At 43.1% G+C, this 132,469-nt stretch overlaps 1 protein-coding gene across 1 annotated transcript; it reads left to right on the forward strand.

Moving 5' to 3' along the window:
• Nucleotides 1-668: 668 nt before the first annotated feature.
• On the forward strand, nucleotides 669-120,458 carry klhdc8b (kelch domain containing 8B; the record flags this gene model as incomplete). The annotated part of the gene is made up of 5 exons (XM_079226661.1): nucleotides 669-1,059; nucleotides 74,551-74,715; nucleotides 82,373-82,597; nucleotides 111,060-111,161; nucleotides 120,262-120,458. The coding sequence occupies 5 exons, from the start codon at nucleotides 669-671 to the stop codon at nucleotides 120,456-120,458; spliced, it is 1,080 nt and encodes a 359-aa protein (XP_079082787.1).
• Nucleotides 120,459-132,469: the final 12,011 nt, after the last annotated feature.

A 132,469-nucleotide genomic window follows, 5' to 3' on the forward strand; every position in this document is an offset into this window, starting at 1 on the left:
CTTAACTCACGCTTCCCAGGCCTTTGATGCAGTGCCATCTCCCTACTGGCTCGTTTTTTTCTCTTCTTCAACTCGTCCACTCTTGACGTTACGGTTTTGTGGGATTAAGTTTTAAGCCCTAGGACGCCCTGTTCAAGCATCTTTTTTCTTTTTTTTTTCAAGAAATTTACTCAAGACCAAAACTTTAACCAAAATAACCTCCCGGCGGGATGCAGTGAAGGAAAGAAGAGAGCAGGAGAGAAAGCAATAGAGGGCGATTGAAGGGCAGAAGGCTTCGCCACTCGAAAAACACCAACAGCCTGATGAATAAAACATTTGAATAGAGAGGGAGTCGTGACATCTGGCTGAGGAGCGAGTTAGACATTCCCCTCATTCCCTCTCTCTTTCTTTTTCCTTGATCTGTCCACTCTTTCGCTCACTGTTGTCCCGATCCTCTTCATCCCTTCTTCTTCTATCCATCTTCCCTCTCCCTGGTCTCTGTCCCTCTGTGGACATCGAGGGTTCAGGCGGTCAGACAAACGGACAGAAACAAGCTTGTTTCTTCCGCTCTCGCTCTGTTGGATTCCACCTTTGCAAGCCCCGTAACTCCTCCCCTTCCCTCGACCCTCTTCCTCCTCCCCCGCCGTGGTGTGTGTGATGGTGTGTCCCCGCCTCTCTGTCCTGGAGACATGCCGGTGCAGGAGATGGAGGTGAGTCCTGTCAAATCCCTGTACTGGGAGCAGTTCCCCCCCATGTCGCAGCGCCGCGTCTACAGCACTCCCGTCTACCACGAGGGCCTGCTCTACGTGCTGGGGGGCTGCAACGAGACCGGCACCCCTCTGGACAGCGTCGAGGTCCTGGACGTGGAGAGCCAGGCGTGGAGCCAGCTGCCGCCGCTGCCCACCGCGCGGGCGGGGGCCTCGGCCGTGGCGCTGGGGGGCCAGGTCATGGTGCTCGGGGGCATGAACCAGCAGCAGACCCCGCTGGCCTCGGTGGAGATGTACCACCCCGACGAGGGCAAATGGGAGACGAGGGCCAGCCTGGGTCAGCCCTCCATGGGAGTCACCACTGTGGAGAGAGGTAAGAAAGTGGAATACATTGAGTGTAACGCTGCTTTCCATCCCAAACATGGCAACATTGTTGTCAACAGAGAGCAGCTGCGCTCACCTAGAGACGCATCAACACCGCTGAGCTGGTTATTGATGTGATTTGGGTGTGAAGGCTGATCGGAGTTGCACTGCTGGTTCCTGTTTATGTTCGTTTTGCTACAAGAACACACAACTGGTGGCGTTCTTGCAGGATTTGCCATGTTGTCTGCCACCAGAAATCCATTGGTTACTGGCCAGGTTTATGCTGTTTCCTGACCGTCAAAGCCTAACATATCTGTATGAGTTTGTGGAATGAATATTCATCTGTGGGTTGTCTGGTCTGTAGGATTCAGCTTCAAGGTTTGTCCTCGGCTTAAGCAGCTGCAGATGTAGCGCTGGTCACAGAATTTTCTGACTTTGAACTTCAAACCCAAATCCGCTGACCTCCATTGTTGTGCTCGCATTGACAGAATTAAACTATAAAAAGACAACAATTGTCCATTTTCTAAACGCCTCCCCCAAGCATCACTGTCCAATCACAGCTGAGCTGTGACCGGGCTCAGCAGGTCTGGCTTTGGAGTTCTTCTCATGGCGAACCGGTGCACATGGTGCCGTAGTGAGAGCAATACTTGGCATGTTAAGAGTTTGGAGGATGGCTTACCACGTACCTACAGGGCCAAGGCCAGACCCAGGAGTTAGTATATATATATATCAGCAATCAACATTATTGTTTGGGTTACATTAGGGCTAACCCAAACAATAATTAATAATAATGTAATTATAATGTAGTAATGTTTTGGGCTACTTTAATAATAATGTAGCCCAAAAATTCATATCACGGTATTTTCAGATTATACTCTGACATTAGGTCCACACAGATATGGAACATATCTTCATCACATAGGGAATCCTTAAACACACACTCTTCAAGGCAGACTTGAACCTTCTCCAGGTCCACAGGGTGCAAACAATCTCTACCTCCGTACACTAAGGGCTGCATGCAGGAAGTGTTTACAGGAAGAAGTTATAGTTAAGATCGGTTATTGCAATTACTGAGTTCAGGAGGTCAGTGAAGGTCTCATGACCTGTGTAGCTGTGAATCTTCCTAGCTAACACTAATGCAGTATGTTGAAAGGTAACGCACCGAGTCGTCCTCTGTCGTTTAGACAGGCGCTTTGCGGTGAAGTGTGTTAACATAATACCATTTAGAGAACGAAGAACAACAGTGAGTCTCAAGCATATCGTAGCGACCCTTGGTCAGGAAAGCTACGAGACGTTATCTTGCTCATTGTGTGGTTTATTTGGGGAAAGAACACAGGCTACTGTGGGCCGTAGGCTCCGCCAACAACAGTCAACAACACCGTTAAACGTTTTCTTAACGTCCTTCAGTCTCCGCTCCCGGTAAATCTGCACAGGCAGCAACACATGCCACCTCACTCTCTCCACCACGCTCATGACCCAGCTGCCCCATAGGTAGTAGGACACCACGGCTGTGATGACACATCTTGATTAAAGGGCTGTCGTACCGGTAGCCTCTTTGAGAAACACATGCAACAGCTACATTAATAGCAATGCTATTATTTGTTGAGCTAAAACGTCAACAGTGACGCTTGCATATCGTTTGCATGGTTAGACCGGCGAGGGGATGAAGAGACTTGTGAAGACAGCACAGATAACAGGAAGGAGAAAAGCCAACGTCACTGAAGCGCATGCGCACTTACTATCTCATATTTTCGACTTTCTATCTGATTATTTCGACTTTATTATCTCAGAATTATGACTTTTTATCTCATAATTTCGACTTTATTATCTCATAATTCTGAGATTTTTTTTTTAACATCTTTTTTTTATTATTTGTATGTAATTTTTTATTCCTGTTCTGTTAAAAATAAAAAATAAATCTGACAATACGGAAATTGCTCTCTGCTACATGTATCATTAATCGGGAACTATACCCTCCATCATTTTGGGGTAAAAACAACTTCTGCTTTACGGGATCGATCGTGCTTTTTGTTACGTTCCATTCTATTCTTTATTTCGGCCTGAATAATTGCTCTTCCTCGAAAGACTGCTAGATTGTTGATGTCTGTGAGTAAAGAGGTGCTCTCTAGCGTTCCTTCATATTAATCATCCACACACACATCAGATGTATACGATTTTCATTTGACAGGATTACTTGATCGCAGTGCTTTTTCCTCTCTGATATTCTGAATTTGTCAGTGCAGGACTGCAGTGCCTTCACCCCATCAGTTACTGCCAAAATATTCACGCCGGCTCATTAAGACCGGATTATGCAGCCGCTTTGACATATTCACAAGACTTAGAAACAACACCAGCACCAACAAACCCATTCCTCTGAAGTGGCGGAGTTTACTAATTAGCTGCTCCTTTTTGGAAGAGGCCCCTCCAGGCTGTTCAGTAGCGCTGAAGCTGCTGAAGTGTCTCTCCATGTTGAAGCTGCTCGCAATTTAAGGCTAAGTGGCGTTGAGGTCGATGACGACTCTCAAAAAGTCCCAAGATTCTGAAGATGCAAATAGTCAATAGGTCATGTGTGTGTGTTAGTAAAAGTCGACTGCTAATATCTCTGTCTGTGTATGTGTGCTACCTCGAGTGCTTTGGTGAAATGTCAAACGTAGCTTGTGTGGAGCAGCCAGGCGTCACGCAGTCTACCTCCACTGAATAAACATACCGGACGTAATGCTCATTCCCCAGACGTGTGCCGGCTGCCTGAGGTTGTGTATGTTGGCACCGAGGATGGAAGAGAGTCGCGAGGGAAGAGAGAGAAGTGTGGGACGAAGGAAAACAGAAAAGAAACAAAGTGATCGCAGGCCATAATAGGGGAAAAGATATGAGAGAGATTTTGAATATCACATTGACACACAGAGAGAGAGAGGGAGAGGGAGAGAGAGAGAGAACAGAAGTGTGATGCACTTGTTGGAATTCCTCTTGGCTGCAGTTTCCTGTGTTTATACCTCGGGCTTGCCGTGATAAACCGGGGAATCAATATGACCTGTCAGGGTAATAGAGACAGAGCAAGGAACTATTTCTGGGATTTTTATTCTATACAATGTTGACATGGTGAAGAAAAATGTTGGATTGTTCCCAGTGCTATTTAACGACGTAAGTAGCGAGTAAGCAACACTCAAGCGTGTCAACGATGTTGCTGGTATTGTTTTTGTCGCTCACAGTGTGAACATAGCTTCATTAAGTGTAACATCCATATGCTCTATTACAGGTTGCCTATCCTGCAATACGAGAACAATTCTGCTCTTTTATTTCCACGTCTTATGCATCGATCATCAACTAGAATTTGGAGAGAAAATGTTTCCTCCTTATCATTGTAAACTGCATGCTAAAAAATGAAAAGCATTACAGAATAGAGTAGAGTAGATTCATTAGAGATTTGGCTTAATTCTGTCTTCAGTCAGAGTCGTAATGAAATTACTTTAAGCCATATTGTTTGCAGCAACACCTTCATAATGTTTTACGTCACATATTCATATTCACCAAACGGAGCAGTGTTGAAATCATCACTCTGCAAAGGAGAGAGGGCAAGCGGAAATTGTGGCACCAGCAGGTGCCGCGGGAGCGGAGGCAGGTGCCACTACTTTAGAGGCAGCATTTCCAGTGGCACGTCTCAGGTGGTGGGGGACTCATGTGCCACTAGTTTTTGAGGCAGCTGCCTGTGTTTGAGAGAGCGGTGCCGCAACTTGCTTAAGGTCCTTTAAGGTATATCATATGTGACAATACATTAAGGTGCTGGAAGGTATATATAATATGTGACAACACATTAAGGTCCTGGAAGGTATATATAATATGTGACAATACATTAAGGTCCTGGAAGGTGTATTTAATATGTGACAATACATTAAGGTCCTGGAAGGTGTATTTAATATGTGACAATACATTAAGGTCCTGGAAGGTATATATAATATGTGACAATACGTTAAGGTCCTGGAAGGTGTATATAATATGTGACAATACATTAAGGTCCTGGAAGGTGTATATAATATGTGACAATACATTAAGGTCCTGGAAGGTATAACTGTTGGTAGTTGAAGAATAATCAAGGAAACCTTGCAAATGAATGCAAAAACCACATGATGGAAATGCTACTTCTAGGGAGTACAACATTGACGACTGACATCCTTAAACTATGCATCTGGGTTTCTCACCAGATGCCACAGGTTATTTTCTTTGTATTTGATTATGTTTTTATTCAAGTGTAAAAATAGTGTACATGGATTTATATAAATATAAAAATGTATGTAAGCAAATTGTTCTGTTAATAAATCCATTTAATTTAGGGTTAAGAAACCCACATTGCTCTATAAAAAATCAAACTTAAAACAAAATAAAATAATAAAGCCTAAAGATTACACGCACGTTATTATGGGGCAGTGGTTCTGAACTGCTTAAGCTAATATTAAATAAATAAAAAAGTCGGGAATGAAGCGAACTATCACAAATGGTCCGGCATGTAAACTCACGCAAGTAAAGCGTGTTGTGAACGCAGTATTGAGGAGTGTGAGTACGGCACTATGCTACATTAAAAATTCCCTTCAAAATAAAAGACCTGTGACTCACTGAAAACGGGTCTGACACAAGTGCTCTACGAGGTGCGCCACGATTTAAAAACTAGTGGCAACTGCTCCGGCACGGCAGCTCGTAGTGGCAGCTCGCGGCACCTGACGTGACACCGGAAATGCTGCCTCTAAAGTAGTGGCAGCTCTGGCACGTAGTGGCAGGTGCCTCCCGTGCCGTGGCAGGTGCCTCTCGTGCTGCAACAGGTGCCTCCCGTGCCGTGGCAGGTGCCTCTCGTGCTGCAGCAGGTGCCTCCCGTGCCACGGCAGGTGCCTCCCGTGCCGTGGCAGGTGCCTCTCGTGCTGCAGCAGGTGCCTCCCGTGCCACGGCAGGTGCCGGTGCCGCGATTTGAGCTTGCTCCTACTGCTGCATAGTGCATTGCAATCTGTAAACTAGTGCTGCAGAAGAGTTCTGCTCCAGAGCCCTGCTGTCAAAACACTTCCTTAAGTGGATGCTGTCACCCTCATTAAAGCAAAACTCCCATTAAAGGAAAGCTTGACATTAGCAGCTCAAGCGCGGCTGTTTCCATGTTAGGAGATACACCGGAGCACGGTTTCCTCCTAGCAGCTGCAGTGGGAACCAGAGAATATAAAGGAAAGACTCACTAGACAGAGACCTCATGCTATTCAATTTATTCCATCCTCATTGTTTCCAGTTGTCAGTGATTATTAAAGGAAGAAGAGATGAGTAAACCCTGTGGAATGTATCAATCTGAGACCATACAGGAGCCAGTACTAATCTGCTGTTGTGCATGTTACTCTTGAAGGTGAACCCAATTGTTTATTACTTCAGTCTTTTAAAGTCTTATTTTGCAGTGCTCTGTTGATTTGATCTTGGGTCAAACTTTTTGGCCCAATTATTTTTGTCTTCTAGGAGACAAACTGTGAATAAGAACCAACGATTTGTATTTTAGCAGGAGTGCAGTAGCACAACATAGAAGTAAAAGCAGTGGCGTTTACTTAAATGTGAAAGTGCGATAAAAACTTATTTTTCCTGAAAAACTTAAAATCAATTAAAAACATTGTCACTTTAGCCACAATGTGTAGCCCCAGTAGATCCATACTACACTGAGGTGCAGAGCAGTGACGAGAGTGGTTGGACACGCCATGTGCAAAAACAGTGGCTTCGTTTAAATACAGCACACGCGTCTGATCCTGAACCATGCAGTAGAAGTAATGTTCCTCACTCAACAGCTTCACCTTTATCCAGGATTTTTGTCATCTGTGGCGTCAAATTCAAAACACAGTGTTTCTTGGAAGGTCTGATGTAAATAATCATTAGGAGTTCATCAGCTGCTTCCGAAAAGGTTTATTATAGCATTTTATAATACGGGTAGATCAAATCAAGCATTCTGATTGGTTGAGAGTGAGTCACGAGGTGTAGTTTATTCAGCCATAAAGTACTGTACAGCCTGTTTACATTTAGAGCGTTCCATATCAGTGCGCACTTAAAATAACAGGTAGATTTAAATTGCGCGACCGTTAGTTGTCATTTCAAGCTTGACAGTTACCAAACATGTTTTGTGTAAACTTTGATATTTTGGGGGAATGACTTTTGATGAGAATGTCAGCGGTGAATAATGTATTTGTGGTCCCTGTTCCTGCTGTACAGTCAAACGTTGATACGGCTCACCATCAGGAGAGCAGAGCAGATAACGCTCTGAGAGAGACTAGTTAGCGGGGAGCGAGTGCATAAAACTGGAAACTAAGATGAGGAATGAAAAGGGTTTGATCACAAAATCGTGATAATTTCCAGTGAGAGATAATTACGTCGGTAATTTCCCGACGCGAGGCAAGTTCTCTAAACATCATGGAGGAGAAAATGACGGAGAAAAGTCGGACAGAAGCATCGAGAGCACTTCTTTACCGGTGGCTGCGTGTCATCCTCCACCCTGCTTTCAACCGGCCAGGCAGTCAGTTTTATAGTCCCGTATGTGCGTCCCGTATTATTGACGATACAGTACTGCCTCTCGTACCTTATTGCTTAAATTTAGAACCCCGAAATTTTAGGAGGCCTAATCAATCACTGTCGGTTAAGATTTGACCTCACCATCAAAAAGACGGCAGCTTTACTGAACTGACGTTAACTCTTTACTAAATCCCTTACGCAAAAGGTTTTTAATAAACGTATATAATTTTGTCTGCTTTCCTCTCTCTCCTGTCACGCCCATCATCATCATCATCATCATCATCATCATCATCATCATCATCATCATCACCTTCCACACATCACAGTGTGAATTGGACCGACTCACTAGGGCTCTACCGAAATTATGTCATTTTCTTTCTGAGTAAATGTTCTATTTATGATTTTGCATCAAGGAAATACAGGTGCTCATCGCCGGTAATTTTTTTGTCTGGAATGAAAATCACTATATCTTTTTTAAAAGACTAAACACCAACAAATGGATTTTGTGGATTGAAACCAACATGTTGTGAATCTGGATCTTTTGGAGTGTCTTGGTGCTAGAAAGATTCTGCTATGTGGACACTATAACAACCTATTGGTTGTTCATAATAATGTGAATGTTAATCTTATAAATCTAACTTTGACACATTTGATACAAGCCACACAACACAGTTCCAGCAGGAGAGAGTCCATTAATGTATAAGGGGAAGAAGTGGGAGCGAGAGGCACCACATATATTTTTTAAGGTATTGAGTTAAAATATCAACAATCTTTCTCCATAATTGTTGTCTCCATCCCCCCAGTCGGCCTTGCAGAAATATTGTTCAAATTAAACTGGTTGCTGTGCTAGCAAGGCTGGAGGCTCAAGCTGGTGCCATCGTCTCTGTTTCCTATCTTCCACGAGTCACTAAATGGTGAACCGACCCTCAACTTATCTTTACATAGGAAACAAGTTTTGTCCGCAGGATTAAATGTGTTAAATGTATTCTAAGCTTGGCAGCAGTGGAAGGTTATTTTTTTCTGTTTTTTTTTCTTCTTTTTTCTTTCGTTTCTGCAGCCAAAGGGGAATCGGTGCAAAATAAAATGAACGTGTGTGTGTGTGTGTGTGTGTGTGTGTGTGTGTGTGTGTGTGTGTGTGTGTGTGTGTGTGTGTGTGTGCGTGCGTGCATGTGTGTGTCTTTCCGATGGTGGTCTGATGATTGACATGTCTTGGCCAACACTGCGGCCCTCTCCTCTCCTCACCAGTCGCCCCCCAGCTGTTTTCCTGTCTGTTTCTGTACTTCCTCTGCAGTCGACTGATCAGGCGAGCGTTGCTGTTCCTTGGCAACATGTGTGAGACTGCCATGTTTGTTTTTAGACTAATCAGAGGGAGCAAGCGGACAAGTCGTAAATTACGTTGTGTGTATGTGTGTGTGTGTGTGTGTGTGTGTCAGGCAGAGCTACAGACAGAGCTTGTGTCTGAATTATTTCTGTGTTCCTGTATTAACAGCCGACAGAACATGTCCATTGTCATGACCCCCTCATCGGCCCACTTTTTGATTTTCTTTTGTCCTCGGGGTGTGAATCTTTCGCTCTCAAGAGTAGATGATTCAATACATATATTTCGATACATGGTTCGTGATACGATACAAAGACAATTCAATTAATCATGCAACGATTTATTATAGTTCCTCTCAGGTGGGGGCTGACGAGATAAGCCTGAACCAGAAATATCCTTGAAATCACTTCTTAAAACCCTTTTTTTCACAATGACTTTTATTGCTTTACTGCTTTTTTTTATTGTTGATTTTACAAAATGATTGAACAAAATGATTTAATTTAATCTATTACTTTGTTTATTTGTATCGTATTGATTGGTTTTATCGTTTCATTTATTGAACTCTCACGCCGTTAACAGGTTACGCTTGCCCATGCGCGACTCGCCGAATTTTGGTGTTTTGCCATAATTCTCTGTGAGATCGTCCTTTCTGCTGCTGCGTCTCTCAGAACTGATGCAATTCATGCTCGACATTGAGCTGAGATCTGTATTCTAATATACAACCCCGTTTTAAAAAGATGTGTAGAGGAAAGCAGCTCACTGCAGCCACTAATACTGATACAACCTGATGGCTCACATATCTACACTCATTCTGTTTTGTTTGGCAAAAAAATAAATAGCTTTTTGTTTTCCACAATATTGGTAATTATTTGCACAGTTAGAACTTTATTTTCATTGATTGCAAAGTGATTGCAATTTTGAAAAAAAATTGATGGAGCAATCTGATTTACTTGAAAGTGATTGCAATTTTCTTTATTCTGTTACTTGAAAGCACAGATGGAGTCACAAAATGATGTTATTTACAGAAAAAGTTTGAGAACCACTGCTTTAAGTGTGTCGGTGTCATCATCGCCCCGCCCGAAGCTGTAAACCTAGGGAAAACACTGAATCATCATAAATCATCATCCTCCATATTGAACCTACTATAATAATTGTATTTATCTCATTCTTACCAACATTTTATTTTCAATCATACAGGCCACTTGTCGAATGTCCCCCCCAAGAAAGATTATGTACAACATGCTCGCTACACAGGAAGCCAATGCTAGAAAGAAAAAGGGTACAACAGAATTGCAGATCAGGAAACCCCATATTATGTTTGTCAAAACCATTAAATCATAATAAATATAAATATTGAGGACTCATCCCTTGACAAAGTCACTTGGGTCCCAGCGGTGCAAAGCCTCTTCGTATGGTTTCGGCATAGTCCTCGCCAATAAAATTCCTAAAATGGTTCCAGACTTACCCTATCTCTAAGGCTGAGCCCGGCCACCCTACGGAGGAAGCTCATTTCGGCCGCTTGTATCCGAGACCTCGTTCTTTCGGTCACGACCCAGAGTTCGTGGCCATAGGTGAGGGTTGGAACGTAGACCGACCAGTAAATTGAAATAATACGAGTCATTTTAACTTCATTCGTAGTATTCTCATGACGTACCATATACAGCATTTCCTATACCAATATGGCTTACTGCAGCTCATTGGCCATGGTTTTAATTTGAGGATAATAAACTTTAATTTCAACAGTTGTTGGCGATATGTGATGGACCACTATATATATTATATAAGATGATTTATTTTAATTCTCCGAGGAATGGTTTTTCCCCTGAGAACCTGAGTTGTATTGTGAGATTTGTATTGATATAGCCCTATCTAAGAATCAAAGGTTGGATTCTCCAATATGTATCAGTTCATATTTACTCCCCTACTTTTCCCTTTTATATAGTTATTCCCCTCTCCCCTCTTGATGTATATTTTATCTCTGTCTGAGCACAGTCTGCACAGAGCCATGAAACATAGTGTATAATAAATGCAGACACCCACTGCTCCCTCAGAACATCTAGATTGTAGTCTCCTTCATGCAGAGCCAAGATTTTAATTGCTGCTGTAGTGTAGCTCAAAAGTGTCAAACTCCCACTGCACCAATGAGTATAATTTCTTTGTTGCCCCCTCGGTCTATGATTAACGGCCACTGCCCTCTCCTCTGTCAACAGTCACTGTCTGCGACTGGATAAGAACCGTTCCGCAGGGCTTTCAAGCCCCCGAATGATATAAAGTAAGTTTCTAGCAGGAGGAAGATAAAGGCACGCTGTCATGGCTTCAAAGTGGTGCAGCAGGTGTGAAGTCAGTTCCAAACAAAATCCCAGGAAAGACTTCACTCTCCTCTTTTGAGAGAGAGAGAGGACGGTTTGAAATTAGTGAATATCTGCTTCTACTTTCTTTGTGCTTCAAAACTTCCTCTAGACATGTCTAACGTTACTACAGACGCGTCTATAGACACGTCTATAGACGTGTCTATAGACGCGTCTGTAGTCTAAAGCCACGTCTATAGACTATAGATGTGTCTATAGCCACGTCTAAAGCCACGTCTATGGTCTATAGCCACGTCTATAGACACGTTTTTTAAATCTATAGACGTGGCTATAGACAACTTCAGCTCCATGGTTTGCTTTTCTTGAACAACTTGTGATGACCTGTTTTTTTGGGCTCCCAGAGCTTCAGAATGCATTATGCAACAGTCCGTTTCATTCTGCTGCAAGCACAGGTGCTGTGATGCTTCTCTGTGAGGTGGTAATACACTTTGGGCCAGTTTGGTCATCTGATGGATTTAATTGGTAAAAACAAACTTAGAAATATGTTCGGAATTTGGAGATCCGTTTTGTAGAATAGATCCCTGGTCACGTTATTTTGCCGCTGATACTAATTGCCGATCATTGATGATCCATATTGGCGGAAACAGATCCATATTGCTGTTTGATTATAGCTGCCACCGTATTTGCCACCGTCCCAAAAATTATTTTTCGCAAACCACCACATTTTTTAAATGTTATCCTTTTATTTTGTTATCGTATTTTATAGTGTATTTTTGTCTACATAAAAACAGATTGGAATTTTATGGATGAAAACAAATCTTGTCATTAGTAGTTTTAATGATGTATTATAAGCTGCTTAGAGTAAACAGTTCATAATTCATCTCTAATATCTATTTAGATTCATGTGAAAACAACATAAATAGACTTTAAATAACTAGATATACTCTATTTGCTCACCAACACTACATTTTACCAGAATACATTTGAATACATCATGATAACGTTATAATTTACGTTCGCCAAAATACAAATTTTCACTGAACAGAGCCTGAACGCATCATAATGTAAATGAACCTTTGTTCGTTAGCTGTTAGCGGTGCTGCTAACGTTACTAGCTCTCCTCCTGTCAATTAAAACACAGATTAGTTGTTTACAAAGTAACATTATCAGAGATCAGAGACTAGAAAAGCATGAATGATGTCCTGATCTCATATTTTACTGAATATCGGAGAGTAACGATAGTCAGTAAAACTTTATCGACAGCGTCTGTTACACCACATTCTCACACCAATGCGTCAAAGAGTGCATCGTGGTCAGCGCTCCTAGAACTTTGCCCCTGGAGTGAATGTGATTCAAAAACTTTCTTTGACCTCGAAGCTCAATGTAAATCTACAATGATCCCTTTTGTTTTTAAGGGAAGTGTATGAACTACACTGCAGGCTGGATTCTAGATCTAGTGTGACACAGAGTGCCGGCCGATGCCTAAATAATACTCTGCAGAGAAAGTTTGCTGAGCTCGCAGAGAGCTGCAAACACCTCCTACAAAATGGACGCTGCACAAGTTGGATTGGACATCACGTAACCATTTAATCATGCCATAAATAAATCAAAGACCGCCTGATAAAATTATTTGAAAACCGCTAATCCAAATCAAACAGAAATGACATGTATAGTACCATGTCTGCGCCTGAGCTGCCCGCACAGAATGCAGAGGCGCAAAGATGATTGCACGCAACGCAGCCTGGGACCTGCATTTTAATCGCTCGATAGACTGCAACTGTCAAGTAGAACAGCAATAAAAAAAAAAAACTGCTTGGAGGAGGGAGGAGGGATAGGAGACATCTTTCCAGCGCTTTCCTTGTATCAGCACTGATGCCAATTCAGATTCTGTCTCCACATCTCTGTGGTAGCAAGGTAAAGAAGTGCCAGAGGACACAGCAGATGGCTCAGCAGTTTCTGTGTATCTTTTTCAGCAGTTTCCGTGGCTCAAACAGTTGTCTCTTCGACGAGGAAATCCAGGTAGCTGTTGTTATGGGGGTTATGTGACACATGTTTTCAGTGGTTCCCCTCAAAACCGTTCAGTAGCGATCAGTTACAGTGCAGTGTGCTGCCAGACCTGGGACCCTTATGTGTCACCGTTATTAACCGCATCATGACAGGTATAATGACGCCTCTCACATTCAATTTCACTTTGTATCACACGTTACGTTGCATTTATATATTCTAACAGTCAAACCAACAGTGCTATTTGTGCTCGTGAGACATAACTCACGTACTGGAGTAGGCAATCAGAATCGCATAAAGCCCCGAGATTCCCAAAGGTTCACTTCTGAACAACAGTATTTGTCTATCTTTGGGACATGCGTCAGCTTGATTAAAACGCTAATGCATCTAATCATGACTTAAGGACATTGCTTGACATTCTGATATGTGAAACACCTAATATGCTGTGACCAACGACACCAGGAGACATCTGACTTGGAGTGGCAACAGACGTTCACAGATAAGTGACACGTGAATTGACATTAATCCCTCTTGGAAAATGAGTACATGGTCATCTGTAGCTCTTACGTCGCTGTAAAGGATTTGAATTAGCACAACAATATGCACTGGTTTATGCTTGTACTTAAACAAGAGCTGTATACGTGTGTGTGTGTGTGTGTGTGTGTGTACTTTCCCCTGCTTTGGCTCCATATTCTGCTCGTCTTCCCTCATAATGCCTGTGTTTCACCCCCCACAAACCAACTCTCCCCCATTGAGACTGTCCTGAGACGCTCATTGAATGCTACTCTGAGCAGCTTGTTCACATCAAGTATCTCAGCATTAAACCAAAAAAAAAACAAGTTCGTTTTAAAGCCGTGTGTCATTTGCGCAAACATGAACGGTCCTCTTTTTAAAAAGGGATTTTATTTTTTCTGAAAGGCTTATATTCATGAGAGCAGAAAAGCCAGAGATAATGGCATCAAAGTGGAATCATTTTTTTCCTCCTGCACACTCATACTCGCACAACGCTTTTCCTTTCAGTGTTGTGGGCTTTAAAGAATAAAGCTGCTGCTCGGAACAGAGTTTTTAAACTTTTTGCTCTCCATGCACCTCAGTAAAACCGGTTTCTATTCCACGTTGAGAGCCTCGGATGACAGCAGCCTCTGGTAGTGTGGCCCGGCTGAGCTGAGACTCGGATGTTCTGCTGGAGGGCACAGGCTGGGGTTTCTGCATATTCATGTCTCGCTCAATACTGTATCACGTATTGCTGAGAGAAACATATGTATCTGCTTCCGACTCACCGATTCTTATCTTCTGTGTTTGTATCTGTTCTGCCAGAGCCGCGAGGCAACAAACATCATCGAGAAAATCTACCGTGAAACACAAGCAAGGAATGGAAGAGTCCTAAAGCAGCAGTATGGGTCTGATGCTGGTAACTGGCCAGTGGGCCGCACCGATACCACTTTACTTGGTGATATAAGTACCGATAAGACTACTTAATAATATCACCACAGTTCTCACAATTTTGCTCCTGCCATTTTAACATTCAAGATTGTGTTTTCCGGATACTATCAGGGCAGAGTTACTTGAAGTGAGGATGTTTAATAATTTCCGGTTTAACCGTTAAATATTACAAATACAAAAGAGAGCTAAACTCGCACATAAAGGAGAACTTGGGTAAACTAAGCATTTACAAACTGTACACACACAGCACTGCTACATTCACAGCTGTGTAACATTACTGCTGACGTCACACACACACACACACACACACAAGGGAAGTGTAGACGTTACACAACATCTACAACACACTAAATAGGGTCAGATGGGAGGAAAACTTTCAACAGTAAATGGAAAGTTCGGGGTCAGTCACTCAGAAACATGTGTGTCTGGTGGAAACCGTTCTTTCTGGACTCATCATCCTGAGTGCAATGCACTTCTGAGCTCGGCTCTTTATCTTCTTTCTCAACTGGAAAGACTCCCTCACTCCCATCACTGCAAGTGCCGCTATTGCTCTCTCCACCTTCACAAACCGAACATTCCAAACATTCAACAAAAGGTCGGAAAAAGACACTGCAAATGTGCGGATGTCGAAGCAGATGTAGATAGAGTGGATGCGTCTAAAAAAGAAGAAAAAAACGCAATAAAATGAGATAAAATAACTCCTGCGAGTGCAGCGAGCGTCACAGGCTGATGATGCATAGACAGCTGTAGATTGTCTGAGAGTGCTGATGTCCATTTTAAAGAGGAAACAAGGTGAAAACATCACATTCCATGTTCCCAGCTGAGCCACATGTCCAGACTGGAGGGGCTTTAGCCAAAGACTGCGCGCCGACTCGTAAGTGTTGGAGCCAGGATCACTGATGCTGGAAGTCTGGTGTGTGATGATGCTCCGTAAACCTCTTCCCCTCGGAGAAAACACTTTAACCAGGGGAAGCCCGGAGCCCTGCTGAGGCTTCAGATTACAGATCAAGACCTACACAAACAAGGAGCCGGCGGCTTGGCGGTGTTAAAAACCACAACACTCACTCGTGTTCCTTGATCTGGACGGGGGAGCTTTTATGTGCTCGAGAGGGAGAGGAGGGAGGGAGTGAATGAGAGGAATGAAAGAAGATGAAGCAAAAAGCAGGTGCATTCATAATAACATATGAGGCTGTTGTGATGGAAAATCCAGTCTTTGCCATCTCCACAACAGCTGCTTAACAAAGACGGCTGTCGGCGAGCGCCGGCGGGAAGCGTTAAAAAGGAAGAATGAATATGTATTGCAGACGTTTGAAAACAGACTTCAATTGACAGCGATTTGAGCCCACACTGCGCTTCATACTGTATGTTTGATGATAGCTTTGGGTTGGCTTCTATCAGCTTCTACATGCAGACTGACTTCAAGCTTTTGCTGCTCTTACTTTTTTTTTTAAGGCCCGCCATGTTTTTGCTCCTATTTCACTGTTCAAAACCTTCCTCAGGGGACTTACTCCCTCTTAAACGAGAACTCCACCCATCTACTGTTGCTCTCCTGTAACATGTTCAGGCTCATTATGGAAGTCTGTTATCGTTCTTTTATTCTTGCATCAAGTACTGTACTTGTTTTGTACAATTTGGAGGTCCTTGTACTTTACTTACCATTTTATGCAACGTTATACTTCTACTCCAATACATCTCCGAGCCAATTAGTACACATATTGCATTTTTAATGCATATTTTGTAATAACACATGGTATAATGTTGTAGGTTAAGCCCCCCGGAAGCAAACTGTATACAGTAGTTCAAATAGGCTCATTGAAGTGATGAGTACATATATGCATCACATATTATAACTGAATAATATTATTCATATGATTTTGAAATGGGCAATTGACATTAATGACTACTTTTGGTACTTCACGTATATTTTGATGGACAATAATGTATTATAATATTTTTTTATTTATTTATTTCAAGATAAACAATTCTTATCATTATGGCACTATTGCTCCCCGTCTCTCTTATCTCCCCGTCTCCTGTCCTGAAGCTCTCAATGTTTTGTTTTTTTAATGGTATTCTGACAATCTGCCATCAGTGAGATAAAACAGGGAGACATGTGTGTTGGCATGACACACCGATGTGCAAACAAAAAGGACACCGTCATGCTAGTGGGCTCAATAAAGGAGCAGAGACCGTGTCACAACCCTGTTCCTACGAGAGAATCTCACCGGACCAAATCGTAAAAAAAAAGGCTTCAGCACAGTAATATTTTCATGACTTGTCTATCGTGATATGATCTTTATGATAACATTCAAGAAAAGTGTGATCTAAGTGGGAAGCATACACTCCCTTGTACACATCAGATATGATAACAGCAGCTGATTTCACTGTTGCAGTGAACTGCTTCAGCTCCACTGCTCCACCTAGTGGATAGATTCATCATTGCAACTGATTTCCACATATGGCGCCGTAGGGGAGAGTCGAGTCGGTAGAACTTATTGCGGTTTTAAACGTCATCGCATTCAGCATATTTGTCCTCACTTTGTGCAGCCCTACTGTTATGCTAGCATGCTATGCTTCGCCCATTGGTTTGTGGACTGATGTTATGAAGCCTCGAGTTTGTCAGCATCTTGAAATACGGCCGTTGCCATTTGGGCTTTTTTGCATCCGGTGAACGGAAGTGACCATATTTGGAATGTGCAGGAGTGACGTAGAGACGCTGTATACCGCTCTGTTAGCGGTAGCGGCCTCTCAATCACAGTAGTCCCGCCCTAAAGCATACCCTGCTTTATGGTTTGTTTGACTCTCAATGACCATAATTTACTAAATGAACATCATGCTGTATTGAAGAAGACTTGAAACTAGAGATTGAGACATAAACTCATGTTTACAATGTTTACTGAGGGAATAAATCAAGAGAGAAGTAGAGTCACTTTCTATAGACTTCTATACAATTAGACTTATTTTTGGAACCGGAGGAGTCGCCCCCTGATGGCCAGTAGAGGGAATACAAGTTTTAAGACACTTCAGCATCAGCTTCACTCAGCAGAACCAGAGGTTTACCGTCTGATTATGCCCTGTGTTTCAATCAAAATTAGAGTGTGCTGATATTGACACTATTCATGTCACAACTACTCTTTTAAAGCTACAAAACATATCATATTTCCAGTCAAAATCACAAAGCTTTTGACTGGAAATAGGAGGTAACAAAATGAACATCAAAATACTGCATTCATACTGCACCAAACTGCATTTGTACTGCTGTCCTGAATAGAAGTCAAGTGAGAGAGAGAGAGAGAGAGAGAGAGAGAGAGAGAGAGAGTCCTGAAGCTGAGAGAAGAGTTTGTGCATTTAAAAGTTGGGGAGAACTAAAGAGACTGGGAGACCCAGACCTTCTGTTCTTCTGAAGACATTGGGGCCTGACAGGTGACACCGAGCTGCACCATCACCTCACACTCTCCGTCTGACCTTCCCTCTGTACCACATTGTTACCACCTGCATTGTATGAATTGTGCCTCAGCCTAGCATTCGTTTGTATGTGATTGGGAAAAAGTTTAGCTTCAGCATTGTTTAAGTTTAGAAATGCTTCGTACATCAGAATATCCGGTTTGATTTGTTTTACTCAGCGGCTGCTTTTCTGTCGCAACAGGCGGCGTTGACAGACAGACACACTGCTCGAAGGCTTTACCTGTGCACAACACGACGCTCTCCTTCCTGTGTGTTGGCAGTTTGTATCCCAGCAGTCGTTCCCCATACTGTTAGCACAACGCGGCCCATCAACCGTCTGTCGATGCACACCCGCTGGTGTTGCAGCAACGGGTGAGGAACGGTAAAATTGACACATAAGAAAACAAAACAGCGGTGGTCATCATCGTCTCCGGTCTCATTTTATTTAAGCAGAAGTTCCTGAAGTTGTCAAAAAGTAGTTCTACCTTGGAATCTGTGCATGGCAGCTTACCTGGCGGAGGTGTAGATAAGTACAGAATTACATTCACCGTTAGATCCGCCTCGTTACTGTAAGTACTTTACAAACTCAGGATGGAATCTTACGAACAACTGTAAGCAACAAACTGGACTCAAGTGGACCTTTTAAACATTATGGCAAAACCTGGATCACATTCAGTGACGTGAGGAGACATTATTGGTGAGCCTCGTAACTATAACCTGTTACAGACTCTGCCTACATCGCATTAAAATATGTACTTTTGTGGATTTGAATTTGTATTATATGTGAAATTGTGATGCAAAGTGGATGAGGCAGAGAGAGCGGGAGAGAGAGAGAGTGAGCGACGCCAAAATCACCAGAGAGAGACGCAAAACGCAGTAGTGGTGACTAAAATACCATTGGAAAAAATGTAGTAGGTACATCTCTGTTCATTTAGCGTAAAGTCATAACCTTGGAAACCTTAATTAAAATACATATCTGTTGGGTCACTATCACCAAATGTGGTCGCTGTTTCCCCTTTTCTTCCTATGCTAACCCAGGCTAAACATGTCCTCGTGTTCACGCTGCATTCAACGTCAGCAGTATGGGACGGAACAGGAAAACCGCCTTTTTTAAAATTTCGACCTGGGAGTGATCTCACATTGTTCCAGTGGAGGACGCCTGCTGTTAGCCTTGAAGTCACACCACTCCCAGAAAATTGGGTGGCACTAGTTTGCAGAAATTGGCTTAGCGTGTAGGTACACATGCTCCCTGTGTGGATAGAAAGAACCTTTTGGACTGAAAGGGATTCTTTATCTCATCCATCATATCCAAGATAACCACGGCTTCACCGAGAGGTGTTCAGTACATGCACAAACAAATCTTTAATGCCGGCGCTTTAAAAAGAAAATAACTGAATCACCATTGTTGCTGAGCAGCTCATTTGTTTTAAGCAGTGGAGATCCTCTCACTGGTACCGAGAGCACCGCTGTCAGCTCAGCTGTGTTTCACATTATGTTACTCCCTCGGTAAAAGAAAATGAAAAGACTGAAAAATCCTGTCGAAAATAATAAGCTTTGTTAACCTGTTACCCTTGTGCACGCTGCTTGAACAGGCTAGTGTTGTACTGAACCAGCAACAGACTGAACTGAAACTGAACTGAATCCAGTCAGAATCAGTGCGGAACGGCGATGCGTTCACTTGTTGTACGTTTTAAAGGTGATGCGTTCGCTTGCTGTTGTTGAAGGCCGTCTGAATGTTGATGCATTAACTTGCTGAAGTGCCTTTGAACGCTTCCCCGTTCACTGACTGTTGTTGAAGTATATCTGAAGGGTGATGCTTACTGTTTACGTACTGAAGTGCCTTTGAATGGTGACACATTATATATATATATATATAATATATAATACAGTACGTACAACAGCAGCTTGCTGGTAGGAATGCATAAGCAAGAGAGGAAAAGGGACGGTGTGGGAGAAGAAACCCAGAGAGAGGGGGAGAGATGTGTCGATAAGTGGAAGAACGCAAGATTCACGACACAAGCATTCAGACACGTTAAGAGGCTTGCAGTGCAGGGGAAATGAACAACATCAAAAGATTTGATAACAGCCTTCATGAGCCCATAGAGTCAGTGAACCCAACGCTGAATGCTTGACCCCACAGTTGTTCGGATGTAAATGGCGATCGATGTGCTCCCTTGGTTATGCACCGTTAGATATTGTGACGAGGGGCAGCAAGGCTGTGGGTTAAATAGGGCACGTACACACACACACACACACACACACACACACACACACACACACACACACACACACGCTCAGCCAGTGGTTCTCAAACTTTTCTGTCCACTTTGGAGGAAGAAAAATGTTCATGCCTCACCGGCCCAACAAAATTGTAACAAATTGGTCCATGCTGAATTTTTTTTGCAATAACAACATTTTGTGACTCCTCCATCTGTGCTTTTATGAATAATAGAATAAAACAAATTGAAATCACTTTGAAGTAAACCAGATTGCTACATCAGACAAAAACTAATAAAATGTGCAATCACTTTGTTAGAACAATGCACATGAAGTTCTATCTGTGCAAAAAATAGCTAATATTTGGCAAAAAAAAAAAAAATTTTGCAAAACAAAATGAGCGAAGATGTGTGAGCCATCACGTTTTATAAGTATTAGTGGCTGCACAAGCCTGCTTTGCACTACAAATCTTTTTAAAACGGGGTTGCAGGCTTGATACGGCCGCTCTCAATTCATGCTCAATGTTGAGCTTAGATCTAGAGAGGCAACACCAGAAAAGCCAATCTCACGTAGATCTCACAGAGATCGGCTTTTGGCAATGCCAAGAATCGGCGAGTTGCGCAGGCGCAAGCGTAACCTGTTAACGGCATAACAGAAACATTTACCCGAAAGTACATGCATTTCACCATGTATTTATTAATGATGCTGTCATATATACAAGTACGGGTCCATATACATGTTTTAAAGTTTCATTTCGGTGAGTTCTTTTCCAGGAAGCACATCGGGTAGAGCAGGATCGATACTGCTTCAATCATGTTTCTTCAACCGCTGGTGTGTTTCGGGTCACGTCAATCTGCCAGGTTCTTTTTGTTGCTGTTAACGACCGGCTTCCAGACTTTGTCTCCTCATTTGCCGCCCGATTCTTTGTGTTGTGTTTTGGGAGTTGTTTTCGGTAATTGGATCAAATTGGGTTTTCGCTACTAATGAGCCTCTCTGCACAACTAAAAGTAGAGAACTCTCCAGTATAAAAGATGTGTGTGTGTGTGTGTGTGTGTGTGTGTGTGTGTGTGTGTGTGTGTGTGTGTGTGTGTGTGTGTGTGTCTGTGACTGAACCCTGTAAAGCAAAGGCCGTGTCCAAATCTTTTTTTTAAAGATATTTTCCCTTCGTCACTTATTGTTCGGGCCACCTCTTCTCCTGCCTCTGCCTCTGGCCATTGCCGCGTCTCCACTTGCGCCCCATGCATAATAATAGTGAGCTGAGTAACGAGTATCAGTGTTATCTCGATGACGCGGTCTGAATATGGATGAGAGTCTCATTATTGGTCGGGGCAGGTCGAGGGACAGATAACAATGATTGCATTGAGAATGATGAACACTCGTCTGAGAATAAACTCTAATTCAATCTGTCTAACCGGATTCAAGGTCTGTACAATAACTGAGGTCAGGACAACAACAGCAACACGAACAGGACAATAGTTTCTTTGGCCACAATGAAAAAGGTCCGGCGTCACAGAAGCTGGTGGGGACAGACGGGGTAAAGATGCTTATATTCCAGACATGCAGTGGGAGAGCCAAAGGGAAACATGGTGAAAAAGCAGTGACTCATAACCGCAATGGGTAACTTTAAGCAAACCATAATCCACCCTGTTACGATGATATGAAGTGTATTGATCCAGTCAGGGAAGTAGGAGCTTTGTATGAGCACGAGTAGAAAATCGATGAGAATCTGTGAGAACTCAAACACAGAACCCAGAGGTGGAGCAGCAGGGTCGTGTAAACGTGCAGATACCGATCTTAAGCTGAAGAGTGATATGGTTCAATGCCGAGGCCAAACGTGTGTGGACACCCAGGCCTCACACCCAGATGTGCTTTATATCAACCTCCACTCCACTGGGGATCTTTTCCACCTCATTTTGGAACCTGTCTGCAGGGATTTCCTCCCATTATTTAGCGAAGTTAATTCCTGAAGATGGCCACTGGTGTTAAGGTCTGACTCATAGTCAGCTTTCCAATTAGGGTGCAAGTAAAGTGGTTATTATTTTCAGTGTCAATTTAGTATCTTTCGAGTAATTGTTTTGACCATGAAAGGTTGGAAAATAGCAAAACACGTCAATCACAAATTCCCAGAGAGGTTTGGAAGTTTCTCCATTTTCTCTAACCAACGGTCCAAAACGCAACGTAATTTGATCAACTACCACTCAAGAACCCTGCTTTATGGTGTATTTGACTCTAAATGGACCATCGTTTACTAAATAAATAAACATCATGCTGTATTGAAGAAGACTTGAAACTAGAGATTGAGACCATAAACTCATGTTTATAATGTTTACTGAGGGAATAAATCAAGAGAGAAGTAGAGTCGTTTATATAGACTTCTATACAATCAGACTCTCCAGAGGAGTCACCCCTGCTGGCCATTTGAAAGAATGCAAGTGTGAGGCTCTTCTGCATTGGCTTTGCTTTTCAGAGGTTGACGAGGTCGTCTGATATAAATAAACAAATCTGTAATTAATCAGAGCAAGCTTTACCTTCACCTTTTACACCCCTCCCCAGATACCTCAGGTATCTCAGACATCGTGGCTTTTCTCTAATTCCTCATCCTTCCTACATCACACCTCCCCTCACCTCGACTACCTGCCTGGCGGCTCTACTTCACCTTGGCTTCACCTCGTTCTCTCTCCAGTACCGACCACTTACACTCATTCTTTTGCCCTCGACCACCTTTTTTTTTAAATAGCATTCTCAATATCTCATCAACCTGTTAGAAATGTGATTTCATGAGTGCTTTTTCTGACTAACTACTCATCCAAATCTCTATGCAGGGTGAGTCATTTGCATTTGCACTTAGCTTTTTTTTAATGTTTTTGCATAAAATACATCCACACACGCGTGCATATTTAACACAGTGGCTGTTAGACTTTCTCGTTGCCCGTACTCGGCTTATTTAACGGTGGATCTACTCCAATACACTTTTTGTCAAATTTAGCCAGTATCTCTTTGCGGTTCGCTAGCTGTCCGTTTTGTGTGAGCAATGAAAAATAAACCTGTTCATACACAGCTCTGTAAATGTGAAACAAACAAAGTAGATCGGACAAGTGGCTGTACTTCATGTCATTTTTACATTCAAAGCTTCTATCAAGGTTGTTTTTATGAAGTTTTCAATTTCTGTTGATACAGTTGCCTTCCTTTGTGTGTCTTTGAAAGCCGTAACGCCAACAAATATGGATTGAAGCAGAATATGTTGTTCGATGAAAACGTATTTGGGATTTGGGAAATTATTTCATTGATCTTTTTTCAATGTATACTGTATGTATGTGTGTGTGTGTGTGTGTGTGTGTGTTTTTGAACAAGAATGAGACACGACACCGGCCGTGCGGTCACTTTTCATGTCAACACACACGAACCAATCTCTACAACCGCACATGCAGATATTAGTGTTTGGCACAGCCAAATGTGTGTATTTTAATAATTACAGCCAAAAGAGGATAACGATGACGAGTAAATCATGGACAGCTATCTTCCATACTCACACACACACTACCAGATGTCTAAACAGTGCTGCGAAACTGACGCTCTTGAGTTGTAATGTCACAAGGAGCGATACTTGGGGAACAAGTCGATGGGCGGAAGCACAGCCCTGCTTGGCTAAATAGCGGAGCTAACAGCTAATAGACGGAGGTTGCATTGGCCGGGAGGCAAAAAGTTAAATTCAGAAATTGATTAAGAGTGTTTCAAAATGTCATCCTTTGTTTGAGTTTGATGATTTTCGGTTTCATGTAACATTTCGTCAAATGACATTTTGAGTTAGCTCTCAGCTCGTATTTTATCCCCTGAAGCAGCTCCGGCGTTACACGTTGTCCCTAAGTTGCATCTTGATAATAAACTCACTGTACATTTACTTTATTCATTTGCAAAGCCAAAACAGAGTGCTGACTGCAGTGGAGCGTGTCTCCAAACAGGAGGAGAGCTAGTTAGCTGCTAGCAGCCGGTGGGCAGCTGCAGTTTAGCTGCAGTTAGTAAGCTGCACTGCGCTCAACAGCGGCATAGATCCAAATCACAGCACATCTGTTTCGTGACACACACACACACACACACACACACACACACACACACACACACACACACACACACACACACACACACACACACACACACACACAAACCTGCTGCTGTCCAACTCTTAATGCCGTCGGTACTCTTTCTGCCACACTGACTCATTTGTTCCCCTCATCTTTAAACTCTCCTCCTCCCCCTCGCTTTCTGTGGGCTGCTCCATCTTCACCATCCTACCACCTGTATAATTTAATCCCTTTAATATTCAGATATTGCTTAAATCCACGTATCCCTCTTAAGGGCTGACGACAATGTGAGAGTGTGGAAACCTATAGAAGGCTCTCAGGTAGTCGTACTGGAGTTCTGTGAGTCTCGTGGCTAACATGGGCGATGGAGCACGACCTGTGTTTTTAAAAGCACATCATGACTTGGACATCTCAAATACAATATGCATGATTCATTTTGTTGAGTACTTAAGTATTTGGATGATGTATGTCTGCTTGCGAGCTAGCGAGCTGGTTTTATGATTTTTAAAGCGTGAATGCAATCGGCAGAAGTACGTAACAAACGTGAGGCCATAAGCTCTTCAAATCAAGAATCTCTGTTTTTCTGAAAGGCTCTGATCACATCACTGTAGAAAATGGAGGAGAGGCTTATTTTTCCGCTAACTTCAGTTTATATGATCAGCTGTCTCTCCCACATGCTCTTATGGTTCCTACGCAGTTTGCAATCATGTGAGCCTGATGGATACACAATTATATAAAATCCGGTAATTCAGACAAGAGCTAGAAGATTGTAGTTGTCTGGATGTTTTGAGGAAAGGCCCCTCTACAGCAATACGTGTTAGTGGTTTTTATTATCACTTCAAAGTCCTGCCAAAGAGCTGCTTGAGGCCTCAGTCACAGAGAGAGTTCTATACGGGAGGATATGCTTTGTTAACGACTGAGGTCTTTTGTTATTTATAATGTATTGTCATTGTTATTATTACATATCATATATTACATATCAATCTTCTGCATATTCATTTTGTGTTCTCTATAATATTGTGAAATTGTAATATTTCATAGATGGAGGCTTCAAATACTTTCTGCCTCTTCCTGCACTGTAATGTTATTTATCTCCGTTGTGTTGTGCATTTTTTAATAAAATTGTGAAAATCAACTAAACTAAATATCATTGTTTGGTTTATTGGGGTGGCTCAGGCAGCATGCCAGTTAGCTAGTTAACAAGAGGTTAGCCTGCTAGTTAACTAACTAGCACTGGTTGTTATAATCTCATTGGGTGATGTCATTAGCTGGTGAGTGTGTTAACTGTTGCTTAGTGGGTTGAGCGGCATGTTTCCGATGATAGCAGCATGCTAACTAATGACGTTAGCTAGTGATGCTGTCGACCACAGACTGTATGAAGATGGACGACACGTAAGCTCCCCAAAAGTAGGAGTGTAAAACACGTGTTTCATCCCAATGGGATATTTTATTGATTTTTATTTGGACATTGATATGATGTTTGCTGATGTCACAAAGTCTGCTATGATACGCTTTGATTACATTCAGAAGCCTGCGATCAATATGAGGCACGTCAGTTACACGTATATCAATCACAGATAAGAGAGGATTATGGTTAGTTGTGAGCCGAGAGGTTCCGATCCACGCATCACTGTGTGTGTGTGTGTGTGTGTGTGTGTGTGTGTGTGTGTGTGTGTGTGTGTGTGTGCAGGATGTGGTTCTGGGAAGCCGGAGCAGACTATTCAGCCTTGTTTGTGTCATGAACTGAAACAAAACAACATGTCATTGAGAGGCTACACACCAGATGACCCAGCAGATTTACGCTAACATTTGGAAATCATGTTCTTTTACTCGGGTCAAGGGACACAAGGAAGAGGTCATCATACCAGTTTGGTTGCTAACTAGCCGCTACGATAGTGGAATCATTGAGTGGGCCATGGCATTCAGATGCAACTGCCTGTCTAGTGCCTGTCCGTCTGGATAAGTTTGTATTATTGTGTGTGAAAGTCCACGCTTTATACGCCACGGCGGTAGACTAAGTCTTACTACAGGCACTGTTCCAAGTTTAGTTTCTGCCAACATCTTATAGATGAATGAGTGGTTCTGAAGCTGAACCCACGCAGAATAACTTGATATAATGTAGCCGACAAGCTGAGACACAAAAGCCCAGTTCTCGAGCTGAAGCCTTGTGGGCTAGATTTCCCTCAGTGATCCCACAAAAGGCCTTGACAAGCCATGACAAGTCCTTGTCATGTTGTCGGACTCACTCTCTAAAGTTTGTGTCAAACGTTGTTCAAATAAGTTTAAAAAGGCTCATTTATGAAACGGGCGGCTTCCCCAGTGTTCAAGACCTTTCCACTGTTGAAATGGCCAGACTGCTGTTGTTTTGGCCCTGTGGTCTCTGTGAGCGTGTGTGTGTGAGCGTGTGTGTGGCATCATTGCAAAATGTGGTCTTGAAGAAACCTACAGTAGCATAAACTACTGCAGAAGTGGGTTTGTGTACTTTGCCACGTTTCTTTTTTTAAATGTTTTTCATCGTGGTTGTTTCTCGTATGTCATTGAGGTTTGATGAAAATGTACAACAATGATCGGTTCCCCTGCCAGGGCAAGTTAATTACCAGCGCGTCACCCTGGCCTGTCGTTGAGGAACCCCAGGGTGCTGTGATCCTCACTTTTTGGAACTGCTGAATTAGAGGCTGAGGATGAAAGAGAGGAGGATGCAGCACGTGAGTCGACCTACAGTAGAACCCATCTTGTGGGTTCTGACACGTATACTGTAGAAACAAACTTTTATTTACTGGCTGGATTTAAGAGGCAACTTCTGCAGCTTTATTTTGTATCAATAAAAGCTACTTCAGCTGAGAACTTTTCTTCCTTTTCTTTTATCCCAACACTCGGTATGCTGTGCTCCAGCTACAGTGAGAGCAGCCCCTCTGATAGTGTGGTTCTGCTCTTGTTCATATTTAGATCAGAGACTCTGCCTCCTTACAATATGAACGTATTCCCAAGATTGTGCGGTGACAGCTGCTCTACATGCTGAGACACCAGAATCACAGAGGGAACCTTTGAAGACACCCACCACTTTTCTCCTTAGGGGGTCTAAACATTCCTCTTGCAGTGTTCATCCATTGCGTTTAGATCATTGCACACTAATGGGATTCATGTCCTTTTCATGTTTAACATTGGAGAGGAAGTCGAGGGTTGGACCTGTGTCAGAGTTGACGGGGGAGACGAGCTCTGCTGTCCATTTGCTTCTTGCTGTCGTACCGTTTCTCCCAGCCGCTGAAGAAAACGCTTAATTTGAACACATTTTGACGGTTTAATATGATCAGTAGATTTAGTGTCTGACAAATACTGACATCAGTTTGAAACCCGGTGGATAATCAGACTGCAGAGCTGCGGTGATGTGAGGTTGTTTGTTTATAACCGCTACGTTCCAGCTGCATTTCAAACAGGCTGGAGACTTGATAGACACGCTTTAAGTATGTTTTCAATATCGGAATAAATACACTTATTCAACTACTTGAAAGGAGAAAAAACCCTGCTTGTTTTTTGGAGATAGTTTGCACTGACTGGCAATTAGCTGGTTCACTTTGAATACATACTTTATATTTTACATTTTGTATATATATATTTCATTATCAATGTGTGTTCAGGAGATTTTAATAGGGTCATCTCTTTAGTGTGTATCATGGTCAATATATATATATATATATATATATATATATATATATATATATATATATATATCCGTGTAGAGAAATGGGAGCTTAGCAGTGTGCCGATGCAAATAGCGGGCAGAATGATGTGTGTACATGTCATGAATCTTGACAGTAATGTTGCGTGTGCAAAGTAAGAGCATTTCTACGCATGTGTTAGTGAATTAGGCCAATTTGATCAACTAACAGTCCTCGGCGTTGACCCGTACACACACGTAGTACAGGAACCAGAGAGAGTAACAGGCTGATACTAATATCAGGCAACAGAATGACTTATGTGGAACCCTACAAACCATAAAATCTTAATGATGTGTAAATGTGGAAGAAGCTTGACTTTGTGTTCCTTGTGAAACCAATCAAATGATTTGTAGAAGTCCGGGTCAGGGTGTTATCAATCATCCTGTCAGCAGACACCACTCGTGTTTGAACCTGCCACTTCATCTCACCGACATTTTCTAAATCGATCTATCATAGTTCGCTCGCACCTTTGAACCAAAGTGCACTAATGTTTAATGCAGCGCTGCCACTCATCACAGCGAGGTTTCAGGTGTCGCCTTACCTCTCTGTTCTTTGGCGGAAAGGAAGGAACTGAAAAGCAGAGCTGCCTAGAGGAGGAGGAAAGAGACAGAGACAGGGGGGGTGGGGGATTCTCAGACGGGACCCACCCATGCAGTTTACATAGAGAGAACACAGAATGAATACACACACATGCACATGCACACACACACACACAGTTTAAGCTGCTTGTTGTAGAAATGGAAGGAATGGGTGAAACGCTGGATAGAAAAAGGAAAGGTGGTGGTAGAGCAGGGGTGGGCAAACCTTTTGGCTCAGGGGCCACATTGAATAAAAAAAATTGACAGACGGGCCGGGCCAGTATCAGATGGATGGAGAGTGTTTGTGTGAACCTGTCACGGGAGGACAATGTTGCGGACCCAAATGCAGACCACATGAGAGTATGAGTATCTGGTAAAACAGATTATTGGAGCCAAAGGGAAGGTGGGGAGCCTGTGGTCCGCCACAGGGGGTGCTGGGCGGTGGGAGACCCGTGGCTCTACACTGGACGACTGCGAGGCCGGCAGGGGGCGGTGTGAGAATATAACGTAAATGACTCAGCTTTTTTGTTCAACTCGCTGGTTAAATCTTCATCAATTTGTTCTACACGCTGAGTCACTGTTCTGTGTGATAAACTCAATTTTTCAAATTTGTTTTTGCTCTCTGGACATAAGAGACCTGCTGTTTCTACCATACATTCTTTCAAAAACTCTCCTTCAGAGAAAGGCTTGCTGGCTTTTGCTAATTTGAATGCTAGCAAAAAACTTGCCTTGGTGCTTGATTCTTGTATAGCAGTTTGGCGGAGAAAAATATTTTGCTGACTCTTTAAATTGGCTGCCAACCTCTTAGCAGTAGCCGCCCGTTCTGTCGTTGACTGTTGGCTAGCATAGTTAGCATGCTTGGCGGAAAAGTGGCGGCTAATATTGTATTCTTTGAATACTGCAATGGTTTCTTGGCAAATAAGACATTCTGCCTCTGATCGTACTTACGTACAGGGTATGCTTTAGGGCGGGGCTACCTTGTGATTGACAGGTCGCTACCACGGCGTTGTCCGTGTTTTTCTCTTCAAACTTTGACCCTTTCGCAGTGTTTTCAGTTCATGAAAGTAAATTATAACATTTTGGTCGCCTATAAATGTCGTATTCAGTGTTTGGTTGTAATTAGCTTCGTCCCTCTGCTGTCACTTCTGGGAGCAGAAACACCAGAAGCCAAACTCAAGGCTTTAAATCCATAGTCCACAAGCCAATGTTTTTTATAAACATGTTCAAACAGCTGAAAGTCAGAATCTCTTAGTCATTGTTTCATGATAACTTCAAACAGAACTAAGCTATAGTGTCACTGTACAAACACTTATCGACCGCTCTGTTCAATTATTTGACTTTCATCAACAAAGAAGTTGTGATTTATTTCTCTCAAGGGTGAAACATTTATCCAGAGTCTGATGCTCTGAGCTCAGGGATGCATCATTTCTTCATCTATAACTCTTCTTTTCTAACATCCTCTCTGTGCTGATTTCATTTGTATGTTTTCCCCCAAAGCAAAAGTTCCTCACCCCCACCTGTTTCCACAAAAAAAGATTAGGTCACGATAAAAGGAGACACTTTTTATAGGATCGGAACAAATCCCCTTTTGATTTCATCACATTTTCTATTTTATTTTCTCTTTATGGTATTATTTCTCTCTTTGTAGTTAAATGTCTCTTTGTAGTCGGTTTGTGTCTCTTTGTAGTCAGTTGTCTCGGTTTAAAGTCATTTTCAAATATTCAAATTTCAAACGAGACAGGAGGAAAAAAGGAAGAAGAAAGGAGGGCTTTTAGATATGGGAAGTAACCGGCAGAGGATGGACGGGTTGTGTTCTGGAGGGCAGACAGGAAGTCAAGGAAAGAGAGAAAGAAAAATGAGGGGGAGGGAGGGGATCTCACATTTTGCTGCATCACCGCCTCCTCCTCTTACTGACTGAATGTTTAAATATCTGTGTCTGGGTTAGAGGTCCTCAGATTGTTTTTAGTTTCACCCAGTTCGTATTTTACTCTGCTCCCAGTAAACCACAAAACACTTAAAACGGTGCAATATAAATAAACTGTGCAATAATAGTTATAACAGTTATTCTGTCTGTATATATAATATTGCAGTTATTGGGGATTCTTTACTGTTGTTTTTTTTGTGCTGTTTTTTCTTGCTCATTTGCTTATTTATAATACTTGTTGTGATCTTGTTTCTTTTTACTATGTCTCTTGTTTGCACTTTACTCTCTGTTGCTGTAAATCGTGTAAATCTCCCCGCTGTGGAACTAATAAAGGATTATTTTATCTTAAAACCATAAGCACGAGATTTCTCCTTAAAAAATCAGACACCTTCTTTGAATCATAAGTCTTAACACACATACACGATACAAACATCTTCATGATAAGTGTGACCTACTCTTTCTGAAGATATTATTGTAAATATACAGAATCTGCCTGGTTTTAAGCTGTCCTCAGTATTAGAAAGTAATCCAGCAATAGTTGTTTGTACACAACAGCCCACTTCCACTCCCAAATACAGCAAATACAGCTCCTTGGTCAGTGTGGCCCTACTGTATGTCTCCAGCTATGATGCTGTAACCCGGGTCTGTGGGTCTCTTGGTACCAGGCTGCACAGAAAGAATGAATGAAAAAAATGTTGATTGATTATCAAGTTCGGAAAGATGTTTTATTTAGAAAAATGACCGGATACATCTGTCTGTGCATTTGAGTCTCTTGACACATGTCAAGAGGTTACGTGATACGTTACCCCAAAAATTATAACTATGCCGGTGTTCTGGATTAACATCAAGGCAGAATATCCTGAGATCGCCAAAAAAGCTCTGAAACCCCTGCTTCCATTTCCAACATCCTGTCTTTGTGAAGCAGGTTTTCTGCAGCGACAGCGACCAAAATTAAGTTACGGAGTAGACTGGACATAAAAAACACACCTCGGGTGTCATTGTCTCCCATCACCCAGAGATGGGACCGGCTCGTTCCGGAGAAACAAGCTCAGGGCTCCCACTAGTTTGGCGTAATGGTGAGTTATATTCTCATCCACCTTATAATTGTTTTAAGGCATTCTTTGCATTCTTTCTAATGGCCAACAGGGGTTTGGAAGGCCGGTCCCTGAAAATATTGTTTTACACGAAACCGGTTTGTGGCGCAAAAAAAGTTGGGGATCTATATGGCTGCAGTTTTGGCGGGAGCGAAAGAGAAAAACACAGGAGACCGGAGTAGGTCATGTCGCGTATGTAACGCTGCATACTTAACTACATAACACACATGCTCATTTTAACCCAAACCACAATGTTTTTTTCCCAAGTAATTTTATTTCCTGAACCTAACCAAGTGGTTTCCTGTGAACACGTATGTTTATTTGGTATGTTTATTTTGAATAAAAGTCATCTGAGTCATCCTGATGAACTTCGGATGATTTTGGAGTGAGAACGTTAACGTTATCGCTACATTTCAAACAGGCACTAACAGATGATCCGGCAAAGATTGAATGGTAGTTTTCCAAAATGTTCACACATGTGGGCTAAAAACACAGGACTCAAGAGACCACAGCTAACTCTCTGACTCAATGGCAACATTAATCATCGAATCCATCAGTATTGATGTTTTTTTGTTTTGACTCAGCATGGTTCGTGTATTCCAGGAAGACTGATGGTTTTCTTTTATCCATTCACATACAGAAATGTGACTTATGTTGAGAACCTGCAGACAAAAAACCCGAAACAAGCAGTTGAGAATTGCGTTAGTGGAGGAAGTAGATGAAGATGACTTGCCATATGAGAGCCGTTGAGGGGCAATCAATATAAATATATTATATTATTTTGTCCTATATACCATATCGGCCTCGAGCACGGGTGTGACAGATGGTCTATAGTCCGGTTCGCTAGCCGTGTTAGCAACATTTTGCCCCCCTCAGGGAGTCCAGAGGTTTCATTGCTCCCATCACTATCGCATCACCTACACCTCATCTCGGCCTGTCCTTCCTCATCACTCCCCCCGCTGCCTCTCCAGTTTCTCACCTGTTTCTGGCCTGCTCCTTCCTCGTCACCCTTTACGCTACCTCCGTGCACTCTGTCTCACTCTGTGAGCACACGGAGATGTCAGGATTCATCACACGTCCTTTGGCTGCCCAGCTTTTCACGGAGCCGGCGTACACATGATGGTCCCCCACTGAACCCTTAGAAATGCCCACGGCAGTAAAAATAGAAGGTGGGGGGGAGTGTTTGTTTGTGTCTTTAGACCTCCTCCTAACACACACACTCACACACAGCTTGTACACATGAAGCTGCAGTTCTACTGCACCGTTCACAGGACTACTGCACCGTTAACGGTACTACTGCACCGTTCACAGGACTACTGCACCGTTAACGGTACTACTGCACCATTCACAGTACTACTGCACCGTTCACAGTACTACTGCACCGTTCACAGTACTACTGCACCGTTCACAGTTCTACTGCACCGTTCACAGTACTACTGCACCGTTCACAGTACTACTGCACCATTCACAGTACTACTGCACCATTCACAGTACTACTGCACCATTCACAGTACTACTGCACCATTCACAGTACTACTGCACCGTTCACAGTACTACTGCACCGTTCACAGTACTACTGCACCATTCACAGTACTACTGCACCATTCACAGTACTACTGCACCGTTCACAGTACTACTGCGCCGTTCACAGTACTACTGCGCCGTTAACAGTACTACTGCACCGTTCACAGTACTACTGCACCGTTCACAGTACTACTGCACCGTTCACAGTACTACTGCACTGTTCACAGTACTAATGCAAAGTTTAAAAAAGCTTACTCCTAAGTCCCTCTTCAGCTCTTTTCTCCCTACATCACGGCCTTGTAGCATTACAGTAGGCATTTCACAGAAGGCTAATTTAATTAATTTAACAGAAGCTCACTTCATTTGAGCGCTTCGGACCGTTAGAGCCGTTCGCTCCAGACTGCTAGAGCTTAGGATGTGAAGATAAACAACTGTAATGTTCTGGCTGAGGGAGGCCTGCCTAAACAGGCTGAACACAAACACGGAGAGGGAAGTCAAACACGCACACTCATGCAAATTTACGTGCTGGAGAGCACGCTACAAAAGACAAAGGAGCGCACACACACACACACACACACACACACACACCTGCTCATACAAACAACTGGAGCCAAAACGACAGGCTGTGTTTTGAAGATATATCTGGATGTACTTCCAGCGTCATGTGAGCTGCCAAACAAGAAGGATGCTTTTGTTTGACAAAGCGCGCCTCCACTTACGGGCGTTCATTCATGTGTTTCATTTTCCCCCGGGTGAGCGATTTGCAAAACCAAAGATTCCTCACACGAAGGCTGACCCCCGTATAGAAATGGCTGATTGATTAACCAGACGCCAGCGGTAAAACAAAGAGCGCACCGTCGCCCAGCTGCTGCGGCCTGCAGGAAATGAGACGCACTGATCTCATCTCCATATTTGTCACACGGATTTCTTTAGAACACACTCTCGAATGGAGGCGCCTGGGAGTCGGCGGAGCTTGGAAATTGGTTTTCAGCGTCTTCCGGGTCCTCGGAGGAAAGGAGGAACGAAGACTTAACGCTTTAGCGTGGAGCGAGGACCAGGCGGATCGGACGCAGATGAGGAGAAATGCGTCTGAAGTTGAAAGTTGATCACCAAAGGCTGCATTGTTCGGTGTGTGTGTGGGTGTGTGTGTGTCTGTCAGTTTGGGGATTATCCCTGTGGGTGCTGAATGTGTGTGGGTGTAAAGCTAGCAGGGTTTGACCCTGAATCTCCTTGCCTATCACTGCAGCTGTATCTCTCCTCTCTGTTCAGCACAGACATCTCTGTCTGACTAAATCCCTTATTGTCTCTTTTTTTTTCATCCCTCCATCCAAACAAGGACCAGAGAGATTTGCGTTATATAACAAAGTCGCTGCCGTTTTATGTGCATTAATGAGGCAGACTTGTTTGCAGTGGGAAAGAGAAATATATATATATATATATATATATATATATATATATATATATATATATATATATATATATATATGAAAGCAACATGCTCTGATCCCCCGGAGACTCGCTTCACATTCCTACCTGCATATGTTCACGGTTGCCTGCCTCTCCCGTGTGCCGAGGACACACTTCAATGCCTCGTCTTTTTGGAGGAAGTCGGCGTGCACAATTACTTGCACAGTCTCTACGGAAGAAAAAACAATCAAACAAAGAAATACAGTGAAATAATTCATACGTGTGTTAACTGTTTTCTTTGTTTTCTGTGTTGATTCCCTATAACCCAAAGTGTATACACACACACACACACACACACACACACACACCATCATCACAGAGCCCCAGGTGTGCTGGTCGCCTATCGATTAATAATACCTTCATTACAGAGTCAGCGCTATCTGTCCGCTACATGCATAAATAATCTGTTCCGGGGAACCCAGCCTGGGATTGCATGTGTATTTAAATGATCACAGATTTGATCAAATATATATGGGGCCTCCATCGGCACGAGGGGAAACACACAGAGCCGCCTGGCATGAACATGTAGGGCAGCATGCAGATGGAATAAACGTGTCGTATACGCATTAGTGCTTCTTTCTGTGTGTGTTTCTTCCTCTCATCACAGTCTCTGGGTGCCCGAGGGAGAGAGAGAGAGAGAGAGAGAGAGAGAGAGAGAGAGAGAGGGAGAGAGAGAGAGAGAGAGATCTATATAATAGGTATATACAGATATATAGCTATGATTGCAGCTGTGGCGTGTGTCTGTGAGATTCATTATTGATTGCAGTCTTGGACTACTTTTGTGTGTGTGTGTGTGTGTGTGTGTGTGTGTGTGTGTGTGTGTGTGTGTGAGAGAGAGAGAGAGAGAGAGAGAGAGAGAGAGAGAGAGAGAGAGAGAGAGAGAGAGAGAGAGCTCTCGGCTCTAATGAGTGTGATGTAAGGCCTCCTATGGGACTCATAATGGCACTTCCACTCCCTTCCTTCCCATTGAGAGGGACGAGAGACACCCGTTGCCAGCGCACCCTCGCTCGTACTCCCTCGTTAGTGGCCGTACTCCCTCGTTAGTGGGTGTACTCCCTCGTTAGCGGCTGTTACCTGGGAACGCCGTGCCGGTGTGAAAGCGGGGACCAGAGACCCGAGCAGTCGGATGATCAGAGCAGATCCGTCGCCCAGAAGAACCCGACGTTGACGTTTTACTTCAAAGAACCCTCGCAGCATGTGTCGCTCCAGGACTCGGAGAACTGTCAGCCCGTTTATCAGCCGCCAAACTTGGACTCAACAACACGAGCACATGTTCCACCTAAAGCCACGCCGAGGAACCTAATTGTGACGGACAGCTACGGAGCGTCTCACTGAAAAACATCATCATGTTACACAGAACCTGATACCTGACACTTCTCAATCATCACAGCAAACAGATAAACACACGGTCAGATCAAGCTGTCGCTCCTGAAAGTAGGAATGCTTTTCTAGAGAAGCACACATTGCAGTTCTCTTGATACCGATTGTTGTTGAGAACTAGGATCGACAGCAAGGCTCCGGACTTCACGTTTTTATCATCATCTCCAAAAATGTGTAATTTAAACCATCACAAATACTAAATCAGGGTTCTTACGGTCATGGAAAACCTGGAAAAGTCCTGGAATTTTAAAATGGTTATTTCCAGGGATGGAAAAGTCATGGAAAAAATAAAATCCCAAAGGTTTTGTAAAAGTAATGTAAATGTGTTATATTCATGTGTTCATGACGTTCATTTACGGTGAATTTGAAATAATGAATATGCTTTTAAAGGAAAGATGCTCAAAATATAAGCAGGCATACATACAGGCATCTATATAAATGTTTATTCTTTTAATCAAACTATTGTCTCATTCATTTGTGTCATTTAAGGTTTACTGTATGCTTTGTATTCTCATTGTTAGTTTAAATACTACATTTTCTCACTTGTTCATGTTTACACCAAAATGTTTGGTCATGGAAATTTGGTTTAAATCGTGGAAAAGTTATGGAAAGGTCATGGAAATCCATTGGTCTAAATGTGTATGAAAACTGTAAATACTGTCTTCTCACGTTTATATTGTCATCTCAGGTGGTTATTTGCAAATTAAAATATTCTTTTGCATTTTGATTTAAAAAGAAATGGGCAATATTAGTTTGAGTGATGTATCATAAGCTGCTCAGAGTTAGTGTTTGGAAGTTAAACGGGTCATAATTCATCTCTAATATCTCATTTATGTTGCTGTGAAAACATCTCCTTCAAACAACTGTATTCATTAAAACGTCTCCCCAAAAACTACACTTGACAAGATTACTTTTGAAAACATCACGATAGGGTTATAACTTTTACTGAGCAAGTCAATGCAACCTGCGCTAACGTTCGTCTGGCTGCGTGCTGTCAGCACTGTGACCCTCTGATGAACAACAACATACCGAGTGGCTGATGGAGTTAATTGTTCCAAATGCTTTTGAGGTTGTGACGAATTGCTTATTCACTCACACTGAGGCTGTGAATTCAAAACATTTGTGAAGTAGGATTCTGCTTGGCCGATCGATCGGTGCATCTCTGGTGTTCTCCCCTTCTCCCGGGCAAAAACAACTGCGATATTAAAAACACCCAGGGCTGATCCATTGTTCATTTTACAGATAGGGATCTTAAGAGGGCACATGCATGCCGTGAAGAGCCTCTGAATACATCTGCCTGTGATGCTGAGGATAACTATAAATATCCTTCACAGGGACTTTGCATAATGAACTGTGTGTGAGCTGCTCCTCAACACAGAGTGGAGGGAGCGTTTCATACCTGCAGCGGTTCAGTATGAAGGTGAAGCTCAACGTGCAGCTCTCAGTGTGATTCGTGTCACTGGGTTACAAATGAGTTAAAACCAGAAGCTTTGGTGGATTCAGCCGCTGCTCGAGGCAGACTGTACTCTTAAATGAGTTTCATGAATGAGCACGGTGTCATTCATTCATCCTTTCTGTATCACACCTGCTGGATGGAAGCAAGAAAAGGGAAAGATAGGGAACCCGAATGTTAGTGGTGCAACATTAAATCATAAAGCTCTGGTATCACGGATCAGTCAGGGATCGGCATCAACGGAAAAAGGGAACAAATGTAACTTTTAGATATCGACAAACTAATTGTCGATTATTGTTGATCCATTTTGGCAGATACATGTCCCTTTGTAGCAGCTGGTTTACAAGGATCGTCCATCGTACCAGAAATAATTTAAACCGCTCTGAAGTCAGTGTTAACCATCAAACATTCAAACCTTTTACTTTGTTATGGTAATTTTTTTCATAAAAACACACAATTCAAATGAGAAGGAAATGAAAGATTGTTTTTTTATTGATTGAACCAAATCTTATCAGTAGTAGTTTTAATGATGTCTTATAAGCCACTTAGAGCTACTGATAGCAGCTGATAATTCATCTCTAATATCTATTCATTAATAATATGAAAACATCTCCTTCAAACTGCTGGATTTATTCACTCATTTATTCAACTAACACTACATTTGACCAGATTACATGTAAACATCATGATACCGTTAAAATTCTCCTTCATCTAATGCTTATTTTTACTGAGCGGAGCCTGAACGCATCACAAAGTAACCGAACAGAACGTTCGTTAGCCGTTAGCGGTGCTGCTGGTTTCTGGTGCTGCTGGTTTCTGGTGCTGCTGGTTTCTGGTGCTGCTGGTTTCTGGTGCTGGTTGTTAATAATGTAACAGCATCAGAGATCGGCGACTAGAAAAGCACAAATGCATATTGTCATCAGTAAAACATTATTTCTCACTGTGATGGTTAACATGAAACTGTCATTAATCCGCGGTTCACGTGACAGTGGTCCGTTACACCACTACTGAACGTATACGATCAGGAAAGTGGCGAGAGAGTATGGAGTTAAATCCAGGTCATATGTTTTGTTCATTTGAAAAAAAGATTTGAACCTGAAAAATCAAGTTTTGTTGTTGAACTTTGAAAAAGAATATATTTTTTCAGTTTTCAGTAACAGATTTTATATTTTCAACTTTCACTCTTTAATTTTACAGTTTCAAATCTCTTTTTTTCGGATTCAAATCTTTTTTTCAGGTTCAGACTTTTGGCCTGGATCTGGCGTGGGGGCGTGGTTTAAACTGCAGGGGCGTGGTCTTATGAGTGACAGCTTAACAATGAAGGCTGAGAACCAGCCTCAACCACGTTGCCTTCAGGTACCGTGGGTACCGTGAGCATTATGACTCACTATACCTTCATACAGCACATTCACGGGATTGGCAGTAAACTAAATTGACGCCAGTGACACAGTTATGTTTAGCTGCGGTTTTAGACCATACTTGGCATGAATGACAGTATAAGAGCAATACACTATGCCAGGTTGTGCTATTCAAAAACTACCCTATAGTGTCTGATGTTTCGCACCACTGTGAACACAGCGTACTGTCCCTGCGACGGACTTTCATCTCTATCATCATAACGATAGTCTACCCTGTGCAGCACGCATTCATCCAGATTGCGCTATAGTAATGTTTCTACAGTGTATTCTAACACCGGCTGCCTTTTCATCTTGCATAATTTACCAAAACCACATACGTGGTGAGCTACGTGCATTAACGTTGATGTGACAAAATAATGATTATTGATGATGATTATTAGTGATACATTTACTAATCTGAGTGTTAGATTGATAATACGCTATCTGTTCTTCAGTTTTTTCTAGCTCAGTGGTAGTGCAGGAAACTCTTAACTCACTCCCTCCTCCTCCTCCTCCTCCTCCTCCTCCTCCTCCTCTTCCTCCTCCTCCTCTTCCTCCTCCTCCTCCTCCTCCTCCAGTGCTGAGCGCCAGACGGGTGCAGCTACTTCTTCTCTGACCCATCAGACAAACAGGTAATGACGGTGTTTGTGCAATCCCCCGACGTTGTTTGGTGATAAATTAACCACAACATTAGCGCCGCTGAAAACATTACGTTGCAACTGGTCCAACGTTTCTAAAAAAAAAAAAATGTAAAAACTAACTCACGAAATCCATGATTTCAAAGCCTTGTCCAGCTGTTTACTGACGTTTGTCATGTTTAATGAAGAGCGAGAGGGAGAGATATACAGGCAGGGATCTTCTTTGTGTTGTTGTATAAATGCCATTTAGACAATTTCGAAAGTATGTTGAATTTATGTTTATAAATGTCACAAGAATTCACAGCTAGAAAGAATGTACAAAAATGTGATTAACTTGGCATTCATCCTCTGCATTGAAATCAGCACCCAGCATGTGAAGTCACTGCTCTTGCATCAAACGCTCTGCAAGAAGAAAGCCTGGACCACTCCACAGCCTACAAGCTAATGATGGTGTAATTCACACAATAAGCATTGAGGTCTGAGGAGAAGTTCAGGAGATATTTCGAGGTGTGTCAGAGATCAGAAGCTCAACATTCCTTTACTGTTGTGCCGGGTCAGGAGAGGACACGGAAAGTTGCCTGTTATTCATTTATTTATTCAATTTGATAATTTGAGTTAGTTTGTTAACAAAAATAAACATATACGTTGAAAATGTCCTACTGTGTTTTTTATTTATTTATTTATTATTATTTTTAATTTCAAAAATAATGTTTGCGATGGTTGCCCTTTTTTTGGGTTTGAGCACCTGCCCCCCAAAATGTCTGTGCACGTGCCTGATAATACACATATATGACGGACAACAGCGTTTTGTAAAGGATGTATTGACGTGAGTGTTTAGAATAGGCATCGGCACCAACCACCAACTTTCACTTTCACTCTTGTCCTCGCGACGTGTCCTCGGCGTCTCAAGGACAGCCTCACGGCCGCGTAGTGACGTTTACAGCAAACTGATCTGTTTATAGTCTCAGAGGAACATCTGCCTTACGCAAAAATAATAAACCAGTTAATTCAAAACCAGTTCATCTCACACACCGGATGGCTTCGCAGGGACAGTACGCTGTGTTCACAATGGTGCGAAAGTATGGTCTAAAACCGCAGCTAAACATAACTGTGTCACTGGCGTCAATTTAGTTTACTGCCAATCCCGTGAATGTGCTGTATGAAGGTATAGTGAGTCATAATGCTCACGGTACCCACGGTACCTGAAGGCAACGTGGTTGAGGCTGGTTCTCAGCCTTCATTGTTAAGCTGTCACTCATAAGACCACGCCCCTGCAGTTTAAACCACGCCCCCACGCCAGATCCAGGCCAAAAGTCGGAACCTGAAAAAAAGATTTGAATCCGAAAAAGAGAGATTCGAAACTGTAAAATTAAAGAGTGAAAGTTGAAAATATAAAACCTGTTACTGAAAACTGAAAAAAATATATTATTTTTCAAAGTTCAACAGCAAAACTCGATTTTTTAGGTTCAAAGCTTACTTTCAAATGAACAAAACATATTACCTGGATTTCGCTCCATAAGAGAGGACAATAATGAAAATATATTATTTCATATTGATAATCATTACAAACATAATCACTCACCACTCACAAAAGAGACCCGACGTAACCATGGCCAAATCCACGTATTATGTACCAGACTTTTCCTCCAGCCTTCAGCATTGTAGTTATTTATTTTAACATGTGGATGACTGGAACAATTCAACCACAGACTGTTCTCTTCATTCTCCTGTTTTTATTTGTGAGCAGTTTTTTTCTTCTTCTTTTTTTCCTTTTTCTTTTTTAAATAAACTTAAAAAAGAAAAATCCTCATCTCCTCATTACATAACATGCCACATATACGCAAGACAATATTCTCTGTCTGTTTGTCTCAAGTGTGCTGACAAAATATTATGTTGATATTATAATATCATATATACCACAATATGTAAATATTTCCATGGGTAAATAAGTCATCACATGAGTAAATAGGGATTTTGTCACATTCTTTGCTTGTTGCCCCCTATACACTTTATTTGGCAAATAAAACCGCAAAACCTTTGCATGTCAAAAAGTGTCCTTAAACTAATTAGGCGATGATGCCGTGCTGTTCCTTATTGATTACCTATTAAATACAGGTGTGGTCATAATTTGGTGTCTCAAGCGTGAGCATGTGAATACACACCATTTGTTCTTCAGTGCCGGTCCTTGCAGCGCTCGATCAGCTCACAAAAGAAATCAAGGCCAGAACCAAGAGAGAAACTTGGGATAAAGTAGTTTCTCCCTCAGTAAAAACATGGATGCTGGTGTCATGCAGGATCACGTCCCCACAGTACTGTGGAGGAGCTTGTAGAAGTCTTTCAGTGCAGAGGGAGAGAAGGAAAAACCTTTGTCAGGTTCGGTATTGAGTTATCCATCAGAATAATATCTGTGGATCTACGTGAAGCCAGAGCGTTTTTTATCTTTCACACTTGACCCGTCTCTTTCTTCATCTGAAGGACTCCCTTCGCACCCATGCGTGAATAACCGACCTACAGGGGGGGATTGAAGGATTTTTTGGGGGCTCCTTCTGGTCTTTGAACCGTTCTGCCTCACTTTCTGGTTCGTGAGAATTTTATTCAATAATTAATCATGTTAGGACCTGATATCCAGCTTTCTTACGACCACAACAGTAATTCCATGTTGGGGTGATTATTGTAAAAGGATGAACAAATCTGAATCTAATTTTGGAAAAGAACTCAATTTAATGGACTGTATAATCTTTTCAATGCTCATTATGGGCTGGCGTAAAATGTGACATGTTGACCTACAGCGGTCTGCCTATCTTCAACACAGCTTTCCCCTCAACTTACATTTTTATCAAAGATTAAAACCCACTCTATTGTGGCAACATGTGATGTACTTAAACATAGTAACACGTATATTCTTTGTGATCTAATAAAGTACAACCTCAAAGGTTAAATGCTTTTAACTGCATCTCACGATTATTTCACGTCTAATTTATTTATGCAAATAGTCTCACAGACAAGTAGGTTGATGTTGGTACTGTAGATATTTCCTGTCTATACCTGAAATAACACACACACACACACACACACACACACACACCAACGCAGCCCCTTAGTGTTGGTTTAACGCATGCCTGCTGACTCAAACACAATTAGTCAGCTACCAGTCGCATCTCAGTGGACTATGAACTTCAGTGCGTACTAACGATGGCTCTGTTCTATTATAAGTGTCCCAGTGAGAGTGAAGGGCAGTGAGCCAGCATACCTGAAATCAAAAGCATCTAAATGGAACTCAGCCGGCATTTATTTAATTAGTTCCACGTGTTTTTCCGGCAGGGGGCCGCTGTGGTCATTGTGAGCCTGAGATGTCAGCGTGCAATCAGCAGAGCGTGGGCACAGAATGAACACCTATTTGGTGCCAGCAGCTCACTCTGGTAACATGTCATATTTTGTTTTGTACGCCATTTGTTACGCCTGCTTTCACAAAACAGATGCAACATTATTTCCATTTGTCGATCAATAGCAAAGGCAGATGTGAAATTGTATCTCTAAATCTGCTTTTGTCTTCCTGAGTCTGATGATGGATGGGGTGAGATATTTCTGGTATTTTGTTGGTGAAAATAAATCCGTTTTGGGAGATATCTTTCATTTGTTTTGCCAGTCAATGTGAGGCCCTGTGTGACAGGTGTTCAGGGAACGGGTTTGGGATGGCATGCAGCCTGCTGCTCCTGCAGCGTGGAGCCAAACTGACTGAAGTATCCGTGACAGGAGCCGCCGGTCCGCCCACTCGACAACCTTCAATAATCTAGCAGCTCTCACCCACCCTTCCTTCTTAATGACAGGCAGTCCAGGCTCTATTATTGGATTTAAGTGCCATATAATCATCCTTCACTTTGAAATCAGTTCATTTTCATAATGACGGCCCCGCCTCTGCGAGACAGGTCGTCTGCCTCTGTGAAAGAGGAAAGGTTTATGGGATGTGTGAGCATGGCGGCCCCTGACTCCCCCTCCGAGAACATGCTTGGGACTTGGTCTTTAAATAATTCCACTGAGGAAAGACCAGTGTCCACTATGCGGGAGCACTGTTGCCACATGGTCCCCTACCTGCATTTCTACCAATTATATCATTCGGTTATCTGCGGCTAAAAAAGACCCTGTTTGTTGCATTCTCCAGAGCCACTGTCATGGCTAAGATCTCCACTGAAAGACACAGTCTGTTTCCACATGGCTGGTTAAATAGTGTCTTTTGTGGATATAAAGAATAGACAAAAAGTTGAGACATCGCCAGACCAAACAGTAAATGCTAATTAATCTGGAACCAGCTGTTGTAGTACTCAAGACCAGTCTTGGTCTGGAGACCACTTTTAAAAAAGGTCTTGTCTCGGACAAAGAGGATACTGGATTTTATTTCAGCACCGGTCTAGACCACGGGGATGTAACTTAATAGCCTGTGCCTTAGTGAATTATTTGTTAATATCACTACTGTGATTGCTCAAAGAAAACAAAGGAACAGTCTCAAACCTAATATTTTAAAAGCATATGCACACAGGAACAGTATATATGGTTTTCTTTTGGTATGTGGATATTTGAGATCAAGTTGAGGAATCTCTATGGTTTGCATTTTCCACGTTTTATTTTACAAGCGCGAGGGGTTCGCTCTGGTCTTGGTCATGACTCGGTCTTTGGGTGGTCTTTATTACAACACTGCTGGAACCAATTCCTAAGAGGCAACGGACACAGACCAAAAGGCCTCTGGACCCAATTGGACAGACATTGAAACCGAGCTACGGGAAAATGTAAACACACAGAGATGAACTGCGTTGGTGTTGAATCAATATGTCTGTGAACTAGTGTTGCCGCTTTTGCCATCAGAATTTAAGGATAAGAGATGTTTTTTCTTCTTCTCTCACTTCACTTAAATAACAGGACAGGCTCAGTGTTGACATCAACAGAAGCAGATGAACAGAATGAGGGATGCTGATTTGGATTTTTCTCTCTGACCGATAGCCGACCCTCGTTATCCGTCGGTAACCAGAGAGCTGCTCGGTATAGAGCTGCTCGGTATAGAGCTGCTCGGTATAGAGCTGCTCGTTACCAGAGAGCTGCTCGGTATAGAGCTGCTCGGTATAGAGCTGCTCGGTATAGAGCTGCTCGTTACCAGAGAGCTGCTCGGTATAGAGCTGCTCGGTATAGAGCTGCTCGGTACCAGAGAGCTGCTCGGTATAGAGCTGCTCGGTATAGAGCTGCTCGGTATAGAGCTACTCGTTACCAGAGAGCTGCTCGGTATAGAGCTGCTCGGTATAGAGCTGCTCGGTACCAGAGAGCTGCTCGGTATAGAGCTGCTCGTTACCAGAGAGCTGCTCGGTATAGAGCTGCTCGGTATAGAGCTGCTCGGTATAGAGCTGCTCGGTACCAGAGAGCTGCTCGGTATAGAGCTGCTCGTTACCAGAGAGCTGCTCGGTATAGAGCTGCTCGGTATAGAGCTGCTCGTTACCAGAGAGCTGCTCGGTATAGAGCTGCTCGGTATAGAGCTGCTCGGTATAGAGCTGCTCGTTACCAGAGAGCTGCTCGGTATAGAGCTGCTCGGTATAGAGCTGCTCGGTACCAGAGAGCTGCTCGGTATAGAGCTACTCGTTACCAGAGAGCTGCTCGGTATAGAGCTGCTCGGTATAGAGCTGCTCGGTACCAGAGAGCTGCTCGGTATAGAGCTGCTCGTTACCAGAGAGCTGCTCGGTATAGAGCTGCTCGGTATAGAGCTGCTCGGTATAGAGCTGCTCGGTATAGAGCTGCTCGGTACCAGAGAGCTGCTCGGTATAGAGCTGCTCGTTACCAGAGAGCTGCTCGGTATAGAGCTGCTCGGTATAGAGCTGCTCGTTACCAGAGAGCTGCTCGGTATAGAGCTGCTCGGTATAGAGCTGCTCGGTATAGAGCTGCTCGTTACCAGAGAGCTGCTCGGTATAGAGCTGCTCGGTACCAGAGAGCTGCTCGGTATAGAGCTGCTCGGTATAGAGCTGCTCGGTATAGAGCTACTCGTTACCAGAGAGCTGCTCGGTATAGAGCTGCTCGGTATAGAGCTGCTCGGTACCAGAGAGCTGCTCGGTATAGAGCTGCTCGTTACCAGAGAGCTGCTCGGTATAGAGCTGCTCGGTATAGAGCTGCTCGGTATAGAGCTGCTCGGTATAGAGCTGCTCGGTACCAGAGAGCTGCTCGGTATAGAGCTGCTCGTTACCAGAGAGCTGCTCGGTATAGAGCTGCTCGGTATAGAGCTGCTCGTTACCAGAGAGCTGCTCGGTATAGAGCTGCTCGGTATAGAGCTGCTCGGTATAGAGCTGCTCGTTACCAGAGAGCTGCTCGGTATAGAGCTGCTCGGTATAGAGCTGCTCGGTACCAGAGAGCTGCTCGGTATAGAGCTGCTCGGTATAGAGCTGCTCGGTATAGAGCTACTCGTTACCAGAGAGCTGCTCGGTATAGAGCTGCTCGGTATAGAGCTGCTCGGTACCAGAGAGCTGCTCGGTATAGAGCTGCTCGTTACCAGAGAGCTGCTCGGTATAGAGCTGCTCGGTATAGAGCTGCTCGGTATAGAGCTGCTCGGTATAGAGCTGCTCGGTACCAGAGAGCTGCTCGGTATAGAGCTGCTCGTTACCAGAGAGCTGCTCGGTATAGAGCTGCTCGGTATAGAGCTGCTCGTTACCAGAGAGCTGCTCGGTATAGAGCTGCTCGGTATAGAGCTGCTCGGTATAGAGCTGCTCGTTACCAGAGAGCTGCTCGGTATAGAGCTGCTCGGTATAGAGCTGCTCGGTATAGAGCTGCTCGGTGGCCATCATTCTGCGTCGGATTGCGCTCGCAGACAAGGCAGCTGCTGTTCTCCAGGAGATGATGTCCCAGCGTGATGATGATGTCACAAACAGCCTTTTGCTCCCAGACGCTCCAGCAGACGTTCCACTACAAGGCACACACAAGGTTTAATTCTGATGACTCAATTAGAGCACACGAGGAGCACACACAGGCACAAGCACTAAATCAAAAAACAGACGACTACACACACTACAGCAAGACACTATTACAGGTAGCGATGTGGGAGAGAACAAATTATTCTCCATTATGGTGATGTGTTTCTTGACAATGGACCATTAGTGGAGCACGGCATGCTGTTATGAATTCATTGGCTGCCAGCTTTGTTTGCTCTGGGAAGGTCTGAGTCATTTGTCAGGGAAGTGTTGTTTGAAAAGTCTTCGTCGGACTCAACTGGACTAGATTACGTTAAGATGTCCGTCCAGCAAAAATGCTTTTTTTTAAACAGCTCTTGTTAAATTATTATTAATCAAAAAGAATATTCCAAAACCAAGCAGATGAAGGGCCCTGTCACACGAAGCCAACAGCTTCCAGCCATCGTTGTTCCAGTGTGTCGAGCTGGCTGTCATTGCCTTAATTAGTCGCTGTTTCGGCCGACTGAGCATGTTTTAGTGGTAAAGGTTGATGGAGAGAGAGACGATTTTTTACACGCCTAAAATTAAGATCCGACGGGCCAATAACAAGTGTTGATCTAATATGGGAGACGATGACTGTGCACAGGAGCACTGTGTACCTAAATATGGCACATTTAATTAGCAGGAGTTGAAACTTCGCCGTGCAGACATGGATATTCTAGTCATGATATTCTAGTCATGATATTCTAGTCATGATATTAGGTAACAACCTCAGCGTCTTTGCTCCGATTCCGTTTCGGGATGTAAATCATTTTCTGTTTAACCGTTAACCAACAACACATATTTTAACCGGTTAATGCAATTAGCTAAACAGTTACATTAACAAATAAGAAGGGGAGCCTCCCCTGCGGGGGAATTGGGACCTGCTTGTGCATAGGGGTGTAATAACCCGTATGCACAAGCAGGTCCCCAGGTCCCCCCTGTTATTACACCTGCACTGCAAGCCTTCCTTGCTGAGGTTGGCACAAATCCACAGTTCATTCAAGGGTCATCGGATACGCCTCCCCCGAGGTGTTCGATTCCCAGACAGGCAGGGCACAGATCATGGCCATCCAGCATAGTAGTGCTAGTTATATTCGTGTAATTTCTCCCCACAAAGGTTATCACTTGAATAGATAACACACTATCGGCTCCATCACGCTGACAGGGAGGGAATGAAATCAATCAACTGTGACTTAAACTTTCTTATCAATTAGGCGTTCTCTTATCTAATAATCCAGCCATGTAACTACCCATTCATAACATTTAATTGCACATGAAAGGGCATTTTCTACCCTGGAAATATTCCACGAAGATTATTGCTTTGTAAGAAAGGCATTTAATAATTTAACAGCAGCTCAGAAGAGACAGTAGAAGAAAAAAACAGCGGAACATTTACAAATCTAACTCGATGAATTCAGGGTTTATTTGAACCAAATAGTTGGAACAGAAGAAAGAAGTGATTTTGAATGAAGTGTGTTTCACGCGGCTCTGCTGCTGAAACACGTCTTCTAGCTGGAACTACGAGGCGTGGCGCCGCACGAGCTCACAAAAATATATACATCAAATATATGCAATTTAAGAGGCAAGATGTCACAGTCCCATAAACTATTTTACTTTTTTTATATTGAATGACTTTTACCATCATGACCCATCCGTACTATTTATTACTATGAGTTGGATGTTCAGTTCCAGATTCATCAGCTTTATGTAGTTTATTCATCAAGGTATAGGATCTGTTTATTGAAGCATTATTACATTGACGAAGACGTTTGTAAATCTGTAATAGAGTAAAAGATTGATCATTCAGATTGATTTTTTATCGGCTGATTAATCAGCTGTTGGCTTTCTCCTGCTCCAAACTATCGTTATCATTCAAACCAGATACTGTGGGATGCATTGTGTGTATTCTAGGTGTGTGTGTGTGTGTGTGTGGCTCTTGTGGTTTGCTTGAAGCCCAGCCATCTGTCTGCTTTGTTACCTCAGCGAAAGCCTCAGCGGAACATGAGCTAACGATCCCATCAACCGAGTTTACCCGGGATTACACCCTGCAGAGCGCACCAGAGGACACCGTCCCACACACACGGTGAAATATAACACGCCACGGAGAAGGGTGTCACGCACACGCTGAAGGAGACACTTACAAGGGACACCTCTTCCAGCTGACTTTGGGACCTGGTGGAGTTTCAGAAGACAACGAAACACGAGTAGATCACAGTAGATTGAGGGGATCTGCAGTTCCTACGAGGGGAGATGAAGGAGGCAGCGATCGGATTCCAGGCCTGGCAGGAACAGAGGACTGCGAGCGAGAGACGGCAGCGAGGCACTTCTTGAGTTCTCTTTCTGCTCGTTTTGGCTGTTCGGTTATCTGCCGTTATGTCGCTTGTGCGCTTGTTTTTAAGGACAAACTTATCGACATGATCTCATATGGTGATTTGTCTGCTTTTGCGTAGTTTGCAGACTGTATACAGCTACATTTCTATGTTCCCAGTGCTTTCTGGGGAAAAAAAGTAGCTTGAAGCGGGACATTATTTCAGAAAAGAAAAGGTTCACATGGTACTTGTATTACTTGAGCATTTCTAGTCATTTTTGTGGAGGTCGTCTGTGATCTTAATGCCATATCCGTAATTTGTCAAGTAAAAATCCAACTGCAAATTACCTCCCATGTTTCAGCAGACACAGAGGTCACGTGATGTTAATAGTCCCGTGCACAAAACGGCATTTGATTTTCCTCGTCGAAAATCACGGAGGCTTCAGCGCTGAAGAGCCATTCGCACTCGAGTGAGGTCTGTGTGAGTGTCAACACAGAAAGGCTGATTCAGTGTAGTTTGGAAGCAGAGCCTTGACATCACATGACATGATGTCAGTACATTTTATTAAAATATTGACTTTATTTATCCTATGTGAGTGCACTAAACACAGAGTTCGGGGTGGAGGGGACTGGTAGTAATACTAGTCCGAACCGAGCAGTGCACAAATCACCACACACAGAATTCCAATTGCCTCTTTGTGTGTGTGTGCGTGCGTGTGTGTATGCGTGTATGTGTGTGTATGTGTGTGTGTGCGTGTGTGTGCGTGTGTGTGTGTGCGTGTGTGTGTATGTGTGTGTGTGTGCGCGTGTGTCTGTGTGTGTGTGTCTGTGTGTGTGTGTGCGTGTGTGTGTGTGTGTCTGTGTGTGTGCATGTGTGTATGTGTGTGTGTGTGTGTGCATGTGTGTCTGTGTATGTTTGTGTGTGTGCATGTGTGTGTGTGTGCATGTGTGTCTGTGTATGTTTGTGTGTGTGCATGTGTGTCTGTGTATGTGTGTGTGTGTGCATGTGTGTCTGTGTATGTTTGTGTGTGTGCATGTGTGTGTGTGCGTGCGTGCGTGTGTGTATGTGTGTGTGGGTGTGTGTGTGTGTGCGTGCGTGTGTGTGTGTGTGTGTGTGTGTGTGTGCGTGTATGTGTGTGTGTGTGTGCGTGTATGTGTGTCTGTGTGTGTGCATGTGTGTGTGTGCGTGCGTGCGTGTGTGTGTGTGTGTGTGTATGTGTGTGTGTGTGTGTGCGTGTGTGTCTGTGTGTGTATGTCTGTGTGCGTGCGTGCGTGTGTGTGTGTGTGTGTGTGTGTGTGTGTGTGTGTGTGTGTGTGTGTGTGTGTGTGTGTGTGTATATCTTAAAGACTGAGCCATGATACACCCTCCAGGTGTACCTGACGTGAACACTTTGCATCCTACACTTTTGCAGCCGGTTCATGTTTTCTGAAGACAGAGAAGCAGATCTTCTCAGTGATCGTCAGCAGGACATGTACACACACAGCCGGCGTCGAGGGAGACGGGCCGCCCGCTTGTGTCAGCGTTGACACATTTGCGGAACAGCGGGTAACGCCGTCGCTGCCTTTGAACCGTGCGAGGCGAAGCCGGCCGCCGGCTGCTCGCCGTGTCGCCGCCCTGTCATCAGCCAGGCGCCGCCCTGTCATCAGCCAGGCGACGCCCTGTCATCAGCCAGGCGACGCCCTGTCATCAGCCAGGCGACGCCCTGTCATCAGCCAGGCGACGCCCTGTCATCAGCCAGGCGACGCCCTGTCATCAGCCAGGCGACGCGGCCAGAGGACTTAGGGTGTGTGTGTCTGTGTGTCTGTATCAGAGAGAGAGATGGGGGTGTGTGTGATTATGCGTGTGTCATCAAGAGCAAGACGGGGAGAAAAGAGGAAGATGAAGAGGAGTGCAGCCGCCGGCTGATGGAGAGCGTGCGCCAGACAGCCAGAGCTGTCACTCGTGGTTTACGTCCGCCACATTGTGTTTGACAAACAAGGACAGGCCTGCACAACACCACGGCTAGATGTTCTCTTCCTCCCATCATAATCATCATCATCTCACACACCGTCTCACTGAGCCATGCCGTTCCCCCGTCTCTCGCTCTCGCACGAATGAGCGTGGGGAGATTCTCATTATTGTCCAACCAGGGGCCAGTTTGCATTGATCACACAGTTAACTCAGCACATTAAGGCTGAACCTGAAGTGTCTGAGCAGAACTACCATCGTTGGGTAAAAACTAGGCTTTTAGCGTTGCTTTAGAAAAACACTGAACTCATTAACAATCCATCGCTGGGATGCTCCCACTCCAACTGTATCACACGTGTTAGCTGTCATTCTCTCCGGTGTAGCTTGTCAACAACAACAACAACAACAACAACAACAACAATAAAACATAGACCTGTCCTCATTCTGTTGCTGAACACACAGGAGGCCTGCTCGGCTTTGTACGAGGCTCCCAAATTAAAACAGCAGTTAACAAACAGACATGCTCATTACAGTTGCTCCCAATCACTTCAACAGGGGCTTTACAGGAAATGTGATTAGTGCGGTGTGCAGAGGGAGAGAGAGGGAGCACTGGCGGATTAACCAAGGGTATGTTTAAACATCATTAAACTTGGAGTACATTGATTGTTTAAATTATTGTTTTAGTTATTGATTGTTCACTAGCTGTTGCACGGTTATGAGATTTAACGATTGATCATAATCAACGGCAAAGGTGCAGCTTCCCGTTTCGCTCCATTTGTTTGCACGTTTCATAACTTCAGCTTAAGAAACTCCAGTTTATAACGTTTTACTGTTGTTGGACATCAGAAAGTACAAATGTTACACATTTAGTAATGTCAGTGAATCATAAAGGGGACCGAAAGATGAATTAATACTTATTGCTGTGATGTAATCGCATGAGAGAATATGACACAGTTGTGACTTTCTTAAAGGCCAAGTTGAAACGATTTGAATGTGAAAGTATTGACGGAGCCGTCACACCAAAACACAAATTTGCACATCAAAGTTCACAATAAATCGCTTGTACGTGATTGTGTGCATCTTGTAGTTGAACTTGAGGCTTAAATTGTACCCTTATTTACCCGGCTGAGCACAAGTCCTCTCTGCAGTGTATTCTTGTGAGTTTAAAGAGGGTTTGAGATCAATACAAATAAAGCTATGTTGGTTGCTGACAGTGTACCTGCTGTGTTCAGAGTACCTGGTATAGGAAGTGGCACTTTGAGTCTTTTCCTTTCATTTTTTTTTACCTTTCCATGTGAAACAGTTTTTGGCTTTATCCAGATGTTCATTCCCATTCTGCCTGGGTCTGCAAATAAGTTCAAGAAACAAAGATTATATGCTGTTCACTTTTCTTTTGTTTCTTTTTTTTCAATGCTTTTAACTTCTTTATTTGACTTCAGTTTCAATCATAGTTTACGTGCATATAAAATGATGATGTCATTTTAAAAGCATATTTTGAGCCTGCACTTGGACACAAACATAATACTTTCTAGTCCATTTAGCTTTTTCTCATCACACATTTACACACAAAGAATTGCTGCCAGCTGCTGATGTGGTTTTTCCAGTGCGATGCTGTGTTTTTCGGGAGGTAACAATCCTTCTAACACACTCTGGGAGGACTGAGTTCAATCATCGATAAACATAGTACAGTAGTACTTAATGGCGTAACGGATCTGTACGGATCTCCAATCAGACAGAAAGCAGGAAGGCGTTATGCTTTCAGTCGGATAATTGCAAAGCATCAAGCACCATTCTTTCCTTTCAGAGTCACAGGAGCAATAATTAACACAGCCTTTCCCTGCAAGCACTCTTTGACTCCTGTCAAACCAGATATGATCTCTACTCGGCTACTCAACTACAGTGCACATTTTATACTTTGCTATTAACTTTTATACCGGGCTTCAAATCACAAGCTAAGTTCCTGAGTGCCTGATTTCTTAACCCCCAGTTTGAAGTCGACAGAGGACTTGCATAACAAGAGCAGTCAAAAAAAGCCTCAAATGAGTCCTCCGATTAGCAGTTTGAATCCCTGCCTCCGAGGCATTGTGACTGCCGTATTTAAGTTGTGCAGCAGGTGCAATGCTGTCACATGAATAATTTATTTCAAGAAGATGCTCAAATGTCAGTAAAGGTAGCGGGGAAGGTAAAAAGAAGCTTTTGTGCTGCCCGGTTGTGAGTTAAGTAAAGGAGAGAGTGCGGAAATGGAAAGGTCAGGGAAAAGACGCCGTTTATTCCAGAAGAGACTCCTGAGAGGAGGAACTAGCAGCTGGAGAGTAGTTTGTTTGAAGCTGTCGTCGCGCTGCCCTTCCTGTTGGTGCTCTCCACTAAGTCCAATTGCTCTCGTCGCCCGCTTTAGATGTCGTCGCCCGGGTCAGTTCCTCGGTAGCGAGGCGTAAAGGACAGTCATCAAAGGTAATGAACTGAGGGGAATCGCAAAGATGTGTTCACTTTGGTCGCAAAGCACAGAGGGGACTTTGTTTTTCTGGCAGCTTGTCTTGGGTAAGAGGAGCCTGGACATTCACTGCTGTACTGACAGTTTTTCCTGCTAACTTGACTCTGCTCCGTCTAAACACAAGGTATTTTGTGTCTGGCTATCTGAAATTTAAGTCTTTCCCCCAACAACACCAATGCAGGAAGACAGGGGCGCCACTATTGGTATACAGGCCCATGGAAAAAGGTGATTTCCCTGCATTTGTCAGTTTAAACTTTCTTACCTTATCTTCTTTATATTTGTCTGATATTATAAAGTTGTCTTTTAAATAAAAAGGCCCATGTGTGTGGTTGGCAGAGCTGTCAAAAGTATTCACATTCATTACTCAAGTAGAAGTATAGATACTAGGGTTTAAAAATACTTCTGTAAAAGTTGAAGTATCAACTCAAGCTTTTTACTTAAGTAAAAGTGTAAAAGTACTGGTTTAAAAACTACTTAAAAGTATAAAAGTAAAAGTAATGTAAGGGGAATGTTTTTTTTCCATTAAGGACAAACTCTTAAGCCGCGTCTCAGGGGCCGATAGTGCACTACCCCACCTCCCCCAAAACAATCATTTTTATAAAGGCCATAATGTTTTAAAATGTTATGTTGAAAAATGTGGGATGCACTAGGCTACCCGTTTCAGCTGCATATATGCCCATTTAAAATGATCACATTTTATTACAATGCAAATACATTAAAGTACCATATGTGTACTACTGAGCATTAACATGCGTTTCATGGAGCGGAAGACATGATAACTAGTTGCCTATAAGTATTGTAATAGTGCAAAATAGGCGGCGGCAGCGACTCCGACACAAACACTTAAAGCTGTGGTTCTCAAACTTTTTCTGTAAATAACATAATTGTGTGACTCATCTGTGCTTTTATAAGTAACAGAATAAAGAAAATTGCAATCACTTACAAGTAAATCAGATTGCCCCGTCAGACAATGTTTTGTGTAAGTTCTATCTGTGCAAAAAATTACTCATATTTAGTTACTACAAAATAGCTCATTGTGGAAAACAATAAGCTTTTAATTTTTTTTGCCAAACAAAACAGAATGAGTGGAGATATGTGAGCCATCAGGTTGTATCAGTATTAGTGGCTGCAGTGAGCTGCTTTCCTCTACACATATGTCATAAACGGGGTTGTAGATTTGATACGGCCTCTCTCAATTCATGCTCAATATTGAGCTTAGATCTGTTTTTTTATTTTGAGAAACGCAACAGCAGGAAAAGACGAGCTCACGGAGCTCACGGCATCGCGTCAAATCGCGCATGCGCAAGCTAACCTGTTAACAGTGTACCGTAACATTTACCCGAAAGTACAGACATTTGTCCATGTATTTATTAATGACTTAGTCTTATATCCGTGTACTTTGTACTTTTGTAATATGTGAAGCCAGCAGCTCATTGTTGGTAGAAGACACGAGCACCGTGGCTCGTTTCACCTGGAGCAGGAGAGCTGCTCTGGGTTCAGAGAGCCGCTCTGGGTTCAGAGAGCTGCTCCGGGTTCAGAGAGCTGCTCCGGGTTCAGAGAGCTGCTCCGGGTTCAGAGAGCTGCTCTGGGTTCAGAGAGCTGCTGTTGCGTCTTCACCCTGGGAGCGTTTAAAACGCAGATATAGCGGTCTACTTTTCACTCGACATATTTTTCGACGCTCTCTGTCCTGGTGTGTGTGCTCAGCGCTCACCTGTGTGCACGCGCACGTATCTGTGGGCAACGGGGCGGAGAGGTTTTTTGTGTGTTTTTGAACGATGACAAGCCGTGTGAAAACAAGTGAAAACAAACCAAAATGAAATAGTAACGAGGCTATTTTTAAAATGTAGGAAGTAGAAAGTACAGATATTTGCGTGAAAATGTAAGGAGTAGAAGTAAAAAGTCGTCTGAAAAATAAATACTCCAGTAAAGTATAGATACCCAACATTTCTACTTAAGTAAAGTAACGAAGTATTTGTACTTCGTTACTTGACACCTCTGGTGGTTGGTCATATGCTGCAAACCCCGCCCCTTTATTGGAACGCGCTCACAGCCAAACCGAGAAACCCGTGGTTGATTTCCAGAGTTGATAACCAGTGTCGTAGGATGGCTGAGCACCGGGTTAGTTAAGCCAGATAACCAAATGATACCTGGGTATGTTGAACTGGCTTCTTGGGACAGGCCCCAGGCGTATCTTTATCAGAGGAAGAGCAAAGGCCGACGCTGAAGGCGTCTCTCGCTGGAAAAGATGTTTTCTCTCTTTTCCCGACTCCAATCACCTGCTAAATATTTTTGGAAAAGTGCCACTTTACCTACTGGCCCCCTAACCCTGCCTAACTGTTTCCAGTGACGGCTTCTACGATGGTTCTGTGGAACAAACATCTGGCGGGTCAGGTGAGCTGAAAGTAACATCCCCAAAGTTTTTTGCAGAGGCCTTGGGAACAGTAAAAAGAACAGCTGTGGAGAATCTCAGGCTTTCATAGAGAGTCGTAAAAGGACCCAGAGTCTGTGGTACAAAAGACCATTTAGAGCCTTAAATACTGAGAGAAGGACTTTAATTCAATTATATAAGATATCGGGAGCCAGTATAATTGAGTTTTATGATCTCTCATTGTAGTTTTGTTCAAAAATGATGATAGGTTTATAATTCCCTCCTCCCCTCATACTATAGGATAATCTAGAAAATAAATCACAGATATGTTCATGATTATAATTTTCAGATCACGGGCAAAACTATTAATCCCAGCTTGTGTGAGACCTCCTCTCTGTATGAGAATAAGAATACATTAAATAGTACAATGAAGTCACGATGAAGCGAAACACTTTGTTAAAGACGCAAGAAGCTTTTTGTTATGATGTGGTGTGATTCCTGTTTTTGTTTCTTGCTCCTTTTTTCCCTCTCGGCCTGTTGGAGGCTCGTCATTAGTTTTTTGTAAATAAATATTCTTTTTTAACTGTTGCTTTGGCGTTTGGGTCCTTTTCCGTACCCCACCCCGTAACACTTTTCTCTCTTTGTTTTCGTATGTGTGAGAGAGAGAGAGAATGAAATAAATGGATTTTCTCTTTTAATAAAGCAATTGCCCATCTAGTGGTAATAACAACTGCACAGCTTGCGTTGATGGATCATGTGGTCAGTGCTATCCCCCACATTCTATAAGCGGACGTCATGCTAAAGCTATTTATATCGTCGCACAGGCTATTTTTGGACTGACCTTCAGAGTCCGCCCACACTCTTACCTTAGACCACTGCCAAACAACGCAACACTGTGTGTGTGTGTGTGTGTGTGTGTGTGTGTGTGTGTGTGTGAGAGAGATCGCTTGGTGCTGCATGAGGCGACATGAGCAGTGGGACCAGCTGCAATATAGCGTTGCATGTTGGGGGTTGGCTGTGCCACCATATCTGGGTTCAATCCCAGACCAAGCAGTTCCAGGGTCAGAACCACAACTATACTTTTTATTATTCAAAGACGATAGTATATTGCAGGGGACAGCCAGATGTTATGCTTTAGGAGGTAAAAGCATCATTATTATGCAATTTATGATTTTTTTTGTTTTTTCTTTTAACTATTTCAGGACTGGGCGATATGGAGGAAATCAAATTGACAAAATAGATCGATGTGTAGGGTTGACTATTTGTGCTTTTTAAATATTTACACAATGAGAGTTTTGATAATGAATCATCAGTAATGGATAGTAGAAGTGGATATAATGACTAAGTGGGTAAAGACTATGAATAGAATAGCTAGTAACATCCAAAATGAAAGACGGTATCTCGAAATATTCTTTGTTTTCTTCATTACCTGTGTGTTCGAATGCAAGTAGTTTTTTTTTACTGTTGATTAACAAATGCTGATTGTATTCATTTTCTTAGTGTCTAAAAATGTCTTAAATTGTCCTTGTATTGTTGAACAGTTATGTTGAATAATCCTGATTATTGAGTGTCACGACATACTGTAGAAAATATGGTTTTGGAAGAAATGTCCACATCAGAGAGACCACTTGAGTTGTATTCAAGATGAATTAAAATCCAAAAATATTTCTGTCAAGGCAACTTTGTGCGATCAGAGACAGACTCAACACATACACGTTTGCTGCAGGTCACGGCCAGCTGATATATAAATATAAATACAAGTATAAACCTGAACTCAATGCGCTGAACCTGCTTCTTTTTGCAGCTGCTATTTGAGCTTCTCCTCCTCGCAATGGATCTTATTTCTTTCAAGCCAATGGCCCGCTTTGATCTTTTGCCTCCTCAAGGTGTTCACGTGGAGGTGTGGCCTATAAAGAGGACGTGGACATGGCCCCACTGTATACCTTTACTATTGCCTCCTATCAGTATAACGCCCCATGAAAATGAAATACTCAGGTGAAGTACCTTGTTCTACACTTTGGGAGGCGTTGTACTTGTCTGTGGTAGTTGTATTTCTTTTTCCTGTGGAAATACTGCATTAATAATAAGGGACATTAGGTCACACATTTCTTTTACTTTAGTCTGATAGTATTGTTCACAAAAATGGGTAATTTGCACATTTAATCTCCAAACAAGTGTTTCCTTTTTTCTTTCCTAAAGCAAATTATACTCTGATAATAATGGAATAAAGACACAAAACAACGCAGACACATTCATTTGAACAATTGGAACTCAATTCACATTTACGAAAAAGAAAAATCAAATACAAATGTAACAAGAAAACATGGGACAAGGACACCGACTAAACAGCAACCTTCACTCAGTTTACAGAAACAGAAAGATAACGAGCTCAAGCATCACTAAATATAAACAGCAAACAACCCAAGATAATATATTTACTTTGCGGTACATTATATGCACGTCCCATAATTAAGCACTCATACAACACTTTTATTCATAACTTGAAGACCCATGCACTCTAGAGATACTACCACCAGCCGACGACTGCTTTGTCTCCGTCCGTGGTTGATGATTACGCAAAGTATAAGCTGGTTTCTAAGAAGCACAATCTTGTTAGAAAATCCTCGTTCTAGGTGATCGTGGTGTGAGTTTTGCATTGTAGTCATTGTTGATGGTAAATTGATGGTTCTGCAATTTAATAACCATGCCAATGAGCTCGAGCTGCATTAACTCAGACATTTGTCTCTGCAAAGACAGATGCAGGACATTAATCCAATGAAACAAGATGCTCCTTGTTATCATTCAGACTTTATCACACCTCACTCTGGAAATGGAAGCACATGCATCCATCATAATAATCGGTTGTATCCTCTTTTGGTGGGGCGTTTATGACGCCGCCATCATTTAAGTAACCTGCAAAATTAATGTTGGTGAATCTTTGGGATTTACACAATGGTTGTTGGTTTCATGTCTAATTTGATCTAAATTCTATATAAATAAACATGTACATGGAGGTCTCACACACATGGAAACTCCACCGTGTGAGTGGCCGTTTATTAACAGTCATATACACATGAGTTCATGTCTCCTTCTTCCCTCCTTGCAGTTGTCCTCCTCTGCTCATACACCAAGGCCATCTTCTTTTTGTAGTCCATCTTCTGAACATTGTAGTTTCACCCCTGCAGACCCACGTCACTAACATCCTCCTGCCGTCGCATCATAATTATGTAGTAAAAGTAGAGTCTCGGATTCTCTAAACACCGCGGTTGTCTTTTCCTAACTCGTGAATTCTCCTTCACATCTTTTCTTGACCCTGTGACGCTTTCCACAGAGGGCAAGGACAGTTGTTTAAGACGTTAAGAGGTCATTTTTGACTCTTCGACCGCACCCAGATAGACCAGGACAGTTCAGTTTACTCAAGTTCAGGCAGGGTCAACACCAGGAGATCAGTCATAAAGGGAAACAATGCAAAAGGCGCTGGGGTCAGAACAGCCATACAAGAGCTTGTAATCAGAAATAACGCTGGAGCGCTCGGCAGTAGCACACAAGACAATCTGGCAGGGAACAAGTGCAAGTGGAGGACTTAAATAGCGAGGGACTGATGACATTACATTACATTACATTTAATTTAGCTGACGCTTTTATCCAAAGCGACTTACAATAAGAGCAATTCAACCATGAGTACAAACTCGGAACAACAAGAATCAAGAAAGTACAATTTCTTCAAGAAAGTTAAACTACAAAGTGCTATCAGTAAGTGAAGAGGGGATGTGCTGCAGGTGAGATGGGCGTGGAGAACCAGGTGAGGGGAATGAGAGCTGCTCTGGTCAGACTGGGAGGATCTGAAATGACAGGAGAGTTAGCAAACAGGAAGGATGAAAACAAGCTAAGATGTGATAGCACCAAATAACAGCAGCAGACTACAGTTCAAACAAACGTGTTACTGAAGGTGCCAATACATATATGAATACGCACTTTATGAAAAATATAGAAAAAAACATTGCTATTTTTAAATAAATTAAGTAGTGAAGTGAAGGTACACACATGTTACAAAATCCAAAGGTTAACCTTTAAAAGGTGCCAACATTTAAAATGTGGGTCGGCAGTGGCTCATATCATTTGCTGCTTAATCTAAGAGCACGGGTCTCAAACTCAATTTGGCTTGGGGCCACCGCTGGTATTGTGATCTATAGGGCCACACAGAAAGCGCAATATTTTTGAAAGTTTACTTATTTATTTACTTTTACATTAATAACATATTTTCGTCAGTATAGGCATCACTACGCCTGGACCTGTACTTTCATTTATTAAAATGAATAGTCAAGAAAAGCCGCTCTGAATTTAGCTTTTAGATCGCTGTTGCTCTGCAAGTCAATAAGTTCCATTTGCAACAGACTCGGGACGCTCTGAGTCTCCACATCCGCTGAGAAGGGGTCTGCAAACAGCGGCCTCACGTAACCTGCTCGCTGCTTATCCAAAACTGCCCGGTCATTTGACCTTTGCCATTATTTTGAGCCAAACTAAATAGAACATTTTAATAGAATTTTGTTTTTTATTTCAATTGTATATTAAGGGATAGTTTGAATTTATATGAAGAATATTTTTTTTAAAGCGAAAAAAATAAAAATGCCAATTTGTCCAAATAAAGTCCAAGGTTTTGTTAACGTTTGAAACTTTAAATAATTGTTCTAAGTTATTATTATTGTTGTTGTTATTTTTATCTTTGTTCTATTAGTATTATTATTGCATATATCTTTCATCCCTGTTGTTTTTATATCTTATCTAATCTTATTTTCTGTGTAAATGTCTGCTACGCGACACTAAATATCCCCTTGGGGATTAATAAAGTATATATTCATTCAATCAAGTTAAAGTATGGAGAGTCACTGTGGGCTCAAAGTTGAGTGTGCACTGCACCAGGTTGTATCCATGGAGATGGAATGCATTCCCTGATGACCCCATCACCTGGGTTAGGGGCGTGGTTGGGGGCGGGGTTAGGGGGTTACCCTCATCAAAGGCAAATCTGACCTGTGGCATCAAAGACTAATCTGACCTTCCATAACTCTATAAATAGAGGACACATTCCACCATTCGGATTTAAATCTCCATTACTACAGTCGGACTGTACTTTTAGTGAATATATAATGGAGATAACAAACAACGAGAGAAACCAGGCTGCTGGTCCTCAGGAGCATTCAGAAGAGCATTGTCTGAAAACTGCTCTGATTCTTGCCAATGACAAGATGCAAAGTCTGATGAAGAAGATCAGCGACATGGAGGAATTTCAGAGACAGTCTGAGACTGAAAAGCTTAATTTGTGTCAGATTTCTGAAGATGATTCAGAAGTAAAGGTTCTGGAAAGCATTCAAAATATAATCCAAAGAAGATTAAAGCATATTCACAGTCAACAAGAGAGGGAGTCAGAACTCCAAAGGAAACTCTCTGAGTCAACGAAAACAATCCTCGATCTCTGCCAGGAGAAAGAGGATTTGTCTCTGAGACTCAGAGAGACAGAAAAAGAGCTGTTGAGGGAGAAAGACGAACGCCTCCGGAACAATGAGGCTAACATCAAGTCTCTGGAAATGGCAGCGAAAGACAAGGACATGAAGGAACAGGAGATAGAAGAACCTGAGGATAAGCACCAGAGCGAGGAGAAAAAGTTAAAGGAGGAGATAGTGAATCTCAACATCATTAACGAGGAGCTCCTTTCCAAGCTTAATGACACAAACGATCAGATAAGCATCCAACATGAGCACTGGGAAAAGAAGAATGCTGCTCTGGAAATAACGCACCAAGAGGACGTTAAGAAGACCATTCTGTCCATGAGACAAGCGACCGAGACAAGCCAGAGAATTCTGGAAAACAAATTTAAGGCCGAGCTGAACCGAAATAATAGCTTGCTGGCCCAACTCGGAGAGTTGGACCAGAGCGTTGGACTCGGAGAGTTGGACCAGAGCGTTGGACTCGGAGAGTTGGACCAGCAACGAACAAACGCAGACGAACAAACGCTCCTGGAGGACATCTGTCTGAAGTTAAAAAAAAGGTGTCTAGGCCCCTTCGGCAGGAGGATGCAGGCAAGAGAAGTTGAATTAGAAAAAATGAAAACAAAAATGCGGGACACGCAGAGGCAGGCGGAGACGGTGCCAACACACGACGCCTCAGGCCAGAGCCCTCGACCCCCCTACTCCATTTTGAATAGAATGAGGCATCTTCGCGATTAGGACTCCGTTACGTCGGGGAGAGTGATTCTCCTCGGTTGCTCTCACAAAGGTTTCTCCCCTTTTTTACCTGTGAAAGGTTTTTTTTTCTATTTTTGGGGAGTTTTTCCTTTTCTCGCCTCACGTTTTCATGGATCGTGGCTGTCTATATCGAATGTGCTGTAACTTTTTTTACGTTGTTCATTCTGTTCACATGACGTCTATAGCTTCTGTCCATCCGGGAGAGTGATTCTCCTCGGTTGCTCTCACAAAGGTTTCTCCCCTTTTTTTCCTGTGAAAGGTTTTAATTTGATCCGATGTGAGGTCCCGGGACAGGGATGTCTTGTGTGTACAGATTGTACAAACTGAATTGAATTGAATGAACACACAGAGCTACACAGTGGTACGTGATTTACCCTGTTGTAGCAATATTCACTTTAGGCTTTTGGAAACTAAGTGATTATCTCCAATTAGTCCTAATAGTGTTGGGTATTCTCCTGGTGATCAGGTTATCCCAAACAAATTAATAAAACAAAAACAAACAATTGAATTCTATGTTCCCGCCTCTCTGATTAAATATAGACTGTATGAACACAAATGTATGACATGATGGTGACTTTAAAGAAGAAATGCTGGTAGCGGTTTGAGTTATGATTTTAATAAACTGAAACTTTTTTAAGTAACACCAGACTTTTTCTCTCGTTGTGTGAATGCATGTCTCTCTGAATAACTGCAGGTAGTTGAAGCTTTAATGATGTGAAAAGTCACAGACGTATGAGAGTAATAAACACAGAAATAATAAATACATCCCGTCTCAATCGGCTAAAGTCTGATTTTGAGTTTACTATACTATTTATTATCTCTATTCATAATGAACAATTAACATGTATTCATAAGTCAAGTTATGAGATTTGCATTTACTTCCGGTCTTGACAGAAAATAAAGGACATAAAAAGAAACTTACAAAATAAAGGCTTGCAGAAAATTGTCTGCCTATTAACCGAAACGTTAACAGTTAAATTAGAGTGCTCAACTAGTGCAACTCAAATATTCTCAGTTAATGTGACTTATAGTTTTCTGTTAAGGAAACTCAATAGTTTTCAGTTATTATGACTTAAAATTTCCAGTTTTAAATCACCACTGGAATAAGTTCACATTTTTGAGGCAATTGATTGCCTTAAGTACATTGAGTTTAACAAACTCAATATAGCTAAAAGTCATGAACATCTGCTATTGAACCGTATTTTCTTGCCCACTCCCTTTTAGCACACTACAATATTACAATTAAATAGAAAAATAAATAATAAACATTTATAAATTAAAATAAATAGAACAAAAAATAATTTTAAAATATACTTAAGCAACGTTAGATGATTCTAACATTTGATGCCTACAAAACCTCTTTGCTGCCTGGTAACAATTCCTGACAGAAAGCCTATACATCCCCTATCAAACTTAGACTGACAATCACCTGCTGTAATCCACGTCCACCTTGTCAGGCCTCAGAAACAGAGACATATGCACTGGTCTGTTCAATATTGCTGTGCAGTGGCACTAATAGCATGGAACAATTTAGAGCTTAAATGAATTGTAATCCGAGTAATCAAAACAAATAATACCAAAATGAAATTATTTTTCGTTACAGCTATAAAAGAAAAAAATACTGTGTGCTTTTGGCTTCCTGGCTAATTCCTGAGTAATGCCGTGTTCACACCGGACGCGGCCTGAATTTGCGGCGCGACCAGATTACATCCAAAGTCAATCCACAGACGCGCCGGCCCGCGAAAAGGCGATTTATTCGCGGGGCGGCGCGTCTGTGGATTGACTTTGCATGTAATCTGGTCGCGCCGCAAATTCGTGCCGCGTCCGGTGTGAACACGGCATAAGGCAACAGGGCAGCAATTTGGATGAAATTACGAACATTTAGAACATTTTCACTTAAAACTTTGAACTGGCCTTTTATAATGCTTTCCCTGCAGCCTTCTTTCAGATGAGTTTCTACATCATCAAGTCATTCTTGAGGGTCTGCAACCTGGGTGATAGTTTACCACTTTCTAGACCAAGAAAAATCTTTTGAGTGAATTCAAAAGTGTTGGTCAGTGCTTTGGGGTAGCTGAGGTGTAGTGCATAGATAAATCCAAAGATTACCAGAAAGGCATCGCCACGTCTGGGGAGGCTGACCATGGCATCACTTTCAATGATGACAGAGATTCTCACAGGGTGGTAGTGAACTGGACTTTTGTCATGGTCACTGATGACAGTAAGGAGGCCCACTGCAACACCATCAAGCTCTGGCTCATCAGACTCGTCCTGAATGAATGACAAAGAGATATTAATCACAAACTAACACATGGAACAGAACAGATTACATATAATGTATATTTCTTTAACCAAGTCCCATTGAAAACCAATACCTCTTTTACAAGGGAGACCTGAGTCTCATTGTAAGAGGTGAAAAACACAAGATCCATGTTCATCCATGTAAACAGTTAATCAAAATACTAATATCTTATCACACGAATCAGCCAAATTACCAGAGAATCTAAGTGGTGTGAGATAGACTGAAACCAAGCCATAGGACATTTATGGGAAAATGTTTAACTGAACATCTGATCTCTTGCCAATACAGTTCCTTTGTAGTGAGGAGAAAGAACACAGACCATACATGAAAACTGTATAGTTAGACTAAACAAAGGTAAGTCCTAACAGATATTAGTATTTTGATGAACTGTTTACATAATACACAGTAGAATCTGGTAGTGATTTAAGGAGACTGACTGTGCAGGTTATGAATAATCCAGAAACGTCCTCGCACAGATACACAGGAAGGGCGTGGAGAACAGTGGTGCGCTTGGTGTGGATGTAATGGATTTCCTATTCAGATAAAAACAGAATTGTACATACTGAAGAGTTTACTGAACAAAGCTGATTTTAAACAGTCCAATCAGAACACATGTCCACAAATAACCCGTTCACATCTTTAATGCAATCAGACAAATGGAAAACACAAAGTGGACTAATTGCAAAATTTACTCATTTTTAGACAAATCATCTTTCTTTTTTTGCAAGCCAAGCAAAGCCAAGCAAAGTTAAGTAAAATATGATCTGTGCAGTGCCAAAGGTTAAACATCAATTAGGAAGATGGTATTTATGAACAGAACACATTCATGAATTGTTGATTTGAATACGGCAAAAAAAAAATGTTTTGATCAAACAGGCAAGTAGAATAAAAGATGATAAGTGGGTGTGCGTATGATTTAGGGTTACCACACTAAAACATTGTCTGAGAGAAATACACATATTTTAAGTTTAAGTTTAGAGAGAGAGAGAGAGAGAGACAGAGAGATAGAGGGGGCGGGGGTGATGGAATAAGAATAATTCACATTCATTGGATTACCTGGTTTATTTATCACATCTCCAGTTATCTTCCCTAACTTCTTCTTGAAACTGAGAGATGCAAAGGCATAAACTGATCTGAAACTGAACAATTAAAAGCATTCAAAGAGTGTTGGTGGCATATCTGAACATTTGATTTATGCAGCTTACATGCAAGTCTCAATATCACCACCGTAAATGACTAGTTATTTAGGATTTACCATGCAGGGTAATAACAATGTGCTTTTTTATTTGCCACGGTATACATGCCTTGAATAACTTACTTAGCTTGACAAAACCTGTTTTCTGAAGCTTGGTGGCGTTAGCTCAGAACAATAGCCTAATCTTTATCTGCAACTGTGCAGAAATTCCAGGTTTACACAAAAATGAATAAACAGAATGACTTGCAAAAAAAACAAAAAGAGATGCCAGAGATGCGAGTGACGGCAAGCTTGATGCAGAAACACCGGGCGCTACTCCTGGACCAGCCGAGAAGCACGGGACACCAGTATTTGACTAGCTTGTTTGACTGAAAAGAAGACCGTGGTTTCAAGTCCGAGATGCACCGTTCGGTTACGTTAGCTAGCGTACGTTCGTTAGCCGCCTTTTTCTCAGTCGAACAAGCTACTGGAAGACTGTCCCCCGGGCTCCTCGGCTGGGTCTGATATGCACCTCCAAGTAACGTTAGCTAGCGCTAACCTACGTTCGTTAGCTAGAGTACGTTAGCACGTACATTAGCACGTTACAGTTACTACGTTAGCTAGCGCTAACCTACGTCCGTTAGCTAGAGTACGTTAGCACGTACATTAGCACGTTACAGTTACTACGTTAGCTAGCGCTAACCTACGTTCGTTAGCTAGAGTACGTTAGCACGTACATTAGCACGTAACAGTTAATACCTTAGCTGCCACTTGCATCTCTGAGTTCAAACCAGCCACCGCTGAAGTAGAGAGACAGACACAGGCAGAGAAGACTGAAGTCTCAGTAAGTGGAGCAGACGTAGTAATGTCACTCGCAAAGCAAAGTCTGGATTATTATTTTTTTAATTAAATTATTGTTTTACTTTTTCGAGGCTTGGCAACTGGCTGATTGTAACATAATTTAACTTCACACAGTACATATATCAACTTATAAACACTTATGATTTCACTCACCTTGAAAACAGTCTGAGCCGATGATGACATGCAAGCCTGGTCCGAAAAGGGTGCAGGACGGAAGGAACGTCAACTTCGCCCGCCAAATCCCCATAATGCACTTCGATAACGGTCGCAAAAACATGGTGACTACTTCCTTAATCAAGTTGATTTAAACTACTAACTTAATTCAGTTGAGTGCGAATTTTCAGGTGATCGTTTTATTTGTCTTTGAGATGTTGCTAACTAGTTAATTTGTGTTATCATGACAACTTCAATAATTTGTTACACTGACATCGAATAATGTTCCGTAAAAGCACATTTTACAGTGTGCTTACTGCTCAGAATTTAAAGGAGCGTCCCTGGAAGCTACAGAGAACGTGGACTTGCAGTGTAGGAACTCAGTTTGAGCTTTAAAATGATCCCTGCAGCTGCTCAAAAAAAGAAGGCTACATTAAACTGATGTAGTCTAGATAATAAAAATTAAAAAATGAATACATTTTGTCTTTCACTAATGTCTAATGCATTTCAGACCATTTGCCCCAATCATATTGTTGCTGTTTTAATCGGCTATGATTGCAATTTATTTGTTCTGATCGATTTTACTTATTTGGTGAAGCACTTTGAGATTTGATTGTATTTTAGCATGTGCTATTAGGTTTATTTTTAAATCATCCCTATTTGAAACAATAGAAATACAGAAATAACATTCTTAGCTTGTAATTACTTAATTATATTAAGTTGTACTTAAATTATGTTTTTAAGTTATGCTTACATATACACAAAATAGTTCCTTTTAATCTAAAATTATTAGTAAAAATTACTCAAAAAGGAAGACCATGTTACACCAACTTGACATAATTAAGTTAGTAGAACTTTTTCTAAAACTTTGAGTATACACTACTTAATCTATTTAATTACTTTAGACGTTCGGGTTTACAGTGTATCTTGCATAATAAACCTGAATGTCAACACTATTAAGAAGCATTCAGAAATACCTCTATAGCTCACTAATTAAAAAGCTGCTAACATAAAGCCATGGTGAGATGAATTAGTGCTATGTTAGAGGTCAAACTCTGCTTTGAACCTGCAAGTTCAGATTCTGTGGGAAACAAAGCTTGTGTTAGTTTTATTAATTTAACCTCAATTCAAGAGTTATTCAATATTATTCCTTCGGGTGTATGTTTCAATAGAAGGAAAACAAGTTGTGTTCTAACACAAATTTCATTCACTCCTTGTTGGTTCAGAGACAACTTTAACTATTGCAATGGCAAGCACACAGAATAAGACAAGGACAGAAGAAAGAAAACATCAAGGTCCAGCTGGAAAACAAGGAGGACTTTCTTGGATCCTCCCCAAGAAAAGAACAGAGATATGCAGAAGAACATTTGTAGCCTTAAAGCCCAGCTGCATGAAGCTAGACGGGGACAATCTCCATCCCAGCTTGAAAAGAAAAGCGGAGTTTAGGAACTTCTGTCAAGCTTACGTGGATGAACAGATATATATATATATATATATATATATATATATATATATATATATATATATATATATATATATATATATATATACACACTCATACATACATACATACACACACACAATATACTGTAGATTACAGTGCTAAAATTGCATAAATATGTCATTGTTTACATGGAGTTACCAGGGGTTGTATTCGAGAGCACATTAAACTCTCGTTGTGCGACTGTAAGAGTGGTTTATTGTTGTCCACTACATGCGCACGGTTGCCTGCGAGTCTGTGCGTGTGTGTGTGTGTGTGTGTGTGTGTGTGTGTGTGTGTGTGTGTGTGTGTGTGTGTGTGTGTGTGTGTGTGAGAGACAAAGGGGCATTAGGCACTACATCATACTACTATTGTAAAGAAATTCAGAAACGTATTATTTAGAACATGTTTCTTTTTATTTACAAACTTCAAAAAGCAAAAAAAAAAAAGGATCTAAAAGTAATCCAAGGTCATCCACATGATCCACAACAGGCTTCAACAACAGCCGAACCTCGAAGACAGCAGCTTTAACTCCTCGGCTAAAATGGAGTTCAGACAGTTGGCATGGCTCAAAGCGATTTGTATGAATAAATATGTAAATTCAAGTAGAAAGCTGTGAAATAAAAGAGCACGTCACACGCAGAGCTGACAGCCGGACAATTAAACTCTGAGGAAACTCGCTCGTTGGACATCGACACGCATGGACATTTTCTGGTGATACGATAGCGAACCACGGAACATTAAGACAGAAGAACACTTGATATCATTATTTTCTTTCTCTTTAGACGATGAGCGGTTGGACTGCTTCACTTTCTGACTCTTTACTAGTGAATGAGCTTCGTTTACATGCACTCAAATGTCTCTTGTCTTTACATACTAAAGGTTTGCATCCCAATTGCAAACAAACTTGTGAACAGGCAGGATATTCCAACGAAGGAATCTGAGCTCATACGGATGAAAAGGGTTTTTAAGCTCACAGCTCAGTATTGCGTTATTGTCAATTTATACCTGATGTCCTTTTTTAGTATTTTTTAGGTTCCTCTTAATCAAGAGCTGATCAGACTTATCACAAATGGGATATGATAATGAATCAACCCTTCTCACAGATGCTACTCTGGCTCTTAATATGCACAGAAACGCACTTATTGGTTGGTCCACATGCAAGTTCACATGTGCTGGTCCACAAAAATCAGGTCACCAGAGTTAAAGCGTTTTAGGTATCAATACACTTTCTTCAAGCCCACTGTCCAATTTGTTCAAATATGTTCTACCTATTTTTTTCTGTCAGTGTTTATGGTTTATTGTCCATACTTTTCTTTTTTTGAACACTTATTTATGGAAATTTTCAGATTAAATTACATCAAATAAGAGACAAGGAGACAATGACCTATTTCAGTATAGTGTTGCGCACTTGGACACAGGAGATCCAGGCGTGCATGGTTTTTTTGAATAATTTCTTTACTAACAGGAGCAACATTACACGAACACACTGAAAAGTACAGAAACACACTGATCAGCTCCACACTACGTACTTCATGCTATTCTAGACCAATCTGAATAGCGCAAGCGCAGCTTTTTCCCTCGCTTTTCCCCAAAGGACCCCTGAGCTGACCCAAGTCTCTGCCTGAACTTAAATCCATGTAACCAACCTCACATCATTCAAACCTCTGATAAACAGATAAACAAACAGATGCCAGGTGAACAAACAAAATAATTAACAATCAATAAAAATAATAAACAAATGAGAATATGGGGCATTAAGATCATTAAGATCGATTGAACAGTTTTGCTCATCTGCAAGAAACTGTGAACAAAAGGACCAAGTAACAAGGAAAGAAAGAAAGTCAGATATAAGGAAAGTAAAGAAGGAAAGAGTGACAGAAAGGCAGAAGAAAGCAAAGAAAGTAAAGATTAAAATAAGAAAAGTAGGCGGATGAGCAGAGCTTCATCTCGCTCCTCCCGTCCCGCTTTGAGCCGACACCTCGCTGCTGGAGGCCCGGGAGAACTGGAGCCAGGACACTGTCAGACCCCTGCTGCATTAAAATGAGAGCTTTTCTAAAGGGACTCTGGTGCTGTGCGACACATAATGCACAGTGACTGTAGCTAACAGCAGGCAGGGGGTTCTATTGATTCAGCATTGACAAGTGTTCAGTAAGAAGAGCTGCCCTTTAGACGTCACCGTGGGAGGCCGTCTTCCATCTATCACAGCGTAAGGGCCGTCTTGACGGGAGCATGGCAGCTTTTTGTGTACATCTCCCAGGTTCAGGAACTGATAAGTGGACTTTTGAAATCTCCCCATGACAAATGTTTGTGCAATTCAATGGCGATAGCCGCAGCTTAAAGGACGTGTGTTTTGGGGTTGTCCTTCCGTACATGCGGTCCAACACCTCGATGGAATTTCTTCGAATTTGGCACTAACGTCCACCTGGGCTTCAGGATGAACTGATTAGAATTTGGTGGTCAAAGGTCACTGTGACCTCACGTCCGTCCCATCCTCGTGAACACTATATCTCAGGACAGAACAGAAATGCTTTGTGACAAAGACGATGGTGGTTTGAATTGGTGTGCCCTTCACTGCCTCCCGGGTGAGCGGGGTCATGGCGTCAGACCTCCCACCTCGTTTGGAAATCTTTGTGTTGATGGATCAAAAGTCAACCGGATTACATTAAGGGGAGCGGCACAGTGGCAAAATCCATGTGACACAACTGACTCTCAGTGGGGGTTCTTTCTTTCTGAACCGTCTCTGGGATGAACAGATTAGATTTTGAAAGGTCAAAGTCACTGTGACTTCAGGGCCGTCCCATTCCCATGAAAGCAATATCTCAGGAATTTCTAGGAATTTCTTCAGATTTGGCACAAAGGTCCACTATAAATCAAGGATGAACTGAACAGAATATGGTGGTCAAAAGTAACTGTGGCCTCACATATCACATTTTTGGCCATAACTCAAGAATGCGTATGCTAATTAGGATAATTTCATACAAATATCTAACTGGATGAAATGATGAAGTGACGACATTTTGGACAGACATACAACTGTGAGGTGGTAGCAACCAGGCAGCAACCAGGCATCAATCACATTTGGCATTTCTTTTAAAAGCAAAACAGTCGTGTATGAGTGAAGTTTCAGCTCTCAAAATTAGCTTTTTCATCTTCTTTTCCGTTCTAAATGTGTTTAATCCAGACTGAACCTGGATTCAGGAGGCCTCTAAAAATAGAAGCACAGGTCTGAGAATTCATCACCGGTCAGGTTATTATAATGTACGTGTCCACTAACCTCACTGGAACTCAAGAGTAAACACATTTCCAAAGTGAGCAAAGCCCAGAGAAAAAGGACTGCAGCTGAATGAGTTTCTAGTGATTAGGACGCTTTACATGAAGCTGGTCTGGATTACGGAGTCAGAAAAGACAAATGTGACAATTCTGAAAAAGAAGCGTAAAACAAAGAATGAATAAGAATCGCTCATTCATTCATTTGACTCATGTATTAATAATTCTCTCTCTGTAGTTTAACTTTATCTTCCTCCATTTTTTCCTCCGAGTAGAATAAGTAGACATTCTCGAGCAGAAACATTGATTTCATGCAGCATGCAAATTATTTGTTTTCCAAGCAAAAGTACACTTAGATGTATTTAACTGTATTTAAAGTCACTCTTAATAATATATAACCCCAAACAAATCTTTCTCGTTTACCCCAACAGAGGATCAAAAAAACGGCACTGGACACTGCAAATGGTGAGGGAGTGAAGAAAGAAAAAAGAGATGAGAGAGAGAGAGAGAGAGAGAGAGAGAGGGGGAGATAAAAGGACGTAATGATAGCCAAGAGAAGAAAGAGGGTGACAAGAGACGGGTGGAATCAATTAAACCGAATGGGAGAAAAAAAGGGGGGGGGTATAAAATGATGAAAGTAAAGTGCAAGTAGCAAAGCTGACGAGGGACAGGCAGCCAGATATCCTCAAGAGAGCAGCGATGAAAGACGTTGTGCTGCGGAGGAATCAAAGCAGCAGAGTGATGACAGGGAAGGGCGAACATATAAAGCATAATTATGTGTAATAAGTGGCATACGTCTGCTTCGCCCTGCTTGTCCCCCGTCACTTTTCTGCGTCATCGCTCGCTCACAACTTGCGACTTACGTTCAGTGTTTGTGTGTCCATTTTTTTTCGTTAACACTTGGCTCCAGGTATGACTCAGAGGTCTAGCTTTGAGTGGCGACAGATTTTTTTTCACAAAGCACCGAACCGCCACCCCATAATAACAGTCTGTAGGTTATGCTGTGGTTGCCATGGAGTCTCCCGTGGTGACGGGCAGAGAATAGAGCGCTGTTTCCGTAATTGGAGGAGATTGCGCATGATTAGAACGAAGCTCACACACACACACACACACACACACACACACACACACACACACACACACACACACAGTTATGGTAAGAGGCTGCAGGTCACAGGTAACAGTGTGGGCGGACAGTGAATGTCAAGTCAGTTTTATTAAACTCAATATCACAAATCCCAGATTTGGCTCAAGCGTTTGGCTTAGGATTCAACCCATCCTAAGGAGCAGGACACTTCTACCTGCAAACGATGGGGAGACCAGAGATCGAACCTTATGGCTATCTTATGGTTGCAGGACGACCACCGCCCCATTGCGATGTTTTATCTTTTTTTTTTCAGTATTATTTTTGGACAAATGCGTCAAATCAAGTATTGGAACATGCCACATCGCGTGATTCATTGCCTGATAGAAGCCGATCTTGTGGTCCCATAGGAAACGTTTTCAAGCTCTCCACTCGGCATGTGAATGCTTTTTTTCTACGTTTAATCTCTCGTTTCATTGTACAGGGCAATGCGTGTCATGCCGCTGTCAAAGGAAGCTTTTGAAAGTGTAAAACCAATTTAGTCTGACGGACGTTTTGACACTTATTTTCTTTGTGCGGGTTTTGAGCTGGCACAGACACACATGTGAAATAATTTGCTCTATTATCGATGTTAACTGATACCTACACACTCTCACCGTCAATTGTTGTTTAATATAATGTTTTCTCTTCTATTTTCCCTTTGACACACACACACACACACACACACACACACACACACACACACACACACACACACACACACACACACACACACACACACACACAGACAGTGCGGCCAGGAATGCAAAATGCTTTCAATTGTCACTCCGGCTGACATTACACTATAAAGTGGTGATTTCGAAGATTAGCATTCAAAATTGAAATGCGTTCTTATTGTTCCAACTTAAGTGCACATCTGTCCATCATTCCTTTCGACTGTGAAGTGCAAATGACGAAGGTTATTTGAAAGTTAGTTGAAAGCCAACGAGGAGAACGTCCCTCGGGCCAATCGGGAGGCTGCAAAGTTGCTGACACCCATCGACATTTAGAATGACGCCTACAAAACTATAATACCTAAAACCATCAAATGTGCTCAATATGGACACGCGCACAGGAAAAAGCTGCTGTTTACAGACGGCTCATTACAGCAGCAGGCGCGCTCACATTTTGGTAAGCGTGGCTTTTTGCAATAACAGCATTAGAGCTCAGCTCAACCCACTGAGCTCCCTGGTTGATTTTTGGAAAAAGTTTTCCCAAGCCGAGGAGTGTGTGGATATCCTTCCGTCCTTTGCCGCCTCGCCCTCCAGGCGGATGCACTGCGACACGCTTTGATGGGATGAACGTGTCCTTGCGGCGCCGTTTACTTTATGTCCACCAGCGTCATTGGATTTACCGCACTGACAGATTCATTATCGCTCTCTTCTTCACAGTTTAAGTCATAGCTCTGTGCATCCGTCTGGGTGACCGACTGAAGCGCTCACCGTCTCCCTCCATCACTCTCTTCCTCCCTTCCTCCAGGACTCTCACTTCCTCAGATTTAAGACGGCACAACTTTAGAGCGTGCTAATGGCCCGTTAATCCGTAGCCCTGCTATGTCCTCTCCTCCCATCTCCTCCCTTGTCCTGTTCTCTGCTAATGTTTCCTCTCCTCTTCTCTCACACTCTTTTCATCCCCCAGTATTTGGAGTGTGTGTTTGCTCGCTCAGCACTTTCCCTCTTCCTTTCCCTCACTTCCCCTGTATATTCGAATGACACTGCGGTCAAGTTCTACAAGGACTACCCAGAGGTTTCTCAGACCCCGGGCATACATATTTCAAGTTGTTTGGAAGGCTGTGGATGGGCGAGACATGATAGTGGACCTCACGCTGACAACAAGCTTGAGAGCAAATGTGTCGCAGCTACATTGTTGCACCAAGAGAGTGGATTCTAACACGCTCTTTTAAAAGCTGCTGACCAGGGTTCATACGGTCATGGAAAACCTGGAAAAGTCATGGAATTTTTAAAGTGGTTATTTCCAGGCCTGGAAAAGTCCTGTAAATGTGTTATATTCATGTGTTCGTGACGTTCATTTACGCTGAGTTTGAAATAATTAATATACTTTTCAAAGAAAGACGCTCAAAATATAAGCAGGCATACATACAGGCATCTATATAAATGTTTATTCTTTTAATCAAACTATTGCCTCATTCATTTGTGTTATTTAAAGTTTACTGTATGCTTTGTATTCTCATTGTTAGTCTAAATACTACATTTTCTCACTTTTTCATGTATACACCAAGATTTCACAAAATGTTGGTGGAAATTTGGTTCAAAGTCATGGAAAACCGTTGGTCAGAATGTGTATGAACCCTGTGCTGCCGTTCTTGTGTGTCTGTGCAGACGGAAAGGTGTACGCGCTGGGAGGGATGGGAGCCGACACGACGGCGCAGGCCCTGGTGAGGGTCTACGAGGCAGAGAAGGACCAATGGCAGCCGGTGACCTCCATGCCCACGCCGCGGTACGGAGCCACGCCCTTCGTACGAGGAAACAAGATCTTCATGATGGGTAGGAAACCAGATCTAATCAGTTTATCTTTTTTATCTTACTATTTACATCCCAGTGGTCCCCAGATTTTTAAATCATGGCACCCCTTCAAAGTGCAGATAATTAATTAGCTTAAAATAGATAACGCATACAAATGATTTGATCTAAATGGTATTACTTTCTTTTGGTTTGTAAGTACAACTATCTCAACAGCCACTGGATTATAATTACATTTGTACTGAGGATAAAGGATGAATCCTTTCACTGTTTGGTCCTTGAGGTTTTTTTCGAGCACAATTTTTTTTTCAAGCACAAACTGTTGGATGGAATGCCGGTTCCCTTTAGGATGTAATTATTTTAACTCTCCATCTATATCCATCATCAGTTCAAAAGTTTAATTTCCCAAAGGCTTTGGTCTTAATTAAGCAGATTCCCGTCAGCCGGTTAGCAAATGATAGGTGACACACTAAGCTGCGTGAGATGGTGTTCATGGTAGACTTGGTGAAATTATAACTTATATTAAATCATAACTTATTATAACACATGCATGGCTGGAGACTCTGATGTTGCATGTCCACTTGGGGCATTTTTTGAGGCTTTTATTTTGCGCTGCTTCCCAGCATTGGAGTTTCCAAAGGCCTCAGATTGGCATGAACTAGACTACAGCTCAACTTTATGCAAATGAGATTGGCCAACATCTCTAGAAACGCAACAATGCGCCACCAGAATGCATCACATGGCTTCTTACACAGCCAACGGGAGGGAAGCGTGGAAAGGATGGATCCTCTGCACACAAGTCTTTTTTGAGAATACAAAAATGCACACAGGGAAACACATTGATGCATTGATTGTGTTTTTAATTGAATCCCTCCAGCTGCTTGTGTTGCAGCAATGGCACATCTGGTAGTGTGTCTCTGTAGAAGAGCAATTACATTGTGGGAAAGCTAACCTCCCATATTCACAAAAAGCCAGAGACTACGTAGCTTTCTTGCACATTTTATATTCTTCAGCTCAGGTCTGATCCTGTTGGGGGTGAAGCCGTGTCAGCATTTATTTTAGCACTGTTTACAGCGACAACATCTTCCTATCAATTGCTCCGATAGTCAGTATTTCTGACCGCTGCGTTCCTAAAAAAAATTCACGTTCCAGAAAACCTTTTTGTGTTACTATGACGACAGTAATGGTGCACGCTCGCCACTATAATAGCTGTGGCAAAACCGCATATTCATATATAGTCAGGTTTTTTGTGCCTAATTGATATGTTTTATAGCACCTTTCATCCAGGTTGGTGCAGTGCAGAGCGCTTCATAGATGACTGATAAGATAGAAGTGTGGACCAGAAAAGAAAACAGAAAAGGCAGAAGTTATTTCATTTTACAATTCACGCGAGATAATATTATAAAAATATAATTGAATCAAATGAAAAGCTATAATATCAGTAAAAGTTATAAAACAGTGTGAAACAAAACGAATTTAATTGAAATTAAAATAAAAATTGATAATGATGATTGGACTTAATTCCAATAAACTCGAATCCAAAAAGAAAAAGAAAAAACAATTTTATAAACCATTTGTTATATTCATGAACAGACGTTAAACAGGGACACCAATAGCTGAAGACATATTTGAAGTGCCTCAGCCCTTCAGGCTGTGTGTGGTGTTCAGGGACCGTTTCCACCTCTCGGCTACTTTAATGCACCACCACTGCTTAGAGAGAGTGGATAAAGGGTTGGTCACTGTAAGTCCCAAAATGTCTCCCCAAAGGTTATGGCTGTACATCGTCCAGTCTGTCGCTGTGTTCGCTTTTATATCTGTGAAAGGAGCGTCTCACAGTCTGGGCTCAGTATGGATCAGAAGGAAGACTGGAGGTAAAAGCTTCTCCGTGGGAGAGGAAACAAACCAATGTGTGTGTGTGCAGGTCCTGTGCTTTGTTTGGTTGTCATCCACTCGTTTCCCATCCGCGATCACAGGTAACATTAGCTCTCATTGTGCCTCTTTATAGAGGGAGTTATTGCTCGTAGACACTCGGTTACAATTTCGCTCCACAAGGCAGCGTGCCATCATTTCATCCCGCCGCCGAGGCGCTTTCATTGCTTTCATTTCATTTTGCTGCTCGCTAACGGCGACAACGGCGTCCTCATTCAGCACAAAGTATCTGTGGCCTCCCGAGAGCAGGAGCAGAGAGCGCCGTTTTGTTTCTCCCATTCTCCACCAGAGGGGTGGAACGACTCGCTGCTCATGTGCACCGGACTCAACACCAGCAGGCGGAGGAAACGTAAAACGTTGATGTCCATTATGAGAACAGACCAGATCAGACAGGATGCATTGTTTCTTAGATAACGTGATCTAATCCCTTCTGTTGCTTGGGCAGAACCAGGTTGGTTCCTGGTTGATGTTATAAAACTAATGCTAACGTCGTAGCATGTGGTTAACGTTGTCAGACAAATGGCGGTTAATCAGGCAATACATCTATTTGCTTCGGACAGAAATAACGTCATGCTTTGGCTTCAAATAAGTATGTTCATAATGCAATGTAAGTTACAGACCTTAGGTCATGTGACTACGCGAGGTTTCGGGGCGTCACGTAGTCAGCAAAACAACCATTTGGTTTCTCAGGAGACGGGAACGCCCTGAGAAACAGTCCTGTGTTTGTCTGACCCATCCATCACCCTTCCCTCCCGCCTGTATAGGCCATTATCACTCTTCTGAGGGTAACGTGTGTATTCTCCAACCTATTTCCCCGTGTTGCTTTCTGTCTGAGTGAATAATGGGGACAACAGTTTTTTAAATTGGTCCAGTATTGAGAGAGAGCGCTGTAACCAGCAGCAGCCGCCCAACGAGCAACTAATGTCACGGTACATTTGATTTTTGTCACTGACGGCTGATTTTCATACCAAGTGCCTGACGACGTTGTGCGAAGGACCCCACAGAGAAATAAAACGTCCTGCCGTTCGCCTGATCCGCTCTGTTTGTCGTTGTGATGTCCATGTCCCGCTCGAGAAATCTGACGATCAGGCAGCGTTCTTCCCCTGGGGTTAAAGGTCATGCCCTGATATTCCCACCCTGACCCATCGGTATCAAGACACAGAGGCCGTTGCCTAGGCCTTGGTATTCGACGCCCTCTGGAGGAGACCAGGCTGGTTGTAAAAAACGTGCAGGGTTTCCTGTACAGTGCCGGTTATTTTGCTGTAGACATTGACATTTTTGTGTTTGACCTTGAGCGAATTATACCGCAGACAAAAAAAGAAGAAAGTGAGCACAGACTCAATGCAACATTCCTCAAACATTGTCATCAGGGTCCTGTCAACTTGATCATGTCTGGACGCTGTAGGCTCTTTTCTCGTACACCGTGTCGGCATTACTCTCACATGTCAGCTTATTGTCTTGTATAGTTCCCCAATAATGTCCTCATTTCTGTATTCTGGCCATCAATCACTGCGCTGTCAGGGGAGAGGTCTAAAATCAATGCACGTCCTCGCCTCTGACACGTTCAGTACTAGAAAAGATTCACGACACCACTGTGATAGGTAGCCAACAACAGGATCGTGGGACATTACCTCTCTGCATATAGAGGGATGGTTTTCATGCATTATTATAAAAGATGCACAATGGAGGAAAGACGACAAACCGCTGGGGAGAGCCAGAGGATGTGACAGTCAAGAAGACCCCAAAACAATAGTTGAATATTAAAGAAGTAGTTCACATACAAACAATAGAAATTGTACATAGTACTCAATTTAAGTATCTCTGAAATGTAAACATTTGATTTAAAGTTTTTTTTTTTAATCATCATGTATCAACATAAGTGGCAATACTGTGAACGAAGAAACAACATATGTTGTTTGTATTGCATACAAAGAGTCAGTCCAGATAAAAATGTATATTCATTTTACACCTGAACAAATAATACAAAAATAATATAAAGAAGATGAAATTATAATAGGCCAGTGGTATTATGTATATATTATTAGGTTGATGTTCATGCTGTGTCTCTTTGGGTCTTTGTTGCTCTTTTTTTTTTTCATTAGGGTCAGTCGAGTTTGCATTCATACTTAAGGAGGCTGAAGCTGAATTATGTATCCATTGCGTTATCATATTTTCATATTTGCTTGTTTTGTTGTTTGTCTATCTTGTGGATAAGAAATGATGTTTCTTTTTACAATCAGCACTTGAAATGATGAAGGCACTTACGAATGACAAGGCAGTGCAACATGGAAACCATACGTTGTGTTTCATTGGAACTTTTTTACTTTAGGTTTCATAATTTCTTTGGTCTTTTCATAAAATTGACCAAAACACACGAGTCACCACTTGAATACCCGTAATGGAAGGAGAAGCATGTGGTATCCCCATCACTTGTTTTATTACTTATATCCACGAGAAAATAGTTCAACGTTTCTGTGGATGTGTATTATTCTTTACCAAATCTGAATGTCAAATTATTTGAACTTCTCCAAATGCCTTTCAAAGAAAAAACGTGGTTGGAACCCTTGATTTAATTTGTTCTTTAAAGCTAATACTGCCCTATTTCCCTATTAACTGAAGTGAAAAAAAGGTGATTTTTTGGGAAACACACTTATTTGCTTTCTGTCAAACACTGAGATGAGAAGATTGACTCTGAGTAGTTGCTAGGCAACCAGCGGGGACACAAGGAAGTGAATGTTCCTTGTTGTTAGTGAGCTTTCTGGGAGCCAGGCTCCTGGAGGGGGCTCCCCTCGTCGCTGTGCTAAGCTAAGCTACCCGTAGCCTTAAAGTATATCAAACTATTCCAGAGACCCCACACAAAGATCATAACTTTGAGAGCACATCGTGATCTATAATCCCACGCCGAGTCTCTCAACTGAAGGATGTTAGTGCCGCTTTTCTGGCTTCTTCCGACAGTGAAATGAATACCTCATGGACTCTTTCTTTGGGTCTTTGTTGCTCTTTTTTTGTGTGTAGGGTCAGTCGAGTTTGCATTCATACTTAAAGAGGCTGAAGCTGAATTCATCTTTCAACCATTATGTATCCATTACTTTATCATATTTTCGTATTTGTTTGTTTTGTTGTTTGTTCAATCTTTTTTTTCAGTTGTGATTGCAGTTCAACACCAAAATAATTATAAAACACAGTGCAGGGAAATGAGTTATGAGCGAGGTGCAAACATAAAACGTGATACTCGTCATATCTTGTCTCATAACTGGACATCCAGGTCATTATTTATTCATCCCGCTCTTCGTTTCTCCCTGTGGTTTTGTGTGAACGTGAGATTCCGGTTGACTCGGCTGCTGCTCCACTCGCCATGTGCGTTCGGATCAGTCGGCACGCTGAGCCCCTTTTTCATTGTTGATCTAAATGCTGCGTTCCCATACAGCAGCAAAGTCACCGGCGCGTGACGCAGCTCATCGAGGTCCACGGCGCTTTCTAAATTCTTGTGCACACAATCTGAGTTGAGGGTTGCGTCGCAGTGCCAGAGGCTGAAAAGAGAAAAATCGCACGTAGCAAAAAGATTCACCTGCAGACAGGACGGGCGTTCTTGAATGAGCGAATGTGGGATTATACTTTCTATTAAGGCAACGGCACCTTTTCTGCGGCTGCAAAGTCAGATAAGGAATCCCCACAAAGACAAACGGGCTCACCTCCGCAGCTTTTATACGACTGAAGCCGACGTCAGTCAACGGCAGATAATTCATCACCTTCATCTGCAAGGACACTCTGGCACACTGCAGGAACAGCAGGAGTGTAGCTGTAACAGCACACAGCCTGTGAGAACACAAGCCGGAACGGATTGCATCAAAAACGTGCGTAGGGATTCAAGCAATAGCAACAAATAAATAATAAAAAAAAGAACTATTTCTTCTATTTCTGCGTTCCTGGTTCTGTTTAGGAGGAGATGGTGAGAGGGGTGAAAGCCCCAGTGAGATGTTTGCTTTGGCCTGTTCAGAAGCATGACATCTCTAGCAGACGCTGTCCTTTGGATTTTAATGATGCCTGTTTGCTATGTTACGGTGTAATTTGTTCCATTAAATTAGATGCAATTGGAAAAAGAGATTCTCCGACTACGTGGCTCATTTCCGACTGCAGTGCCTGGGCCGGCGTACTGGCGACCACAAGAGACACAAAAGACATAAAAACAGGAGCTGCAACAGACAGATGACTTCAGTGCTGAGCTTTTCGGTCAATTGTATGATCGTGTCTCCGGAGTATCGTGGGAACCCTCAATGACTACGTTTGCCTCTCATATTCTACTATTTTTCTGACTACGACGATATTTGATTTGGTTCATGCAAATGTTTGGAAATCCTGAATTAGGCCTTATTCCGATTGGAGCATTTGTGGTTTGAAGAGCATTCTTTGAACATGTAAACAGTGCATTCTGAATAGGTGTTTTTACACACGGCCATTTTCCTGTTTCCGACCAGCTCTGTGCGTTGAACACTAACCCAACTGAGGTAGAGACGCATGCTCCGCTTTCAAGCCTTGGGAAGGACTCGCATGTCAACAGGTTTTCGGACACGCGCTAATATTGCAACTTCGACCTTTCATGGGGTCGTTGTACGTTAATCGGAATATGCACAGATGCATGTAAATGGGAATATTAGTGGAAGATTCATTTTCATTAGCCATGCCTTTAGGTCTTTAGGTATATTGCATTTTTTGGAATGAGGGCAAAAACAGGAATATCTGCTGCATGTTAACGTAGTTGATGTGAACTATCCATTCCCATGCAGAATAAACTTTACATACTGCCTGTTTTAATTCTATTTTACTGTGAATGTTTGAGTTCCTTTGTATACTGCACATTTATATGATAATCAACACATCTTCCTGCTCTGAAACGTCCTCCTTTCTCTCACGCCTCTCCGGCTCTAATGCTTCCCACTCAGTTCGACTCGGTGTCTCGCTGCTGCTATCGATCTCCGTGCCACCCGGCCCACTCCCGCTGACCCGCTTCCACTTTCTTCTCTCACTCCTCCACATTCTCCTCGCTTCCCCGTATTATGTTTTGCACAATTTCTCTTGTGTCATGGTCTCATTTCCCCCCTCCGCCTCTTCGTTTCTGTATTCTTCTCTCCTCCCAGTCCTCCTCTCCCTCCCCTTTTTGTGTTTTTGGGTCATCGTTTTCACGCTCACTGCTCCTCTCACATTGTCCGGAACTCGCCTCAACTTCCCACCCGTTCTCCATCATTCACATTCCTGTATGCTCCCTCTCTCGCCACTTCACTCTCCCACTGCTGTTATATTTTACAAGGTTAAGTTATGATTTGTGAAAGTAAACAACTTGTAGGCGTCCTAGGGGGGCACCCCCGCTCTGTACTCTGCTTTCAGTCTGAAATGAAATGTGGTCCCGCTCGCCCGCCTGCCAGACTTTGACATAAATGCCAAGGAAACTTTGTGACAGGAGCAGTGGGATTAAAAGCAATGAAAAGAAAACAGGACACGGGAAACGAGGACAAACCCCAAATCTGTATTCGCAAATCTCTGGCTGTGCTCATATAAATGCTAATCATACTGGGGCTGTGTTCCGTGTTGATGACGCATGATACAGAGGCTGTTTGTTGCTGATGATGTTGAAGGTTGTCGCTGTAAACAGGCCTGTGTTAACAGCTGAATCAAGCGATCCAGCAGCTCGTTACAGCATCGCACCACCAGTAATGCGTTGTGCCCCTGAATTAGAATATTCTCCTTCCTCCTCCAGGCGGTCGCCAGGGAAAGATGCCGGTGACGGCGCTGGAGGCCTTCGACCTGGAGACCAAGAGCTGGACGCGCTACTCCTGCATCCCGAGCCGGAGGGCCTTCTCCTGCTGCGCCACCAACGAGCGCAGCTTCTTCAGCCTGGGGGGGCTCCAGCAACCGGGGCCGCACAACTTCTACTCCAGACCTCACTTCGTCAGCACCATGGAGGAGTACGATCTGGATCAAGGTATTCATTTCACTATTTGTGTGTATAAGTCTCGCTGAGCAAAGGGCGAACCTCAACCAAGCGTTGACTGCAGCGGAGCACGTCGTCCCAGTAAACACACAGTAGGACCGACACTTCCTGTTCGGAAGAAGTGTTAAACAGTGGACACGAAGCACTACGCAGTGAATAGAAGGATGGAATAGGTGTCGGCCAAAAACAACAGAGGAAGAGACAGGTCATTACTTGCCATCTTCATTCTATTATATTGTGCTTTACAGGACAACAATCTGTCTTCAAGAAATTTCCTTTTTATTGTGACGGAAACGGAATCAAATTGTGCAAAAGCTTTGTCGCAATAGTTACATTATCGCTATTTGTGATTTTGTGGTAATATTAAATGTCAACAAAATATTTAATGAAAAAAAAAGAAGAAGATGCATTCGAATACTGATTTAGACATCGATTACCACGGCAACCATCAAAGTTTCAAAGCGTTCGGATCAGCCTTCATATTTATAGAGGTAATTCCTTCTTAGTTTGATTCTCTCGGAAGAAAAAGAAGCTGCTTTTGTGTGCAGCCCAAAATAATAGTTGTTCTTCACAGGGTTCGCGCTGCGCTCCCCTGGGGCACGATGAATAAAGAGACCTGTTCCGTGCTCATAAAAGAGGAATATTATGCATTCGTTGAGTCAGATCATATCAACGCTGATGGTGATGCTGATGGAGAAAGTCCTCTCCTGCACCAGATTTCTGACCAGTGAAACAAACAAACAAATGCTGCGGTGTAAATGCATTGTGGGTAATACGTCGACCGAGTTTAGATGAGGCAAGCACATCAGTTGCTGTACTCGTCCCTTCTACTCTAAGGGTGCATTTTGCTGCACTGTGAAGGTTTAGCATCATTGTGGAGGACAGGATGTTTTTTGCTATGATAGGCTGTATTAGTTAGAACCATTAGCTGTAAATCCCATTTTAACCACCGTGAATACAGAACAGAGTGCCTTCATCGTGCATTAGGCTGTAATTATGTCTGCTATTAACAAGGAGGAGACATCTGATGATCCAGATGGATTTCAGCGGCTCTGTGGGAAAAGTATAATCTTTCTGATGAAGATGGAGGCGAATCGTGTCCCTCTTGGTGCGATGGAAATTTTAAGTGAATTTTAGGGGATTACCACGGTTTATCTTTATGTAACACCGCCGGCGGCTAAAGGGTGAATCAACACCGAAGCCTCTAGTGTGATAGCAGAAGGGTTAAACATTGCCTTTGTGCACAGCAGCAATACTGGACTGGAGCTCGCCGCAGAGTGCCTGTGGGCCAACCACTCGTATGGATAGGCATTGTGAGTCAGGGGGGTGGATATGACAGGCTGGCTTCAAGCTTAGTTCATGGTCGCCGTAGGAAGCCAGAGAATGACGTAATCATGACCTGGCAAAAGCGGTTGCAGCACTTGTTCCTGCATCTGAATTTTGGTAACTTACACTATTTACATGGATTTCACACAGAGGGCTAATTTATTTTTAGATGCTTTAGAAATATTTGGCAGGCAAATCAAACAGTTTGTTTCTTTATAATGCATGTAATACCTGACTTCTTATTTTACAGGGCCACTAAGGCTACTAAGTAGGCCATGAATATGAGATACGACTTTACAGATAGTTACAATCCCTCCTCGGCATTATGGAGTTTGCTTTATGGCTTTTTGCCGGTTACATCCATAGACTTCTATGGGAAAAGTTACACTTGCAGTCTTTTCGGTTCCTCACAGGTCATTTTGTTTGTTCGCCCTCTGGCGTTTCGGTGAATACTGAACCGAACAGCGCGTTGAGCAAACGCCTCCGTTCATGCTCGGAGACTGGTGTCAGAAATGAAAAATGAGAGCATCAGTCAGTTTGTCATTAGCCCCACAACAGCATGTGTTTACATTCACGCTACAAGCTCTCTTGTGCGATGTTGTTATGTTGCCACAGTCCACAGAGGGAGGACATAATGGAGGAGACAAAATGTTGGTCCTTTAGACCGGACACGTGTGTGTTCCTTGTTTCCCACCGACAGCAACTGCACTTCGATAAATGTGTCAGACTCACAATCCATAGTAAGAACATAGGATCAAAATGGATGTCTAACTAGAGATATCATCTTTTTGTTTTACCTGTCTTTGGTTCCTCCTCGTCAAAACCGAGTTCCTACAATAACCACGATGCAACACGGCCACCACCTGTTCCCTCGGAGGTTCAGAGCAGTCTAGCCTCAAGCATCATTCTAACTCCACCCCGCTTTTTCTTTTCAAACTTGTAGTCTTCAGACTCAAGTGATCATTTTTGATTATACTTTACACAGCTCCCTCTGGAGTCCACACAGGCTTTACACAACTTCATTCACACGCGTGCAGTAGTGTTTCTTTAACACCTGTAAGCAGACCTTGATGTGTACAATCGCTCGATTTCCTTCTTTAACACGCTGGTGATCTTTCCCTCTCCAAGAGATCCTGCCCCACTGACAGCTGGATCAGTTCTGTTTCCTGTCGAACTCACATGTTGCTCACGAACTCTTCTGCAATACAATATCAAAGAGTGCACCAGAAAACATATAAACACATAAAATGATTCATCCTACAATAATACCAGTTGGAAGGGTGTCATGTTGCTCCCATGTCTTGACTTTTACGGATACGGTTTTTAGTCTTTGGAGACACTTAGTATTTTTTATCATAACCTTGGAATGAATAAGAACCGATAATATACATTTAGAATCTGCGGGCATGCAGCAAAATACCGTGTGTGTGAGTGCACACTTTGAGGGTGAAGTGTGAAGCGGGGTCCTTCTCTTTTAACATACATGACCGACATTTGGTCGTAAGTGTATTTTGCTCCTTGAGCCTGGATGCTGTTAGATTCAGTCAGTGTCTCAAAATATCCTCACTCACATCGTGATGATTCACGGTCTTACTCAGATACATGGATGGCCTTTGTTCAAAGCTCTGTGCAGTGAGTCGTGATTTGACGCAGCTTGACTGCAATCCGTGAGTTGAAGAAGGAAAATTTGGACTTGAAGAAGAAAAACAGCTTCCCCACCAGAGCTGTAGCCGACGGTTGTTTGGAGCTCTTTATTTAAGGGGGCCTGGTGTGAAGTGCAGTGAAGTGGGCCAAGCCCAGGGCTTGCCAGCACTCTTTTGATAATTCTGTAACCAGAGGCACCTGGTGCGCCCAGATACGAGGAAGGATCAGAAAGAATACCTGATCACACGTTGTGGTGGGTGTGTTAAGAGGCTGTGACAGCCGCAGCCAATCATATTCGCTGCTTTCATGCGCTTAGAAAACACAGAGCTGTCGCCCTGTCTGAGAATCCTGCGGTGAGATCTCTTAAGAGAAACCTTCCCCCTTTCTTTTTTCAAGAGAGGTGTCGGAGGAGAGATTTCATGATCTTTTTGCTTCCTGTGGGCCCTCGGCAAGTGCTGAGTCAGCGAATGTGGATTTAGAAAAGTCTCAACATCTACCGGATGGATTGGCAAAAAGCTAGTCCAGACATTCGCGGTTCCCAGAGGATTCATCCCGACGATTGCCGGACTTTTTCCTCCAAATTCAACACGAGGTTGACAGTTGTACCTTTGAGTGAAATGTGTCCCTCACAGAAGGGATCAGAAGGGATCCTGGTAGTCGACGTAAAACGGTTTGAACTTCTCTTGGAAAAGTGTTGCAACTGTTGCAAATTCACAGTTTTGCAGGAATAAATAGTTTGGATGTAAAATATAAGTGTTTTGCATTTTGGTGTACTCGTTTATTCGTTATGCCCCGGGTGTGTAAAGGCCTAAAGTCTTGTTATTTCTATCTGTGAAGACAGAAGAAATGAACTAAACAGCTTAAAAATTAGAGCATTTGTTCAGACTTGTTCAGACAAAAATCTGGAATTTGTATATCCATATATCCATAATGTAAGTCATTCAAACATTTAACATTTCTGTTCTTTGGACAATACCAGGGAGAGAATTGACACACACATGCAGCACAGACACACAGACACACACACACACACACACACACACACACACACACACACACACACACACACACACACACACACACACACACACACACACAGCAAAAAGTGCCAAATGCCTCTGAGACTGTTGGAGCCAGGTGAAGGAGGACAATTAGATATTCTACAAGCGATGATTCAGGTGTGTGTGTGTGTGCGTGTGTGTGTGCCTGTGCTGCATTTACGTGGAAACTCAAGTGAGTCTAACTTCTAGCCATCCATATTAACGAAGCATCCTTTGACACACACGCACACACACCCCACTGTGAATCCTTCCAGTCAGGTTTAATGTGTTTGGCGTTAAAGGATAACGGCACCTCTGCTCAACTACCAGGTCTCATTCTCACTTCGCCCTTGAGACCTGAAAGGTTGCAGTATCATGGCATTGTGTATGTCTGTACTAACACAGCCAGTTAACTACCAGTAATGATGTCATCAGGGCTATCTCGACTTGGGCTTCAGGGTTTCCTATTTTGTAACAAATTCCTAACCTTGCCTTTTATGCCTTTTAAAAACGGTAAAGCATGATGCTTTATTTTTTTATTTCAATCAATTCAGTCAGTGTAAACCATCAAAAATATTAAATGTTATCCTCTTACTTTGTTGTAGTAATTTACAGTAGGGTTCTTTTTCTTCATAAAAACACACAATTATAAACAGGTCAAAATTCATCTCTAATATTTATGTTTCTGTGAAAACATCTCCATAACGCAACTGTATTTATTCAAGTTTCTCACCAACATTACCTTTTACAAGATTACATGTGAACACATCTTCATCCGCCATCGCGGTCGTCGCTCTGGAAAACGTATTTCAGCGCTGTCGCACCCTCTTTTCATGTCTTCTCCTTTTGATCTGATGCCCTTTGACTGAGGTGGGAAGGTGATCGACACACAGGAGCAGGTACACAAGCGAGCCGTTAAAGCAACAACAATAACAGCAACACGGGGTCCTCCCGAGGACCCGCGACACAGCGCCTCCCAGTAGGACCCTCTGCGATTCAGATGCAGATAGAGAGCATAGAAACGACAAAGACAAGAGAACTTTTTTTTTTACCTTTTACCTTGTATCAGACTGCAGGTCAGGATCAGCGCCGGCTTTGCGCATGCGCGATTAATGTTCAATCTGGACTGCAGCTGGGAGTGGACCACCTGTGAGAGCTTTGGGACGGCAGCACCGGCTGCTCGCTGAGGACAGAAACTGCATAACAATACGTGCTTTCACGTCGGTCTGCAAGTCTCCAAGTTGGCAACACTGCCTGTCGGTGAGGCTCACCTTCAAAGTAAAAGCCGTTGTATTGCATTCATGGCGTGCATCTTATTTATTTATTTTTCATTTTGATTGACCTCACGCGTCAGTAAGGCCATAAGATGCCCAGGTCTGGGTTAGCTTGATTTAGTGGCACAATGGAGCGTTTGATCAAAAATATCCAGAGAACAAGCATACGCTGGAATGTGATAATGCTCTTTCATTAAGCAATAAGGTACAAGAGGCAGTACTGTATCATCAATAATCAGAGGTGTCAAAAGTATTCACATTCATTACTCAAGTAGAAGTATAGATACTAGGGTTTAAAAATACTTCTGTAAAAGTTGAAGTATCAACTCAAGCTTTTTACTTAAGTAAAAGTGTAAAAGTACTGGTTTAAAAACTACTTAAAAGTATAAAAGTAAAAGTAATGTAAGGGGAATGTTTTTTTTCCATTAAGGACAAACTCTTAAGCCGCATCTCAGGGGCCTATAGTGCACTACCCCACCTCTCCCAAAACAATCACTTTTATAAAGGCCATAATGACTATAATGTTTTAAAATGTTATGTTGAAAAATGTGGGATGCACTAGGCTACCCATTTCAGCTGCATATATGCCCATTTAAAATGATCACATTTTATTACAATACAAATACATTAAAGTACCATATGTGTACTACTGAGCATTAACATGCGTTTCATGGAGCGGAAGACATGATAACGAGTTGCCTATAAGTATTGTAATAGTGCAAAATAGGCGGCGGCGGCGACTCCGACACAAACACTTAAAGCTGTGGTTCTCAAACTTTTTCTGTAAATAACATAATTGTGTGACTCATCTGTGCTTTTATAAATAACAGAATAAAGAAAATTGCAATCACTTTCAAGTAAATCAGATTAAACTGCATTTCTCGACACATATGTTATAAACGGGGTTGTAGATTTGATTTGGCCTCTCTCAATTCATGCTCAATATTGAGCTTAGATCTGTTTTTTTATTTTGAGAAACGCAACAGCAGGAAAAGACGAGCTCACGGAGCTCACGCCGTCGCGTCAAATCGCGCATGCGCAAGCTAACCTGTTAACAGTGTACCGTAACATTTACCTGAAAGTACAGGCATTTGTCCATGTATTTATTAATGACTTAGTTTTATATCCGTGTACTTTGTACTTTTGTAATATGTGAAGCCAGCAGTTCATTGTTGGTAGAAGACACGAGCACCGTGGCTCGTTTCACCTGGAGCAGGAGAGCTGCTCTGGGTTCAGAGAGCCGCTCCGGGTTCAGAGAGCTGCTCCGGTGCGAGGAGAATTCCAGTTGCTCCTCACAGGAGAGCTGCTGTTGCATCTTCACCCTGGGAGCGTTTAAAACGCAGATATAGCGGTCTACTTTTCACGCGACATATTTTTCGACGCTCTCTGTCCGCTGGTGTGTGTGTGTGTGTGTTTGTGTGTGTGTGTGTGCTCATCGCTCACCTGTGTGCGCGCGCACGTATCTGTGGGCAACGGGGCGGAGAGGTTTTTTGTGTGTGTTTTTGAACGATGACAAGCCGGAGTGAAAACAAACCAAAATGAAATAGTAACGAGGCTATTTTTAAAATGTAGGGAGTAGAAAGTACAGATATTTGCGTGAAAATGTAAAGAGTAGAAGTAAAAAGTCGTCTGAAATATAAATACTCCAGTAAAGTATAGATACCCAACATTTCTACTTAAGTAAGGTAACGAAGTATTTGTACTTCGTTACTTGACACCTCTGTCAATAATGTACAGTTCAAGGGTGTTGTTAGGCAAACCCTTGAACTGTACATTTATTGTAGATACAGTACTGCCTTGAGTACCTTATTGCTTTTATAATACGGTTACCTGCAACATTATAAATAGTAAGTAAATAGAAAGCTGCCTTTCAGCACAAAATAGTTGTAGCCACCAAACGTTGTGTATCGCATTTCAGAGATAGAGAAAATAGTCCCGCATTCAAACCCTTTTCATTCCTCATCATAGCTTCTGGTTTTACGCACTCGCTCCCCGCTAATTAGTCTGCTCGCTTAGAGCGTGATCTGCTCTCCTCTCCCCTCACCCCCATTATTCACCGCTGCCATTCTCATCAAAAGTCATTCCCCCCAAAATATCAAAGTCAACACGAAACATGTTTGTTTGAAATGACAACTAACAGTCGCGCAAAATGTACCTGTTATTTTGAGTGCGCACTGATATGGAACGCTCTGGTAAATGTAAACAGGCGTACAGTACATTATGGCTCAATAAAGTACACCCTGTGACTCACCCAATCAGAATGCTTGAATTCATCTACCCGTATCAATAGAGGTTATGACCCTCTGGGCCTCTTGCTAATTCCGAGCAGGTTCATTACCAGTTCATTGTCGGAACGTTTTAATCAAGGTGATTTGCATTTGAAATGTTCCTCACATCGGCTTACAGCTGTCCCAATGTGGCTCTGATTGTTATAGGCCTAAAAGGATTTGTTTTGGGGGGGAATTGGAAACTGTAAGTATGTCTAACTGGAGCAAAGCAGAACAATGAACTGTAACATTATACAGTGTCCTATGTGTACATTTAGTATATCATGAACCTACTTTACCTCCTATAAATAGGACATAATCATGGAAGGAGTTATGAGCCGGTCTTTGTCAAAAGGTTGACTCGCAAAAGGTGCACAAAACCTCACCCATATTTTCCAAATGCCTTTTCTCTGAAGTGGTGATTGGTTTGTTGGGGAGTCTGCTCCTTCACTCTCCGTCTCCTTTCGTCTGTTTCTAGTTCTCTTGAACTAGCATCACAATGTAATCACCACCTGAGGGCGGTCTGCTGCTCTCCCCAGTTTATAAATATCCTGCCCCTTGTCTCTACCATCCAAACCCGGTTCACCGGAGTGATTTGATATTTCCCATCCGTCCGCTCTTACGGCCTTAATGTCTCGCGGGGTTGTTCGGCTGAAATTCATGTGAAAGTCGATGTGGATTTTTTAAAGTTCACACAGCCGATGGAGCTTGAACCCCCCACGCACGTCTGCAGATCTGCTTCCCAGAAAATGACATGCCAATCAAGCACAGCCGCTCCTCAGAGGGTAAAGATGCAGGGTTTTCATCTGCAAACATATTGCTTATAGTGGGGTTCATCTAAGATTCCTTTCCTTTTCTTACTCCCTCATTTCCTTTCCTCCTTCCTCCCTTCGTCAGATCCCATCTGTTGGGATAGACGGTCGGCACAGATTATGTTGTAAAGTGAAGCGTTTACAGATTCCATTTTGAAAAGCCTGAATGCTTCTGCAGACAGATCTGAGCTTCAGTGGCTATGTCAAAGAATTTGGATATTTCCAATGACACGTGGATTCATGAGGACAGATTGACAATCTGACTGATTTACAGAAAGCTTTACAGAAGTTTCACTACAAAGCTAGAGCTCACAACTGTGCAAGGATGACAACTAGAAAGTCCCTTTTCAGTATGATTTTGTTGGTCCTTCTCCCCTCCAACCATATTGTAAAATCTAGATTTAGATTCTGGTGTATTCTTGCAGTGATTCTGCATGGATATTGCTTTGATATGCATGCTAATATAATAACTACAGGTTCATGAATAATCACATTGGTTCCTTTGAGATAAGAGGTCCATACAGTGACATACAGGATGTACAGGATCACCTCATAGATGGTAAATAAGAAGTGGACGTAGTCATTGTGGGATGGTGAACATGGCTTCTTCTTCTTTTTTTATTTTTTTAATAACCTGTAACAAAATAATGTTGTATGAGATGCTGTTTAAGCTTGGTTTAGGTTGTAACAGTACTGTTGCCGAGCTAGTTAATCCTTCCACTTGAACAGCTGATAAAGACACCACTCTCTGACTCTTTATATACAGAGTATCACTCCATGTACATATCACACTCCTCCAGGAGCTGAGAAATCCAAAGCTTGATAGCAACCACACCGAATTACTGGCAATGATTTGACGATGGCTGTCAGTTGTCATGGCGTGTGTGATCGGGTGAATTTGAAGATTAGTTTGGCCTTTGAAAAAGTCTCCCAGTCTCCATAGTCCTTTCCTTTTGAGCGTTTTGCTCTCTCATCCTGTCCATTCACACGTTCCTCTCTCTTTCACCTCGCCATCCAACTCCCCCGGCTTCTCACTTTTTAAATGTCTGCCTCCCTCCTCTGCTTTCCATGTCCTTGAACTTTCAATTCCCTCTCACCACTGTCCTCTGTGGCCCTGCTCTTGTCACACTTCTTTCACACTCCCATCCTTTGGGGTGTACAGCTACCCAGGAAGCAGAGACACTGACCACATTCCAGTGGAAACTGCTTCTCGTGAAACTTCTGTGAATGTCTAATCATTCTTAGTGGAGGATTTAAAACCTGATTTTTTGCTTTAGTTTTTCTTCATTCTTCATCAAGCAGATTACCATTTACTTTACATTTATATATGCATTACATAAAGCAATGAAACGGACAGCTTCGCTATCACCAAGGGCCCCCTTTTGGTGAGGCAGTGCCATCCGTCTGCATGTGATGCCCGCGCTGGGCCTTTACATAACCAGGCAGTATCAATCCACTCGATGAGGCACTTCTACCCGTGCACATTTCTTTCCCCCGGACTACACGATGTAGCCTGAGGAACGCCAAGTTCAGCTGCCGTAACTCGCCGGTGGCTTTGTCGTAAGCCTCGAGGAGACTGCGTTTCTCATTGGGAGGAACTGACTTTCTTTTTCCCGTCATTATCTCAGCGTGCAGGCAGCATCAGCCTCGGGTCGCCGGCCGATAAGCAGATGTGTTACTGAGAGGCAAAGTGCCGACAGTGTCTATATGTGTGCATTATGGGTTGTATTCATTCAATCACACAATATGGCAGTGGCTGCAGTCACACCTTCTCGTTATATTCCCTATATGTTTATATATTCACCACAGTTTTAACATTGGTTTTCCATTTGCCGCCAATAAAAAGAGCCAAAATGAACACTGGAAGCGTTCTACATGATCAGTTTAAGCAAATTATTTAAACAACAGGAATGATTTTGTCCCGACCTTATGAGCCATTGATTAATGATTATTGATAAGCAGTTTTAACTGTATTCACATTTTATATACCCTAAAAGCACAATTAGAAAGCAAAGATGTTGAGGGTTATACTGCCTTAATCTATGTTATTTCTTGCTGTATAGCGAGATAAATATATTGAACCCATAAATACAATCAATTTCACAAACCATTTCACTACCGCTGCGTTATTTATATCTAATCCACGTTTCACTGCATCTGCTCCCCGTGTCGACACTGATTACCAGACAATTACACAGTAATCAGCTCAGTTGACATTAGTGCTTTTTTCTTCCGAGTGCCTGGTGATTAGGAGAGAAGTTCAGTGTGTGAAATGTCAAAGAAGCCCAATCTAAAAGCGGTGACTCTGATTGTATTTGTTTTTGTATTGCTCTCTCACTCGGTGTCACTCTCTTTCCATCACACCCCCCTCTCTCAGCTGATGCTAATAATGAGTTTTATTACTAAAAGTGTCCCTCCCGGTGAAAATGAAGCAGGTCATGGCGGTCATTCCTTTTCCCTCCCACGTGTTTCAGTCACGGCGCAGCAGAGCAGCTAGGATGCCATATCGCTCCATTGGCTTTGTGGTTATTATATTCATGCATATTTAACTGATCTCCTAACCGCCGGGCGCCGCAAACAACTTTAATTATATTAAGTGTGAAGTTGAATAGGTGTTGCATATCTGTTGACTAAGTATGTGATTAAAAGAGCGCCTTCCCATTCAGACTGTTATTGGTTGGGACATGCTGTCGCAGGAAGCCTATAAATAGACCCTTGGGAGTGCTGGTGGATGACGGTGTGTATGTGTGTGTGTGTGTGTGTGTGTGTGTGTGTGTGTGTGTGTGTGTGTGTGTGCGTGTGCGCGCCTTATGTTAACAAGATGACAACAAAGGGTGGGAAGATGTTTTTAGAGGAAAGGAACTTCAGGCAAATGAAAGCGTTTTGTTTTTTTACCCAAAAGATGACATAAATCTTCCTTGATTGTTATTATTTGTAGATTCCCAGCTGTGGTTAAGTGTGGTAGAGAGAGGAAGGGGAAAATAGATTCATTATGAGGTGCCATATGTGATGCAAAGGAGCCTGAAACCAAAGCGTGTCTCACCATAATGCACACAACATGTTGCTGGTCTGGTGGTATTCAATTAACACTCAGCGAGGTCCAGGGAGACATATATATATATATATATATATATATATATATATATATATATATATATATATATATATATATATATATATATATATATTATTTAATTTATTTAGTATAATATATAAAGGTTAAAATGTTTTGATCTGTCCCGTAGGAAGAATGGACCTTCTTGTCCATTCTTGGTGAAAGGCTTGTGTTAAGCTTTCTACTTTTCTCTTTTTGGAGCCCACCGTGTAGCAGAGTGCCTCGTCTCTCCCTGTACATCCCACTCGAGTAACGATGCTTATCAGAAAACACATATCTGATATGCTGACTAGCATCACGTGATGGAAGGGAGGCTCCGACCGCTTGTCGAACCTCAGATTCAAGACGAGCAGTGCGGATTCCGTCCCGGTCGTGGAACAGTGGACCAGCTCTTTACCCTTGCAAGACTACTGGAGGGGTCCTGGGAGTTTGCCCAACCAGTCTACATGTGCTTTGTGGACTTGGAGAAGGCTTTCGACCGGGTCCCTCGGGGGTTTTTGTGGGGGGTGCTGCGGGAGTATGGGGTGCCGGACCCGTTGGCACGGGCTATCCGGTCTTTGTACGCCTGCAGTAGGAGCTGTGTTCGTATCCTCGGTAGTAAGTCAGACACGTTCCCGGTGGGTGTTGGCCTCCGCCAGGGCTGCCCTTTATCACCGGTCCTGTTCGTGACCTTCATGGACAGGATATCTAGGCGCAGCCAGGGGGCGGAGAGGATCCGGTTCGGGAGTCTCGGGATCGCCTCTCTGCTGTTCGCGGATGATGTGGTCCTGTTTGCCTCCTCGGACCGTGACCTCCAGCATTCACTGGGGCGTTTTGCAGCCGAGTGTGAAGCGGCAGGGATGAGAGTTAGCGCCTCCAAATCTGAGGCCATGGTGCTCTGCCGGAAACCGGTGGATTGCTCCCTCCAGGTGGGGACAAACTGCCTACCCCAAGCGAAGGAGTTCAAGTATCTCGGGGTCTTGTTCACGAGTGAGGGTAAGGTGGAGCGGGAGATCGACAGACGGATCGGTGCGGCTGCAGCAATAAAACAGGCGCTGTACCGGTCCGTCCTGGTGAAGAGGGAGCTGAGCCGGAAGGCGAAGCTCTCCATTTACTGGTCGGTCTATGTTCCAACCCTCACCTATGGTCACAAACTCTGGGTTGTGACCGAAAGAACGAGATCTCGAATACAAGCGGCCGAAATGAGCTTCCTCCGCAGGGTGGCCGGGCTCACCCTTAGAGATAGGGTAAGGAGCTCGGACATCAGGAGGGAGCTTGGAGTCGAGTCGCTGCTCCTTCGTGTCGAAAGGAGTCAGCTGAGGTGTTCAGCATCTAGTCAGGATGCCTCCTGGACGCCTCCCATTAGAGGTTTTCCAGGCACGTCCAACTGGTAGGAGACCCCGGGGAAGACCGAGGACACGCTGGAGGGATTATATCTCCCGGCTGGCCTTGGAACGCCTCGGGATCCCCCAGAATGAGCTGGAAAGTGTTGCGGGTGAGAGGGAAGCCTGGGTCGGCCTGCTGAACCTGCTGCCACCGCGACCCGACCCCGGATAAGCGGCTGATAATGGATGGATGGATGGATGGATATGCTGACTAGCATCACGTGATATGATGTACAACTCATGTAATTGGTCTGTGTGTTTCCTGGACCGCTGACTCCGTCGGAATGTAATATTTCTCAAATATCTATTGGTTATAGTTCCAGCCCCGCCTATTACTGACCCCTAACCTTACTGCATCTCTAACCATCGAATACACCGCATGTGAGAAGCTTGTTCATGTGGTAGTTGGTAAACAAATAAACGCTGCAATGTGTGAGGCTTGTTTTTTAAGTAAGCGCTTGTATGCCTCTGATTGCAACCCTATGTTTAGGTGTGTGCATCCCCAGACGTTAACGCACCTCCCAAGAAAACACATGAGCAGCGGGGGCAGTACATCCGATGTGAAGGAACCAACAACAGCACCAAGTTCTGAGGAGATAATCATAAACGAGGGATACTGAGCTGTAAAAAGAAATTATGTCGCAGGGTGTGCTAGAAATGCACCGCTTTATAGAAAGTGTTGATCGACCACGTTGGAAGGCACTAGCATTTATACGTGTTTTCAAGCACTACAATATGCCATCGAGTTTAAATAGGGATAACAGGGCACACTTTTGGACAGTTTTCTCTCAATGTCAGCTGTGGCGTTGTACTCGCTTGTACTGGGAAGAAGTGACACAAGTTGCAGTAGGAAGGATGTCACCCCTACACACACCTTCCCAATTGGAGTGAAGCAGTTGTGCTTGACTTAAACACTTTTTAATGATCTAACAAGAATTTACTTCTACAGCTTCTCCAGAACGAAATATGAAAAAAAAGTTATGAATATGTACTGAACCGGTACCGAACTGGTAACAGCCACCACGACTCTTACAGCTAACCGTTTTCTTTACACTGTTCAAATGTAGCGTAATGTTAAATAGAACGGTCATATACTGTATGTGGCAGGTCACTGAACATTCTTATCGGCCACTCAATCTTTTTTTACCTCCTACTTCTGAAAACTATGTAGACGGTAAATTGTAAACACGTGTGTGGTAGCAGACGGTAGAATTGTAATATATTTGTTACTTATGATCTGCTTTTTGTTAATAATATTTCTAAGTATAAGGAAAACCAATCTGCCAGGGTGGCAGATGACCTGATTTTTTTACCTGCCAGAGCCAACATTTAGCCTGTATTTGGCAGGCGGCAGGTGCTAATTTCATTCCCAGAAGGGCACACGACAAACCACTCGCACATCAGGCGCCCAATGAATAAACCTCGAGATGCAACCTATAATTGGATAAGGTGTCTAATCAGGATCTGGCTTTTGAAGTAGTCGTGACTTCAATCAAACCTGGCAATGCATAACAGCACAAGAGCCAGAAGCACCGCCGACAGAAGGCTCATGAAAAGCTAATTGCAGTGATTTCTGTGTGTTTTAACAGTGTGTGCTTGTTAACATGGCACTCAAAGCACTGAAATGCACGTGTGACCTTAGTGACATGGATCTCATCTCATCGAGCTTCAACTCGATATCTCAGGAACGCACAGAGGGAATTTCTTCAAGTTTGGCACAAACGATTAGATTTTGGTGGTCAAAGGTCAAAGTTCACTGTGGCCTCGCAAAACACGTTGTTTGGCTGTAACTCAAGAATTCAAGCTAAACATGACAATTCAAACATCTAATAGGATAAGATGGGAGCACAAGACCACAAGGTGATAATTCTATCATAGAAAAATCCGGCATTCGTCTTTTGGAGGCACAAAACGCACAATGTCCGAGTTCTTTTGAGGGCAACTTGGTGCCGGTTCAAAGCAATTGATGTCAGACTTTTCATTCTTCTGGTAAAATACGTAACTCGCATCCAAGCCGGCATATGCGCGCTGAATGTAAATTCAGTGATGGGTTGTTGGCATGTTGAACTAGAGAGTGATTAAAGCAGCTGTCAGACAAAGTCAAGGTTCTATCAAGAGGTTTGGAGACGCACTCGACACGCCGCACCACACCGAGGAGCCGCATTGGACTTGGATGTGGCCTCGTAAAACAGACTTGAAATCGACCTAGTCAGGTAAAGTGTCCTCTACTATGAGAGTGTTTCCCAGACCATCAATCCACCTCCAGGCTCAGTACGACTGACGCCGTTGGCTCTTGGACCATGTGCTTCCATGCGTTTCCTCTCCAACCCATTCCCCTCTCGGTGACTTTTTCTGCCTTCTCCTATATCACTGTAAAGGGCTATTTCACTTTATTAACAAAACAAAATTAAACCAAACAAGCACATATTTTCTCATACTTTCCAGTGACACCTAGCCACGCGCATCGTTTGGGTTTAATTTACTCAAGCTTTGAGATTATATGCATCTCACCGACCAGGCCAATGGACGCCCAGCTGCGACCTTTTATTCAAAAGATTAACATCTATAGAAGGAGCGAGACTGGCCTCCCAAGAAAAAATCTTTCATTGTCTAATCCAGTGTTTTTCAACCTTTTTTGAGCCGCGGCACATTTTCTACAATAAAAAGATCCCGCGGCACACCAACAAACCAAAAAGTTACAAAATGTCACATTGTAGCATACAGCATATATGATTTAGGTAAAGAGTATTGAATTACTAGGCCAGGCACTATAATACAGGCTCAGACGCTCAACAATGGAAAATTATTTGCGACAACTAAATAGTGTTTTTTTGGACCGATTAAGTGAAATTGGACATTTTTCCACGGCACACCTGACTATCTCTCACGGCACAGTGGTCGAAAATCACTGATCTAATCATTTCAGAAATTGCCCAATAACGACATGTTGACTTCAAAGGAGAAAGTCCTCAAGCAGCCGTAGGACTTATGACTCCTGTGCATCAGGAACAAAAAAATAAATAATATGACATTGTATATGCAAACGTAGGTCCTGTTGGATCAGTCGGAAGGAACCGATCGGTTTAAGTCTGAGTGTCGCAAACTCTGGCATCTGCTGGCCAGATACCACCAGGAGCGCGTGAGAAAAGGATGTTTTGTAACGTGTGTTCTCTCTGACTCACACGCCGTACAGTGTGTGTGTCATATCTCACTTGAACTCAACTGCATGCTGAGAGGATATTGAACATGGACTCCGGTCTCCACTGACCCCTGTGGGCTTTGGTTCACACAATAATTGAGCTGCCTACAGCTCCATCCACATTCGTTTGTGACGGATAGAAGGGTGAACCTTTTATGTGATCACCTTTTGGAAACGGAATCCGTCAGATGAGCGACAGCAGCAGCTGTCATCTCCGCTCGTGTTATTCTGCCGGTGCTGAAGCTGATATTATCCTGTGATAGACGATCACAGATAAATAGGTTTCTTAAGCCTCCTGCTGATTACTCCTCTTTAAAGCACTATCCGCAGAATAATTACGGTGCGCAAATCAGTGGTACTCTACACTGCCGGGGGGGCGTGGAGATGTTGAACGATGACTAAAAAAGCCGCCAGCTGCTGCCAGACCTTCAAAAAAACAAAACCTGAATCATCTCTCTCATGTTTACAGTCTCCCCTGCGTGTTAGATTTCATGATGTGATGTTTGTCTGTTTTTGGAAGCCACTAAGCTCTTTTCCTTCCAGTATGCTTTGCGCTCTTTCCTTTGATCCTGTTCACCGCGCAGCGCCGCAGAGGAAGGTGACAGTCGAGAGGTGGCGGTGAACGAGCGAGTGAATGCTAAGCTTGTGACCCAGATGGAGCTCTCTTGACTGCCTTTTGTGATCGTTGATCTCATTGTGCAACCGTTCCGTCAAAAGAAATAGTCCTTTTTTCTTTCCATCTTGCGGTTTGCAGGCAGAAACAATGACCTTATGGATCCCGACAGCTGACTATCGGTAGAGTGTTTCGTTAACGCTGCAGATATCAGCTGGGTGGCACTCCACTCTACTCGACTTACTTTTGGCACCAGGTGCTTTTCTCGATATAATTTTCCACTGCAGATAGTACCCAGCCAATTGTCATAGCAACAACACACGAAACTGCCGTGGCATCATCCTAAACGAGACACGGCTCGAGCCGGATCCTTTTATCGGCAACCAAACAAAGGAATGTCTGCACCTCGTCAGTTAACCGTGGCAAAAAAAGTGAATTCAAGAAATTGCGGTCGCCATTGACGGTCGCTTGGATGTTAAAAAATGGCGGGTTTGTGCAGGACGTCCCGCTGTTCTCTCTGACCGATCGAACTCTGCCTTTTAATACCCACTCAGCTCGCTTGGATCCTGGACTGAGTTGGTACCAAACGAAGTTCCAGGTACTTTCCCCAAGAAAAGAGAGATCCCAAGAAAAGAGAGATCCCAAGCTTCCGTACCATGGAAGCTATGGAGCTTCCAGCTTCCAGCTGTCTCTTCAGATCGTTTTTTTGCTCTGCTTTATTTAATTTGGAGTTAAAAATAGAAGTGATGTGTTGAAGTTATTCCTCATTGGAATGTATTTGCATTCTTTTCAATCCAATGATTAGTAAATGTTCAGCTTTATTTTTGCCATAAACCAGGGCTTCAAATTCGAGTCTACTGAATCCATGCCACAGTCCTCTCACTGCCTGCTGCAGTGGAGTCCTTTTGCATGTCGTCGTGGTTGCAAAGTATCCATTTGTGCTCTACTTTCAGTGGGTGAACTCCACTCCAGTCCAGCAACTGAACTCCAGTCCAGCAGCAGACTGACTGATCGATTGATTTCGACATGTTTGCATACTGGAAGGTCATGCAGAGGACGCTCATTTATAAATCTTTTCTCCGTAAACACCAAGCACCTGAGCAAAAGGGGAATTTCGAATAATCAGAGTAGAAGGTTGATATATCTGTCAGTAGTTCAGAGATGTGGGGGTGCATGGTATGTCCATGACGGTAGAACTCATTAGAGCCCACACTAACTTTCATGTCCACCCACTGATCATTACTATTTATAGAATTACTGAGAGGCCACGGAGACTCATTAGCGGACCTAGTAGAGACCTGCAGCTTGCATTCCTGGCCCCTCCACTACTTTTAGTTTCCCCTTTAAGCTGCGCTGTATCAGACTGAGCCGCAATACTTTTTTTTTCTTCTCCAGATCATCTCCAAAATGAGTTGGGTAGTATCTTCTCTCTCTCATCAGATCCTCCATTCAGCTCAGGCAGCTGTCTTTGCTCTGTCGGTGGAGCTGTCCGTGGTGCTCAACTTTTCCCAGACTCCATGTTATGAATGGACCCATACTCTTATCTCTGCACTCACAGGAAGTTTGCCGTGTGGTGCATTGTTTTGTTTTTGCGCATCCCCTCAACCCCCACAAGACGTGGTAGTGCATCGATCTTGTAATCGATAGGAGCAACTGCCGAGCTATTTCTCAGACCCGGCATTGCAGCAACTGCCGCACGCTGTAGTAGATTCATGCGTGTGTGTGTGGGGGGAGTGGATGTGCTAATCTGTCCATTCAGGATGCAAATCCAGTCGCAGAGAAAAGGGGGAATAAATCCTCACTATCAGAGAGCCAGATAAAGAAATGCAGAGTGAGGCCGAGAACTCCAGAGGCTTTGTGTTGCACCAGCGGATCCAGCAGAAAACCTGGTTACGTGAGGAAAGGACAGGTGAGACAAAAGAAAACAGTTTGGAAAGCTTTCGTGGCGGTGTGTAACATGATTTACCAGGAAAAACGATTCACTAATATATTTCTTTGCATTTCTTAGTACCTTTGGGGTGTCATGTTTACCAGATTGACAATCTTAATTAAGCATACGTTTGCTAATTAACACAGCTGAGGCTGATGGGAATGCCATTAGTTTTGCAGGTATTTGGTCACTAAGCAAAGTTGTAGGATAAAAAATTGGAGAAATAAAAACTTTGAACAGATGATGTATGAAATAAAAAAGTCTCCCCTCAGAAGATACAGAATATGTCGGGGAACCCCGTCATGGTAAATGGTAAATGGACCCGTACTTTTAAAACGCTTTTCTAGTCTTCCGACCGCTTTCACACAACTTGTCATCATTCACCCATTCACTCACTGATGGGAGGAGCTAAGGTTCCACCTGCATATCAGGAGCAGCTAACATTCACACACACATTCATACGCTGTAGGCACAGCTACGAGAGCAATTTGGGGTTCAATTCAGTTTATTTTATTTTGGAAAGCCCAGAATCACAAATTAGCTTTACAATCTGTCCACATATGATATCCCTGTACCGGGGCCTGGAACCCAGGAAAAACTCCAAGGACACATCGACATGGGCTAGCAGAGCCGGGGATCGACGACCCTGCTCACCACTGAACCACGGTCGCTTGGAATAATGTGACGTAACCCTTTTTTTTTTTTTACGTGGGTGCTCATATATTCTTAGTTATGTCTGCGTTCCACTGATGCAGATGCATTAGCTTTGCTAATTGACATGCAGCCTGACCGGCCTGTGAGACTGTACGGACGCTTGTTTGCCTGTTTCAGTCCGTCTATCAACAACAGCTGGCATGCAGCGTTTGCTGTGGTTTCAGCCGCCTCGCTGCCGGCGGAGTGAACGCCAGCGCCTTGGAAGCAGCCCACGTGCGGGAGTCACGCAGATGTGTTGGACCACATGGGGACGTCCGGCGCGTCGACAGCGAGGCCTCGATGTGTCTCAGTCCAGTCTCAGTGTGTGTCGACAACAAAATGCACCACGACTTGTTTTTCAATACCGTGGGGATATTACGGTCAAACTCTCCTCCCACCGCCATGTACGCACGTCTGAGTGGTTGTGGAATATCTGAATGGTGATATACTGCAGGCCAGCTGACATGATGGGAAATTGTTTTCCTCATAATGGGCATCATTTCTCAAATCAGCTCGGATTGTACTTTTTTTATGGAATAAAAAGCTGAAATAAGGTGGATATGCTCACCTGGCTCACGATTACGTGGTTTATATACAAATTACAGTGCATCACTTTTAAGTTATAATTATGAACAGTAAGCTACATTTACTCAAATACTTTCCTTCAGTACAAATTTGTGGTGCTTTACTTTTTTTTACATTTTTTATTCTGCTACAATCTGGAAGGCAAATATTTCACACATGAGGAGCTAAAATGTGCTGTCTTAGATTAAACTACCCAATAGCATCAAATAGTTAAAATTAGCACTATGTCAACCACTAACAACAATAAAATTATACTGCGCATTTTTGCATCATAATATAACATGACATCATACAGTATATAAAAGTATGTATAATATATAAGACATTTAATACCTTTAAGTAGATTTTTCTCATATGTATTTTACCTACCGAACATTTTCAATGCAGGACTAATTATACATTTATATGGCATACTATTGCGATGTATTGCAACAAGTATGTAGTTGCTGCACTTTGGCTTCTTAGTGCAGTACAACCTCCGATATACCTTCAAAAGGAGGACGAGGTGATGTTGGGCAACATTCTTTTTCTCCTGATTTTATGAAGGAAATGGACATCTGCTTATTGGTGTTTCCAGGTGTTTGCATATTGCGATCACATGCATTGTGGCCGCTTAGCTTCCTGCCTGAACAAGTCGACCTCTCAGAATGTGATTCCTCGTCTTCCTACAAATGTCTTCCCATCGCTCCTCCTTCTGATGACATTTAGAAACGGGGGTAGGCGGGGCTTGTGCGTGTTTGTGTGTGTGTGTGTGTGTGTGTGTGTGTGTGTGTATTGGGGAAAGAGAGAGAAAGATTATTTTGTGCATGGGAGAATATATATATATATATGTACACGTGTCCATGTCTGCCTACGTACTTCTCGGCTCATTTGTGCCGTTGTGTGCATGCACATCTATTTGAAGGCTTGAAGTGTGTGTGTCCTCCTGCTTCCGTCTAATAAGCCTTTTCTGAATGTGTGTGTGTCTTATCGAGCTCAGCGACACGCCGGTGTCTGGGAGGGCGAAACAAGAGGGAAGGGTATTGATGCTGAGCTTTAAATAACACACTCTCCTCTCCTCCAGCTGAGTCCACCAGACACAGATCTGCCCCACATGTCACTCAACTCACTGACGTAGGTGTGTGTGTGTGTGTGCTTATCTGTGTGTGCGGGTGTGTGCAGCACTCTGTGTCACTCAGTCCGACAGCAAAGTAAACGGATCATTCCTTTGTAGTTTCCCCGGGAAAAAGTCCTCTAATGGGTTAATGCCGCAGTGAAGAATGTTGCGCGGGATTTATTTTCTACCTTTTATGTATGAGAGGAGGGTTAGCTCTCTTAGCTCTAGCTTTCTGCTCGACGAGCTTTGCGAGAGGTCGTGTTTCAGGCTACGCATGTGGAAGGCACACAGCGTTTCCCTCTCATGCTCTCATCTGATAGGAGACGTGGTCGGGCCAGTCTCCGGGTGTTCAGATGACATATAAAAGCACAATGACATCCTCATTTATAAACTCTTCAAAGGTTCAGTCTGGCCTTTGTACCCGAGCGCGTTAGTATCAAGTATGAGATGTCCTCTTTGGTAGAGAGCGAGGGCTGGGGTCTGTGGCCCGAAGCTGAAAGAGTCGGACTGTGTTTTCAGAGGCTGTTTGGTGGACCGGCCTTGGTTGAGGTATACAGGAACTTGGTTGGTACAGGAATGCCTCAGGGTTCTGTCTTTGACCTTCTACAGTTTATAAATAAATTAACTAAAGGGATTATTTTATGGAGCAGCACTGATTTATGGACAATGTATTTGACATGTTTCAAAAGTCAAATTCTTGGTCCTACCAACTAGGATCGGTTCAGTTCTTTATCGGGACTCTAAATAATACATTTTAATACATATAGTATTTTAAAAAACTACTTGTCATGTTTGTTTAACAGGTGTATTGCTAAAAATATTGCCTTTTTACTCTTGAGTGTATTATTGCACAGGAGCGAGCGTAGTTGTCCTCAACTCGAGTAACATGCACTTCACTGGTTCCACCGCAGCCTCTCTGCTCGCTGGCTTACTTTGAGTGTGTGTGTGTGTGTGTGTGTGTGTGTGTGTGTGTGTGTGTGTGTGTTTGTGTGTGTAGTTGGAGGAGCTCAGCCCCGACACAGAGACCAGAGGAGATGTGATAGTTTATTAGCCTACACTCCAAAACATCAAAAAGTGCAGATAAATGAACGGATAATGTTATCAATAGCTTATCAATATTTGGCCTTGAATAATTAAGCACCGTGGCCCTTTTAATACAGGGTTTCGGTATCCATCCCATATTGTATGTGAACATGGTGAGCATGGTTGTAAATTATTGTAAATATTATATTCCAAGTTATTGCCAACACAACGTCCCCACTTCTCATGATGATATATAATCGTGCAAAGATGGGGAAAATGTGTGATATTGGGCTATACAAATAATATTGGCAGTGGATTTGCATTGTGGGTAATTGAGGCACCAAGTTTTGACAAGAGAGAAATCAATAAGTGGAACCCACAGACCTCAGGGTTGATCATCAATGGAGTCAATTGAAACACAAGTGGAAACAGCTGAGGTCATGTAATCATAAATTCTTTTCTTAATTAGCTGTTAGTAAACTAGCGTGGGTTGTATATGCTATGGTATGTGACGACGTCTTGGTCATATCCAAATAAAGATAAACTAATAAACAAACAACCACACACACACACACACACACACACACACACACACACGCCCGTATGAGTCACTCAGAGGAGAGCAGAGGCTGAACTGAACACAGGCGACAGCACTGTCACGGCTATTTCTGCAAATGTTTCTCCAGACGGCAGCGGGGAGGAGAAGCTTGCACGGCTGTCTGAGAGCGCAGCTCTTCACGCCTCTCCTCCCGTATATCTGCTCCACATTTGCATGTTATCTGGCCTTTCCATTCTCCACGGCTGAATAGCGGATCTGTTGCAGCCGGCGTATCTGCTCGTGAGCTGCTGGTGGCTCTGCCTTCCCGTCCTCTTACTCTGAGATTACCGCTGAGCTACTTCTCCCACAGCCGGCACGGCAGCAGCTCTGCAGCCATTTGTCCTCTCCTCTGTCCTCTCCTCTGTCCTCTCCTCTGTCCTCTCCTCTGTCCTCTCCTCTCCTCTGTCCTCTCCTCTGTCCTCTCCTCTGTCCTCTCCTCTGTCCTCTCCTCTGTCCTCTCCTCTGTCCTGTCCTCTCCTCTGTCCTCTCCTCTGTCCTCTCCTCTGTCCTGTCCTCTCCTCTGTCCTCTCCTCTGTCCTGTCCTCTCCTCTGTCCTCTCCTCTGTCCTCTCCTCTCCTCTGTCCTCTCCTCTGTCCTCTTCTCTGTCCTCTCCACTGTCCTGTCCTCTGTCCTCTCCTCTGTCCTCTCCTCTGTCCTCTCCTCTCCTCTGTCCTCTCCTCTGTCCTCTCCTCTGTCCTGTCCTCTCCTCTGTCCTCTCCTCTGTCCTTTCCTCTGTCCTGTCCTCTCCTCTGTCCTGTCCTCTCCTCTGTCCTCTCCTCTCCTCTGTCCTCTCCTCTGTCCTCTCCTCTCCTCTGTCCTCTCCTCTGTTCTCTCCTCTCCTCTGTTCTCTCCTCTCCTCTGTCCTCTCCTCTGTTCTCTCCTCTCCTCTGTTCTCTCCTCTCCTCTGTTCTCTCCTCTCCTCTGTCCTCTCCTCTGTCCTCTCCTCTCCTCTGTCCTCTCCTCTGTTCTCTCCTCTCCTCTGTTCTCTCCTCTCCTCTGTTCTCTCCTCTCCTCTGTTCTCTCCTCTCCTCTGTCCTCTCCTCTGTTCTCTCCTCTCCTCTGTCCTCTCCTTACCTCTCCTGTTCTCCTCTGTCCTCTCCTCTGTCCTCTCCTCTGTCCTCTCCTCTCCTCTGTCCTCTCCTCTCCTCTGTCCTCTCTACTTCTCTCATCTCCTGTCATTGTTTGCAGGAAATCAAAATGACTAAATATCTCTAGTTTCTGAACATCTTTGAAAATGGGTCGATCCCTTATTTTGTTTGCGATGGCGTATTCTTTGTATCCTGTTGCTTCTCTGTTATTATTGCTGGCTCACAGAAATGAGAATTGCATTTCTCTCGGGTCGTGATGCATGGCAATTTTTTACCAGCGGTTCAGCCATTTTTGTCAACAGTAAAGTATTGACAATTTATGCATGTAAGAACAGCACCTGCCTTTTAAAAACTGCATTTTTTGTTGAGGTAACGGGACTTCATCAGCTTCCTCTCTGGCCTCCGTCGTGCTCAGTGGCTCGGGCAAAGAGGAAATTGTCAGTCTGTTTAGTTTCCTGGCACTGGGAGACTCGGCTGCAGCAGAAGTGCACTCACAAACAAACATCTCTCTGTCAGAACAGAGAACTGCTCTCCGGTGCCCATTTAGTGGCCTGCACCTGTGAGACAATGTGAAACTAAGCTTATGGTGTCGTCAAATGGCAATTCATCTGTTCACCCATCCATCTATCCACTGATCAGCAGCTCCATCACGCTGCTTATCCCAGCCTATGGTGGCAGGGTGAAAAGAGCAGCGCACCCTTCACCCCCCAGCAATCTCCTCCACTATCTTCTTTAAGTGCCTGCTGGATTCATCCTCGGTGTTTGTTTCGGTAACGCCCCCACGGGAAGGCGACCGGGTCAGCCGGCTCCTCTCTGTGTCTGGGAGTAGCATCTTCATTCTGAGGGATTCAGAAAAATCATGAAGAGCTCGGGTTCATCCATTTGTGTTTGCTTTACGGACACTTTGCAGAGCTCCTGACCGTATGTGATGTTTGGAGCGAGAACCAGCGGGTAAATATAGAACCCCGGCAAGCCGATACCATTCTAATGCCATTGAGATTCCTTCACCCCGGTCCAGCTATTTGGTCGAGATTCAAACCAAGCCAGAGTACATTAATAGTACATGACATTCCTTTTGCTGTGTTTGTCTAAAGCGACTTACAATAAGTGCATTCAAGCCACGTAGGATGGATTGCCATCATGAGTTGACATTTGTGGTTTTGAGTGAAATGCCCATTGGATGGACAGCCATGACATTTCATCCACATATTGTACATTCTCTTGTTTCCCTTCAGGATGAACTGTGACCACTGTGCTGATCCCCTGTTACTTGACCCGCCAGATGGTTTGTTACAACAGAACCATCTGCACATTTAACAGAAATGTTTGTATTAATGTGCACCGTCCCCTTATTAAATAAACCATTTAAAGTTTGAAAAAAGGCAGCCACTTTCAGAAAAATACGTGGCCGTTGACTTGGAGGAACCGGCTGTCAATCAAACTCTTGCCTTAGCGAGTCAAGAGCAAAACACATCTTTCCCATCGAGAAAAGACTTCAGTGTCGTTCTTTGCTCTTCTTTCAGTGAAGAAATAATCTCCTCTTCTTTGATGGAGCTGATGCTGTTGCCGCATCTACGCTAACCTCTTTGGGAGCCGCCATTGTTGTTTTAATACAAAGGTCGCCTCTCTGTGTCGTTTCATGCACACCAAAGCCACGCCCGTAGTTGCCAGTAGCTCCTCACAGGACTCAAACGCATAACCGGAAGCCTGAAAGGAGGAATTTTCACGCGATATCGTGACATCGCGAGAATCAAGCATCAACCTCCGCTATGCTTAGTGTTAGTGCTGATGGAAAGGAGCACTGCATCGATTGATCATTGCACTTACAATATCATTGTTCATCTATTGCTTCTGTCCATCCGGGGAGAGGGATCCTCCTCTGTTGCTCTCCCTCAGGTTTCTTCCCCTTTTTTCCCTGTGAAAGGGTTTTACTATCTTTATTGGAGGAGTTTTTTCTGATCCGATGTGAGGTCCCGGGACAGGATGTTATGTGTACAGATTGTAAAGCCCTCTGAGGCAAACTTGTATTTGTGATGTTGGGCTATACAAAATAAACTGAATTGAATTGTCAGATGGACAAAATAGGTGCAGCAGATGATCTTAATCTCTAGTTTCATGTCTTCTTCAATAAAGCATGATTAATTTAGTAAATTAGTAATTTAGAGTCAAACACACCATAAAGCCTGGTATGCTTTAAAGCTGCAGCAGTGCGGGGAAGGAAACTACTACTTAAGGGTACTTAACGGACGATCAATTTGAGCTTTCTGCATTAATTTGCATTACGTCTATGCAGCAAATTATTTGTATTGCTTGTTCTGTGCCTGCATTTGCAGATCATGTCCCTCGCCGATTCTCTCTGCAGCAGAGACGCGGAGGAGTACGACATGGGATGTGTCACTGCGTATCGCTGTCCCAAATATAGAAATTTAATCTGCTGTTGGGTAGTGTGTTCAAGCCAGAGAAAGAAGGATGGGGGATTGTTGTGCTGTCAAATACAGATCCCCCTATGATCAACTGCATGTCTTTCTCTATTTCATGTCTGGATGTGCTGTGCTGTGCTCTACTGTACACTTTTTAGGTTTGCACATGAAACCAAAGACTAATACAGGTAAAGAAAGGATTGTGTGCCCTTTATATTCCAGGAGTCATAGAGACCAGGGGAAGAGTAGTGAGTGGAAGGTCAGAAGGCAGCCGATATCAGTATAACAGGTAATCAGAGAGGTTTTTAAGAGAGTGAGTCACCACAACCACAAATATAAGGCAGTTTAGCCGTGGACAGACACAGAGGTGCACACTCCCACAGTCACACACACACAGACTCACACGGTCACACACACAGACTCCCACAGTCACACACACACAGACTCACACGGTCACACACACAGACTCACAGTCACACACACACAGACTCACACGGTCACACACACAGACTCACACTGTCACACACAGGCCCTCACAGTCACTCACACACACAGGCCCTCACAGTCACTCACACACACAGACTCACACAGTCACACACACACACACAGACTCACACGGTCACACACACACAGACTCACACTGTCATACACACACACAGACTCACACGGTCACACACACAGACTCACAGAGTCACACACACAGACTCACAGAGTCACACACACACACAGACTCTCAGTCACACACACAGACTCACACAGTCACACACACACACACACACAGACTCTCAGTCACACACACAGACTCACACGGTCACACACACAGACTCACACAGTCACACACACAGACTCACACAGTCACACACACAGACTCACACGGTCACACACACAGACTCTCACAGTCACACACACACAGACTCACACGGTCACACACACACACACAGACTCACAGTCACACACACAGACTCACACAGTCACACACACAGACTCACAGAGTCACACACACACACAGACTCTCAGTCACACACACAGACTCACACGGTCACACACACAGACTCACACAGTCACACACACAGACTCACACAGTCACACACACAGACTCTCACAGTCACACACACACAGACTCACACGGTCACACACACACACACAGACTCACAGTCACACACACAGACTCACACAGTCACACACACAGACTCACACAGTCACACACACACAGACTCACACGGTCACACACACACACACAGACTCACAGTCACACACACAGACTCACACAGTCACACACACAGACTCACACGGTCACACACACAGACTCACACAGTCACACACACAGACTCACACAGTCACACACACACAGACTCACACGGTCACACACACACACACAGACTCACAGTCACACACACAGACTCACACAGTCACACACACACAGACTCACACGGTCACACACACACACACAGACTCACAGTCACACACACAGACTCACACAGTCACACACACAGACTCACACGGTCACACACACAGACTCACACAGTCACACACACAGACTCACACGGTCACACACACAGACTCACACAGTCACACACACAGACTCACACGGTCACACACACAGACTCACACAGTCACACACACACAGACTCACACGGTCACACACACACACACAGACTCACAGTCACACACACACACACACAGACTCACAGTCACACACACACACACACACACACACACAGACTCACACACACAGACTCACACAGTCACACACACAGGCCCTCACAGTCACTCACACACACAGACTCACACAGTCACACACACAGACTCACACAGTCACACACACACACACAGACACACAGACACACACAGACAGGCACACACACAGACTCACAGTCACACACACAGACTCACTCAGTCACACACACAGACACACACAGACAGGCACACACACAGACTCTCACAGTCACACACACAGACTCACAGTCACACACACAGACACACACAGTCACACACACAGAGACTCACTCAGTCACACACACAGACTCACACACACTGATAGCTTTCCCTCTTGTAAACGGGAAATGTTGTCATTGTGCAATCTTTTGCATCATTTTTTAAATCTTTTTCCTTAATGTATCATTTCATGTCAAGACTGCATTTTTGGAATCACTGTTTGATATTGTTCTTGTTAGATTCAGCTTATTTTGTAAAAACACCCAAACACGTTTGTCACCCAAAAGTTAAACTATTGGAATTCAATGTTTAACAATGTTATATGGGTGTCATCATATATTTTTGTCTGTTTTTCTGCTTTACTTTAAAATACTTTGTCTGTTCTGGTCCGCGATGACTGACAGCATCTCGTGTTCTCTCACCTCCGGCAGGAATCTGGATCAAACCCAGCCGAACGTCCAGGATGAGGGAGAAGAGGGCCGACTTTGTGGCAGGATGCCTGGGAGGAAGGGTGATTGCAGCCGGTGGTCTAGGTCAGCACCTCCTTTCCTTTCCCTCGTTCCTCGTGTTCTTTTCTGTCGATGAGATCCAGCGCTGGGCTGTGACTCAAAAAGGAAAGAAAGGGAGGAGATTCAAAACGGCACACCAGGTCATCCTGTGATCGATTCCCAATGTTGCAGCACCTTTTGTCTGTTAAAGGCCAAACCTTCCAGGGAATGTGATGTCTAGGAGTAATCTGATCCGTGTTCAGGTTAAGTGTTTCACCTCAGCGGAGAACAACAATGTGACACAGTCTGACTGCAGTGTGTGGTTTGAGGGAACACATTCTAGAATTAGACTGATTGTTACACTTTTGTTCCTGTTTATTCTCCTCTACTCTGGAGGTACGTAAAAGTCCCATATATAATATGATTTAAACTGTTTGTCATTCATAGGTGAATAAAAACATCAATGTAGCAGAGGCCTAGGAATTGGAAAAAAAGATGAAAACATTGTCATGCTGGAACGTTTAAGTTGAATTGTCTTTTTCAATATCAACACCTCAATGCCATTTTAACGATAAGACAAGTTAAAAAAGTCATTTTTTATTTCCAAGTAAAAACTTACTCTGTGAAAAACCCTCAGCCATTTAACAGTTTGCATAGTCGTATACGTATAAACTAGCAGATTAGCTAACTAGCGGCAGTGCTAGCTCAGGGTTGTGTTATCTTTGCCTTGCAGGTCATAGTAGTCCATCAATCATCTTACCTCCATCAGACCCAAAAAGTGTCTCCGAGCTCATGCAAAGGTTGTATTCTGACTTTAGAATACACCCTCTGAATTCCGACGAGACATGACGCAAATGTTTTCACAGGCTGACTATATACACGGATCTTCATGTGTAAAATAACGACACAAAGCAAAGGCTGAGAATAAGTACCCGGTAACACGTTTCTGCTGAATTAATATAGTAAACATTACCATTACTATTCAAAGGTAACTCGAAAATATCTTTGCTACTAATTGCTTTTTAATGATTTAATATATTACCCCAATACAATTGACTTAATCTGGTGATGAAAGACCTCAAGTTGTCAGTGCCGACTTCACCGCTTACGGCAAATCAAATACTGCAACTGTGATTCATCTCAAACACACACACACACACACACACACACACACACACACGCGCACGCGCGCGCACACACACACACACACACACACGCACACACACAACCAAATTAATTTTCCATTAACTTTCTATTTTCTGCTTGACCGAGCTGCATTTGTTCATATAAGCAGTGTGAAGAGAGACTGATTAATGCTACACATTAATTGAAGGTCAGCTTTTGTCCTCCCTGACATGCTTGTTGAGTAGATATTGATTTACGTTTCAGTGCACCTGCATCAGCATTTATATATATATATATATATATATATATATATATATATATATATATATATATATATATATATATGTGTGTGTATGTAGACATGTATATGTGTGTTTATATTTGGATATACATACATTTCTATGTAGATTTGTGCATATATATACACATGTGTATACTGTATATAGACGTGTGCAGGTGTACAGATGTTTAAAAATGCTACATCTTTACATAGTTATTCATTGATTTAAACCTTATTCCTTTGATAGTGACTTCACACATTCCCATGTAGGCGTAATTCACTTTAACAGTTTTTTTTCTGTACACAGCTCATAGTGACAGACAGTATTATGAGAGACATCTGTTTACTTTAGATGGTGTGTGTGTGTGTGTGTGTGTGTGTGTGTGTGTGTGTGTGTGTGTGTGTGTGTGTGTGTGTGTGTGAGAGAGAGTGTGTGAGAGAAAGTGTGTGTCTATGTTTCCTAAAGTGAAAATGACAGCGATGGAGTGTGAGAGGAAAAGAGGGAGATTTGTTTTTATATATATATATATATATATATATATATATGTATATATGTATATTTTTCTATGCGAGTGTCAGCGTGAGTCCGACTCACCATCTAATCCATGTGGATATTTTGGGCTTGTGAGTCATAGCTGGTTTTATAGGACACTTCCAACCCTCTGCCTTTTGACTTGGGAAATGAAAGATACATCCAACCACAAAGACCAAAGTGCATCTATAATGCAGTTATGCTGTACGTGTGTGCACATGAATAAATGTATACAGTTAGGGTAGGAGGAAGTAGTCCTTGCATAAGTTTTACATATACCTATTATTCTGTGTATAAATTAACCCACAAGCAGTATTTCATAGAGCAGTAGCAGGGCTGGCAAAGGCTTGTGTATAGGTGGCCACCAGACTAATAAAAGGCTAAAACATACATTCATACTACTTGCATAAACATAACTGCTGATGATTTGCAGAACGTTTATAGTCCAGTATGCTCATATTAACAACGACACTTAAATAGAACCTTTATTTGAACAAATAAATAATAATAATAATTAAAACCAGGGGTTCTTTCTTCTTCTAAATAAACTCATAATGACTCAACTTAATCATAAAGTATACACGAATTATACTGTAGCATATGCTGATAGAATAAGTCAATCAGGTTGTGGCTCTGCCAAACAAACTGCAAAGTGTTGGGCAACACGCCCACATAACAGCCTGTCAGGCCCTAATCTGAGGACACTATCATGGAGGGACATGGTAAGCAGCATGGATCATAGTGTGATGTGATATTTCAAACACAGCAATGTGTGTTACCATGTTCAGGTTCCTTTAGAGTTGTTATAAATAGTATAATATTAATATATGCATGGGCTGGAATATAATATGAATACGTGTGTTTTCTGTGGGGTCAAATCTCCTGACAATCAGAGTCCTTGTGTTCTCGTGACTTTAGAATGAGCCGTTTATATCTCGATTGTCACATAGTCGGCCGCCATGTTCCTACGGTGGCCCAGAACAAACAAACCAACCTGCTTCAGCTTCCTGACTGGTTGAAAACCACAAGGGGGGGCGGGGTTCAGTCTCCAGGACCGGAAAGCTAAACGCATGAGAACCTATGTTGGTCTTGAGGAGCTGCAGCATTTATCTGCACAAACTGCAACTTCCACTCCACGTTCACCTGAAAGCTTCACCGCTAAGGTAACTGGCTTCGGCCCCGCGGCCATTATGGCCTCCGCCCTTTCGACGAGCTTGTTCTAGTTGTTAGTTAATCCGGACGGTGACCTTCTGGCCGGAAGGTGACGGTCGATGGTGAAGTGGCATTCTGTCACAGTTTGTTCTCAGATCTGAGGAGCGATGTAAAGAAATAAATAAAAAACAATCCAAGCCACTTTTCTTTGATGATTTTTTGGTGGCTAATACTGCACATGACATTACAAATTCAAAAGGCACGTTAAGGAAGGCGAGCAGATGCCGTAACGTATGAGTATGGCTTTTTAAAGTGCCTTGTTTTCTCCTTATAGCTCTCCTGCGCTCGAGTTTGTCAGCTGAAAATGTGGCAAACAAACAAATGTTGAAACCATTAAAAAAAAAGTCACATACACACAGAAGATCCTCGTGTCCGTGAGCATTTCTCTGTGTTACGTGCGTATCAGTCCATCTCTTCTTCGTCGCCACGGCATCTGTGCAATTAGATGCAACTCGTCAGAGAAGAAAGATTTGAAGTGCAATTATGTGCTCAGCCACATCATTTCATTATCAGATTATTTGCCACACACACACACACACACACACACGCACGCACACGCACACACAGAGACAGACATATGCGTACCAAATACAGCACTAACGTATACTTTATGTTTGCTTCATCTGCGCTCGCAACCTTTTGAGTGTGTATTAACATCGTCATCATCTTTGACATCTCTCTTAAGCCTATTACATTGGATTATATTTTTATCAAGGCCAAAACTGCAAGCCAGAAATAGCACAATGTCAGAGACATATAATGATTCATAATGTGGCTTGAATAAACAAAATACAGTTAAATCCCTGGATTTGCACATGTTAATAGTCATTTTGCCATTCTGCCATGGCAACGGTCACTAATAGCATTATGGTGTGACAGGCTCTGGAAACACAAAACAACATTTAAATGTCAGTTTGGAATGAACTACTTTGTGGTTCACTGAGCTATAAGGAACTTCTGAAGGTATTCAGTCTGAACTTTCAGACAAAGGCCTTTCAGAAGTAAAAGGTCTGAGAGGTTGGAGGTACTCCTGAGCCACTTAGACCTGCTGGCAGTCACTCAGCTGCTGCAGCTAAAGGACCTTGTGTCTGCGATATAGAAAAATACAATGATACGAACGTGTAAAAGCCTGTTCAATAATAATAATAATGATCAATAATATATCACCTTTAAAAACAGTTTAGAAAGGTCTTTGACAGACAAGGCAAGGGGATGTAACAGTGAGACTCAACACAAGCAAGACGAACCAAGTAAAACATAAACCAGTAAAATAGATGAAACAATAAAACCTATTGAGCCTATTTTTTGTTCTCCAACTGTTATTCCGTGTTTTTTGGAAATGACTGGCCAGGTCGTTTTGGAGTTGAGCCCATGTTTACTCGTACTGGTCTGGTCTGGTCTCACTGTTGGTCATGACTTGTGTCTTTTCTCGCTGATCTTGACGACAGCACTTTCTTCTGTGTCCATGTGTCACTAAAATACCAATAAAGATTTGTAACCACATATGAATAAAAACAAACAGAGGAAGTGTGGTGTATATTATATTCAGCTTTACAGTAAAAACACATCAGACTGCACAGTGTGCTGGATTAAGCTGAGCTGGGCTGTCAGCAGAAACGCTTCTGTCCCGTTGCAGATGAAGTGCACCAGATTAAACATCCTCTCGAGTTTAGCTCGCCAAATTCAAACTCCCAAGGACACAAGTCCAAATCAGGTGTACTCCATTTTGAGCTAACAGTTAGTTCCATTTAGGAGGCCTCATAGATCAAATATGAATCCTAAACTCCACTGATTGCATTCATGAGTTTTTATCAGCAAATACATCACTGATTATTCTTGCAGAGCTATAATTATTGAGAGGGATTGAAAACAGGGCAACATGATCTCGACCCCTCTCTCTGCTGTTGAAGCAAAATGGTCATTTTTCTTACATGTGAAAACACACAGACCTGTTAAGTAGGTATCGTGAAGAGCAAAAGATCACAACATTCCATCCCCCTTCACTCGCCATGGGGGTGTAGTGATGGCAGTAAGGCCCAAAAAGACTGTGTTTTTCATACACTGCTGGTTTCCTCCTCACACTTCACAAGATATTTTCAGGTGTACTATAGGATGTTAACCCATCAGGAAAAAAAGGCCTAATATAGCATAGCCAAAATGAACCCGGAATAGCTCCACAACCATGAGGCCTAATGCATATTTCAGGTCTCATTTGAGTGGGAAGGGGCTCAGGGAGACGGTAAAGCCATTTCTGTTACCATTCCAGAGTTAACACTCTGGGGTCTGGGGTCATTTTCTTGATTTTACATCATTTTTAAATTTCCCTTTTTAAAGTCACTTGCATATGATACATACATACAAAAAATACAGAAGAATCTCAGCTCTCTATATCATGAGGCACCATTGTCCCAAGGCACAAGTGTAAAGAGAAAATATGACTAAAGCTGAAAAATTGAATCTTGATTTTGGAAATGTTTCATATTTGTTGTGAAAACATAACTTTACTCATGTGGTATATCGGTTTTGGTGATGGAAATGTGTCTACAATAAGACTGTATTTCCTTGTGGAGTATCACATCTTAATTTCAAAGGTAATATCACTATTTTAAGATTATATTTATAGCTAATGATGCAACTGAATGTCTTCTTCTACTCTTTGATTTGAACTGTTACTATACGTTTGATGAGAATATAACATTTTATTTTTAAAGATATTCTGAGGCGCTCTCTATGTTTTAGCTATGTTTACTGCTCACATGTTGACCGTTTACTGGGACTTCATCACCCTGTAGCCATCTGGGGGCTGCATCCATAAGTACGGAGGGCAAAGGTCAGAAGAGTCTGTCTCTCCAAGACGATCTCTGTGCCTCTCCAGATGTTCATCATGGGTTCAGACGTTTCAGTGGCTGAATCCCCCTCGGTGAAATACTTGGACAGGAACACACACTGGAACACACACTTCTGCCAGTGTGACGGGGAAACGTGAAGTCTGACTGCGTTGGCGGCTGGCCGCTGTGTTTCCATGTCAGGTTTGTTGAGATGCATTAAAAAGCTCTGCATTTGTAGTTCACACCACGACCGAGCAAGTTACCGTAGACTGGCGAATAATATATCCCGGATCTTTTGAACATGACAGACTCATATATTTACAAAGGCTAAATCTATACGACTTTATTATGAAAATGCTTGGTGATAAAGCATAGTTTGGACTGGAGTCTGAAAGCTGAAGAGTCTGTGTTATTAAATCAGTTCACCACGCATATCATTTGTAGATCTGTGTCTCTTCCCAGGGTCTACAGCTCCCTCCATGGGGACCATGTGGAGCTGCTGTTTGACCACTGAAAACACATCTTGCCTTTAGGACACTAGCGTTAGTTTCGGAGAGCAGGGTTCTCAGAGGAGGCAAGAAAGAAGGTCAAGGATGAGTGCTGGGAGTTACCTGCTACAATATGATAAGTGCAGTAAAGACGGCACAGAATGATGTGGTTTACGTTTCTAACATTAAACACGAACTCCTCTGCGGGTGTGTTGCGGCTCCCTTCTGACCCGAAGTGCTGCGCCATTGTCTCGCTGTCTGGAAACAGAAGCGACGGGAAGCCGCGGGGAGGTGAACAGAAAAGACAGAAAGAATGCTTATGAGAACAGAGAGCGCTTGTGGGCTCCGGGAAAGGGTAACGCTGACGAAGAGAGATGGAAACAGTGGAGGATGAATCTGACTTTGGAGCTGAAAATGCCTCCCAAAAGAAATACAGACTGACACCTTTCCGGAGTTTCCCCAGCCTTTGCGACCCGAATATGTTGACGTGTATGAACAACTGTAGTATTCTTTGACTCTGAAACAGCAGTACAGATCAGTTTTGATGTCAGTGTCTTGGAATTAAACAAGTGCTGAAGTAGAACAAAATGTGAGGCAGGTTGGAGGATAGTGTCTTTAACTTCTAAGTGAATTACAACAATTTATTAAGGCAAATCAGTCCCTGAACGCACCGTTAATCAACGACTAATGGAGACTTATCAAGTAGCTGGATGGCGGACGTCAAGAAAGAGTAGTTGGGCTGAGCAGAGCAGGATGAGGACAGATGAGTCGGGTCAAGAAAAAAAGGGAGACCAAATTTGTTTCCAAGATAAGGACTTAAAATAGTTAAGAAGAGACAAAAAATAGGTGAGCAATTGAATAAAGAGAAGACAAAGGAAAATAATGAGTTTAACGGAGGCAAGGCAAGAAGAGCCAAAAGGGATTACAGCAAAAAAAAAATGGAAGTGAAGAGGAGAGGAGGAATGGAGGTCAGGAGGAGAGAGGGCGCAGAAAGGAGGACACGAGGAGCGGCTGGTGAATTGACATGACGTCTGTCGGCCGTGAATCAAAGCAACGACAGGAAGCCTTTGAGCTCCAAGAGCAGCACGGTGTGTGTGTGCGTGCGTGTGTGTGTGTGTGTGTGTGTGTGTGTGTGTGTGTGTGTGGCCCAGATTGCTTTAAAAAGGCTCGGCGCCGCCCTCTGTTCTTCCAACAAAATGATGATAATGGTCTTCCGCGGACACGCAAACGCCACGCTCTCACCAGTCCACATCATTGTGGGGGACTCGCTGCGATGCGGGTCTCCATGGCGACGGCAACAATTTAGCGCTGAGCGTTTGCACCTGAGGTGAGAGGGAGGGGGACGCAGAGCGAGGAGAGGAGGCTGAACGTGTCGTAGATATTATTGTTGATCCGCTTTCAACACCTTTTCTGCTGCTACTGAGCTTCTCTAAACAAAGTGAAAGAGCAGCTTTTACAGTCATCTTTTATAAATAACCAGGAGCTTTTCAAGAAAAATATAGCTTTTCTTCGTGAAATGGCCGTTTTGGCTTCGGTGAATCAGGTGGTTATGGTTGATAATAAGTCACAGACAAGAATTCCAAGTAAGGAAACCCAAAAGTCCTGACTATGGAATATATGGAAGATAATTAGTGCTGCGAAGCTGAGACACCATCATAACATCACGGTCTACTGCATTCATATTTCATACTTAGTGGTTATCAAACCATGTGTGTGTGTGTGTGTGTGTGTGTGTGTGTGTGTGTGTGTGTGTGTGTGTGTGTGGTACAGATAAAAGAAGTCTGGCATACACCTGCAGTATGTTAATTATTAAATATCATAGGACATCATTGAAAAAAACTCACAGCTGATGTTTTCATATATATTCAGATGCCATGATACCAAGAAGATATTTCCTCAGATGTTTATCGTTCCGTGAAAATATCATACATCACCCTAATTTAAAATGAAATGGATACAGACTGTAGTTTTGTGGAATTCCACAGCGATCGGACAAAGCGTGTTTTCACGCCAGCTTCCCTGAAGATGCAGACAAAAGCTCTTTTAGGAAACGGACCATGTTCGTGTTATTCGGAGACTATTTCCGTGTGTTCACGACTCCGGGGGGTGATGGAGTCGTGGGGATTCTCCATCACGTTGCCGTAGGAGGTGTTACCTTTGATTTAATGTTTGTGCATTTGTGTGTGTGTGTGTGTGCGCACGTGTGTTTGCAGTCTGCTCGCACCTGCTCCTGTAGGGACATGCTTTTCATTTAAAAGAAGCTCATAAGACAATCTTGAAGTGACACATTTTAATGGTGTGTGTATGTGTGTGTTTGTGTGTGTGTGTGTGTGTTACCACTATGAAAGCAAGGAATTTACCGTAAATCTTTTGTTGAATTTTCTGAGGCAACTGGAACCAAATGAATATTAAACAAATTCATCGACTTTTTTAACTTAATTGATATGAATGTGTGAGGTGTTGTCTGACTTCCTCTCTTTCAAAATCAGCAATCAGTAATAATTGTGTATTCAAATTAAACAAGCTCAATTGGGATTTAAAATCTGTTTGCTGTCTAGTTCAGACTGTAAATTCAAGCCGTGAATATTTGTTTCCAACTGTTCTCCAAACTGAAGGAAAGCCCGGCTGCATTCGTAACATAATCGCTGTCTTCCCCACGTGTTCCTTTTTCCTTTTGCAGGTAACGAGCCGACGCCGCTGGGCACGGTGGAGAGCTACAACCCGGTGAAGCGGCGCTGGGAGTACGTGGCGCCCATGCTGACCGCCCGCTGCTCCTCCGCCCTCCTGCAGGCAGCCAACATGCTCTTTGTCATCGGCGGAGTCGCCCAGGGACCCAGTAATGCCGTGGAAGCCCTCTGCTTACCGGAAACGGTGTGACACGCGCAAAACTCACACACGCAGGAGCCCACACCGGCATCGATGTTTTATTCATGTGCGTGCATTAGCACAGAGGAAATGGATCCGCGGGTCGCACTGCGATTTTTCTACCGTTATGTCCAACTGATGGATTCCTCGCGCGCAACTGGGGTTCAGGGGGCAAAAACATTTTGACGCTCAACAGCATTTTCAACCGCAGAGACGGACGGATACAAGATGAAAGGACGTTCAAGCCTGCTGCCGTGACCGGCGAGGACGGAAAAACTGACGCCGGGGAAATCAGAGGGAGAAGAAAACACGCCTTGGACCTGTTGAGCATTTTTCTGAATAAAAGCAGGGTACTTTTCTGGATATTTAAAGGAAGATAGGGCCATATCTGTAAGTCTTCTTCTTTTTGGCGGCAGCGTCCCTCTCCGCTGCTGATGCTGCGACAGTGAGCTCGGACACTTTTCTATGACCTTAGAAAACAACGGCTGAGTTTTAGACTGTGACGTTCTAGGTATGTGAATGTCTGTTTCGGTTCTTCTTCTTCTTTCTTTCTCTTTGTTGCATACGTGTGAAGGTTAGCGCTGCTAGCAAGCTTACTACCGCAGCGTCGACAAAAGTGTCCCTCTACATGCGTCCACACCGCTCGCAGAAGAGAGGCCATTTTTCTACAACGAGTGAAGCGCTTGGACTCCGTTGACCACAGTCACTGTGTTTCCTTTGTTCCTAGTTGCAGAAAAGCTGACTGTGGTCGAACTTGGCGGCTCCTCGCTCCGCTGCCCATCTGTCCACCTCTACTAGCGCCGCAGCAATCAATCCCAATCTACCACCAAGGCTCAAACGCTCCGTCGCACAGTAGCACAAGGATGCGGTTGCTCATGGAGCGAATGCAGAGTTACTCACAGCAGCCATGCAGATAAATAACAAGCTGAACAACCCTGACATGTTATATTCCCCTTTAGTTATTCTGAGTGATAGCGGTACATTGTATTATTTAGCTTGACTTGGCTGATGATGGGGAAAACAAGAAAGGATGTTAAGAGGCTGATACCTGGGCAACAATTTGACGATTAAACTCTAGGTTCAAACCAGGAGGATTTAGTCCTAATAGTCTTTATAGTAGTATAAAAAAGTAAATATAAAAAAGGAGAAAATTATACGGAAGGTGGTTAAGCAAAACACATTGAGATGCCCATAGAAACGTTGTATTCAATCATGCAGCATATTCAACTCTTCCACCATTTGTGTGCTCCAAATAATTGCCACTTTGCCAATGAATTGCTCGATATGCCGCTTCCAACGAGGAGGACTGTTGCATGCATACAGTCGCTTTTTTTAAATACATTTCCAACGTAGGATTAGTTAGTTTCTGATTTACTTCTGGCAACTAAACTATTTGGTTAGATTAGGGCAACAGAAGTACTTAGTTAAGTCTAGTCTCATGTAAATAAGTAGGCCTATGTTTGTTACCTAACTGCCGTTACCTAAGTACAGAAGTTACGTGACAAAACTACGGTAAAATAAGTCAATGTCGTCTTGGTTTCACACGGTACATGAATAAAAGTCTTGCAGGTGGGAGTCCTGTATTTGTTTGACCCATCCAACCTCACGTCCCCCCTGCCATACACAGATGTTCTCGCTGTTTATGCTTACTGCTCCTACTGTACTACTCTAGTTGCCCTGACCATCGGATGTGGGTGTTCCTGGGTATCAGATGCCGAGGCACGCTGACCAGGCGTTGGTAGTTGACTTGTTGAAAGTAGGAACGGGTCGACACATCACATATTCTGTATGTATTTCCTATTATGGAAGCCATAGAAAACAAGTTACTGTGGTCTAACAGGCTGGAGGTTTGGAGGTCTTTACTGAACATCAACGGCCGGAAGCTGCTGTTCACCTCCAACAATCACCAAAAACCAGGTGATTCCTACATGTGAGTTAATCGGTGCCTCCAAATTGTCAAAGAAACAAAGTGTTGTGTAAAAACAGCATGTACATCACTGAACATACAGATAACTGTATGTAAACAATTATCCATGTGAATCCGTGGTTACACTTGTCTTTTCAATGACACTTTTGATGATGCGCTGGATCATAAATGAAAGAGGTTCTTCTTGAAGGGTGACGTTCCACCAAAAACCATTTGCATTTCATTTGGATTCTGGGTGGAACTTTGAACAGATACACATATAACCCCATGTGTCGGGTTTTAGGTAGTACCCTCTAAACAGAAACCTTTATAAAAGGTTCCACACGAAACCAAAAGGGGTGAGACAGTGAGAGTGGACAGTGGGTGAGCAACTGATACACAAAAGATTTTAGGCTTTGGGGGTTGAAAGATGACAGAATGTTTTGTGACAGATTCAGGGACTTCTGGACAGCAGGCTCGGTTGGGCAGAAAACAAAGAAATCACCCGGTTCATGTTCTTACCGTGAGGCCAGCAGCCTCTGCCGGCCATTCTCCTCCTGCCATTAGGTCGCAGTGTTGCAATCAGCTCCTCCAATCAGAATATTGAGAATATGCTGTAACTCAAAAGTCCATATGGCTTTGTCCCACATGGCGGTGCAGCCTAAAAATTATGGGTTCCTGCTTCATTTGAAACGTTTTTAATTGACACACTTCAAACGTAATCTATTCAGCGAATGAAAGGAATTTATTTTGCAACTAAAGCAGCTTTAGTCAAAGCCCTTAGTTGTGCTTTTACTAAAAGCTGCATAAGTATGAGCAGAGATACGCCTGCAGCCTCTTTGCACAGGGCATCGTTTGGATACAACATTCATATGCTACCTAAAAAAATTGTAATAACTGAACAATTGCAGTTGCATGAGAAATGGAACTGACCAATCGTGTCTCTCAATACAGGAAACTCTTCATAAAGAGTCATGCTCAAGGATACAGAGGAGGGAGAGAGAGAGAAAAAGACAGCAGATAAGTCAGAGACATACAGGACAAAAGCAGCTATTTCTGATCCCCAGTACACGCCTTGTTTCTTACATACACACACACAGACACAGATAGACGTATCTTTTTACCTGTCATGCCTGGTTTCATACATGTGTCTGGTCTGCACCATCTGGTCAGACCTCGTTAACAGAGTCAGACTTCTGTTGCTGAGAGAGAGCACTGAAGCCGCTGGGGCTCAGATGAGATGCCAGTTGAGGGGTTGGCTATTTCTGGTGCAGCGTTGTGTGCATCTAATTGAGTGTGTTAGGTGTAAGCCCATCACACATGTACGCGTGCACACACACACACACACACACACACACACCCTTTGTGTTTGAGAGCCAAGAGCAGGCCTGTTTGCCAGAGAATGCAGTCCATCACTCGCAGGTCTGTCTGGCAACATTAACACAAGCTGGGAGAGAACAATTGGTCTGAAGCAGCACTGTTGCCCTCTCCATTCAACACGGATCAGCCTACTTGAATCCACTGCCGTTTGTGAGAGTGTGTGTGTGTGTGTGGGAGAGATGAAAATCATCATCAGTAGATTAGGTCTGACAAAATGGCCACTTTATTTGCATGTCACTTGCTCATGCAGCGCATGTCCCTGAACAAGTATTAATGGCCTTGAGTGAGGCCATTAATACTTATGAGGCTTGTGGTATTTTATAGATGCCTCTTTAATGGCGCCGCAGGGAAGAACTGGCAACCCGGCCGACCTTGCTACACTCGATCTTAAAGCTCCGTCGCCTGACTTCTTGTTGGCCACTAGGGGGCAGCAGCACAAGCTGGAGACTCGACACGAACCTGTTATTATCAGGTTGACAGGACAAAGTTGTTCGCAAACAGTTGCTGAGCACATTCAGCAGACCGGGAGCCACTTTGGTTTTTATTTGTGTTTTCTAATATTCAGTCAACAACTCCTGAGGGAAATATCCGACCCGTTCTCACACATTTAGTCAAATGCCACAGTATTGGTTCGTGCCATGTGATCCACATCCTTTTTTGACGGTCCGAGCAACAGATGTAGTACAGAATCAGGTTGGACGGGTCAAACCAGCACAGAACTTTCACCCAGGAGACCGCTGTTTGTGTCCCGTGTGAAACCAAGTTGACATTATTTTATTGTAGTTGCAGAACGCCAGGTAAGCTACAAGTGTAGTTATATCACGTAACAAACATATACTTATTTTAAACGCTAACCCTAAACTTAACCAAGTACTCTGTCGCTCGCTGAAGTAAACTTAAAAACTAAGGAAACCTACGTTGGAAGTTTATTTTGAAAAGACACTATGCGTGTAACGAGCGGAAAGTGACCTCCAAAACCGCCACTGACCCCAAACTGACCCTGGAGCATCAATATTCTACGAGCCAGGAGCGAGAACATGTTGAAACATCTGGCTTGTGAGCTGTGAAATGCTCCCCCGTGTTCACTAGCTAACTTTGTCCATCTGTGACTGGAACCAAATGGCAAACCTGTGGACTGCAAAATAAAAACGGCGTGCTGGGAGACACCCTAAAGAGCTGAGGGGAACTCATAATTCACAAAGTAATTTCATTAGTAAGCGCGGCTTCAGAGTCACTTACTCTACGACAAGCAGAAATCTGACATGTCATCTTCTTAAAGGTGAGGTTTTCTGTAGGGTTGTGCTCATATGTGTGTGTGTGTGTGTGTGAGCTTGTCCAAAGTCCTGACACCAAGCCACACACGCTCACTAAACATCACTGTCCGGAGGATGCACCATGTCTCCTCTGCAGTCTTTCTATCTCTCCAGCTCTTTGTTACAGTTTACATGCCACACTGCAGTCCCAAAGGAAGTTGGGGACTTTGCCAGAGCCTTCGCTCTCTTTTTGACTCTCTCCTGTCTGTTTTGTCTTTTCCTTTTTTTTTTTTTTTTATTTAGCTTTTCTCTCTATCTCACTCCCTCTTCAACCCTATCAGTGTCTGCATTTTTTTTTTTTTTTAGAAGATTCCTCATGAATCTAAAATGTCTTTCAATAGAAAAGATGCCTCATAAATCTCCTTTTTTTTCCCAGCTTGGGATTGTGAGCCCGAGTGCGTGTCAGGCTCATTGGACTGAAATCCCTCTTCTGCTTCTGACGGCAGGTTGAGAAACACCGAACAAAGAGAGCTGGTTGCTTCGGGACGATCGCAGCCAAATTTACACGCTGTCCTTTTTCCTCCTCCTAGCAGGCCGTGAGCCTATGTGTATGTAAGTGACAGTCGGAACCAAAATGCATCGTGGAGCTGCTTTCCGCGACAGGAGCATGCACATGGTTGGGATTAGTAATTAGTTTCCTGGTACATTTCTTTCAAACTGGAGTCAGAAACAATCTGAAGAACCTGAGACACGGGGCAATTTGTACGAGCAATAAAGCGCCCTCAAAAAAGATTACACAGGTATTTTAATGTTGTGTAGAGCAATGCCGACTGGCAACAGGCACGTGTTTATTATCAGCCTTGTGCATCATTACCTCTCAAACATTTGTAGATACACAATGTCCAAGACACATTCAGGGCCCTGTTTTAGTGTAGGCACACTGTGCGCGGCACGCTTTGTGCCTTAATTCACAATGAATAAATAATAATAATATTAATGAGCCCCACAGACTCAGGTTCTGACTGAACAACGGGGTGCAGACAGTACAGTGCAGAGACGGGGGTAAAAGATGCTGAAGCTACACTGTTTTCAGTTTTATGAATCCAATGCAGAGCTCTGTCTTATATTTGACAATCTGTCAAATCCATCACAAAATAATCAAGGTTGACAAAAACATCATGTAGAGATTGGGAAGAACTGTTGCCTCCAGTTTTTTGTTGTTGTTTTTTTTCTCTGTGCAGGCAAACTTAGCACAGTTTCCTGGGCAACAGGGAACAGTGTCAACACCTGCAGGTAGCATACATGTGTCCCCTCACATCAGCATGCCCGTGTGTTCTCAAAGATATCACCCCCCCATCCATCTTTTGTAATAATTGTTCATGTTTGTTCATTATTTTTGCCCTGGGGACAGATGTGCCGTGGTGTCGCCCGGATCAGAGCCGGGTTCAAACCCCAAACCAGTCGCGCGGTCTCGCAAAGCCTCGCTGGGGCGAATATATTTTTAACAGAATTATTGACGGATCTGTTTGCTTTCACCATGCTGCTCGGGCAAGACGCATAGGAGCACAGTTTGTATAATATTTAGGTGAGAATTATCTAATGTTGGTTGTATGGTTATTGAGTAGAAATGCGTACATGAGGTTATCTTCAGTGTGACAACAGAGATTTATTTGGATGTTTTATTTGTGTTTATATCTGTCGAGTGATTTATCACCTTCTGGGGTTCCACACCGAAATGATCATCAGCAAAATAAAAAAATAAAAAATAATTTCAACACAGATTGATTACATTTCAAATTCTGCGATTGAACCCCGCGATGCTTCAAATGAGCACTGTCACAAAAAAAACACCTGAGAACCAGCAACCAGCAACCGTCAACGTCGAAGAGACACGAGGCAGTGCGGACATTTTGGGAAACGCAGACCCAGAACGCCCCCCCCCCTTTCGGACACCTCGCTGTGCTTTTTCCCCAACGGTGATTGCCATGGTAGAAACCCGGTGAACTGCTTTGTGGTCTCAGTGGATCGGTATTGCCATGTGCTCTGTGCTGTACGTGCAAATGTGATTTTAGGAGGTTTTACTGAGCTTTCATGAAATGTACTAAAATGTCACTGAAGGTCGGAAAGAAGACTGAGCGTGAGGAAAGTGGACTGGATTCACTCAGACTCAGTGTGTGAGAGAAATACAAACCAAGTTAAATATATCCTTGTTTGTGTTATGATGCTTTACTCTTTGTATTTTTAGCCATATGACTGTAAACATTTGGTTGTAGACCCACACATAGTAACTTCTGCTACTTCAGACTATGCACTTGTAAATCAAGCTCATACTCATGTGACCCCAGTTTAACAGTACTGAGAACATATATAACTTATATATTTATTTATTTTTTCCAGGTTTTGTTTCCATCTATAAAAAACTAAAACAACATAAATATAAGCTTTACGTTTAAATGAAAAGACAGATATGAAATGTTCTTATAAAGTTGTATCTTTATACAATTACATTCTTATCTTTTTCGCTACCTCTGAAACATGGTGTTGTATTGAAATGAGGCCCGGAGAGACTATTTCTAACTTTAAAGTGTACATTTTACACATTATTTGCAAATCAATATTTCCTGAAAAATGATGCGTGATTAATCTTTCACTGGGTAGTTTGACATTTTGGGAATAATGTTTGTTGTTTCTGAGTGTTAGATGAGATCGATACCACCATCATGTCTGGGCATTGGCATGGAGCCTGGGGCGATTAGCCTAGCTTAGCTTAGTTTAGTATAACGCCTGGAGGCGATTAGCCTAGCTTAGCTTAGTTTAGCATAATGCCTGGAGGCGATTAGCCTAGCTTAGCTTAGTTTAGCATAACGCCTGGAGGCGATTAGCCTAGCTTAGCTGAGTTTAGCATAACGCCTGGAGGCGATTAGCCTAGCTTAGCTTAGTTTAGCATAACGCCTGGAGGCGATTAGCCTAGCTTAGCTGAGTTTAGCATAACGCCTGGAGGCGATTAGCCTAGCTTAGCTGAGTTTAGCATAATGCCTGGAGGCGATTAGCCTAGCTTAGCTGAGTTTAGCATAACGCCTGGAGGCAGGGAAACAGGAGTGTAAAAAGCACAATTTGTGTTTTTAGAGGACGTTACCTGCTGTAACAATTTATTGTTCCAGGAAGTCACTGAGCCTGCTGTTGTTTGCTGAGTAATCATTAACTCCCCCTTAATTAAACCACTAACTCTTGTTTTGTGCATAATCTGGTCCTGATGGGATGAAAGAGTTGCAATATATTCATTTGTTTAATTTGGGGAATCTTCAAACAGACTTTTGAACGAGCCAGGCTAGCAGTCCCCCCCCGCTTCCAGTCTTTATGCTAAGCTAACTGCCTCAATTTGCTGACTTTGACTGGGGTCATACTATAAACAACGATAATCGTTTCAGAGACTACTATCATACTAGCAAATGAGTATTTGTTGACTTGTGTGTGGACAGATCTGACCCCAGCGGGTCACGTCATGGTGAGGCATCACTAATTAAACAGAAGAAGCGTGAATGTGAAGTACGTATTCTGCTCCACAGATGTGAGAAGTTATTATCACATGATTTGTGCTTCTCGATAAGTCTGCTTCATTACCCGCTCACACAGACGAAGCCAGAGCGAAACCAGACGGGGACTTTTGTTGTTATACCTCTTATTATAATAAATAACAATAGGAATCACAATAATATGATGTTGTGGTTGTTGTTGTAACTGATCAATGTGACACTGCAGTGTGTTCTTAAACTGTTCGGTGGAGCTGAGACGAGCAGAAGAGCGTTGCAACGGTCCAGGAGAAGGCGAGGGAGGCTGTGTTAGTTTCAGGACGTGTTTTGGGGTGATGTAATGTACACATTGAAAGGTCGCCTCCCCTCGCCGAAGCCTGCCAGCCACGTTGTTACGCCAACGATGCGATCATTGGGTTTTGCAAAAATGATGAGATGGGCTCATGTGTGGTGAAAGTGTCATTGAGGGCATGATATAGGGCAGTGGTTCTCAACCTTTTTTTCGTGATGTACCCGAGGACCCCCTGACCAGTGCAAAGCATTTTGGGTTGAAAGAAATATGTATTACACAGCACTGTGCCACCAGTGTCTGATTTAATATGGAATATATACAATTAAGTTTATGAGCTTACATTTATATTTGATTGGATACTTAAATAACCATGATTTTTTAATGGATGCTCATTTTAAATATATTTTAAAAAAATCTCAAGGAGGGCCTTCACGTACCCCCATTTGAGAACCACTGATATAGGGTAAATGATGACGATAATGCTGTGTGATAGAACGAGTAACAGAGCGAGGCTGACAGCCATAAACGTCCTCCCTCCCCTGTATCGCTTTACTGGAATTAACCAGGAAATAGGACTAAAGTCAGACAATTACAGACATCCACAGGCCTTCCCCTCTGGGCGCAGGGCTCCATCGGCTCCGGTCCTCTGAAAGGTGTTGTCGGACATCTTGAGCAGTTACAACTGTGAACTTTAAAAGGCGTGCGCTTTCCTCGCTGGAGGTTTCAAAGTGAATGTAGACATCACTGTGGGAAGATCCAACATGAGCATTTTTTTTATAATAAAAATAAATAAATTGATGGCAGAGCCAGCATGCACCTGTTGGTTGCACAGGGGCGTGATTGAAGCTAAATAACATTCTTAAATACTAATAATTACAAAAAGGTTTGTTTAACCACTCAAAAAAGGTACAACATGTTAGAACAAAATGTGACTTGTTCCTTCCACTGCTGCTTGATAAGATAATAATAATAATGATAAATATGCCCTGTTTACCAAGCAAATACAAAACTGCATATAGACCCACATCAGATCCCTTGAGTTAGCATTGATGTGATCCTTTGGAGCCTTGACTGGTCGGGGGTCAGCCAGGGTGACGACACACACCACGTAGCCAGCGGCAACGTGGCGGACAGGCTTCGGTTTCCAGACCGAGTCGTGGCTGTGACTCCAGTGCAGTAGTTCAGTGCCTAAACTAAATGTGAGGTAGTGCCTCGACTATGAGTCCTGTTCTACAATAAACTATTTTGACTTGCTGTCTGATTCCATATGTCCTGTGTACTCTTTTTTTAATGCGGAAAAATAGTGGAGAAGTAGAAAAAAGCAGCAGCGATACTGACAGAGAAGAGCATCCTGGTCGTCTGCTTCCACGTCTCCACGTGCCCGTCTCCATGCCAGCCTCTTAAGAGGCGTATCGGGGGCTGTCACAAGAAATATGTCACCCCATCCATAATAGATGAAGCCGACAACATCAAAACCCACTTCAAACCCAGCGCTCAGATGGAGTGCTCTAGAGAGAGAGAGAAAATAAAACAATTGGAGTGAGCATTTCTGTTTCCACTGTGGTAATAACTGGATTTATGACTCCATGGTCAGCGTCTTCGCCCTCTCTTCTTCTTCAGTCCCACAGAATAGTCTCTCTTATAATAAATAGAAAAGGCACAGTCGTGTTGTGATGAGGGCGATGATGCTGTCAGTGTTTGCACCTTTCAGATTGATCACAGAGCGTTGCAGCTTGTCGTGCAGAGAGAAATTGGTTGCAAATGAACTTCAGCCTCCGGCGAGCGTCACTTGGTTGCTCATTGAAGCCGGAACAACCGGGTCATCAGATGAAGGCTCCTTGAAGCAAACACATATTGTTTGGAGTAAGAGTGAAAGAGCAGGAGGACGCCACGAGGCGTTAAAGAGCGTCCACTGATCCCCGTCACCGTATAATACCATTCCCATAGCGCCGGCTCCACGAGTTGTCCGGAGCCCTGTCCCCAGCTGACTGCAGCTTTCTTATTTTAAAATGAGAATCTTGTAAATGAGGTGTTAGATGGGCTTGAACGCTGTTGCTGAAAAGCTGCCGTGAAAAGCAACAGCATCCCCTCCTGTTGCTGATTCATGTAGAAGACGTAGAACTAACTTTCAATTCAATTCAGTTCATTTTGTATAGCCCAAAATCACAAATACAAATTTGCCTCGGAGGGCTTTACAATCTGTACACATAACATCATTTGTCATATTCATTGAATGTGCTGTAATTCTGGTCACATGACATCTATTGCTTCTGTCCATCCGGGGAGAGGGATCCTCCTCTGTTGCTCTACCTCAGGTGTCTTCCTTTTTTCCCTGTGAAAGGGTTTTTACTATCTTTATTGGAGGAGTTTTTCCTGATCCGATGTGAGGTCCCGGGACAGGATGTCATGTGTACAGATTGTAAAGCCCTCCGAGGCAAACTTGTATTTGTGATGTTGGGCTATATAAAATAAACTGAATTGAATCCCTGTCCCGGGACCTCACATCGGATCAGGAAAAACTCAAATGAAGATAGTAAAAAAAAACTTTCATAGGGAAAAAAGGGAAAAGATCTTCAGGAGAGCAACAGAGGAGGATTCCTCTCCCCGGATGGACAGAAGCAATAGATGTCATGTGAGCAGAATGAATAACGTAACAGAGTTACAGCACATTACATGAATATGACAGAAATTATTCATATAATGAGTAGTAGGCATGGACCATGATCCATGTCCAGAGCAGCATTGTTCTTGCAGAACAATACAAGCTAGACACTCTGAGCAATGCAGGAGGAGATCTCAGTGGATCAATCTGCAAACCAGACTGACTTGATGCACATGCACTCAGATTTAAGGAGGTTGGTGTTTGCACACATTATACATTATGCCACATGTTACAGTATATTTACACGATGCTGTGCGTTGCAGGGAAGGAATAACAATGTGTCTCAGATGAAAGAATATCTTCCCCGCAGGATCTTCTGCTGTTTATCTGCTTTTTTTCTTTTTCTTTGCCTTGTCAAAAATACTAAGATTACATTTAAGAGACGGCTCCCAAAGTCGTCCCATGTGTCCCCGAGAAGCCAGCCTCATTATTCTGGGTCAGACCAGACACTGGAGACTAGGAGGGGATGGGTTTGATCTTTCATCTTTAATAACTGATTATCATGTATACTGAACATTAAAAGTTGCACTTTTACTGTAAATGGAAATCTCAACCCCCCTCCTACCCCCAAAATATATGAATAAATAAATAAAATAAAGAAACCGTGTTCATTGTCATTAGTGCCCAAAGGACATGAGAAATGCAAAACGTTTTTTCCTGGGTGGGACCCTGCAGTGCATGACTTTGCATTTGAGGCTCCACAGCCCTTCAGCAGCTCCCCAACCCAGAGCACCACATCTGGACTGGACAGGTGAAATCCTCTTGAACCCTGCAGGTGTCATGAAAGAAACCTGACACAGCACCCTTCCCCCACCTCCTAGCTCTGGGGTGATGATGTGTGTGTGTGGTTTTTTTTGGGACTAATGACAGGTCCCGTGTATAGAATCAGCACAAGGCCGCCCTCCACTCCTCCGCTCCGCCTCCATGAGGCACGGAGGTCCACCAGGAGGTCGCTTTGAATTTTTCTGCAGCCTCCACGACTGCTGTCCCTGTGTTCAAC

This window comes from Taurulus bubalis (genome assembly GCF_910589615.1).
Source record: "Taurulus bubalis genome assembly, chromosome: 11".
Taxonomy (NCBI): Eukaryota; Metazoa; Chordata; class Actinopteri; order Perciformes; family Cottidae; genus Taurulus; species Taurulus bubalis.